General features: G+C 42.1%; 1 protein-coding gene across 3 annotated transcripts; it reads left to right on the top strand.

The window, feature by feature from the left end:
• The first annotated feature begins 56933 nt into the window (after positions 1 to 56933).
• On the top strand, positions 56934 to 123109 carry LOC106608496 (mucin-2). 3 transcript variants are annotated; one of them, XM_045721458.1, is made up of 17 exons: positions 56934 to 61030; positions 61145 to 61206; positions 61291 to 61439; positions 66423 to 66868; positions 67136 to 67200; positions 67281 to 67465; positions 70142 to 70335; positions 70465 to 70526; positions 111247 to 111395; positions 111551 to 113668; positions 115216 to 115661; positions 115929 to 115993; positions 116074 to 116258; positions 121097 to 121302; positions 121432 to 121493; positions 121579 to 121727; positions 121966 to 123109. In XM_045721458.1, the coding sequence occupies exons 1-17, from the start codon at positions 57311 to 57313 to the stop codon at positions 122055 to 122057; spliced, it is 8355 nt and encodes a 2784-aa protein (XP_045577414.1). In that variant the 5' UTR covers positions 56934 to 57310; the 3' UTR covers positions 122058 to 123109. The 3 variants fall into 3 exon arrangements, with proteins under 3 accessions (XP_045577414.1, XP_045577415.1, XP_014061911.2); XM_014206436.2 differs by lacking the exons at positions 56934 to 61030; positions 61145 to 61206; positions 61291 to 61439; ... (3 more) ...; positions 70142 to 70335; positions 70465 to 70526 and adding exons at positions 86455 to 86656; positions 108855 to 108923; positions 109029 to 110974; positions 111104 to 111165 and having other exon boundaries at positions 121966 to 123045; XM_045721459.1 differs by lacking the exons at positions 56934 to 61030; positions 61145 to 61206; positions 61291 to 61439; positions 66423 to 66868; positions 67136 to 67200 and having other exon boundaries at positions 67204 to 67465; positions 121966 to 123045.
• Positions 123110 to 132883: the final 9774 nt, after the last annotated feature.

The raw sequence follows: 132883 nt of genomic DNA, 5'->3' as shown, positions 1-132883 counted from the left end.
TAAAGTCAAGGCAAAAGTGATAATTAAGTGGCTCGGGGAACAAAACATCAATATTTTGGGTCCATGGCCAGGAAACTCCCCAGACCTTAATCCCATTGAGAACTGGTGGTCAGTCCTCAAGAGACGGGTGGACAAAAAAACCCCACAAATTCTGACAAACTCCAAGCATTGATTATGCAAGAATGGGCTGCCACCAGTCAGGATGTGGCCCAGAAGTTAATTGACAGCATGCCAGGGCGGATTGCAGAGGTCTTGAAAAAGAAGGGTCAACACTGCAAATATTGACTCTTTGCAATAACTTCATGTAATTGTCAATAAAAGCCTTTGACACTTATGAAATGCTTGTAATTATACTTCAGTATTCCATAGTAACATCTGACAAAAATATCTAAAGACACTGAACCAGCAAACTTTGTGGAAATTAATATTTGTGTCATTCTCAAAACTTTTGGCCACGACTGTACTTTTGATTACTGGGCATTTCCACGTAAGGAGCCATAAGCGCCAGGTAATTTCCATGTAAAAGGACACATGAGCACCAACATGTGAAGTTCATAGGAGCACATGAAAGCAATTTTTTTATAAATTAAGGCATATACATTTTTTTCTCCACCATTTTTCATCAAAATGTGGAATAAGCAAAGGCTTTGATTATGGTCAAAACAGATAGAAAGTCTTTAAAAAAAGGTTTTAGAAATACATCAAAAGACAAACATGTTGAAGTAAAGGCCAATGCCAACTAATAGCAAAACATATTTAGTTTCTTTCAGATATTTTCTAATTTCTCTCCCTCATGAGGGAGAATAATGAATGTTCACATAAGTACCAAATAGTTATAGTGTTTTTAAAACTCATTATTATGTTACCAAATCGGTAATGGAATTACAGAAAAACTGCTGTACTGTTATGAGCTGAACATACTGTTATATTCAGTTTATAGGGTCTCCTGCTACTGTCCTCTCTTCCACTGTCATTCTGTTATGTTCAGCTCATAGGGTCTCCTGCTACTGTCCTCCCTTCCACTGGCATACTGTTATGTTCAGCTCATAACTGTTTTCTTTCTCTTTCTGTCATCTTGTGGTCAAAGCAAGTGTGTTAAAACAATCTGGACAACCCCTCCCTCACTTTTTCTCTGCCTCTGTCTCTCTTTCTCTCTCTTCTTTCTCTCCAGTTAATGTCACTTCTTACTGACGCCCACCATGACACCTACCACCAATCCTCTTTCTATTTACAGTAACCATCATCCTCACCCACTGAGCACCGACTGACACCAGAAGTCCATTGACGCTGAAAAGTAGTTTACATTTTGGCAGTTGGCCCTGGCCTTGATTTCAACATCCACAGATGTCGTTATTTGGTCCGGCCCGGAACGGCCTTGATTTCAACATCCACAGATGTAGATTTTTGGTCCAGTTTGGACAGTACAGTAGAGAACAGTACAGTAAAGTACAGTAGAGCACACTAGAGTACTGTATATTGTACGCTACTGTACTTCACATATGTACTTTAATCTACTCTGCTCTACAGTACTGTGCTGTACTGAATTATCTACAACAGCTGTCCCAACCTCAGTTGGGGCACCTGCTACTGTCCCCTGTCCTAGATTGATTAGTTAGTTAATTTTTGTGCACAAAGTGTAGAACAAAATGTTTTCTTGTAGTGAAGAAAAATAGGATAATTTTTTTGGTTGAGTTCTCAATTACCCTTTCGAAGTTTATTTCCATACACGTCACTAAAATAAGACATTATAAGCTTGATGAAAACATGAATTACATATTTCTACCTTTGTGTACCTATTCAGGCTATTTCACCATGACGCAAACGGTATTCATATCCATTTCTGTATAGTACAGATCAGGGACCGATGATATAATTCGATTACTGTAATTCTGCATGTAAATCCACTTCACTTCATGTAGTTCAACAACCAAAAATATGTTTTCAAACTCAAGGTGTCATTCCCATTCTTTCTCCAGACATTGTTGAATCTTAATTACAGAGCTATTATGTAACAGGGTTTTAGGAAAACTTGGCCACATAAAAAAACTGTAGGGAGATTTAAACGTAATTCTGCACAGTTCTACCATTAAATATGTTTTTGTAAAATTGTCTGTGGAAATTGTTCAAAGTAGCCTAGTCCTTTTGGGTATAGTTGTATAGTTTGTTAAACCTTAAAATCAATGGTTTTTGTTTCGCACACATTTTTAAGTCTCAACGTAATTCCATTACCGTGGAAACCTGCCCTACTCCAATACACTACACGTAAATTTGTCAAAATAGCAAATACTTATGGTTTCTTCAAATGGGGTACATAAAGTGCTTTAATTTCTAAATGTTAAAACAGATACTGTATGTATGAAAATACCCTCAAATAAAAAGGTCCCATTCTGTACTGTCGCCTCATTTGAAACATTTGATCTCAAATCCAAAATGCTGGAGTGTAGACAACATTTTAGCTTCACTGTCCAAATACATATGGTGTTGAGTGTATGGGTGTCAATTTCCCTTGAAGAATTGAGTTATTCATTCCACCATTCATTAATTTCATGCAACATCTAGCATCCACCGGCAAGAGTTCACAATTACCTTGATTAGATGAAGGTTTGTTATGTTCAGTGCTGAGGGTGAGAAAATATGTAACTTGTAAATACTCTCTATAAATCATATCCTGTTATCTCAAATCAAATAAAAAAAAATGTTTTTGTCACATGCACCGAATACAACAGGTGTAGTAGACCTTACCGTGAAAGGCTTGCTGACAAGCCCTTAACCAAAATATTTACTAAATAAACTAAAGTAAAACATTTAAAGAGTAACAATAAAAGAACAATAATGAGGCTATATGCAGGGGGTACCGGTACCGAGTCAATATGCGGGGGCACACATTAGTCCACGCAATTGAGGTAATATGTACAAGTAGATAGGGATAAAGTGACTATGCATCTATAAAAGTGTATATAGGGCCAGGACTAGTAATTTTGTGCAAAACCCTAATTTTACCTAAAATATCCCTAAGTGACAACCTACTGTTTTTGTCAGGGGCGCACACAATATTGGATAGTGAAATATTTTCCCAGCAAGTTATTGAAATGTTTTTATAAACAAATGTTATCCTTACAGTAGCCTATATGACACTTGTCTTTAGACAATCATTTACAAAACACGTTCTCCATTGACAGATATGTAGCTAAAATGCTCTGGCAATGTCTACTTTAATCAGCACGCACGGATGGATATCAGCGGAAGTAGCCATACGGGCACCACACAGGAACAGTCACTCCAATATATTGGTATCAGTCTGCAGCGGAGGGATACATCCGAGGTGATGATTTACAGATTTACTCCTGTGTACACCTGTGTCACGGCTGGGGTCCACCACTATATCAAATCAAATCAAATTGTATTGGTCATATACACATGCAGATGTTAATGCGAGTGCAGCGAAATGCTTGTGATTGTAGTTCCAACAGTGCAGTAATATCTAACAAGTAATCTAACAATTCCCAACAACTAGCTAATACACACAAATCTAAAGGAGCGATGGCCAAGTGGCATAGGCATGTAGATGGTATAAAATACAGTATATACATGCGATATGAGTAATGTAAGATATGTAAACATTATTAAAGTGGCATTATTTAGAGTGGCATTGTTTAAAGTGACTAGTGATCCATTTATTAAAGTGTCCAGTGATTGGGTCTCAATGTAGGCAGCAGCCTCTCTGAGTTAGTGATTGCTGTGTAGCAATATATAGACCCCATGGCCGCGACACACGTTCTATTTCGTTTTGTCGGCTGACGTCCGTCCGTATTGTGTTTGAGGTACAAACTTTCTGAAGTTAGCTTGGTAAGTCACTGGTAAGTGTAATATCTTGCGTGAAAGTATACTCACTGGCTGTTTGCAGCCTGGAGCAGCTGGCCACAACATGGCCGCCCCTCCTCTTGAGTGCACAACTCGCTGCGCGCGGTTGATCTGTATCTTCCGCCCATGGTTTGTCGTACTTGAGTTCCGTTAGCGTTATGCCACAACTCCGTGTGCATCCGTTAGTATGGTGGCTCTTGCTGCCACAAACTGTAATTTACCTGACACAACTTGCCGACTGGCTTGTTCTATGTGTGTGTTGTGAATTGCTTTAACATGCTGCTCCCCACGCCATAGGCACGGGTTCTCTGCTAATTATCCTGAAGGGTTTTTTCTTGTTCTTTCCCCCTGCAGAGTGTGAGAGTATCGTGGTGGGCTTCCATTACATTGAGACATTAACTTTGGAGTTAGGGACGGCTTACAAATTCATGTTTTTTCCCTTCAGCCTCTCCTTGGCACCCCGCACTTCAACAAAGTGCATGGACGCTGTCCTGGCACCTCTCACGTCACGAGGATTGTTAATCCTCAATTATCTGGACGATTGGCTACATCGATGGACTGGGCATTACTGTAAATGACAAGAAGAGTCATGTGATGCTCACCCAGAGGGTAGCCGAACTAGACTCAGTCCTCATGAGAGCACACCTTCCTGCCCACCAGAAGGGTTCAGGCGATCTTGTCTTGCCTTGACCACTTTCGGCAGGGGCGGGTGGTATCCGCCCCTGACCTGTCAAAGCCTGTTGGGCTTGTTGACTGCGGCCTTGTTGCTGATTCCCCTGGGCCTGCTCCGTCTCCAGACTCTTCAGCGGTAGTTCAACTCCCACCGGCTGCATCCGAAGCGCCATCAACACCACCAGCTGCCGGGTGACCGCACAGTGCCTCAGGGCATTGTTGAGGTGGTGCTGTCGCTCCTTACTCTCAGGTGGGGTTGAGATGCTGAGGACGTGCCGCCGGGAGCTGGCCTCGAAGATTGACTGGGGGGGTGTGACCAAGGGCAGGTCGGCCAGCGGGTGTTGGCTACCCCCTTGGAGCAGCAGGGACATCAATACACTAGTTCTGAGCTGTCCTGCTGGCTCTGCGGTCTTTCCTTCCACATCTGAAGGGAAGACATGTCCTGGTGAGAATGGACAACACCACAGTGGTGGCTTACATCAACCATCAGGGTGGACTGAGGTCTCACCGCCTCCATCTTATGGCAGGGGAGCTCCTTCTCTGGGGTCAGGGACGTCTAGCGTCTCTAAGCGCAGCACACGTACCTGGCATCCTGAATGTGGCAGCGGATATACTCTCGAAGGAAGGCCCACCACCTTGGGATTGGAGCCTTCATCCCCTGGTCGTGCAGCACCTGTGGGACAAGTTCGGGAGGGTGCAGGTGGACCTGTTTGCCTCGCTGGACAATGCACACTGCCCCCTGTGGTACTCCATGTCGGATCCACCAGGGCCTCTGGGCTTGGATGCTCTGGCTCATGATTGGCCAGGGCTGGAGCTTTACGCATTCCCCCCTCTTATTCCCCTGATCCAGCCTGTGCTGGACAGGACCAGGATGGCGGAGCATCATCTGCTGCTGGTGGCCCCATACATTGTCTGCTGCTGGTGGCCCCATACTAGCCCAGACGACCCTTGTTCAGCCTTCTCCTGTCCCTGTTGTCTAGGACACCTTGGCAACTGCCCCTGAGACCCGACCTGCCGTGTGAACTCTGTGGCGTCCGAGACTGCACTGCCTCAGTCTGTTAGGACTACAGGAGAGCGTAACAAACACCATGCAGAGCGCAGGTGTGCTCAGCCCTCCCTTTCCTGTAGTCCATGATCAGCTCCTTTGTCTTGCTGACATTGAGGGAGAGGTTGTTGTCCTGGCACCACACTGCCAGGTCACTGATCTCCTCTCTATAGGAGGTCTTATCTCATTTACATTTACATTTACGTCATTTAGCAGATGCTCTTATCCAGAGCGACTTACAAATTGGTGCATTCAACTTATGATATCCAGTGGAACAACCACTTTACAATAGTACATCTATATCTTTTTTTGGGGGGGGGGTTAGAAGGATTACTATATCCTATCCCAGGTATTCCTTAAAGAGGTGGGGTTTCAGTTGTCTACGGAAGGTGGTGATTGACTCCGCTGTCCTGGCGTCGTGAGGGAGCTTGTTCCACCATTGGGGTGCCAGAGCAGCGAACAGTTTTGACTCGGCTGAGCGGGAACTGTGCTTCCGCAGAGGTAGGTGGGCCAGCAGGCCAGAGGTGGATGAACGCAGTGCCCTTGTTTGGGTGTAGGGCCTGATCAGAGCCTGTTGTCTGCAAACTGAATGATGGTGTTGGAGTTGTGCTTGGCCACGCAGTCCTGGGTGAACAGGGAGTACAGGAGGGGATCCCTGAGGGGCCCCTGTGTTCGAGGGTCAGCATGGCGGATGTGTTGTTGCCTAGACTGAACACCTGGGGCCGCCCAGTCAGGAAGTCCAAGATCCAGTTGCAGAGGGAGGGGTTCAGTTCCAGGGTCCTTAGCTTAGTCATGATCTTAGAGGGCACTATGGTGTTGAACGCTGAGCTGTAGTCAATGAACAGCATTCTCACTTAGGAGCCGTGCTTAATTAGTAAATTGGGAGGTGCCGGAACAAAAAACGAGTGCAAGAGGGTAGTGACCTGGGGAGCTCTGAAGTTCCGCAAAGCATGAGAAAAAAAAATCACCTTTATAATCAAGCATTGCATGCATATCATCACATTTGCATAGTGACATAGAGCAGTAGAGTAGACACATTAACAGAAGTTGCACACATGGGAAAAACATTTTGTGGCCTAGGGTATGGGAAATGTTTGGCCTTTTATAAATGCATTTCATGCAATTCTGTCCTTTTACATGTCTGGAGACTTTGGCATATTCTTTTTTAATGCCGCGAACTAGTAACTCGGAACAGAAGACTGGGAAATCTCTGACTTCAGTGCGTTCAAGACAACTGGGAACTTAAAAAAAATAAAAAGCAGTCATCCAACTCGGAATTCCAAGTTGGGAACTCAGGCATCTTTCTAGAGCTCCGACTTTCCAACCTTCAGATCACTGACCTCATGATTCAACCTACTTTTTTTCTGAGTTTCTTGAAAGTGCCATAATACTGCACAAATGATCAAAATTTGACTTTGACACTGACAACCTGAGAATCTGAGATAAATAAAAATGATCTTGTCTTGAATTCGTCAGTAGCCTAGGCCTAGGTGTGTGGAGACACATATTGTAGACTACAATATGAGGAGGAAGTTATAGTCATAAAAACGCCTTCCAGTTTCACTGACTCACCCAAGGATGTGCAGCTCACTCGCTGGGGATGCCCGATGCACCGCAGGAGTCCACGGAGCCAAGGTCAGCTGAAAATCCAGAACACACTGGAAGGGACTGCATTACCTCACTCATTAATCCCCTTTTATCTGGCACTCCCTTAGGTTCTATCCCTAGGCAGTATTGTTCCTGTTTCAGGTCAAGACGGTACTATGTTGTATCATTCCGTGTTTGTTATATTAAACTTACCACCTGCACCTGCTTCTCGACTCCCACAAATACATTCATAACTGTCACTTTAATGTTAGTTTCCTTCAATTTGTAGACTATGTTTTTGCATCATTTCATTCTGTTTACCTTTCTTTTCTCTGTCACATCTGTGTAGTTGTTCCTGAGGGTTGCTAGTATTAGTGGATCATATCAAATCAAAATCAAATCGTATTTGTCACATGCGCAGAATACAACAGGTGTAGACCTTACAATGAAATTCTTATTTACAAGCCCCTAACCTGCAATGCAGTTTTAAGAAAAAATTTGTTAAGAAAGTATTTACTCAAATAAACTGAAGTAAAATAAATAAAATAACATTATTAAAGAGCAACAATAAAATAATAGTAATGAGGCTATATACAAGGGGTATCGGTACAGAGTCAATGTGCGAGGGCACAGGTTAGTCTAGGTAATTGAGGTAATATGTACATGTAGGTAGAGGTAAAGTGACAATGCATAGATAATAAACAGACAAAGGGAACCTCAGTTTACAAATAATAATACAAAATATATACTTATAGAACACCAAATTCCCCTGTGTGAAAAAGCAATTACCGCATTACACTCAATAACTGGTTGTGCCACCTTTAGCTGCAATTACCGCTACCAAATGCTTCCTGTAGTTGTTTTTCAGTCTCATGTCACTGTGGAGGAATGTTGTCCCACTCTTGCATGCAGAACTACTTTAACTCAGCAACATTTGTGGATTTTCAAACATGAACTTCTCGTTTCAAGTCCTGCCACAACAATTGGGATTATGTTTGAACAACCAGTTCATGCTTGAAAACCCACAACACCCTTTAACCCACAAATGTAACTGAGTTAAAGCAGTTCTGCATCCACGAGTGTGACAAGATTCCTTCTAGTTGCAGTCATTGCAGCTGAAGGTGGAACAACCAGTTACTGAGTGAAAGGGGGAAAATACTTCTTCACGTCACTGTATGTGTGTTCATAAGAGTGTATGTTTGTGTTCTTTTAGATTTGTATGTAATTGAGACATGTTTTTGAAGCATGTTATTTATACTCTCATATTCACTCTCTGAGACTGATGATGTTTGTTAAAATCAAAATAGCACAAGCACAAAAGGCAACAAAGAAATAGACTGAGTTATGTTTACATTAAGCAGTTGATGAAAAGGTTACATTTAATTTTTCTTTAGGTACGCATATTCAAGTGTATAGGATCAAGTTGGACAAAAGAGGAGGATAACATTAACGAAATATAATAGCAATCACTTCAATCCTGACTATACTTGGTGGAATGACACACTGCTTCACAAGATGTGAATGTCATATAATTATCAGGTTTGAAAATGGAATACTGTATATTTATTCAATATTGTAGCACCCTTAGGAGCAGGCAAATCAGACTGTCTATAATACTAAAGCCAATAAAAGAAAAGTTGATCATTTTGTATAGACTTTTTTTTCTTTTGGAATATAATACATTCATTCAAACATGAGGGCATATGAAATGCCAATATAATGATACCACTGACAATGAAGTGATATGATGTTGTCTAGTCTTTGTAAATGTAATTATGGATTATCATAAAAAAGTTATATGCATAGCCATGGGAAATTGTTTGGGGGTGGGGGTGCTAAGAATCCAAATTAGTGGGGGGGGGGGGGGGGGGATTGGTTACTGCGGAAATATATCTATATTTTTTTATTGTGATTTTTCAGGGGGTGATGCAGCACCCTCTGCACCCCTACGTCCCAAAGCTATGGATATATGGTGGATGATAACACAATGACCTTCAGGGGGGGAAACACGTCAGAAAGACCAATAAAATGAGCTAAATTTCAAGTCTCATAGCAAAGGGTCTGAGTACTTATGTAAATAACATATTTCAGTTTCAGATTTTTTTTTTAAACAGTTTTTTCCCCCGATTTGTCATTATGGGGTATTTTGTGTAGATTGATGAGGGGAAAACATTATTGAATCCATTTTATGATAAGTCTGTAACGTAACAAAATGTGGAGAAAGTGAAAGGTTCTGAATACTCTCTGAATGCACTCTAGGTAGTCATACACAATATATATACATAGTCATATGTATACTACAGTAATAATTTTGTATTATATTTTGGGTGTTAACAGCCCTAATCTCACAAATATTTATCCGATGAGCTGCGTTAAGTGTTTATCACACTTGCCTATTTATTTGCGGATCTTGAACACAAATAAAATGAAATGCTGCCATACCTATTTATATTTGTCAGTAGCGCCCTGAGTAGTGAATTACATTTTCCCCTTGTTTGTTAAAGAGATATAAAATGTCTCCACCCCAAAGCCACAGGAAAAGCCACCATGACATATGTAGTTTCCATTTTCATTGTCATGGCTGGTGAGTCACCTTTCACAGAATTTGTAGAATTCACATTAGTGACTGGAGGTAACCTTTCTCAACCTTCATCAGTGATTTGATGTTAGTCATCCATTCTTATTCAATTTATCTAACTAGGCAAGTGTAACGCCCTGGCCATAGAGAGTGGTTTTTAGTTCTCTATTTTGGTTAGGCCAGGGTGTTACATGGGTGGGCGTTCTATGTTTATTTTTCTATGTTGGTTTGTTTCTTTGGTTGGCCGTGTGTGGCTCTCAATCAGGAACATCTGTAGTTTGTTGTTGCTGACTGGGAGTCATACATAGGCAGCCTGTTTTTCCTTTGGGGTTGGTGGGTGATTGTTTTCTGTTAGTGTGTTTTCCTGACAGAACTGTTTCTGGTCGTTTTTGTATTGTGTTCGTTCAGTCTATTAAAATTCTAATGATGAACACATCCTCCGCTGCACCTCGGTCTAATTCTGACGACGGCCGTTACAGCAAGTCAGTCAAGAACAAATTCTTATTTACAATGACAGCCTAGGAACAGTGGGTTAACTGCCTAGTTCATGGGCAGAACAAAAGACGTTTAGCTTGTCAGCTCCGGGATTTGATCTAGCAACCTTTGTGTTACCAGCCCAACACTCTAACCACTAGGCTACCTGCCTCTTCCAATATGTGTAACACTATTGTCATGAAGCTTTAACTGCAACCTACAACAGGTTATTCATAGCATATCTGCATGTAATAAACAACATAGAAGTGATTTAATTAAGACGCAGTAGGTCCAATACACTGTGGCTTTGTCTTTCTTTAGTTTAAAATGGAAGGGTTATTGTAGGTCGTTGTGGTTACTTTGGTGTAGATTCTCCTTTGAATTGATACAATGTTCTACTCCTATATTTAGTAACACGATCCCTTTCACCTTTCCTTTTCTCATAGCTGTCATTCAAACACAATCCTTGACCAACACTATGACAAGGATTCAACCATCAAACATTACAACATATTCTCGTACTCCATTTCATACATCCGGTCCTTCAGAAACAGAGGCCAAAGATGTTACTCATCCTGTATCCTCCACCACCACTACTACTACTACTACTACTACTACTACTACTACTACTAGACCAACGATGTTACTCATCCTGTATCCTCCTCCACCACTACTACTACTACTACTACTACTCTAGACCAACGATGTTACTCATCCTGTATCCTCCACCACTACTACTACTACTACTACTAGACCAAAGATGTTACTCATCCTGTATCCTCCTCCACCACTACTACTACTACTACTATGCCAAAGATGTTACTCATCCTGTATCCTCCTCCACCACTACTACTACTACTACTATGCCAAAGATGTTACTCATCCTGTATCCTCCTCCACCACTACTACTACTACTACTATGCCAAAGATGTTACTCATCCTGTATCCTCCACCACCACTACTACTACTACTACTACTACTACTAGACCAAAGATGTTACTCATCCTGTATCCTCCCACCACTACTACTACTACTACTACTAGACCAAAGATGTTACTCATCCTGTCTCCACACTACTACTACTACTACTATACCAAAGATGTTACTCATCCTGTATCCTCCTCCACCACTACTACTACTACTACTATGCCAAAGATGTTACTCATCCTGTATCCTCCTCCACCACTACTACTACTACTATGCCAACGATGTTACTCATCCTGTATCCTCCTCCACCACTACTACTACTACTATGCCAACGATGTTACTCATCCTGTATCCTCCTCCTCCACCACTACTACTACTACTAGACCAAAGATGTTACTCATCCTGTATCCTCCTCCACCACTACTACTACTACTACTACGACGACTACTACTACTACTACTACTACTACTACTAGACCAAAGATGTTACTCATCCTGTATCCTCCTCCAGCACTACTACTAGGCCTCTTTACCTTGGGAAGTTGTTGTTTCATTTGAGATTTAGGGTCTGAAAATGTTTCAATGTTTGAAGAGATTAAATACATTTTTGATTGAAGGATCCATAGGGCTATACGTTTCTGTGTTCATAAAAACATTTTTGGTTGAAATTTTCATAGATGTGGTTGAGGTAGAGATGTTGGTGAATGAGGGGAAGTGGAGATATTTGACCATAGGATGGTTGAATATATATTTGTTGTTAATGGACCTATAGATATATCAGTTGTCAATGCAACACCATTACAAACTAAACCTTTAATTTCAGAATCCACAACACCATTACAAATAACTCCGGTGACAGCTTCAGTACCCAATACAAGATATAGGGAATTTATAGCAGGGTTTGTATACATGGTAGTGTCTGTTGCCAAATTACCAGTTGTGTAACGAGGGTCATCTAAAGGAGACCAAGGCTCATTCTTTTCTTTAATAAAAAAACACTTCAACAAAACAAAAAACGACCGATAACAGTTCCGTAAGGTACACTTGACTAAACGGAAAACAACTACCCACACCCACACATGAAAAACAGGCTGCCTAAGTATGGCTTCCGATAAGAGACAACGATAGACAGCTGCCTCTGATTGGAAACCATACCTGGCCAAAACATAGAAAACAAAAACATAGAAATAGAAAACTAGAAAACCCCACAAAGAAACAGAAAATCAAAACCTCCCAAAACACCTACCTGTCACGCCCTGACTACTCTATTATGGAAAATGACCTCTTACAAGGGTTAGGACGTGACACGTTGCTGAATTCATTTATGTGTTTTTAGGGACTATCATATTGAACATTTGGGGTGTAAGGAATCCTTTTCTTGTTGTCTGTGTGATAAATGTTGATGACAGTGTATGAGCTTTGTTTGACTAAGAGATATTAACTGTAACTACCAATGTGTTTTTTTGCCAAATTGACTGATGTATTTATAGTCATGTTTGCTCCACTTTCTGCTGTATCAGTCACATTTGTGTGGGCAGCAACAGTGACAGGGGTAGGGTTTGATGTTGTGTAATGTGACCCAGGGATACTAAAGGCCAGGAAAGTTGCACTGCCAGGAGACATTTAATTGACAACAGCAGTGCTCAGTGTTATCATTCTACCACCCACTGTCAACGTGGCTTGTTTGCCTGTGTAGTACCTGAGGCATTTATAAGCATTGGCACCTCTGTTTTTTTATCCACGCTAAAGGATTTAGCATATTTTTGTCAGAACTGGGTGTGGGAACCCTAGTTACTGTGGATTTATGGGCATCTGTTGTTGCCACTGCACAAATCAATCTCTGACTTTGGTGGAGATTGATGCTGCCCATAAGATATTGGAAAAGTGGGGTTATGAGAGCATCTGGTAGTGGTGGTAGAGGAGGAGGATGCAGGATGCAGGATGAGTAACATCTGTAGCCTAAGATCCCCTGTAAACGTTTGCCCTCTCCACTTGTTTTTACCCCCTTTTGAGTTTCCCAGAAGTCAACTATAGATTTGATCAACTCAAAGTCCAAAACTGCAGCCACTGTGAACACATAAAAAAATACAGTCTCCAACATGTTTTGGTATTTTATTAGGATGCCCATTAGCTGTTGCAAAAGTAGCAGCTACACTTCCTGGGGTCTGCACACAAAACATGACATAGTACAGAACATTAACAGACAAGAACAGACCTTCATAATTTATTTTGTTAAAGCACACGAAGCCTACATATTAATACATACACTGTCACGTCGTGACCAGCAAAAGGGGTTATTTGTCATTGTAGTTTGGTCAGGGCGTGGCAGGGGGTGTTTGTTTTGTGTGTTTCGATGTTTTTGGGTTTAGGTTCTATGTTCTCTATTTCTATTTCTATGTATATATCTAGTTTTCTATTTCTATGTTTGGGTTTTTGGCAATGACCTCCAATTAGAGACAGCTGGTTGTCGTTGTCTCTAATTGGAGGCCATATTTAGTTGTGTTTGTTTCACTTGTGTTTTGTGGGTGGTCATTTTCTGTATAGCCTGGGAGCCTTATGGAACTGTTTTCGTCGTGTGTTTATTTTGTTTAAGTGTTTTCTTTAAATAAATTAAGAAGATGAGCACTTTACCCGCTGCGCCTTGGTCCAATCCTTACGACGCCCATGACATACACACAAACTATCTAGGTCAAATAGGGGAGAGGCATTGTGCCGTGAGGTGTTTATTTATCTTTTTATTTAAACCAGGTTTGCTGTTTATTTGAGCAATATGAGATGGAACTGAGTTCCATGCAATAATGGCTCTATATAATATTGTACACTTTATGTACGTTTTTCTTTGTTCTGGATTTGGGGATTGTGAAAAGACCCCTGGTGGCATGTCTAGTGGGGTAAGTGTGTGTGTCAGAGCTGTGTGTAAGTTGGCTATGCAGACAATTTGGGATTTTCAACACATTGTTTCTTTTTTTCTTTCTTTTTTTGTTAACAATAATGTTTCTTATAAAAATAAGAACTGATGCAGTCGGTCTCTCCTCAACTCTTAGCCAAAAGAGACTGGCATGCATAGTATTTTTATCAGCCCTCTGATTACAATGAAGAGAAAGACGTGCCGCTCTGTTCTGGGTCAGCTGCAGCTTAACTAGGTCTTTCCTTGCAGCACTCGACTACGCGACTGGACAATAATCAAACTGGAGTGTGGTGTCAAAAAAGCAGAGTATCTCTTCATGACGGACAGACCTCTCCTCATCTTTACAACCATTGAATCTATATATGTTTTGACCATGACAGTTCACAATCTAAGGTAACGCCAAGGAATTTATTCTCCTCTACTTGTTCACCATCCACACCATTCATTACCAGATTCAGCTGAGTTCTAGAACTTAGGGAATGATTTGTAGCAAATAGAATGCCCTTGGTTTTAGAGATGTTCACAACCAGTTTATTACTGATCATCCATTCCAAAACAGACTGCAACTCTTTGTTAAGGGTTTCAGGGACTTCATTAGCTGTGGTTGTTGATGCGTATATGGTTGAATCATCAGCATACATGTAGACACATGGTTTGTTTAATGCCAGTGGCAGGTCATTGGTAAAAATAGAAAAGAATAGAGGGCCTAGAGAGCTGCCCTGCGGTACACCACACTTTACATGTTTGACATTAGAGAAGCTTCCATTAAAGAAAACCCTTTGAGTTCTATTAGATAGATAGCTCTGAGTCCACGACATGGCAGAGGTTGAAAAGCTATAACACATACGTTTTTTCAACAACAAGTTATGATCAATATTATCAAAGGCTGCAATGAAATCTAACAGTACAGGTCCAGCAAATCTTCTTCTTATCAATTTATTTCAACCAATCATCAGTCATTTGTGTCAGTGCAGTACATGTTGAGTGCCCTTCTCTATAAACATGCTGAAAGTCTGTTGTTCGTTTGTTTACAGAGAAATAGCATTGTATTTACCTAGCTGGCATGTTCACGACAAACCGGTGCCCCCTGTATATAGCTTTGCTATTGCTATTTTACTGCTGCTCTTTAATTATTTGTTACTTTTATTTCTTATTTTTGTCGGTATTTTTCTTAAAACTGCTTGTTGGTTACAGGCTTGTAAGTAAGCATATTCGGCGCATGTGATGAATACAATTTGATTTGATTTGTGTTTGGTTAAATAATGTTTTCCAATAGTTTGCTAAGAGCTGGCAGCAAGCTGATTGGTCTGCTGTTAGAACCAGTAAAGGCTGATTTACCACTCTTGGGTGGCGGAATTACTTTTGCTTCCTTCCAGACCTGATTACAAAAACATTCCTCTAGGCTCAGATTAAAGATATGACAGATAGGAGTGGCTGTAGAGTCAGCTACCATCCTCAGTCGCTTTCCATCTAAGTTGTCAGTGCCAGGAGGTTTGTCATTATTGATCGATAACAATCATTTTACCACCTCTCCCACACTAACTTTACAAAATTCAAACCTGCAACGCTTTTCTTTCATTATTTCTTTTTATGCATGAATACGATGGCTCACTGTTCGTTGTTGGCATTTCCTGCCTAAATTTGCCCACTTTGCCCACCAATTCCTCATCAAGCATTGGCACCTGAACAGTTGTAATAGTCAGTTTCTAACAGGTGAATGTTTATCAATAATAAATTCATAAAGTGCAGCATCTGGATATTCCTTATTAATCACATCAGACAAACAAATATTTTTAAAATCATTCTCAGCTAAATCTTTTGTATGATCTCTTATACACAATTTTTGGCACAGCTGTTGGAACTTTGGCTTTCCTGGATATAGCCACTATATTGTGGTCACTGCATCCAATGGGTACAGATACAGCTTTAGAATGAAGTTCTACAGTATTAGTAAAAATGTGATTGATACATTTGGATGATTTTGTTCCTGCAGTGTTTGTAAACACCCTGGTAGGTTGATTAATAACCTGAACCAGACTACAGGCAGTAGTTACAGTGAGAAGCTTTGTATTGAGCGGACAGCTTGATGAAAACCAGTCAATTTTCAGGTTCCCAAGAAAGTAGACCTCTCTGTTTACATCACATACACTATCAAGCATTTCACACATATGATTTAGATACTGATTGTTCACAGTTGGTGGTCTACAGCAACACCTCAAAAGAAAAGGCTTTAGATGTGCCAAGTTAAACTGCAACCACAACACTTCAATAACACTTGACATAAGATCTTCTCTAAGCATTACAGGGATATGGCTCTGAATATATACAGCAACACCTCCCCTATAAGCATGTATGTCTCTTCTATAGATGTCATATCCTTGTATTGCTACTGCTGTATCATCAAATGAATTATTTAAGTGTGTCTCAGAAAAAGTTAATATATGAATGTTATCTGATGTTAGCAAGTTAGTGATATAATGAACATTCTTTATAAGGCTATATATATTAAGATGGGCTATTTTCAGCCCTTTCCTTATCAGAGATAGACATAATACTGAAAAGAGCAAACAAAAGCAAGAGAAAAAAATATGCATTCCATTCATTAATTGGTGCGTGTCTGTGTGTGTGCTGTGGGGTTGAATCTTAGATATCTATATATCTATATCTATATATCTATCCATAGGCTTGGCTCTCTCATCCCTTTAAGGCTTCCAGGAAGGAGGGTGTACAATGAGCCTGTCATAGCAGATGTAAGCAATGTCCGCATGTGCTCTGGCAGTTTTCGTGGCCGGGATAAGTTCTTTCCTCTTCTGGCACACAGCTTCAGGATAGTCCTCGTTGAGGAAGATATAAGTTCCTCTCAAGTTCTTGGCTCTTTAAAGAACAGCTACCTCACCCTTGAACCTCAGGAACTTGACCACTATCGGTCTGGGCCTGTCACTTGGACCGGTGGTAGTTTTTTCCAGTCCTGTGGGCGCGCTCCATCTCAATCTTCCTATGCTCCATCTTCAATTCCTCAGAGATCATTTCCCTCACTTTTTCCTCAGACTCGGTCCAGGTTAGGGACGGTGGAGATTCTGCAATTCCGTCCACAACCATGTTGTTCCGCCTTGATTATCCCTCGAGATTTATCCGTCATTTTTATCATGGATTCACACACAGAACTAATGTCCTCTCTCAATGACTTACAGATTACAGATCTTGCCGTTCTCCTGTTTCAACTCATTGAGCTGACTCTGGGAGAATTGCAAACCGTTCTTCAGGTTCTCTGGTCAGGTCATCCATTTTTTTTATACGTTCAATCCACCAATATTTGGACAAAACACTTGAGGCTATTTTCTTGTTGTTGGAACAACTGCTTGTAGAACTCTTTCTGTTCATTTAAAAGATCCTTCACGTGTGATAGAGAGACACCACTGTCCTCAACGGTACTCCCACCGGCTTTGGTCTTTGTAATGGTAGCTAGCAACGTAGGTTTCGCTGTTACTCCTTGCAGTTCCAGATAGGGCAGATCACAGGAAAGATTGAAAACAACGAACAGCAGGGATATAGACAGCCACAAACCCGGGACAATCCGCAGTCCCAGCCACAATGGCTAACTGTGTCACGGGCTGCGTTCAAGCCCTCAAGAAAACCTAGCTAGCTTGATAGGCAGCTAGTTAGCAGCTAGGCTAGCTGCTACGCCAAATAGCCCATCCTTGGTCGGCAGGTTCACCGGGCAGAGACTAGCAGTCCCGGCAACTGATGCCGAACTGCGTCGCGGGTTCCAAACAAAAAAGTTAGCTAGCTATAAACAAATTCCAATACACTTTCAAAACAACAAACTTTTCAAAACAACAAAACCGAGCTCTCCCTCATTCCGTTCAACATTTCAGTTGTACCATTGCAATCATCATTAAATATGAGAATGTAAAATTCCTATGTGTCAACATACTGAATTCTAATTGGTTGCATTCTACCGTCATATCATACTGCATTATGAATGGTTAATACCACCCAGGTCATGAGGTCATTTTCAGTTGATCATGGCCGGAGACACATGAACATACCAGTTATAGCTAGCTAATAAAGAGCTACGTTATATAAAGATCCTGTCGTACTGCATTTTATTATTTTGTGCAAAGCGTGTAAAACAAGACATGGTGTCAGAGTAAAAGGACTAAATATGGATTTTGCTGAAGTTCCTTCACCTCGAATGGACTGGGAGTCTACAAACTTACCCGATGCGTAAGTTTAAACAGCATGTGGAGCTAATGTTCACGGGTCCTCTGAAGGAAAGAGGAGAAGAGGAAAAGTGCAGCTACCTGCTCCTCTGGATCGGTGAAAAAGGGAGACAGATAGTAGTATAAATCCCCTCGCACGGTCCCCGCAGCCGGACAACTTTCTCATGGCTTCTGGAGGGAAATGCCGTAGGAATGCTCAACCGGTATCGCTCATTCAGCCGACAGAAACTTTCAACCGATTCTCCCCATTAAGCAGCGAGTCGGAGTCAGAGGCCGAGCCTTCTCTGGTCTCTATTCCTCCCGTTACGGGGTCTGAGACGCCGAAGCCTCCCACCATTAGCTCTGACAAATTGAAAACCCTAGTCATTGGCGACTCCATTACCCGCCGTATTAGACTTAAAACGAATCATCCAGCGATCATACACTGTTTCCCAGGGGGCAGGGCTACCGACGTAAGGGCTTATCTGAAGATGGTGCTGGCTAAAGCTAAAACTGGCGAGTGTAGAGAGTATAGGTATATTGTTATCCACGTTGGCACCAACGCTGTTAGGATGAAACAGTTAGAGGTCACCAAGCGCAACATAGCTTCAGCGTCTAAATCAGCAAGAAAGAGGTGTCAGCATTGAGTAATTGTCTCTGGCCCCCTCCCACTTAGGGGGAGTGATGAGCTCTACAGCAGAGTCTCACAACTCAATCGCTGGTTGAAAACTGTTTTCTGCCCCTCCCAAAAGATAGAATTTGAAGGTAATTGGCCCTCTTTCTGGGACTCACCCATAAACAGGACCAAGCCTGGCCTGTTGAGGAGTGATGGACTCCATCCTAGCTGGAGGGGTGCTCTCATCTTATCTACGAACATAGACAGGGCTCCAGCCTTCCCTGTAGCTCAGTTGGTAGAGCATGGTGTTTGCAACATCAGGGTTGTGGGTTCGATACCCACGGGGGGCCAGCACAGAAAAAAATGTTTATGAAATTGTATGAAATGTATGCATTCACTACTGTAAGTCGCTTTGGATAAGAGCGTCTGCTAAATGACTAAAATGTAAAAAAAAAAATGTAAATCCCCTAGCTCCACAATGAAATAGGGTGCAGGCCAGGCAGCAGGCTGTTAGCCAGCCTGCCAGCTTAGTGGAGTCTGCCACTAGCACAGTCAGTGTAGTCAGCTCAGCTATCCCCATTGAGACCGTGTCTGTGCCTCGACCTAGGTTGGGCAAAACTAAACATGGCGGTGTTCGCCTTAGCAATCTCACTAGAATAAAGACCTTCTCCATTCCTGCCATTATTGAAAGAGATTGTGATACCTCACATCTCAAAATAGGGCTACTTAATGTTCGATCCCTCACTTCCAAGGCAGTTATGGTCAATGAACTAATCACTGATCATAATCTTGATGTGATTGGCCTGACTGAAACCTCCTGGTTACACTAGTGACCATATCCCACCTGTGCATCCCGCAAAAGCAGAGGTGTTGCTAACATTTACGATAGCACATTTCAATTTACAAAAAAACCCCAACGTTTTCATCTTTTGAGCTTCTAGTCATGAAATCTATGCAGCCTACTCAATCACTTTTTATAGCTACTGTTTACAGGCCTCCTGGGCCATATACAGCGTTCCTCACTGAGTTCCCTGAATTCTTATCGGACCTTGTAGTCACAGCAGATAATACTCACATTTTTGGTGACTTTAATATTCACATGGAAAAGTCCACGGACCCACTCCAAAAGGCTTTCGGAGCCATCATCGACTCAGTGGGTTTTGTCCAACATGTCTCCGGACCTACTCACTGCCACAGTCATACTCTGGACCTAGTTTTGTCACATGGAATAAATGTGGTGGATCTTATTGTTTTTCCTCATAATCCTGGACTATCGGACCACCATTTTATTACGTTTGCAATCACAACAAATAATCTGCTCAGACCCCAACCAAGGATCATCAAAAGTCGTGCTATAAATTCTCAGACAACCCAAAGATTCCTTGATGCCCTTCCAGACTCCCTCTGCCTACCCAAGGACGTCCGAGGATAAAAATCAGTTAACCACCTAACTGAGGAACTCAATTTAACCTTGCGCAGTACCCTAGATACAGTCACACCCCTAAAAACTAAAAGCATTTGTCATAAGAAACTAGCTCCCTGGTATACAGAAAATACCCAAGCTCTGAAGCAAACTTCCAGAAAATTGGAACGGAGATGGCACCATACCAAACTGGAAATCTTCCGACTAGCTTGGAAAGACAGTACCGTGCAGTATTGAATAGCCCTCACTGCTGCTCGATCATCCTATTTTTCCAACTTAATTGAGGAAAATAAGAACAATCCCAAATTTATTTTTGATACTGTCGCAAAGCTAACTAAAAAGCAGCATTCCCCAAGAGAGGATGGCTTTCACTTCAGCAGTAATAAATTCACAAACTTCTTTGAGGAAAAGATCATGATCATTAGAAAGCAAATTACGGACTCTTTAAATCTGCGTATTCCTCCAAAGCTCAGTTGTCCTGAGTCTGCACAACTCTGCCAGGACCTAGGATCAAGGGAGACACTCAAGTGTTTTAGTACTATATCTCTTGACACAATGATGAAAATAATCATGGTCTCTAAACCTTGAAGCTGCATACTGCACCCTATTCCAACTAAACTACTGAAAGAGCTGCTTCCTGTGCTTGGCCCTCCTATGTTGAACATAATAAACGTCTCTCTATCCACCGGATGTGTACCAAACTCACTAAAAGTGGCAGTAATAAAGCCTCTCTTGAAAAAAACAAACCTTGACCCAGAAAATATATTCTGGGTCAAACATTTTAGAAAAAGCTGTTGCGTAGCAACTCACTGCATTCCTGAAGACAAACAGTGTATACGAAATGCTTCAGTCTGGTTTTAGACCCCGTCATAGCACCGAGACTGCACTTGTGAAGGTGGTAAATTACCTTTTAATGATGTCAGACCGAGACTCTGCATCTGTCCTCGTGCTCCTAGACCTTAGTGCTGCTTTTGATACCATCGATCACCACATTCTTTTGGAGAGATTGGAAACCCAAATTGGTCTACACAGACAAGTTCTGGCCTGGTTTAGATCTTATCTGTCAGAAAGATATCAGTTTGTCTCTGTGGATGGTTTGTCCTCTGACAAATCAACTGTACATTTCAGTGTTCTTTAAGGTTTTGTTTTAGGACCACTATTGTTTTCACTATATATTTTACCTCTTGGGGATGTCATTCGAAAACATAAAAAACATTTCACTGCTACGCGGATGACACACAGCTGTACATTTCGATGAAACATGGTGAAGCCCCAAAATTTCCCTCGCTAGAAGCCTGTGTTTCAGACATAAGGAAGTGGATGGCTGCAAACTTTCTACTTTTAAACTCGGATAAAACAGAGATGCTTGTTCTAGGTCCCATGAAACAAAGAGATCTTCTGTTGAATCTGACAATTAATCTTGATGGTTGTACAGTCATCTCAAATAAAACTGTGAAGGACCTCGGCATTACTCTGGACCCTGATCTCTCTTTTGATGAACATATCAAGACTGTTTCAAGGACAGCTTTTTTCCAGCTACGTAACATTGCAAAAATCTGACGTTTTCTGTCCAAAAATGATGCAGAAAAATTAATCCATGCTTTTGTCACTTCTAGGTTAGAATACTGCAAATGCTCTACTTTCCGGCTACCCGGATAAAGCACTAAAATAAACTCCAGTTAGTGCTAAATACGGCTGCTAGAATCCTGACTAGAACCCAAAAAATTGATCATATTACTCCAGTGCTAGCCTCTCTAGACTGGCTTCCTGTTAAGGCAAGGGCTGATTTCAAGGTTTTACTGCTAACCTACAAAGCATTACATGGGCTTGCTCCTACCTATCTTTCCGATTTGGTCCTGCCATACATACCTACACGTACGCTACGGTCACAAGACGCAGGCATCCTAATTGTCCCTAGACTTTCTAAGCAAACAGCTGGAGGCAGGGCTTTCTCCTACAGAGCTCAATTTTTATGGAATGGTCTGCCTACCCATGTGAGAGACGCAGACTCGGTCTCAACCTTTAAGTCTTTATTGAAGACTCATCTCTTCAGTAGGTCCTATGATTGAGTGTAGTCTGGCCCATGAGAGTGAAGGTCAACGGAAAGGCACTAGAGCAACGAACCGCCCTTGCTGTCTCTGCCTGGCTGGTTCCCCTCTCTCCACTGGGATTCTCTGCCTCTAACCCTATTACAGGGGCTGAGTCACTGGCTTACTGGTGCTCTTCCATGCCGTCGCTAGGAGGGGTGACTCAGGATGGTAAGTTGGTGGTTCTCCTGTCTTATCCGGTGTGTGAATTTAAGTATGCTCTCTCAAATTCTCTCTTTCTTTCTCTCTCTCGGAGGACCTGAGCCCTAGGACCATGTCTCAGGAATATCTGGCATGATGACTCCTTGCTGTCCCCAGTCCACCTGGCCTGCTGCTGCTCCAGTTTCAACTGTTCTGCCTGTGGCTATGGAACCCTGACCTGTTCACCGGACGTGCTACCTGTCCCAGACCTGCTGTTTTCAACTCTCTAGAGAGCAGGAGCGGTAGAGAAACTCTCAATGATCGGCTATGAAAAGCCAACTGACATTTACTCCTGAGGTGCTGATCATCGACAGGATGATCACATCAGTGACTCAACTCACTCAAGTGACGCACCCCTCCTAGGGACGGCATGGAAGAGGACTAGTAAGCCAGTGACTCAGGTAAGAGGCTGAGAATTCCAGTGGCAGGAGGGGAACTGACCAGGCAGAGAAAGCAAGGGTGATTCGTTGCTCCAGTGCCTTTCGATTCACCTTCGCACCCCTGGGCCATACTACACTCAATCATAGAACCTACTGGAGTGATGAGTCTTTAATAAAGACTTAAAGGTCGAGACAGAGTCTGCGTCTCTCACATGGATAGGCAGACCATTCCATATCAATTGAGCTCTATAGGAGAAAGCCATGCCTCTAGCTGTTTGCTTTGAAATTCTAGGGACAGTAAGGAGGCCTGTGTCTTGTGACCATAGAGTACATGTAGGTATGTATGGCAGGACCAAAATTAAGAGATAGGTAGGAGCAAGGCCATGTATGGCTTTGTAGGTTAGCAGTAAAACCTTGAAATCAGCCCTAGCCTTTACAGGAAGCCAGTGTAGAGAGGCTAGCACTGGAGTAATATGATCAAATATTTGGGTTATTTTCAAGATTCTACCAGCCATGTTTAGCACTAACTGAAGTTAATTAGTGCTTTATCCGGGTAGCCAGAAAGTATAGCATTGCAATCTAGAAGTGACAAAAGCATGGATTAGCTTTTCTGCATCATTTTTGGACAAAAAGTTACAGATTTTTGCAATGTTACAAAGATGGAAAAAAGCTGTCCTTGAAATATTCTTGATATGTTTGTAAAAAGAGAGATCAGGATCCAGAGTAACGCTAAGGTTATTTGTGACGACTGTACAACCATCAAGGTGAATTGTCAGATCCAACAGAAGATCTCTTTATTTCTTGGGACCTAGAACTAGCATCTCTGTTTTTTCCAAGATTAAAAGTAAAACATTTGCCTCCATCCACTTCCTTATGTCTGAAATACAGGCTTCCAGGGAGGGCAATTTTGGTGCTTCACCATGTTTCATTGAAAGGTACAGCTGTGTATCGTCCACACGCTCAAGGTCCTAAACGACATCGTAACCGCCATCGATAAGAAACAATACTGTGCTGCCGTATTCATTGACCTGGCCAAAGCTTTTGACTCTGTTAATCACCACATCCTCATCGGCAGACTCAGTAGCCTTGGTTTCTCAAACGATTGCGTCGCCTGGTTCACCAACTACTTCTCTGATAGAGTTCAGTGTGTCAAATCGGAGGGTCTGCTGTCCGGACCTCTGGCAGTCTCTATGGGGGTACCACAGGGTTCAATTCTTGGGCCAACTCTTTTCTCTGTATACATCAATGATGTCGCTCTTGCTGCTGGTGAATCTCTGATCCACCTCTACACAGACGACACCATTCTGTATACTTCTGGCCCTTCTTTGGACACTGTGTTAACAACCCTCCAGACGAGCTTCAATGCCATACAACTCTCCTTCCGTGGTCTCCAACTGCTCCTAAATACAAGTAAAACTAAATGCATGCTCTTCAACCGATCGCTGCCTGCACCTGCCCGCCTGTCCAGCATCACTTCTCTGGACGGTTCTGACTTAGAATTTGTGGACAACTACAAATACCTAGGTGTCTGGTTAGACTGTAAACTCTCCTTCCAGACTCATATCAATCATCTCCAATCCAAAGTTAAATCTAGAATTGGCTTCCTATTTCGCAACAAAGCATCCTTCACTCATGCTGCCAAACATACCCTCGTAAAACTGACCATCCTACCAATCCTCAACTTCGGCGATGTAATTTACAAAATAGCCTCCAATACCCTACTCAACAAGCTGGATTCAGTCTATCACAGTGCCATCCGTTTTGTCACCAAAGCCCCATATACTACCCACCACTGCGACCTGTACGCTCTCGTTGGCTGGCCTTCGCTTCATAATCGTCGCCAAACACATTGGCTCCAGGTCATCTACAAGACCCTGCTAGGTAAAGTCCCCCCTTATCTCCACTCACTGGTCACCATAGCAGCACCCACCTGTAGCACGCGCTCCAGCAGGTATATCTCTCTGGTCACCCCTAAAGCCAACTCCTCCTTTGGTCGTCTCTCCTTCCAGTTCTCTGCTGCCAATGACTGGAACGAACTACAAAAATCTCTGAAACTGGAAACACTTATCTCCCTCACTAGCTTTAAGCACCAGCTATCAGAGCAGCTCCCAGATCACTGCACCTGTACATAGCCCATCTATAATGTAGCCCAAACTACTACCTCTTCCCCTACTGTATTTATTTATTTTATTTATTATTTTGCTCCTTTGCACCATATTATTTATATTTTAACTTTGAACTTTCTTCAAATTATAAATCTACCATTCCAGTGTTTTACTTGCTATACTTTATTTACTTTGCCACCATGGCCTTTTTTTGCCTTTACCTCCCTTATCTCACCTCATTTGCTCACATTTTATATAGTCTTATTTTTGTCTACTGTATCATTGATTGTATGTTGTTTTACTCCATGTGTAACTCTGTGTTTTTGTATGTTGTCGAACTGCTTTGCTTTATCTTGGCCAGGTCGCAATTGTAAATGAGAACTTGTTCTCAACTTGCCTACCTGGTTAAATAAAGGTGAAATAAAAAATAAATGAATAAAAATAGGTCTGATGCTTTTAAAAGGTAATTTTCCACCTTCATGAGTGCAGTCTCAGTGCTATGATGGGGTCGAAAATCAGACTGAAGCATTTCGTGTACATTGTTTGTCTTCAGGAAGGCTGTGAGTTGCTGCGCAACAGCTTTTTCTAAACTCTTTGAGAGGAATGGGAGATTCGATATCGGCCGCTAGTTTTTAAAAAACTTTTCCGGTGTTAAGGTTTGGCTCTTTCAAGAGAAGCTTTATTACTGCTACTTTTAGTGAGTTTGGTACACATCTGGTAGATAGGGAGCCGTTTATTATGCTCAACATAATAGGGCCAAGCAACAGAGCCCAGCACAGGAAGCAGCTCTTCCAGTAGTTTAGTTGCAGCTTGAAGGGTTAGAGGCCATGTATGTGTCAACCAACAGACTAATTTAACGACAACAACATTCTCAGTAACAGTTACAGAAACGTTTTACTTTTTACTTTTTGCATGTGGTTGTTTATATACCTTCATTGATTGCACTAACTGAAGTCGCTCTGGATATAAGCATCTGTTAAATGACAAATGTAAATTTAACGGTTGCAAAGCATGCTGGGTATTATTCTAACTTTAAAAAAATGATTCAGCGCTGCAGACTTTTACATCCTCAACAACATTAGGACCCATGGCGACCATTTCACCATTCCAACCAATATCAGCTTCCTTCATTTTCAAAACTACACTGCAACCAACAGCATTTTCTCTAAGCCAACAATCTCCTACATATTCCACAACATCATCACAAACTTCAACCATTGTGAAATCAACAAATTCAGCCTCTCAGCCAGAATTAGTAGAAAAACAAACTGTGGCCACACATAATTTCTCAGGCTCCCAAATCCCCCAAATCCTCCCCAGCTGCACCACTTACAACCAACATCAAACCTGGTTCAGAAGACCCAGAAGGCCCATTACCCAGATGAAACACACACCCAAACTGGCTGTTGTTAGGCCCATTTACTTTGCTAATCCAACTGTTGTTTGTAGTAGGTTCAGACCCCAGTTACTCGTGCGTAAATGGAACTTCATATCCTTTTTGTGCACTTTTCTCTGTATGCGTATTCTGAACATGAATTGAAGCATGGGGAAATTGCTCGTGCCAACAAGGAACTTGTTGTGGTGGAGGTGTGTCTATGAATACACTGTATTCTGACCTTGATTTAATTCCCTAATAATTACACCACCTTTATGCATGAGGAAATAATCTCAAGAGAACCTGTCTGTTCCAAATTGAAAAAGCATCTACTATTAAGTAGATTTTCTGATAGAAATAACAGCATACTCTGTGTACTGTAATTTATAGATTGATAATCGCTATTGATAAGAGTTATGTAAATTAGTCATCCGTTTGGAGAAGGGGATTGTAAATATACATAGCAATTGGTTTAGAAGATATCTCCTTATGATGCCAGGAGACGAATGTGAAACCAGTCATATAGAAGCAAACTGAAAATCAAATCAACATGACATGTATTGCGGCCGTTTTCCACAGTGAATTAGGCTATAAATAGTTGTGCTGTTATTCAGAATTTTAATTGTATGCCCTCGTAATTTGCAGGGATGAAATCTGGAGACCCACACTATAAGCTTCTGTGAGACCGAATCTGCCGAGTTTATTTATGTGCTTTAGAATGTTTTAATTATATGCCTGGGCTTTTCTCCGTATTATTTTACAATTTGTATCATATTAAATATCAGCCACTATCGGTAGCCACCATCAGTAATACCTACTTAGATTTATGACTGTCACTTTACTGTTTGTAGCCTACATTTTTCTTCATTCCATTCTGTTTACCTTTCTCTCCTCTGGCACTTCTGTCTAGTTGTTCCTGAGGGTCGCGAGCATTAGTGGATTATATTAGGCTAATGTTGTGCGATAATTTGGGACATGTAGCCTATTTGAATCATTATGGAACACAGACCACACCTAGCAGTTTATCCTGTTATGGATAGGGGGCAGTATTTTCACGGCCAGATAAAAAACGTACCCGATTTAATCTGATTATTACTCCTGCCCAGAAACTAGAATATGCATATAATTATTAGCTTTGGATAGAAAACACTCCAAAGTTTCTAAAACTGTTTGAATGGTGTCTGTGAGTATAACAGTCTGTGAGTATAACAATCTTCTCAGGCCAAAACCTGAGAAGATTCCTTACAGGAAGTGCGCTCTCTGACCATTTCTTGGCCTTCTACACTCTCTTTATTGAAAACTGAGGATCTCTGCTGTAACGTGACACTTCCTACGGCTCCCATAGGCTCTCAGAAGGCGGCAAACCGCTGAATGATGTCTTTGCAGGCCCTGGCTGAAAAACAGTAGCGCATTTAGATAGTGGTCGATCTGAGAACCATGAGGCGCGTGCACGAGGCGACACCATGTTTTTATTCTTTCGTCTTTGACCGAAAACAAAGACTCCCGGTCGGAATATTATCGCTTTTTTATGAGAAAAATGGCATAAAAATAGATTTTAAACAGGAGTTGACATGCTTCGAAGTACGGTAATGGAATATTTAGAATTTTTGTGTCACGAAATGCGTCGGGAGCGTAACCCTTCGTCACCCTTCAGATAGTGTCTTGAACGCACAACAAAACGCCGCTATTTGGATATAACTATGGATTATTTGGAACCAAACCAACATTTGTTATTGAAGTAGAAGTCCCGGGAGTGCATTCTGACAAAGAACAGCAAAGGTAATCGAATTTTTCTTATAGTAAATCTGAGTTTGGTGAGGGTCAAACTTGGTGGGTGTCAAAATAGCTAGCCTGTGATGGCGAGCTATCTACTCAGAATATTGCAAAATGTGCTTTCACCGAAAATCTATTTTAAAATCGGACACCTCGATTGCATAAAGGAGTTCTGTATCTATAATTCATAAAATAATTGTTATGTTTTTTGTGAACGTTTATCTTGAGTAATTTAGTAAATTCACCGGAAGTGTTCGGTGGGAATGCTAGTTCTGAACGTCACATGCTAATGTAAAAAGCTGGTTTTTGATATAAATATGAACTTGATTGAACAAAACATGCATGTATTGTATAACATAATGTCCTAGGTGTGTCATCTGATGAAGATTATCAAAGGTTAGTGCTGCATTTAGCTGTGGTTTTGTTTTTTGTGACATTATATGCTAGGTTGAAAAATGGGTGTCTGATTATTTCTGGCTGGGTACTCTGCTGACACAATCTAATGTTTTGCTTTCGCTGTAAAGCCTTTTTGAAATCGGACAGTGTGGTTAGATAAAGGAGAGTCTTGTCTTTAAATAGCTGTAAAATAGTCATATGTTTGAAAAATTGAAGTTTTGGGATTTTTGAGGAATTTGTAATTCGCGCCACGCCTATCATTGGATATTGGAGCAGGTGTTCCGCTAGCGGAACGTCTAGATGTAAGAGGTTAAACATGGAACCTGGCGCTTCAGTTCAGGATGAGTGGACCATTGTCATAGAGTTCCATGATTAGTGAGGATTAGGGTAGATTTATAGGATTATTGTTCAACCTCTAGTGTGTGTGTGTGTGTGTGTGTGTGTGTGTGTGTGTGTGTGTGTGTGTGTGTGTGTGTGTGTGTGTGTGTGCAGGCTACGTTATACAGTATGTGTTATTTGTGTGTGTTTTGCACTCATGTTCACAGGTTAGCCATGCTTTCAGGATAAGGTATCCAACAACATTCCTCAATTGCACAGTTAATACATTCAGGTGAGACCTCGAAGTTAATTGCCTAACACTTTCTGATAATCTCTACAATTTCACTTGCTGTATTTCTCTGTGGAGGAATGGCTCTGTGGTTGTGGATGAATCCCTTACTTACAGTACATTCAGGAACCAGACAGTGGGTCTAAGCAGCACCACAGACTTGACAGATACATTGAAAACAGGGAAGACCTCTGAACATTATTCCAACCAGCATAATTGCATGCAAGTGCAGGCTGAATCATTAAAACAATAGAGCCAAGACTTGTTCTGTGTGGCTGAGTTGCTAGAGCGTGGTGCTTGCAACGCCATGGATCATGGGTTCCATCCATCCATTTTTTTAATGGATTTATGCATGACTAGTGATGTTGCTGTGACCATATTACCGCCACACCCGGTCACAAGTCATGAAGGCAGTCAAATTCCATGTGATTATTTAGTCACGGTAATTAGGCTTCTCCATGCTCTGATGCTGCTGATGGTTATTAGTAGCCTACCAAAATTGCTAAGTGCCTCGTACCCCGCACTCTATTGTCCCTCTAATCACTCTGACATCAATGTGAATATAATTGAAAATTGAATCAAACACTTCATGAGAGTCCATGAGCTCATGTTGCGCAAAATTTCTATTGGCTATGCAATTGGATCCCATCAGGTGGATCCCATCAGCTTTCCATAGGCTAGGCCTACTATATTCATTTCTCAACTTTCCTAATAACAAACACATTGTTTATCTTTACAACAGAAGTATAGCCTACCTGGCTGGCATGAAAATGAACGACAAAAAAGCATCCTCCATTGGCTATTGATGTGCATATTATCAATATATATTTTTTACCTTAAATTAACTAGGCAAGAACAAATTCTTATTTACAATGACTGCCTACCCCAGCCAACGCTGGGCCAATTGTGCGCCACCCTATGAGACTCCCATTCACGGTCAGATGTAATACAGTCTGGAATCAAACCAGGGACTGTAGTGATGTCTCTTGCACTGAGATGCTGCGCCACTCGGGCTAATTTATCCCCTGCCCATGTTTCGAGACAGGTGCATGATAATGGTCCATTCTAAATCAAAACAAATTTCACACATATAGTTGAAGTCGGAAGTTTACATAGACTTAGGTGGGAGTCATTAAAACTCGTTTTTCACCCACTCCACAAATTTCTTGTTAACAAACTATAGTTTTGGCAAGTCGGTTAGGACATTTACTTTGTGCATGACACGAGTAATTTTTCCAACAATTGTTTACAGACAGATTATTTCACTTACAATTCCCTGTATCACAATTCCAGTGGGTCAGAAGTTTACATACACTAAGTTGACTGTGCCTTTAAACAGCGTTTGAAAATTCCAGAAAATTATGTCATGGCTTTAGAAGCTTCTGATAGGCTAATTAAACTCATTTGAGTCAATTGGAGGTGTACCTGTGGATGTTTTTCAAGGCCTACCATCAAACTCAGTGCCTCTTTGCTTGACATCATGGGAAAATCAAAAGAAATCAGCCAAGACCTCAGAAAAGAAATTGTAGACCTTCAGTCTGGTTCATCCTTGGGAGCAATTTCCAAATGCCTGAAGGTATCACGTTCATCTGTACAAACAATAGTACGCAAGTTTAAACACCATGGGACCACGCAGCCGTTATACCACTCTGGAAGGAGATGCGTTCTGTCTCCTAGAGACGAACGTACTTTGGTGTGAAAAGTGCAAATCAATCCCAGAACAACAGCAAAGGACCTTGTGAAGATGCTGGAGGAAACAGGTACAAAAGTATCTATATCCACAGTAAAACGAGTTCTATATCGACATAACCTGAAAGGCCGCTCAGCAAGGAAGAAGCCACTGCTCCAAAACCGCCATAAAAAAGCCATAAAAAAGCCAGACTAAGGTTTGTAACTGCACATGGGGACAAAGATAGTACTTTTTGGAGAAATGTCCTCTGGTCTGATGAAACAAAAATATAACTTTTTGGCCATAATGACCATCATTATGTTTGGAGGAGGGGGAGGCTTGCAAGCCGAAGAACACCATCCCCACCGCGAAGCACGGGGGTGGCAGCATGATGTTGTGCGGGTGCTTTGCTGCAGAAGGGACTGGTGCACTTCACAAAATAGATGGCATCATGAGGATGGAAAATTACGTGGATAAATTGAAGCAACATCTCAAGACATCAGTCAGGAAGTTAAAGCTTGGTTGCAAATAGGTCTTCCAAATGGACAATGACCCCAAGCATACTTCCAAAGTTGTGGCAAAATGGCTTAAGGACAACAAAGTCAAGGTATTGGAGTGGCCATCACAGAGCCCTGACCTCAATCCTATAGAACATTTTTGGGCAGAACTGAAAAAGTGTGTGTGAGCAAGGAGGCCTACAAACCTGACTCCGTTACACCAGCTCTGTCAGGAGGAACGGGCCAAAATTCCCCCAACTTATTGTGGGAAGCTTGTGGAAGGCTCCCCGAAACGTTTGATCCAAGGTAAACAATTTAAAGGCAATGCTACCAGATACTAATTAAGTGTATGAAAACTTCTGACCCACTGGGAATGTGATGAAAGAAGTACAAGCTGAAATAAATCATTCTCTCTACTATTTTTCTGACATTTCACATTCTTAAAATAAAGTGGTGATCCTAACTGACCTAAGACATGGATTTTTTACTTGGATTAATGGTCAGGAATTGTGAAACTAAGTTTAAATGTATTTGGCTAAGGTGTATGTAAACTTCCGACTTCAACTGTATATAATTTACTACATGTAAAGACAAGATTAACTAAAGAATAGTCTGATGGGTGACAATATTAGCCTATCACATGTGAATGATATATTATCACTTGTGAATGATGTCCAGCATAAGGCAAGAAACAAAGGCTTTTTTTTCCCGAATCATAGTCACAAACCTCATGTAGCCTACCTAGCCCATTGGCCTATATGTTTTGATAAGGTTTGTATCACAACTAAAGTCTCAAAATAAATTCTTAAAATTAAGCACATTAATCCGCTTTACAAGAGGTGTAGAGTCTAACTGGCATACATAAGCAGCGAGAGAGTTTCATGTTGGGGGAAAATAATTTTCACCATAAAAATGCACCTTTATAATAAAAGCATTACATGCATAATCGCATTTGGGGTCACTTTTGATAATGGTGTTTTCCCGCTAATGGCTCATTAGCGCTTATAGCCTATTGCCCGTTTGCGCATAGCTGTGCTTATAACGTAAAGAAATAGCCTAATATTTTATCACGTTTTAAGCTAAACGTTCTGATCTGTTGCGTCAGCCTCATTGTGTAAATACATATTTTTATGCTAGTGGTTGTATTAATTTGGGATCTACCGCATCCCACACCTGTCCTAGACTATGTTTGGAATATTTATTTATTTAGGTCAACTATTGTACTATGGGGGATAATAGATTGACATAGGCTAGTGCTTTTGCTGTTCGTTAGGCCTACTCATCTTGTTGGCTGACGAAAAGTAAATGTGGACAGTTCTTCCAATATCTTCAATATGCACCTCGGAATTGGATAAGGAAGCGTGCAGATGCGTCCCCGAAGTATCTGTCTTCACCTGTAGCCTGTGAAAAAGACCCTATGACGTGATGGAGAGACATGTCAGTGAGAGGTGCTATGGAGCATGCAGCACTCAGGGAGAAGAGAACAACTGCCACTGGCCGCAAAAGGCATATGGCAGATGATCAGCCTTATAATAACATCAGCATTACTTCCTCCTGCATTTTTGTATGAGTGACAACAAGGTGGCATTGTACATAGAGTGCCTTGAAAAATAATTTTCCCCCTTTCTGAATTTAAAAATGTTAGCATATTATTGATTCTGATTGTTATCAGATCTTCAACCTAAACCTAATATTAGATAATGGGAACCTTAGTTTAAAAATAACAAAACAAATCTATAGTTATTTTATTTATTTAACTAACACATTTAGGCAACACCCAATTCCCCTGTGTGAAAAAGTAATTGTCAACTTAAGCTCAATAACTGGTTGTGCCACCTTTTGCTACAATTACCGTAACCAAATGCTTCCTGTAGTTGTTTTTCAGTCTGACGTCACTGTGGAGAAATTTTGGACCACTCTTGCATGCAGAACTACTTTAACTCAGCAACATTTGTAGGTTTTGTCAAGCAAGAAGTTTTCGTTTTAAGTCCTGTCACAACATTCTCAGTTGGGATTAGGTCTGGACTTTGTCTAGACTTTTTATTTTATTTTAGAATATAATACATTCATTCTAACATAATTATTGCGACAAACAGGCATATGAAATGCCAATATCGTTATATCACTGACAATGTGGTGATGAAATTGTAAAAACTGAACACACTACGCAGTTTTTATTTTATTTATATATTATTTTTTAATATTTATTTAACTAGGCAAGTCAGTTAAGAACCAATTCTTATTTTCAATGACAGCCTTGGAACAGTGCGTTAACTGCCTTGTTCAGGGGTAGAACAACAGATTTTTACCTTGTCAGCTCAGGGATTCAGTCTTACAGTTACTAGTCCAACGCTCTAACCACTAAGCTACCTGCCGCCAGTATAGAGTGATGAGCAATTTATTGTTACAATCTATCGAAAATTATCAGATTTTTCAGATCTATATGTCTGTGTCCGATAATGGGTTTGGTCATTGTTAAATTCAAGGAATACCGTAGCGTTATCAAAGGAAGGAATGTTGCCAACTAATCAACTACGTTTGTAATGTTTAGTGGATGAATTTGTATTGTAATGTAATATTCATGCCTGGATTCTAGGACATCTGATTTTATACTCACATTACACAATAAGTGCAAACTAACTGTGGCAAAAGTAGTACTTTTGATGTGTTACATTTCTATTGTATATTATGATTGGCATCCCTAATGTAATAATTTGCTTTCTGTTTTGCTCTAACCTAATTCCCCTTTGCACAGAAGTAGAGAACAGGTTAAGGCAGTTAAAAGGAATGCATCAACACAACACCTTAGAAATTAGACACATCACCTTTTAAAAATGCACACAGTCAAGATTAAGTCCTCTATGGGTGCACCACGGATTCTAAGACAAACTACTCCTGATCGTCTGAATATTGCACTATACATACTGGATACATATAACTTGGTATAGCTATAGTCATATATTTATTGCGAAATTATGATATCAACCAATAAGACATTTTAAAATCAACAGAATTTCAATTTCACAATAATGGGTAAGTATTTTAATATGCATTATAATAAGCCACATTTTTACAATTTTCAACAAAAGAAAAATCTGTAAACTCACTTATAAATACATGTTCGGTCAATGATATAGAAAAGGGTCATTAGGCTATGCATTGTTTCAGTACAATGCCGTTGAAATGATTCATGACGTCATTTCATAGAATATCTCAGATACCTTATTTTTTTTATTTTTATGGCCAACCACCACAGGCTGAATTTTTTCTTCTTCATCTACTTATCAGGGATCTACAATGTGCTACCGTTTTGGGGACGTATGCTCCTACATATGTTGCTGTGCTACCTGACATTTTTATTTGGGAGCACCAGTGCCCCTAGAAGAAAAAAAATCACTCAGATAACAAATGTTGTAATGATTTCTTTGCTGCCTCCAGCCTCAGTAGTATGCAAACATGTTGTGGCACAGAAAGAAAGGACAATTGAGATGAGCTTCAAAAGTAATTAGGATTCATATAGATCCAATGTAGGATATATCTCAATCTTAAAAAAAAGTATTCTTGTTCTTCTAAACCTGCAATCTGCAGATGCTACACAAAATATAAGGTTGTTTTCCCAATATTTGTAAAGTAAATGTAAACAAACACTGTATGGCAAGCGGTACCGGAGCGCCAAGTCTAGGTCCAAAAGTCTCCTTTTACCCCCAAGCCATAAGACTGCTGAACAATTAATCAAATGGCCACCCTACTCTCTGTTTAATATCTATGCATAGTCACTTTACCCCTATCTACATGTACAAATTACCTCGACTAGCCTGTACCCCGCATATTGACTTGGTACCGAAACCCTCTGTATCTATCCTCATTATTGTTATTTTATTGTTACTTCTTCATTACTTTTTTTAACTTTAGTTTATTTAGTAAATATTTTCTTAAACCCATTTTCTTAAAACTGCATTGTTATTTAAGGGCTTGTAAGTAAGCGTTTCACGGTAAGGTCTACACCTGTTGTATTCGGTGCATGTGACAAATAACATTTGATTTGATTTACAGCCTCAACATGGTTCAAACTATAATGTTGATATCATGGATGGTCGGACTTTGCATCCATAGCTCTGTCTATGAATTGGAGTGTGGTTATATTTCTCCAGCCCCATCCTTCAACCTTTTACCAGATTGTCGCTTTAATACATCACATATTTTTCACTGTGCTCCTAAATGTATTTATGTGTTCCTACATTTTTCAACTTAGGAACACATGTGCTCATAGAGCCCTGCTTATACATTTTGAGATTTTGGGGTATTTTGGTACTTTAATAATATGAGTGCTTTCACAAGGAAACATAAAAATGTCAAAAACTAGATATAAATGTATGTTGTCTTTAATTTATCATACCATCGTCAACAAAATGTAACGTCCAGTGGCGGTTCTAGCTTGTATGGCTCCCTGATGTACAAATGAGCGACAGAAAACCGATCTCGCAAATGTCACTCTTCTGAAATGTTTTGGTGCAGCTGCTCCGTGCCACTCCCGGCAAGATGCTGCCACAGGCGGCTGCCCATGTTGCCTGTACCTAAATACGCCACTGCTACCATCACCAAAATGTCATACATTTTACCCCCTTTAAAATTGACATGCATACATACTTTCAAAGGTCACTATATTGAATCCCACATCATGTAAAACCCAATTTCATAGAGAATGTTACAAACAGAATATATGTAGTAACTTAGTTTGAAAAGATGGTGATTGGATCTAAATAAGCATTTGGCAATTGGTAGGCTAAATTCTGTTAAATTTTCTTTAACTGACATTTCCCGAAAGTCAGACTCTTCCCACAGGCCAAGTTATTTTTTCTCAGCTACATTCACCAAAGTTTGTGTGATTATATTTAGATAACGTCAGACTTTTACTAAGGGATTGTTTTTATGTTGTCAAATTTGTATCAATATAAAATTTCTTTGAAAAAATGCAAAAAAAAGAATATATGTTTTTGCATTTTAGAGTTCGAAAGATGAATAAAGTATTCATCCATAATCTGCTGGTTAAATGTCCAATCCTGGAATGTCTTAACAAAATTAAACCAAAATATTTAGGCTGACTTCTTTCAGTGTCCAGAAAAATGGATTTGCGGTATATGCAAATATGTTCATATTTAATTAGATATTGTCAAATGTTTCCTTTTAAATACAGTATTTCAGAAAATGTGTAATAAAAAATATATAATATTTGTATCTACATTCAATTGTTAAAAATTGATTGTGATATGATTAAAGGGGAAAATGTACCTATTAGGATAGGATAACTGCAGAACTCATTTAGCTGAAAGCTGTCTCAATTCATTATTGTGGAATTGTTCTATATCTTAAGCTATAGCTACTGTGATTGAAACATGAGATGTAGTAAGAGAACTGTCAATTGATTTATGATCTTAATGCTAATTTGTATGTGGTTTAACTTAAGAATCGTTCCCTTTTTAATTTTGTTTTTGACTAAAATGACATTCCCAAATCTAACTGCCTGTAACTCAGGACCTGAAGCAAGGAAATGCATATTCTTGATACCATTTGAAAATTAATGTAGGAGAATTGGATCTGGTAAAAGATAATACAATGACAAAACTTTGTTTTCTACATATTTTTTGTTCCATCATATTTGAAATGCAAGAGAAAGGCCATTATATCACTTAGGAGCCTATGCAGAATATAGGTTTTGGCCACTAGATGGTAGTAGTGTACGTGCAAAGTTTTAGACAGGTCGAATTAACCATTGCATTACTGTTCAAAGTGTTGTATCAAGTCTGCCTAAATGTGCCGAATTGGTCAATTGATACATTTTCAAGTACATAACTTTAGAGAACACACAAACTTTAAAATGTTTATTTTCACCTTTATTTAACCAGGTAGGCCAGTGAGAACAAGTTCTCATTTACAACTGCGACCTGGCCAAGATAAAGCAAAGCAATATGACAACAACAACATCACAGAGATACACATAAACAAACGTACAGTCAATAACACAATAGAAAATCTATGTACAGTGTGTGCAAATGTAGAAGAGTAGGGAGGTAAACAATAAATAGGCCATAGAGGTGAAATATTTACAATTTATCATTAACACTGGAGTGATAAATGTGCTGATGATGCTGTGCAAGTAGAGATACTGGGGTGCAAAAGAGCAAGAGGGTAAGTAATAATATGGGTATGAGGAAGTTGGGTGTGCTATTTACAAATTGGCTGTGTACAGGTACAGTGATCAGTAAGCTGCTCTGACAGCTGATGCTTAAAGTTAGAGAGGGAGATAAAAGACTCCAGCTTCAGTGATTTTTGCAATTCGTTCCAGTCATTGGCAGCAGAGAACTGGAAGGAAAGGCGGCCAAAGGAAGTCCTGGCTTTGGGGATGACCAGTGAAATATAACGGGTGGGTGTTGCTATGGTGACCAGTGAGCTGAGATAAGGCAAGGCTTTACCTAGCAAAGACTTATAGATGACCTGGAGTCAGTGGGTTTGGCGACGAATATGTAGTGAGGGCCAGCCAACGAGAGCATACAGGTCGCAGTGGTGGATAGTATATGGGGCTTTGGTGACAAAACAGATGGCACTGTGATAGACTACATCCAGTTTGTTGAGTAGAGTGTTGGGGGCTATTTTGTAAATGACATAGCCGAAGTCAAGGATCGGTAGGATAGTCAGTTTTACGAGGATTTGTTTGGCAGCATGAGTGAAGTATGCTTTGTTGCAAAATAGGAAGCTGATTCTAGATTTAATTTTGGATTGGAAATGCTTAATGTGAGTCTGGAAGTAGAGTTTACAGTCTAACCAGACACCTAGGTATTTGTAGTTGTCCACATATTCTAGGTCAGAACCGTCCAGAGTAGTGATGCTAGTCGAGTGGGAGGGTGCAGGTAGCAATCAGTTGAAGAGCATACACTTAGTTTTACTAGTATTTGAAAGCAGTTGGAGGCCCCTGAAGTAGTGTTGTATGGCATTGAAGCTATTTTGGAGGTTTGTTAGCACAGTGTCCAAAGAAGGGCCAGATGTATACAGAATGGTGTCATCTGCATAGAGGTGGATCAGAGAATCACCAGCAGCAAGAGCGACATCATTGATATATACAGAGAAAAGAGTCGGCCCGAGAATTGAACCCTGTGGCACACCAATAGAGACTGCCAGAGGGTTCAACAGGCCCTCCGATTTGACACACAGAACTCTATCTGAGAAGTAGTTGGTGCCTCGCCTAGGCAGTCATTTGAGGCGCCAAGGCTATTGAGTCTGCCGATAAGAATGCAATGATTGACAGAGTCGAAAGCCTTGGCCAGGTCGATAAAGACGGCTGCAGAATACTGTCTTTTATCGATGGAGGTTATGATATCGTTTAGGACCTTGAGCGTGGCTGAAGTGCACCCATGACCAGCTCGGAAACCAGATTGCATAGTGGAGAAGGTACGGTGGGATTCGAAATGGTCAGTGATCTGTTTGTTAACTTGACTTTCGAAGATTTTAGAAAGGCAGGGCAGGATGGATATAGGTCTATAACAGTTTGAGTCTAGTGTCTCCCCCTTTGAAGAGAGGGATGACAGCTTTCAAATCTTTGGGGATCTCAGACGATACGAAAGAGGTTGAATAGAACAGTAACAGGGGCTGCAACAATTTCGGCTGATAATTTTAGAAAGAGAAGGTCCAGATTGTCTAGCCCAGCTGATTTGTAGGGATCCAGATTTTTTGCAGCTCTATTAGAACATCAGCTGTCTGGATTTGGGTGAAAGAGAAGCGGGGAGGGGGCTTGGGAAAGTTGCTGCAGGGGTTGCTGAGATGTTGGCCAGGGTAAGGGTAGCCAGGTGACCACCATTTTAAAGACAAGACTCTCCTTTATCTAACCACATTGTCCGATTTCAAAAAGGCTTTACAACGAAAGCAAAACATTAGATTATGTCAGGAGAGTACCCAGCCAGAAATAATCAGACACCCATTTTTCAAGCTAGCATATAATGTCACAAAAATCAAAACCACAGCTAAATGCAGCACTAACCTTTGATGATCTTCATCAGATGACACTCCTAGGACATTATGTTATACAATACATGCATGTTTTGTTCAATCAAGTTCATATTTATATAAAAAAACAGCTTTTTACATTAGCATGTGACGTTCAGAACTAGCATACCCACCGAAAACTTCCAGTGAATTTACTAAATTACTCACGATAAACGTTCACAAAAAACATAACAATTATTTTAAGAATTATAGATACAGAACTCCTTTATGCAATCGTGGTGTCCGATTTTAAAATAGCTTTTCGGTGAAAGCACATTTTGCAATATTCTGAGTCGATAGCCCGGCCATCATGGCTAGCTATTTTGACACCCACCAAGTTTGGCACTCACCAAACTCAGATTTACTATAAGAAAAATTGGATTACCTTTGCTGTTCTTCGTCAGAATGCACTCCCAGGACTTCTACTTCAACACCCAATGTTGTTTTGGTTCCAAATAATCCATAGTTATATCCAAATAGCGGCGTTTTGTTCTTGCGTTCAAGACACTATCCGAAGGGTGACGCGCCGGCGTGTACCGTGACAAAAAATTTCTAAATATTCCATTACCGTACTTCGAAGCATGTCAAACGCTTTTTAAAATCAATTTTTATGCGATTTTTCTCGTAAAATAGCGATAATATTCCGACCGGGAGACGTCGTTTTCGTTCAAAGACTGAAAATGTAAAATGGACTCTTCACGTGCATGCGTGCGCCCGTTTCATTGTTCTCAGATCGACCACTATCCAAATGCGCTACTGTTTTTCAGCCAGGGACTGCAGAGTCATCATTCAATGTTCTGGCGCCTTCTGAGAGCCTATGGGAGCCTTAGAAAATGTCTCGTTACAGCAGAGATCCTCTGTTTTCAATAAAGAGGGTATAGAAGGCCAAGAAATGGTCAGAGAGGGCACTTCCTGTTTAGAATATTCTCAGGTTTTGGCCTGCCATATGAGTTCTGTTATACTCACAGACACCATTCAAACAGTTTTAGAAACTTTAGAGTGTTTTCTATCCAAATCTACTAATTATATGCATATTCTCGTTTCTGGGCAAGAGTAGTAACCAGTTTAAATCGGGTACGTTTTTTATCCGGCCGTGAAAATACTGCCCCCTAGCCCCAACAGGTTAATGTTCTCCACGACATGTTGAACCGTTTGGTCTTCGTCTTTCTCGATGACATCCTCGTCTTCTCCCTCTCCACCCAAGAACACGTGCTCCACGTCTGACAGGTTCTCGCCTTCTGGAGAACCAGATTTTTGTAAAAGCAGAGAAGTGTGAATTCCATTGCTCCAGCATCTCCTTTTTGGGTTATATCATTGCCGCAGGGAGTGTACAGATTGAGTGGAAGTGGATTGGACCCAGCCTACGAATAGGGTGCAGCTGCAACATTTCCTGGAATTCTCCAACTTTTATTGCTGCTTTACACGTGTTTACCACACCCTGGCTTCCCCATGTCAGCACTCACTTCTTCCAAGGTTCTGTTCACGTGGTCCCCAGCTGCTGACCGGGCGTTCCGGGATCTCAAACACCGCTTCACCACAGCTCCCATCTTGGTTATCCTGACCCGCCAGTTCGTGCTTCAGATGTCGGAGTGGGGGCTGTCCTGTCCAAGCGTTCTGCCCTGGTCCTCAAGTTAAATCCCTGCGCCTTCTTCCCTCACCGCCTCAATGCCATGGAGAGGAACTATGATGTGGGGAATCGTGAGCATCTCGCTGTGAAGACGGCGTTGGAGGAGTGGAGGCACTGGCTGGCGGGGGCGGAACATCCGTTCATTGTGTGGACCGACCACAAGAACCTGGAAAATCTCTGCACCGCCAAGTGCCTCAATTCCCTTGCAAGCTATGTGGGCCCTGCTGTTCACCCGGTTTAACTTCTCCCTCTCATACTGGCCGGGATCCAAGAATGTCAAGCCGGTGTCACGCCACAATAACCCCACGGCATCAACCCCGGAATCCAAGACCAACCTCCCTCCTCGCGCCTGGTGACGGCAATCAGCTGGGGAATAGGGAAGCAGGTTCGTGAGGCACAGCCTTCCCAGCCGAACCCCAGGGGGCCTAGATAACCGGATGTTTGTTCCTGGCACAGTCCTCAGTCCTTGAGTGGGCCCACTCCTCCAGGCTTGCCTGCCACCTTGGCTCCCGTAGAACCCTGGACTTTGTGCGACAACTCTTCCGCTCCGCAAGCTCTGGCTGGACTCCAACATCTGCCTGTCCCTCACCGTCCCTGGTCTCACATATCTCTGGACTTTGTCACGGGTTTCCCCCCATCTCATGGCAACACCACCAGCCTGACCGTAGTGTATCGGTTTTCCAAAGCCGCCCACTTCATTCCTCTCCCCAAGCTACCCTCTGCCAAAGAGAAGGCCCGGCTCATGGTGCAGCACGTCTTCCGGATCCATGGACTGCCAGTGGACATCCCAGATCTGGAAGGCATTCTGCACTCTCACGGGTTCCACCCTCAGTCCAACGGCCAGTCAGAGCGAGCCAACCAAGACCTGGAGACGACTCTGCATTGCCTGTTCTCCGCCAACCCCACCACCTGGAGCCAGCAACTTGTGTGGGTCGAATACGCCCACAACACCCTTACTTGCTCTGCCACAGTTCTATAGCCCTTCGAGTTCCCTGGGGTATCAGCACCCGCTCTTCCCTGAGCAGGAGGAAGAGGTCGGCATACCTTCGGCCCAGATATTTGTCTGCTGCTGTCATCGTACCTGGAAGAGAGCCCGGTCGGCCCTTCTCAGGACCACCTCCTGGTATCAACGACAAGCAGATCGCCGCTGGTATCGTCTCGGGCAGAAGGTATGGCTGCCCGCCCGAGATCTGCCCCTCTGTGTGGAATCCCGCAAACTCTCCCCTCTCCAAATTAGTAACCATGTCTCACCCCACATCCACTTTGTGCATGACACAAGCAATTTTTCCAACTATTGTTTACAGACAGATTATTTCACTTCTAACTCACTGTATCACAATTCCATTAGGTCAGAAGTTTACATACGCTAAGTTGACTGTGCTTTTAAACAGCTTGGAAAATTCCAGAAAATTATGTCATGACTTTAGAAGCTTCTGATAGGCTAATTGACATCACGTGACTCAATTGGAGGTGTACCTGTGGATGTATTTCATGGCCTACCTTCAAACTCAGTTCCTCATTGCTTGACATCAAGGGAAAATCAAAAGAAATCAGCCAAGACCTCAGAAAAAAAATTGTAGACCTCCACAAGTCTGGTTCATCCTTGGGAGCTATTTCCAAATGCCCGAAGGTTCCACGTTCATCTGTACAAACAATAGTACGTAAGTATAAACACCATGGGACCACACAACCGTCATACCACTCAGGAAGGAGGCGCTTTCTGTCTCCTAGAGATGAATGTACTTTGGTGCGGAAAGTGCAAATCATTCCCAAAAAAGACCTTGTGAAGATGCTGGAGGAAACAGGTACAAAAAAAAACTTTTTGGAGAAATGTCCTCTGTCTGATGAAACAGAAATAGAACTGTTTGGCCATAATGACCAGCGTTATGTTTGGAGGAAAAAGGGGAGGCTTCCGAGCCGAAGAACAACATCCTAACCATGAAGCACGGGGGTGGCAGCATCATGTTGTGGGGGTGCTTTGCTGCAGGAGGGGCTGGTGCACTTCACAAAATAGATGGCATCATGAGGCTGGAAAATTATGTGGATATATTGACGCAACATCTCAAGACGTCAGTCAGGATGTTAAAGCTTGGTCGCAAATGTGTCTTCCAAATGAACAATTACCCCAAGCATACTTCCAAAGTTGTGGCAAAATGGCTTAAGGACAACGAAGTCAAGGTATTGGAGTGGCCATCACAAAGCCCTGACCTCCATCCTACAGAAACTTTGTGGGCAGAACTGAAAAAGTGTGTGCGAGCAAGGAGGCATACAAACCGGACTCCGTTACACCAGCTCTGTCAGGAGGAATGGGACAAAATTCCCCCAACTTATTGTGGGAAGGTTGTGGAAGGCTACCCGAAACATTTGACTCAAGTTAAACAATTTAAAGGAAATGCTACCAAATACTAATTCAGTGTATGAAAACTTCTGACCGACTGGGAATGTGATGAAAGAAGTACAAGCTGAAATAAATAATTCTCTCTACTATTATTCTGACATTTCACATTCTTAAAATAAAGTGGTGATCCTAACTGACCTAAGACAGAGCATTTTTACTGGGATTCAATGTCAGGAATTGTGAAAAGCTGAATTTAAATGTATTTGGCTAAGGTGTATGTAAACTTTCGACTTCAACTCTTTTGATATACAGTGCATTTGGAAAGTATTCAGATCCCTTGACTTTTTCCACATTTTGTTACGTTACAGCCTTATTCTAAAATGGATTAAATACATGTTTTTTCTCATCAATCTACAAACAATATCCCATAATGACATCACATAATTACAATGTGAAAACAGGTTTGTAGAAATTTTAACAAATGTATTAACATAAAAACAGAAATACCTTATTTACATAAGTATTCAGACCCTTTGCTATGAAACTCGAAATTGAGCTCGGGTGCATCTTGTTTCCATTGATATTCCTTGAGATGTTTCTACAACTTAATTGGAGTCCACCTGTGGTAAATTGAATTGATTGGACATGATTTGGAAAGGCACACCCCTGTCTAAATAAGGTCCCACAGTTGACAGTGCATGTAAGAGCAAAAACTAAGCCAATAGGTCGAAGGCATTGTCCCCAGAGCTCCGAGACAGGATTGTGTTGATGCACAGATCTGGGGAAGGGTACCAAAACATTTCTGTAGCATTAAAGGTCCCCAGGAACACATTGGCCTCCATCATTCTTAAATGGAAGAAGTTTGGTCACCACTCTGAGCAATTGGGGTAGAAGGGCCTTCGTCAGGGAGGTGACCAAGAACCTGATGGCCACTCTTACAGAGCTCCAGAGTTCCTCTGTGGAGATGGGAGAACCTTCCAGAAGGACAACCATCTCTGCAGCACTCCGCCAATCAGGCCTTTATAGTAGAGTGTCCAGACGGAAGCCTCTCCTCAGGAAAAGGCACATGACAGCCCGCTTGGAGTTTGCCAAAAGGCACTTAAAGTTCTCTCAGACCATGAGAAAGAAGATTATCTGGTCTGATGAAACCAGGATCTGCAGGGAAGATTTGGAGAAATTCCCCAAATACAGGTGTGCCAAGTTTGTAGCGTCATACCCAAGAAGACTTGAGGCTGTAATCGCTGCCAAAGGTGCTTCAACAAAGCACTGAGTAAAGGGTCTGACTACTTACATAAATGTGATATTTCAGTTTTTTTATTTTGAATACATTAGCCAACATTTCTAACATGTTTTTGCTTTGTGTGGGATATTGTCAAACTCTGAAACTCTCAACATGATTGAAGAAGGTAAAGACTAGACCAGAACATTCACAGTCTGCAGCTGCATTTCTCATCAGAATGAGCGTGTTTAGGGTGCTAAGTATTCATATTTCCGTGAGGGTAACTTCCAAATGTATGTACGATAATTTGACTCTCTTTGTCCCTCCCTCTCTTCAACTTTCCCCACCCCCTTTCGATTGTGTAACAAGCCATCATATCGTGTCAGTCCACTAGGGACTTTTATCTCATGTAAGTGTGTATGTGTATTCTGCTATTATTTAGTTAGTTAATAAATACATTATTAAAGTAATTCGTGTAGTTCTGAATATTCAAAAGGACTAGGGTTCTTGCAAATATCAAGAGGTCTACGATGTTCAGAATAAGACTGATGAGGTAATAATTAATAATTGACTGTTATTGATGTAAGAGATATCCGTATACCTTTAGAGTTTAATTCGGGAGATAGTAAGTCGTTAAACAACTATTCTCCTGGTGCCCTAAATTCCTAATGAGTTAATTGTTACACGATTAATTTAATCGAGTAACAATTAAACATAATTAGCTTGATTATATAAATAACAGTCATCAGATTAATAATAGTCAACTCACGACACAGCTCATGAGTTACATGCGGCGCTCAGGAACTTAATTGGCGGCTCACAAAAAATATATATGTCAATAAAGTTTGAAAAACCCAGATTTAGCAGATGCTATTACGTAGTGCGACTTAGTACATTCAACTAGGTTTAGTAGGGGAAAACAACTACGTAACACAGGCAAGTACACTCCACACTTATTTGAGCCTCGAATAACCTTTTGGGGTTCAAAATGATTGCCACTGTGGAGGAATCAAATGAATTGTTTTTGTCACATGCTTTTTTAAACAACAGGTGTAGACTAACAGTGAAATGCTTACTTACGGGCCCTTCCCAACAATGCAGAGATACTTTTTTTGGAGCTATAATAGAAAAATGTAATAATGAAAGTCATAATAGATACACAATGATTAACGATAACTTGGCTATATACAGTACATGGGGAGCCAGTAGCGAGTTGATGTGTCGGGGTACGAGGTAGTTGAGGTAGATAATTAATAAACAGTAGCAGCAGTGTTTGTTATGAGTCAAAAAAGTTAGCGCAAAAATTATCTGCAGATAGTCCGAGTAGCTATTTGGTTAACTATTTAACTAAATATTTGGCAGTTTTATGGCTTGGGGCTAGAAGCTGTTCAGGGTCCTGTTGGTTCCAGACTTGGTGCATCAATACCAATTGATGTGCTGTAGAAGAGAGAACATTCTATGAATTCGGTAGCTGGAGTTATTAGACAATTTTTGACACCGTCTGGTATAGTGGTCCTGGATGGCGGAGAGCTCCCCCAGTGATGAACTGGGCTGTGCGCACTACCCTTTATAGTGCCTTGCAGTTGGATGCCAAGCAGTGATGCAACCAGTCAAGACGCTCTCAATGGTGCAGCTGTAGAATTTTGAGGATCTGAGGGCCCATGTCAAATCTTTTCAGCCTCCTAAGGGAAGAGGCATTGTCGTGCCCTATTCACAGCTGTGTTGGTGTGTTTTGGACCATGATCCTTAGTGATGTGGACACAGAGGAACTTGACGCTCTTGACCCACTCCACTACAGATTGCTGTTGCCTGCTACTATGATAAATCACATGGCGAGGACATTTGATATCAAGCTATCAATGTGCATAATATCTAACATGTGGGGCAAGGGTAGGAAAACCAGATGAAATGCTAATGCATCCAGACAAACTTGGCTGCCCACTGCAAGTTGAGGACACATCATTGGGACACACTGACACACCAACACATACACCCACCCCTCCTCCACACGGTGCTCCTAATCTGCATCTTTTTTGGAGTGATAACGTGCAGGGAGGTGCACTACGTGACCAAAGGTATGTGGACAACTGGTCGTCGAATGTCTAATTCCAAAATCATAGTCATTAATACGGGGTTGGTCCCCCGTTTGCTGCCATAACAGCCTCCACTCTTCTGGGTAAGCTTTCCACTTGATGTTGGAATATTGCTACGGGGAGTTTCTTCCATTTAGCCACAACAGCTTTAGTGAGGTTGGGCACTGATGTTTGGAGATTAGGCCTGGCTCTCAGTTGGCGTTCCAATTCATCCCAAAGGTGTTCGATGTGGTTGAAGTCAGGGCTCTGTGCAGGCCGTCAAGTTCTTCCACATCGATCTCAACAAACCATTTCTTTATGGACCTCGCTTTGTGCACAGGGGCATTGTCATGCTGAAACAGGAAAGGGCCTTCCCCAAACTGTTGCCACAAAGTTGGAAGCACAAAACCGAACCATGAAAAACAGCCCCAGACTATTATTCCTCCTCCACCAAACTTTACAGTTGGCACTATGCATTGGGGCAAACCCAGATTCGTCCGTCAGACTGCCAGATGGTGAATCGTGATTCATCACGTTTCCACTGCTCCAGAGTACAATGGCAGCGAGCTTTATGCCGACACTTGACATTGCTCATGGTAACCGTAGGCATGTGTGCACCTGCTCGGCCATGGAAACCCATTTCATGAAGCTCCCGACATACAGTGCTGACGTTGCTTCCAGAGTGTTGCAACCAAGGACAGACGATGTCTACGCGCCATGCGCTTCAGCACTCTGCGGTCCAGTTCTGTGAGATTGTGTGGCCTACCACTTTGCGGCTGAGTCAATGTAGATCCTGGAAGTTTCCACTTCACAATAGCAGCACCTACAGCTGACTGGGGAAGCAATAGCAGGGCAGAAATGTGAAACATTGACTTGTTGAAAAGGTGGCATCCTATGACGGTGCCACGTTGAAAGTCAATGAGCTCTTCAGTAAGGCCACTCTACTGCCAATGTTTGTCTATGGAGATTGCATGGCTGTGTGCTCAATTGTATACACCTGTCAGCAACGGGTGTGGCTGAAAGAGCCAAATCCACTAATTTGAAGGGGTGTCCACATACTTTTGTATATATAGTGTATTAACGCCAACATTATTTAGGCATATTAAAACACTACATTTCTTTCCTGATCATCATCCGATTCGACCATTAACTTTCAATTTACGGATACGATTACGAGTATGGCCATGTCAGCACACCCAATCCCTATAGGTTGTCTCATTGTCGTCGGGGATCAGGCCTACCACCGTTGCGGCGTTGGAGTCGTGCACGGCCAAGCAGTCGTTGGTGAACAGGGAGTACAGGTGGGGACTAAGCACACACCCTTAAGGGGTCAGTGTGGCAGATGTGTTGTTGCATACCCTAACCACCAGGGGGTGGCCTTCAGGATGCCAGGATCCAGTTACAGAGGAAGGTGTTCAGTCCCAGGGTCCTTAGCTTAGTGATGAGCTTGGAGGGTACTATGGTGTTGAATGTTGAGTAGTAGTCCAATGAACAGCATTGACACATATGTCCAGATGGGAAAGTGCAACAGAGATTGCGTCATCTGTGGATCTGTTGGGGCAGTATGTGACCTGGAGTGGGTCCAGGGCACCTAGGATGATGGTGTTGATGTGAGCAATGACCAGCCTTTCAAGCAGTGGAGGACGGCTCATAATAATGTCTGGAACAGAGCGAATTGAATGGCATCAAACAAATGGAAACCATGTGTTTAATGTATTTGATACCATTTCACCAATTCTGCTCCAGACATTACCAAGAGCCCATCCTCCACAATTAAGGTGCCACCAACCTCCTGTGCTTTCAAAGTATTTCATGGCTACAGATGTAAGTTTTACGGGGCGATAGTAATTTAGACAGGTTACCTTGGTGTTGTTGTGTTCAAAGTAAAAAAAAAAACATTATTCGAGAAAGCCCTTTGTAAAGGTTCAAACAGAACCATTTTGGGTTAAATGTTTAACCTTTTTAATAATATATTTTTACTATTATTGACATGATTATTATTATTATAGGAAATGTATTGCATATTAGTATTTTAATATCAATAATTATTATCCATATTATTACATTGTAACAAAATGGTGAATATTGCAACAATGCAATGCTATTTAGCTGTTTAGGATACTTAACAAGGCTACATAACTGGTATACAAGCTCTAATGACAATACAACACAACAGATGAACAGGAATGACAATTACTCTCACGGGTGGCTAAAAATAACTTTCTGAATGTCACGCCTCCAAATTTCTGATTGGCTGTGGCCGCTACAATATATACAATAAGCTTGTCTTTGCCCACTTTGAGGAAAACACAAGGCCACCGCCGCTCAAGAGGACTGTGGGCTCTCGTTCTCTGTGAGTTAGACATTTAAGCGTGTTAACCCTTGCAAGGTTGCCAGTCAAGGTGACATCCCAAGCCGCATCCTCAGAGCATGTGAGAGTCTCACCTTTCCATGATAGTTTTTAGGCCAAACCGTTCAGACGCTAAAGACGATTTTGTGAGAAGATTGATTTTCGGGATGTCTCGTAGTCTGACAAACAGCGCTCTAGTTCTGTCACCTTTCACAGCAGATGTGGAAGTGTGATATCAGTGTATGTGGTGGATTGAGACACATCCAATGCAAAAAACCCCGAATATAACTAGCTTAAACTGCTAGATTTTTATGGGGAGTTTTTAATATGCTAATTAGATTTAATTAATTAAACACAAGGCCAAATATACAGTATACTAGAGTTGCTTACCAAGACGATATTGAATGTTCATAAGTGGCCTGGTTACAATTTTGACTTAAATCGGCTCGAAAATCTATAGCTGTCTAGCAATGATATATATTTCTACCCCACATGCCACCAGGGGTCTTTTCACAATCCCCAAATTCAGAACAAATTCAAGAAAGCGTACAGTATTATATAGAGCCATTATTGCATGGAACTTCCGTCCATCTCATATTTCTCAAATGAACAGCAAACCTGGTTTAAAAAACAGATAAAGAAATGCATCACGGCACTACGCCTCTCCCCTATTTGTCCTAGATAGTTTGTGTGTATGTATTGATATGTAGTCTATGTGTGCCATTTTTAAATTGATATACTTTTGTCCTTGAGCTGTTCTTGTCTATTAATGTTCTGTATTATGTTATGTTTTGTGTGCGGACCCCAGGAAGAGTTGCTGCTGCTTTCGCAGCAGCTAACGGGGATCCTAATAAAATACCAAGATATCAATAACCAACTTGACAGAGCTTGAAGAATTTAAAAAAGAATAATGTGAAAATATTGTAAAAATCCAGGTGTGCAAAGCTCTTAGAGACTTACCCAGAAAGATTCACACCTGTAATCATTGTCAAAGGTGATTCTGTATCGCTGTGAAATGTGAATCTAAAACGTATTACGCAGGGGTGTGAATACTTATGTAAATTAGATATTTCTGTACTTCATTTTCAATAAATTAGCAAACATTTTGAGAAACATGTTTGAAAAACAGTCGTTATGGGGTAATGTGTGTAGATGGGTGAGAAAAAACATATATTTAAACCATAAGTCATTCAGGCGGGTTTGAACTGTACTGTATTTTAGTCAAGGCTCATCCTACTGCTGTACACACCTTTCTATGGGGTGGCAGGTAGCCTAGTGGTTAGAGTGTTGGGCGAGTAACCGAAAACCTGATGGATCGAATCCCCGAGCTGATAAATTAAAAATCTGTTGTTCTGCCTCTGACCAAGGGGCAATGACGCCGTCATTGAAAATAAAAACTTGTTCTTAACTGATTTGCCTAGTAAAATAAAAAATCATATTATGTAAATATTATGTATTCCGGATATGGCTCGTTCTGATATTTCTTAATTTCTTTATTTTTATTTAGGAAAATTATGTGTATTGTTTTGTATTGTCAGGTATTAATGCACTGTTGGAGCTAAAAACATAAGCATGTTGTTGCCCCTGCTTTAACATATGCAAAATATGTATTCGCAACCAATACCCTTTTATTTGATTTGGGTATTGACTGAAGTGATTAGGGAATCTGATTTGATTAGTGAAAACATGTACTATTTGGATATATTTGTGTTGAGCTAGTGAAGGAGCAGGTTATATGTGGAGGTAGCTAATAGGTAACAAGCACTGTAGGTCATATTTTCATAGTATTAGTTTACCTCTCCCATTTTGAACAGTTGTTGTGCTTTAACCAAATCCATTGTATTGTGTATTTATGTCTTTAGATCATAATTTTCAAATAATACATAAGATGAGTGTATACCAAGTTACATCAACAGTGCTCCTTCTAATGGGTAAGGGACGTGTATTCAACAGAATTAGACATTTTTCATTATATACCTATGATGTCAGTGTTATAATTTTAATCAAATACATTTGACTCTGTTTATGTTGAACAATAGTGGTCATTACTATGAATCCTACAAGCGCAACCACTACAACTGTCAATGATGCATCAACAAAAACTGGTGAACCCACTACAACCATAACTGATGCATCGACAAAAACTGGTGAACAACTACAAATGCCACTGATTCACCAAGAACAACTGGTGAACCCACTACAACCATCAATGAGTTATCAAAAACAACTGGTGAACCCATTACAATCGTTTCTGGGTCATCAACAAAAACTGGTGAACCCACTACAACCGTCACAGGTTCAACCAGAGAAACTGGTGAAGCCACTACAACCGATATCGACACATCGACAACAACTGGTGAACCCATTCCAATCGTTTCTTGGTCATCGACAACAACTGGGGAACCCACCACAAACATCACTGGTTCAACCAAAGAAACTGGTGAAGCCACTACAACCGACAACGATACATCAACAACAACTGGTGAAGCCACTACAACCGACAACGATACATCAACAACAACTGGTGAAGCCACTACAACCGACAACGATACATCAACAACAACTGGTGAAGCCACTACAACCGACAACGATACATCAACAACAACTGGTGAACACAATGCAACATTCATTGATGCATCGACAAAAACCGGTGACCCCACTACAACCGTCACTGATTTACCACCAACAACCGGTGACCCCACTACAACTGTCACTAATGCATCAACAACAATTAGTGAAATCACTTCAAAAGTCACTGGTGCATCAAAAACAACTTATGCACCCACTACAACCAACACAGGTGTTGTTATCAAAAACAACTGGTGAACCCACTACAACCATTACTGGTGCATCGACCACAACGGTTACAGCTGTACCCATTACAACCGTAACTGGTGCATTGACAACAAGGATTATAGCTCCACCCACTACAACAGTAAGTGGTGCATTGACAACAACTGCAGAACTCACTTCAACCGTCACTGGTGTGTCAAGAACAACTGATGAACCCACTACATCCGTGACTGTTTCATCAACAAAATCTGGTTTTTCCACTACAACCATCACTGATTCAACAAAAACAACTGGTGAACCCACTACAACCCTCAGTGGTGTGTCGACAATAACTGGTGAACCCACTACAACCCTCACTGGGGTGTCGACAATAATTGGTGTGTCTACAAGTTATGCATCAACAGCTACTGTTACTGCAGCACCAACTACAACTGTCACGGGTGTGTCGACAACAACTGGTGAACCCACTACGACCGTCAATGGTGTGTTGACAATAACTGATGAACCCACTACAACCATGGCTGGTGAGTCAACAACAACTGGTGAACCCACTACAACCAACATTGATGCACCGACAACAACTGGTGAACCCACACCAACATTCAGTGAGTCAACAAAATCAACTGGTGAACCCACTAGACAAGTCACAGGTTCATTAACACAAACTGGTGAACCCACACCAACTAGTGAACCAACAACAATTGTCACAGAAACAACATATACAACAGGTGAACCCAGTACATCCGTGACTGGTGCATCAACAACAGCTGGTGAAGCAACTACGACCGTCACTGGTGTGTCGACAACAACTAGTGAATCTTCTACAACCATCATTGATTCATCGACAACAACTGGTGAACCCACAACAATTGTCACTGAGTCAACAAAAACAACTGTTGAACCCACTACAACCGTGACTGGTGTATCGACAACAACTGATGAACCCACTACATCCGTCACTGTTTCATCAACAAAATCTGTTTTCTCCACTACAACCATCACTGATTCAACAAAAACAACTGGTGAACCCACTACAACCCTCAGTGGTGTGTCGACAATAACTGGTGAACCCACTACAACCCTCACTGTTGTGTCTACAACAGCTGGTGAATCCACCACAACCCTCACTGGGGTGTTGACAATAACTGATGAAACCACTACATCCATGGCTGGTGCATCAACAACAGCTGGTGAAGCCACTACGACCGTCACTGGTGTGTCGACAACAACTATTGATTCCACTACAACCCTCACTGTTGTGTCTACAACACCTGGTGAATCCACCACAACCCTCACTGGGGTGTCGACAATAACTGATGAAACCACTACATCCATGGCTGGTGAGTCAACAACAACTGGTGAACCCACTACAACCATTATTGATGCATCGACAACAGCTGGTGAACCCACTACAACCATCAGTGAGTCAACAAAAACAATTGGTGAACCCAATAGAGCAGTCACTGGTTCATCAACCACAACTGGTGAACCCACTACGACTGTCACTGGTGTGTCGACAACAACTAATGAATCTTCTACAACCATCATTGATGCATCGACAACAACTGGTGAACCCACAACAATTGTCACTGAGTCAACAAAAACAACTGGTGAACCCACTACAACCCTCACTGGGGTGTCGACAATAATTGGTGTGTCTACAAGTTATGCATCAACAGCTAATGTTACTGCAGCACCAACTACAACTGTCACGGGTGTGTCGACAACAACTGGTGAACCCACTACGACCGTCAATGGTGTGTTGACAACAACTGATGAACCCACTACAACCATGGCTGGTGAGTCAACAACAACTGGTGAACCCACTACAACCAACATTGATGCACAGACAACAACTGGTGAACCCACACCAACATTCAGTGAGTCAACAAAATCAACTGGTGAACCCACTAGACAAGTCACAGGTTCATTAACACCAACTGGTGAACCCAGAACAACTGGTGAACCAACAACAATTGTCACAGAAACAACATATACAACAGGTGAACCCAGTACATCCGTGACTGGTGCATCAACAACAGCTGGTGAAGCCACTACGACCGTCACTGGTGTGTCGACAACAACTAATGAATCTTCTACAACCATCATTGATGCATCGACAACAACTGGTGAACCCACAACAATTGTCACTGAGTCAACAAAAACAACTGATGAACCCACTACAACCGTGACTGGTGCATCGACAACAACTGATGAACCCACTACATCCGTCACTGTTTCATCAACAAAATCTGTTTTCTCCACTACAACCATCACTGATTCAACAAAAACAACTGGTGAACCCACTACAACCCTCAGTGGTGTGTCGACAATAACTGGTGAACCCACTACAACCCTCACTGTTGTGTCTACAACAGCTGGTGAATCCACCACAACCCTCACTGGGGTGTCGACAATAACTGATGAAACCACTACATCCATGGCTGGTGAGTCAACAACAACTGGTGAACCCTCTACAACCATCATTGATGCATCGACAACAGCTGGTGAACCCACTACAACCATCAGTGAGTCAACAAAAACAATTGGTGAACCCAATAGAGCAGTCACTGGTTCATCAACCACAACTGGTGAACCCACTACGACTGTCACTGGTGTGTCGACAACAACTAATGAATCTTCTACAACCATCATTGATGCATCGACAACAACTGGTGAACCCACAACAATTGTCACTGAGTCAACAAAAACAACTGATGAACCCACTACGACCCTCAGTGGTGTGTCAACTACAACTAATGAATCTTCTACAACCCTCACTGTTGTGTCTACAACAGCTGGTGAACCCACCACAACCCTCACTGGGGTGTCGACAATAACTGATGAAACCACTACAATCATGGCTGGTGAGTCGACAACAACCGGTGAACCCACAACAATTGTCACTGAGTCAACAAAAACAACTGTTGAACCCACTACAACCGTGACTGGTGCATCGACAACAACTGATGAACCCACTACATCCGTGACTGTTTCATCAACAAAATCTGTTTTCTCCACTACAACCATCACTGATTCAACAAAAACAACTGGTGAACCCACTACAACCCTCAGTGGTGTGTCGACAATAACTGGTGAACCCACTACAACCCTCACTGGGGTGTCTACAACAGCTGGTGAATCCACCACAACCCTCACTGGGGTGTCGACAATAACTGATGAAACCACTACAACCATGGCTGGTGAGTCGACAACAACCGGTGAATCCACAACAATTGTCACTGAGTCAACAAAAACAACTGTTGAACCCACTACGACCGTCACTGGTGTGTCGACAACAACTAATGAATCTTCTACAACCATCATTGATGCATCGACAACAACTGGTGAACCCACAACAATTGTCACTGATTCAACAAAAACAACTGGTGAACCCACTACAACCCTCAGTGGTGTATCGACAATAACTGGTGAACCCACTACAACCCTCACTGGGGTGTCGACAATAATTGGTGTGTCTACAAGTTATGCATCAACAGCTACTGTTACTGCAGCACCAACTACAACTGTCACGGGTGTGTCGACAACAACTGGTGAACCCACTACAACCAACATTGATGCACCGACAACAACTGGTGAACCCACTACAACATTCAGTGAGTCAACAAAATCAACTGGTGAACCCATTAGACAAGTCACAGGTTCATTAACACCAACTGGTGAACCCAGAACAACTGGTGAACCAACAACAATTGTCACAGAAACAACATATACAACAGTTGAACCCAGTACATCCGTGACTGGTGCATCAACAACAGCTGGTGAAGCCACTACGACCGTCACTGGTGTGTCGACAACAACTAGTGATTCCACTACAACCATCACTGAGTCAACAAAAACAACTGATGAACCCACTACGACCCTCAGTGGGGTGTCGACAATAACTGATGAAACCACTACATCCATGGCTGGTGAGTCAACAACAACTGGTGAACCCACTACAACCATCATTGATGCATCGACAACAGCTGGTGAACCCACTACAACCATCAGTGAGTCAACAAAAACAATTGGTGAACCCAATAGAGCAGTCACTGGTTCATCAACCACAACTGGTGAACCCACTACGACTGTCACTGGTGTGTCGACAACAACTAATGAATCTTCTACAACCATCATTGATGCATCGACAACAACTGGTGAACCCACAACAATTGTCACTGAGTCAACAAAAACAACTGATGAACCCACTACAACCGTCACTGGTGTGTCAACTACAACTAATGAATCTTCTACAACCCTCACTGTTGTGTCTACAACAGCTGGTGAACCCACCACAACCCTCACTGGTGTGTCGACAACAACTAATGAATCTTCTACAACCATCATTGATGCATCGACAACAACTGGTGAACCCACTACGACCCTCAGTGGGGTGTCGACAACAACTGGTGAACCCACTACAACTGATACTGGTGCATCGACAACAACTGGTGAACCCACAACAAATGTCACTGAGTCAACAAAAACAACTGATGAACCCACTACAACCGTGACTGGTGCATCGACAACAACTGATGAACCCACTACATCCGTGACTGTTTCATCAACAAAATCTGGTTTCTCCACTACAACCATCACTGATTCAACAAAAACAACTGGTGAACCCACTACAACCCTCAGTGGTGTGTCGACAATAACTGGTGAACCCACTACAACCCTCACTGGGTTGTCGACAATAATTGGTGTGTCTACAAGTTATGCATCAACAGCTAATGTTACTGCAGCACCAACTACAACTGTCACGGGTGTGTCGACAACAACTGGTGAACCCACTACGACCGTCAATAGTGTGTTGACAATAACTGATGAACCCACTACAACCATGGCTGGTGAGTCAACAACAACTGGTGAACCCACTACAACCAACATTGATGCACCGACAACAACTGGTGAACCCACTACAACATTCAGTGAGTCAACAAAATCAACTGGTGAACCCACTAGACAAGTCACAGGTTCATTAACACCAACTGGTGAACCCAGAACAACTGGTGAACCAACAACAATTGTCACAGAAACAACATATACAACAGGTGAACCCAGTACATCCGTGACTGGTGCATCAACAACAGCTGGTGAAGCCACTCACGACCGTCACTGGTGTGTCGACAACAACTAATGAATCTTCTACAACCATCATTGATTCATCGACAACAACTGGCGAACCCACAACAATTGTCACTGAGTCAACAAAAACAACTGTTGAACCCACTACAACCGTGACTGGTGCATCGACAACAACTGATGAACCCACTACATCCGTCACTGTTTCATCAACAAAATCTGTTTTCTCCACTACAACCATCACTGATTCAACAAAAACAACTGGTGAACCCACTACAACCCTCAGTGGTGTGTCGACAATAACTGGTGAACCCACTACAACCCTCACTGTTGTGTCTACAACAGCTGGTGAATCCACCACAACCCTCACTGGGGTGTCGACAATAACTGATGAAACCACTACATCCATGGCTGGTGAGTCAACAACAACTGGTGAACCCACTACAACCATCATTGATGCATCGACAACAGCTGGTGAACCCACTACAACCATCAGTGAGTCAACAAAAACAATTGGTGAACCCAATAGAGCAGTCACTGGTTCATCAACCACAACTGGTGAACCCACTACGACTGTCACTGGTGTGTCGACAACAACTAATGAATCTTCTACAACCATCATTGATGCATCGACAACAACTGGTGAACCCACAACAATTGTCACTGAGTCAACAAAAACAACTGATGAACCCACTACGACCCTCAGTGGTGTGTCAACTACAACTAATGAATCTTCTACAACCCTCACTGTTGTGTCTACAACAGCTGGTGAACCCACCACAACCCTCACTGGGGTGTCGACAATAACTGATGAAACCACTACAACCCTCAGTGGTGAGTCAACAATAACTGGTGAACCCACTACAACCCTCACTGGGGTGTCGACAATAATTGGTGTGTCTACAAGTTATGCATCAACAGCTACTGTTACTGCAGCACCAACTACAACTGTCACGGGTGTGTCGACAACAACTGGTGAACCCACTACAACCAACATTGATGCACCGACAACAACTGGTGAACCCACTACAACATTCAGTGAGTCAACAAAATCAACTGGTGAACCCATTAGACAAGTCACAGGTTCATTAACACCAACTGGTGAACCCAGAACAACTGGTGAACCAACAACAATTGTCACAGAAACAACATATACAACAGTTGAACCCAGTACATCCGTGACTGGTGCATCAACAACAGCTGGTGAAGCCACTACGACCGTCACTGGTGTGTCGACAACAACTAGTGATTCCACTACAACCATCACTGAGTCAACAAAAACAACTGATGAACCCACTACGACCCTCAGTGGGGTGTCGACAATAACTGATGAAACCACTACATCCATGGCTGGTGAGTCAACAACAACTGGTGAACCCACTACAACCATCATTGATGCATCGACAACAGCTGGTGAACCCACTACAACCATCAGTGAGTCAACAAAAACAATTGGTGAACCCAATAGAGCAGTCACTGGTTCATCAACCACAACTGGTGAACCCACTACGACTGTCACTGGTGTGTCGACAACAACTAATGAATCTTCTACAACCATCATTGATGCATCGACAACAACTGGTGAACCCACAACAATTGTCACTGAGTCAACAAAAACAACTGATGAACCCACTACAACCGTCACTGGTGTGTCAACTACAACTAATGAATCTTCTACAACCCTCACTGTTGTGTCTACAACAGCTGGTGAACCCACCACAACCCTCACTGGTGTGTCGACAACAACTAATGAATCTTCTACAACCATCATTGATGCATCGACAACAACTGGTGAACCCACTACGACCCTCAGTGGGGTGTCGACAACAACTGGTGAACCCACTACAACTGATACTGGTGCATCGACAACAACTGGTGAACCCACAACAAATGTCACTGAGTCAACAAAAACAACTGATGAACCCACTACAACCGTGACTGGTGCATCGACAACAACTGATGAACCCACTACATCCGTGACTGTTTCATCAACAAAATCTGGTTTCTCCACTACAACCATCACTGATTCAACAAAAACAACTGGTGAACCCACTACAACCCTCAGTGGTGTGTCGACAATAACTGGTGAACCCACTACAACCCTCACTGGGTTGTCGACAATAATTGGTGTGTCTACAAGTTATGCATCAACAGCTAATGTTACTGCAGCACCAACTACAACTGTCACGGGTGTGTCGACAACAACTGGTGAACCCACTACGACCGTCAATAGTGTGTTGACAATAACTGATGAACCCACTACAACCATGGCTGGTGAGTCAACAACAACTGGTGAACCCACTACAACCAACATTGATGCACCGACAACAACTGGTGAACCCACTACAACATTCAGTGAGTCAACAAAATCAACTGGTGAACCCACTAGACAAGTCACAGGTTCATTAACACCAACTGGTGAACCCAGAACAACTGGTGAACCAACAACAATTGTCACAGAAACAACATATACAACAGGTGAACCCAGTACATCCGTGACTGGTGCATCAACAACAGCTGGTGAAGCCACTACGACCGTCACTGGTGTGTCGACAACAACTAATGAATCTTCTACAACCATCATTGATTCATCGACAACAACTGGCGAACCCACAACAATTGTCACTGAGTCAACAAAAACAACTGTTGAACCCACTACAACCGTGACTGGTGCATCGACAACAACTGATGAACCCACTACATCCGTCACTGTTTCATCAACAAAATCTGTTTTCTCCACTACAACCATCACTGATTCAACAAAAACAACTGGTGAACCCACTACAACCCTCAGTGGTGTGTCGACAATAACTGGTGAACCCACTACAACCCTCACTGTTGTGTCTACAACAGCTGGTGAATCCACCACAACCCTCACTGGGGTGTCGACAATAACTGATGAAACCACTACATCCATGGCTGGTGAGTCAACAACAACTGGTGAACCCACTACAACCATCATTGATGCATCGACAACAGCTGGTGAACCCACTACAACCATCAGTGAGTCAACAAAAACAATTGGTGAACCCAATAGAGCAGTCACTGGTTCATCAACCACAACTGGTGAACCCACTACGACTGTCACTGGTGTGTCGACAACAACTAATGAATCTTCTACAACCATCATTGATGCATCGACAACAACTGGTGAACCCACAACAATTGTCACTGAGTCAACAAAAACAACTGATGAACCCACTACGACCCTCAGTGGTGTGTCAACTACAACTAATGAATCTTCTACAACCCTCACTGTTGTGTCTACAACAGCTGGTGAACCCACCACAACCCTCACTGGGGTGTCGACAATAACTGATGAAACCACTACAACCCTCAGTGGTGAGTCAACAACAACCGGTGAACCCACAACAATTGTCACTGAGTCAACAAAAACAACTGTTGAACCCACTACAACCGTGACTGGTGCATCAACAACAGCTGGTGAACCCACTACATCCGTCACTGGTGTGTCGACAACAACTAATGAATCTTCTACAACCATCATTGATGCATCGACAACAACTGGTGAACCCACAACAACTGATACTGGTGCATCGACAACAACTGGTGAACCCACAACAATTGTCACTGAGTCAACAAAAACAACTGATGAACCCACTACAACCGTCACTGGTGCATCGACAACAACTGATGAACCCACTACAACCCTGACTGGTGTGTCGACAATAACTGGTGAAACCACTACAACCATCACTGGTGAATCGATAACAATGGTTACAGCTGTACCCATTACAACCGTAACTGGTGTATTGACGACAACGATTACATCTGCACCCACTGCAACTGTAAGCGTTGCATTGAATAAAACTGGAGAACTCACTTCAACCGTCACTGGTATGTCGACAACAAGTGGTGCATCAACAACTACTGTTACAGCTGCACCCGCTACAACCGTCACTAGTGCATCAAATGCCACCACAACTACAATAGCTACTCCTGTCATCACTACTGCCATCATCACAGCCACGACAACTGCAACTACCGCTGTTGCAATCACTAAGGTGACTGTGGTGTTCCGGTCCAGAGGAGAGACATTTACCTCTGATCTATCAAACCCATCTTCTCAGGCCTTTCAAACCCGAGCCTTACTCATTAAAACTCAGGTGAGCCTCCCAAAACAATGAAGATGTGAATGTCCTAACGAGATGGGTAGAATGCTTTTAATCAACAGGAAGTTGTTTGTTTAAACTTCATCTGTGTCTTGTTTTGCCTTCCAGGTTGAACCTTTCTATCAATCAGCTTTCACCTCTTTCAACAGTTTGACTGTGACAGAATTCAGGTGATTTCCTTGCGTTACATGTTGTGTGTTGATTTAAATTCATCTCACTTTCTATCTAACATGTTATCTCTCATTTCTTCTCAGCTCTGGATCCATCATCAATACTGTAAATGTAGCATTCAGCTCCCCCTCTGTCCCTAATATCACGGAGATTGGCACTGTTTTGATAAATGCTGCGCAAAACATCACAGCTTTCAACATTGACCCCTCCTCAGTGACAGTCAACAGCGCAGGTAAACACATTTATTTATTCAATTCCATTTGATTATCTTTTATCTACATTTTTTTTTTTATTGGAGTTTCAGAAGTCAATTTGGAACAGTAATTGGTGACATGATTTATTTCAAACGTTGACTTTAAAATATCTTATCAATTAGTCCCCATTAATTGACTGACCTTTTTCTTAAAATAGCTTGTGTAAAAAAATACAAATAAAATTACGTACATTTCAGCTGTGCTTTGTCTGCTCTTGCTCTGTAATACACATTGTTAATAATGTGAGTGTTCTATATCAGAATGCCACAGTTTTTCTCGTTCTAATGCTACTAACCGTGTGTTTGTAGCATCTACAGTGCATTCGGAAAGTATTCAGACCCCTTGAATTTTTACACATTTTGTTACGTTACAGCCTCATTCTAAATGTTTTTTTCTTCGTCATCAATCTACACACAATACCCAATAATGACAATGCAAAAACAGTTTTTTAGACGTTTGCTAATTTATAAAAAATAAAAAACTGAAATAATACATTTACATAATACATTTACATGTACGTTTTCAGACCCTTTACTCTGTACTTTGTTGAAGCACCTTTGGCATTGATTACAGCCTTCGAGTCTTCTTGGGTATGATGATACAAGCTTTGCACATGTGTTTTTGGGGAGTTTTTCCCATTCTTCTGTGCAGATCCTCTCAAGCTCTGTCAGGTTGAATGGGGAGCGGTCCCTGCACAGCTATTTTCATGTCTCTCCAGAGATGTTCAAAAGGTTCAAGTCAGGGCTCTGGCTTGGCCACTCAAGAGACTTTCCCGATGCCACTCCTGCGTTGTCTTGACTGTGTGCTCAGGGTCATTGTCCTGTTGAAAGGTGAACATTCACCCCAGTCTGAGGTCCTGAGCGCTCTGGAGCAGGTTTTCATCAAGGATCTCTCTGTACTTTGCTCCTTTCATCTTTCCCTCGATCCTGACTAGTCTCCCAGTCCATGTCGCTGAACAAAATTCCCACAGAATGATGCTGCCACCACCATGCTTCACTGTAGGGATGATACCGGGTTTCCTCCAGATGTGACGCTTGGCATTCAATCCAAAGAGTAAAATCTTGGTTTCATCAGACCAGAGAACCTTTGTTTCTCATGGTCTGAGATTTCTTTAAGTGCCTTTTGGCAAACTCCAAGCGGGCTGTCATGTGCCTTTTACTGAGGAGTGGCTTCTGTCTGGCCACTCTACCATAAAAGCCTGATTGGTGGAGTGCTGCAGAGATGGATGTCCTTCTGTTCCGAACTTGTTCCATTTAAAGATGATGGAGGCCATTGTGTTCCTGGGGACCTTAAATGCTGCAGACATTATTGGTACCCTAGCCCAGATCTGTGCCTCGACACAATTCTGTCTCGCAGCTCTACGGACAATTCCTTCCACCTCATGGCTTGATTTTTCCTCTGATGTGCACTGTCAACTGTGGGACCTTATATAGACAGGTGTGTGACCTTCCAAATCATTGAATTTACCACAGATGGATTTCAATCAGGTTGTAGAAATATAGGTAGGTAGGGCAAAAGTACAGGATGGCAGGCAGGATCAGGTCAGGCAGAGGTTAGTAATCCAGATAGGTGGGGCAAAGGTACAGGACGGCAGGCAGGCTCAGGGTCAGGGCAGGCAGGAATGATCAAAACCGGGAAACTAGAAAACAGCAAAGACAGGAGCAAGTGAAAACGATGTTAGGTTTGAACAAATGAAACGAACTGTCAACAGACGAACAGAGAACACAGGTATAAATACACAGGGTATAATGGGGATGATGGGCGACACCTGGAGGGGGGTGGAGACAATCACACCTGGAGACAATCACCTGAGCGCATTCCTGGCTGACCGTTGTGCCGGCATAGGAACTCAGAGATGAGGTCTGAGTCCAGGATGTCCCTCGCAGGGACCCAGCACCTCTCCTCTGTACCTTAACCCTCTCAGTCAACCAGGTACTGGAATCCCGTGCCCTGAGGTCAAACCTCACCGTGTAAACTGGTTGGCCGTTGATGAGCCCAGGGAAGAGGGGAAGGCCTGGAAACAAGAGACAAAGGGCTGTGAGACATGTTTGATCTTAGACACATGAAAGGTGGGATGAATACAAAGGGTATGGGGCAACAGAAGGTGGACAGCAGAAGGGCTAATGATCTTGGAGATGGGGAAAGGGCCAATAAACCGGAGGGACAGTTTGCGAAACAACACCCAAAGGGGCAGATGCCAAGTGGACAACCATAGGGTCATCTCCACATCTTGGTTGGCTCGCTCCGACTGGCCATTGGACTGGGGGTGGAACCAGGAGGACAGACAGGTCGATGACCCAATGAGCATGCAGAACGCCTTCCAGAACTGGGATGAGAACTGAGGATCCTGGTCGGAGACCATGTCCACCGGGAGTCAATGGATCCAGAAGATGTGCTGCACCATAAGCTGGGCCGTCTCCTTGGCTGAGGGTAGTTTAGGGAGAGGAATGTATTGGAAAACCGGTTGAAAACAGTCAGGATGGCAGTGTTGCCCTCAGACGGTGGGAGACCCGAGACGAAATCCAGGGATATATATGGGACCAGGGACGGTGAGGGACAAGCAGTGGTTGAAAAAGACCAGCCGGAGGTTGCCGGGGAGTCTTGTTCTGTGCACAGACCGTGCAGGCGGCGACAAACGCGGTGATATCAGGAACCATTTTAGGTCACCAAAAGCATTGTCACATGAAGGCCAGGGTCTGATGGGAGCCCGAAGGACAGGCAAACCTGAAGGAATGGGCCCACTCCAGGACCGTGGAGCGGACAGCATCAGGCACAAACATCCGGTTATCTGGGCCCCCTCCAGGGTTCGGCTGGGACCGCTGCGCCTCCGGGAACCTGTTTCCCTATACCCCAGCTTAGTGCCGTCTCCAGGCACAAGGTGGGAAGGATGGTCTCGGGCTCTGGGGTGGTAACAGTGGGACTATAACAGTGATTGAGGTGGATTGAGATGGTGAGGAGATACTCCAGGTTTTTGTAGTAGGTCTACACAATGAACGGATGTTCTGCCCATTCCAGCCAGTGCCTCCATTCCTCCAATGCCATCTTCACGCTCCTGATTCTCCACATCATAGTTCCTCTCCGTGGAGTTGAGACGGTGGGAGAAAAAGGCACAAGGATGCAGCTTAAGGTCCAGGGCAGAATGTTGGGACAGGACAGCCCCCACTCTGACATTCGAAGCATCGACCTCCACCACGAACTGATGGGAAGGGTCAGGATGAACCAAGATAGGAGCAGTGGTGAAGCGGTGTTTGAGGTCCCGAAACAGCCGGTCAGCGGCAGAGGACCACGTGAACGCAACCTCGGTGGAGGTGAGTGCAGACAGGGGGAACCCAGGATGCTGTAACCCCAGATAAAGCTGCAATAAAAGTTAGCAAACCCCAGGAAACGTTGCAGCTGCACCCTGGACGTAGGCTGGAGCCAATCCACCACTACTGAAGAGATGAAGAAACCCAGAAAGTGGATGGTGGAGAGATGGAACTCACACTTCTCCGCCTTCACAAACAGCTGATTCTCCAGACGGCGTTGAAGAACCTGTCATACATGGAGCATGTGGTCTTGGGGGGAGCAGGAAAAGAAGAGGATGTCATCAATGTGGATGAAGATGAACTGGTTCAACATGACACAGAGAACATCATTTACCAGAGCCTGGAACACAGCAGGGGCGTTGGTGAGGCCAAAATGGATGAAAAGATACTTGTAGTGGCTGCTGGCCGTGTTGAAGGCGGTCTTCCAATTGTCCCCCTCTCGTATCAGCACCATGTGGTAGGTGTTTCCGTAGATCCAGCTTGGAAAAAACAGTGGCTCCCTGGAGCGGCACAAAGGCAGAGGAAATGAGTGGAAGCAGGTAACGGTTCTTCGCAGTAACGTCTTTGAGTCCCCGGAAGTCAATGCACGGGCGCAGGGTCTTGTCCTTTTTCTCCACAAAGAAGAACCCGGTGCCGGCAGGAGAGGAAGAGGGATGGATAAATCCTGCAGCTAGGGAGTCTCCAATGTAGGAGAGCCAAGGCCCGGGCCTTGCTGAACACCTGGAGGTCCTGGTACTCCACAGGAATGACGAAAGGTGTGAGGCAACTTCCCAGCCTCCAGGAAGGCTTCCCGGGGCAGGTTGCGCTGACTTCAGACAATGGGCATGGCAGAACGGACTCCAGCCCATGATGGCACCAGTAGACCAGTTGAACGCCTGTCCTCAACAGGTTTAAAGGGCAAGAGGATACAAAATGACCAAGAGTCCTGCAATACAGGCAACTCTTCGTGTTGATTCAGTATTGACATTCCGCTGGCGACATTGCTCCAGCAAAATGTCCAATGCCCGGTCATGGCGTTCAGCCAACATTTGGACGCCCTCCATAAGGCCATGAAGCAATTCCTCGTTCCTACCTATGGTGGCTCCTTGGGAGAAGATGGCGTTGAGAAGCTGGCCCGGATCTGCTGGGTCAGTCGTGGCCAGTTCGTACTAACACGTTTCAGGTAAGGCCCAGATGCAGACAACATTGAAGTAACAACAGTGTATTAATCCAACAGGGGCAGGCAAGAGACAGGTCAAGGGCAGGCAGGGGTCAATATCCAGATAGGTAGAGCAAATGTACAGGATGGCAGGCAGGCTCAGGGCAGGCAGGAATTCAAAGGGTCTGAATTTCCAAATGTACTTTATACAATAGAAAGGGTTTTCAGTTGAAGTAGTTCATGTGAAATGTTGCAGGAAGCCTGTTTACAGGCTGCAGGATGTACATTAAATAACAGCCCAACATATGATGATTTAGATGTCAATATAAGAGCATCATATTATACTCCCATCTACGTGAAATGAATTGAATAAAGTGTTGAACTTCTTCTGTCCCATTTCTTGGTCTTAAACTAGCCACTGACAAAACTTTAGCTAGCTACTGTATTACGATGACTGTGTTATACTGCCACACAGCCTTAAAGAGATGTGTAAATGTCAATTTTCTTTTTGAACTTAGCTGCTCCTGCAACAAGTACTGTTCCTCCTACAACTTCTGTTACAACCACTGTGGCTGGTATGACCACCACAACAACTGGAGAACCTGTCACTGTACCGGCTACCGTTCCTACAACTAGGCCCACAACTACAACCACTACATACGTGGCCCCCACAACTACAGTGTCAAGGACAACATCACCACTGTCAACAACTACCAGCACAGCTCCAACTACCACAACAACCAACGCACCAACCACTACTACGACACCTGCTACTACTACTAGTACAACCACTACTACAACACCTACTACTACTAGTACAACAACAACTACAACTAAAACAACAACTGCACATCTCCAACCTGCTCCACTGGTGTCTTTCGTCATACAACAAGTGTTTGTAGATGCTTTAAATGACCCTCAAAGTACAGAATTCCAAGAACTTGCAGTGACTATTGCTGCAGTGGTAAGTCCTAGAAATTCAGAGTTTGTTTTTATTGGGTGTATGACCATCAATAATGTATGGCGATTGTTGTAAAATCTATATTTTAAAGTACATATTTTATTTGTTCTAATCAGGTGACAATTATTCTCCATCACTACAGATCTATTTATATTCCCCAATGTCTATCTTATATAACTTGGGCTTAGCTATGTGGATTGGAACATATAGAAATGCTTTTGTTTGTGTTAAATCATTAAAATGTTCTCCTGTTTGTACCATTGCTTACAGTTTGATGTGATCTACAAAACAAAATATGGGATCCTTTTCATCCGGACAATTGTTATTGGATTCACGTAATATTCCATTATATTCTATTCTATTCTTTTAACCTTTGGCATGCCACTGTTCATGACCTTTTATGACCTTTTTGCAGACCTATTTTCCATTCTCGTATGGATGCAGAAACACAGGCGGAGGTCCAGCTAGTGTTCAATGAGACCTCCACTCAATCTGTCCCTGAGGTTACTGACATTAGCAATACACTGAAAGAGGCTGTGACCAATCCAAACATTACCTTTGGCAACCTCTCTGTGGATGTTACCACCATCATTGTTAAAGGTGAGTAAACCCAGATGGGTGAACGAAAACGATCTATACACAGCAATTTCTCCAGTGTTGAATAAAATCTGAGTGTTACATTTAATGCTTACATATGTACATGTAGTTCAACTAATAATGTAACTACATTTTGCAGTAGCTTGGTGGTAGTTGCACTGAATTCATATCTAACTAGTGTTTTCAGTAGTTAATTACATTTCTTACCATTTAGTGTTGTAGTTAACTACTGGAACTACACTACTTTCTTTTGACAAATGTGTGTGTGTGTGTGTGGGGGGGGGGGTCCAAACGTCCAAAAAAACTATGTGTAAAAAGAAAAGTAACCCTCAGTCAATCGAAGTGTAGCCAGAACCCTACTCCAGGTTAGGGTTAGGGCCCAGGTACCTGAGAGGATGGAACTGCTGCAGCAAGTTAACAATTCTTTGATTTATTTTCTATACAAGACAACAAATAAGCAGTACAAGCAGTACCTAGGGGGAGGAACCACACCAAAAAAGTATAAATATTTTAAAGAATAAATGAAGAGAAGAATCAAGAAAGCAAACACAGAACAGACAGTGTGCATATGTACACATACATACGGATGAAGGAACTTAATTTGAGCCACTTTGCTACAGCAGGAAAATAATCCTGCAGCAACAAGAGATGTGAAATATTACGTGGCGTATAATTAGTCAACATTGTTTGTAGGGGTTAATACATCTTTCATTGAGGCAAATCAAGTTTGACATTTTAAAGTGGAAATTAAAAACTGTAGAAGCCTTTTTGAAACTTAAATACACTACATGTTTGCATTTCCTGCAGTCTCTGAAAATTCTTAGCAACAAAAGAGTGATTGAATATTCTACTTCTATATACACATACACATAATGAACAAACATAGAAACCATAGCCTATAATAGCAGCCAAACATTCGAAAGAAAATGATCCTAGATCAGATTTTGGGAGTACGTTATAGCCTTGGACCAGCATCTCAATGCTAGCTCCAATAATTTTGGTGGTTGATCTCTCTAATTTATATATAGTGCCTTCGGAAAGTATTCAGACCCCTTGACTTTATCCACATTTTGTTAAGTTACAGCCTAATTCTAAAATGGATTGAAAAAATAAAATCCTCAGCAACCTACACACAATACCGCGTAATGACAAAGTGAAAACAGTTTGACATTTTTGCAAATGTATTAAAATTAAAAAACAGAAATACCTTGTTTACATAAGTATTCAGCCCTTTGTTATGAGACTCGAAATTGTGCTCATGTGTATCCTGTTTCCATTGACAGCCTTGATATATTTGTACAACTTTATTGGTGTCCACCTGTTTTAAATTCAATTGATTGGACATGATTTGGAAAGGCACACATCTGTCTATATCAGGTTCCACAGTTGACAGTGCTTGTCAGAGCAAAAATCAAGCCATGAGGTCAAAAGAATTGTCCGTAGAGCTCCGAGATAGGATTGTGTCGAGGCACAAATCACAGACCATTTCTGCAGCATTGAAGTTCCAGAATAACACAGTAGCCTCCATCATTCTTAAAGTTTGGAACCACCAAGACTCTTCCTAGAGCTAGCTCCCCTGCCAAACTGAGCAGTCAGGGGGGAGAAAGGCCTTGGTCAGGGACCAAGAACCCGATGGTTACTCTGGCAGAGCTCCAGAGTTCCTCTGTGGAGATGGGAGAACCTTCCAGAAGGACAACCATCTCTGCAGCACTCCACCAATCAGGCCTTTGTGGTAGAGTGGCCAGACGGAAGCCACTCCTCAGTAAAAGGCACATGACAGCCCACTTGGAGTTTGCCAAAAGGCACCTGAAGACTCTCAGACCATGTGAAACAAGATTCTCTGGTCTGATGAAACCAAGATTGAACTCTTTTGCCTGAATGCGAAGCGTCACGTCTGGAGAAAACCTCGCACCATCCCTACGGTGAAACACGGTGGTGGCAGCATCATGTTGTGCGTGTGTTTTTCAGAGGCAGGGACTGGGAGACTAGTCAGGATCAAGACAAAGATGAACAGAGCAAAGTACAGAGAGATCCTTGATGAAAACTTGCTCCAGAGCGCTCAGGATCTCAGACTGGGCCGAAGGTTCACCTTCCAACAGGACAACGACCATAAGCACACAGACAAGATACCGCAGGACTGGGTTCGCAACAAATCTATGAAAGTCCTTGAGTGCCCCAGCCAGAGCCCGGACTTGAACCCGATCGAACATCTCTGAAAAGACCTGAACATAGCTGTGCACTAACTCTCCCCATTGAACCTGACAGAGCTTGAGAGGTTCTGCAGAGAAGAATAGGAGAAACTCCCCAAATATAGGTGTGCCAAGGTTGTAGCGTCATACCTAAGAAGACTCAAGGCTGTAATCGCAGTAAAAGGTGCTTGAACAAAGTACTGAGTACAGGGCCTAAAAACGTAGGTAAATGTGATATTTCATTTTTAAATGTTATTATAAATTAGCAAAAAATTCAAAATATTTTTTTTTTGCTTTGTCATTATGGGGTATTGTGTGTAGATTGATGATGGAAATAAATAATTTAATCAGTTTTAGAATAATGTAACAACATTTGTAAAAAGTCAAGGGGTCTGAATTCTTTCCAAAGGTACTGTACGTATATAGACTTGTAGAGCATAGACAAACCATTAGCTTGTACAGTAACTTTTCTGCTCTTTTGTCTTCAAAGCACCCACCACAAATGCAACGGTTACTCCTGTCATCACTACTTCCATCATCACAACTACAACAACTGCAACTACCGCTGTGGCACTCACTAAGGTGCCTGTGGTGTTCCGGTCCAGAGGAGAGACATTTACCTCTGATCTATCAAACCCATCTTCTCAGGCCTTTCAAAGCCGAGCATTACTGATTAAAACTCAGGTGAGCCTCCCAAAACAATGAAGATGTGAATGTACTAACGAGAGGGGTAGAATACAGTCACATAGTCAGCTTTTAATCAACAGGAAGTTGTTTGTTTTAACTTCATCTGTTTCTTGTTTTGCCTTCCAGCTTGAACCTTTCTATCGATCAGCTTTCACCTCTTTCAACAGTTTGACTGTGACAGAATTCAGGTGATTTCTTTTGCATTACATGTTGTATGTTCATTTAAATTGATCTCACTTTCTATCTAACATGTTATCTCTCATTTGTTCCCAGCTCTGGATCCATCATTGATACTATGAATTTAGCATTCAGCTCCTCCTCCGTCCCAAATTCCAAGGAGATTGGCACTGTTTTGATAAATGCTGCCCAAAACATCACAGCTTTCAACATTGACCCCTCCTCAGTGACAGTCAACGGCACAGGTAAACACATTTATTTATTTCATTGTATTCTATTATCAGTTAAATAAATATTTTGTCTGACATATGTTTTGTTCACCATTGTATCATATGCCATTATCTCTACATTAATCAATAATTTATCAGTTGCGTTCCAGTTGTATTTAGCAAATCAGCTGTCTAACTAATCACATTACAGGGCAAAAAACACTCATCCTATTTTCATTTTGATCATGTTTCCTTTTTCTCTTTCCATCCCAGCTGTGACCTCAAGTGGAGTAAGCAGCAAGACCAGTCTCTTCACAGCATTCTTTCTGGTGGTTCTGTCTCTGCTACTGTCAAGCCAGCATTAGTCTCAGTGGTAACGCCCACTTGGTAGTCATATTTTCACTTTGAGAACTTCCCACACATTCCAACCCCTACATAAATTCCACCCATGATTGGAATAGTCTCCAAAAATGAAAGTAAGTCTTGTAAGCTGACATAAGATACAGTCTATGTGGCAGTTGAACACAACAATGTGATATAATTACTGCCTATTCAATCAAAATGTGTAAGTGCATGGGTTTCCATCATAAGTCAATGTTATTTCTATGCAATGACAAAGCATGTTTGATTTAATATGCACTTAAGGTTATTTTTGATTCACTCTGTTGCTGATATTAACTAAAACGTTGATTCACTCTGTTGCTGATATGAACAAAAACATTTAATCACTCTGTCGCTGATATGAACAAAACATTTATTCACTCTGTTACTGATATGAACTAATGAGAGAAATATTTTATTTTATATTTTGACTTAACCTGTGAAACCTGGATAACTGATTTAAATAAGGCCCTTTGGAGCAAAATGTTCAACAATTTAATCGATTATCAATGTAGTCTTCATCATGTATTGTCATCATCTGTTATTCCATAAAAATGTAATTCTGTTTTCAATGGTCCTGATCAGAGGTGTGGACTCTAGTCACTTGACTTGGACTCGAGTCAGACTCGAGTCACAAATATGATGACTTGCAACTCGACTTTGACTTTAACACCAATGACTCGTGACTTGACTTGGACTTGAGCCTTATGACTCGACCTGACTTGATACCCTCCCCGAGCCAAAATATTAAAAATTATGCTATTAAAAAAAAGTGTGCAGTGCATCAACTCTTCATTTAACGGATTACAGTTTGAAATCGGACAGCAGCCCATAAAATTGCGCGTGGCAGTGCAGAGGAACGTCTGCGGGTGAATTCAGATGGAGCACTTGGAACGATGATACCCCAAATTATTATTTTCGTATATAAAGACGACGCTGTATCAACAAAAAACGGATTGCAACATGCGGGAAGAAAATTACAGACGGAGGCGCAACAATTTCCAACTTTGTTTGACATTTGAAGCTGCACAAAGAATGGTAAGTCGTGGCTAACATAGCCGACAGCTATGGTAACCATAGCTGGTAATGGTAACCAGTTTATAATAGCAATAAGGCCCCTTAGGGTTTGTGGTATATGGCCAATATAGCACGGCTAAGGGCTGTATTCAGGCACTCCACGTTGCGTTGTGCATAGAAACAGCCCTTAGCCGTGGTATATTGGCCTAATGTTTACATATTTTGCATTACACATCACATATGTATAAACTGTATTCTATCCTACTCTATCTTAGTTTATGTCGCTCTGACACTGCTCGTGCAAACACTTATATATTCTTAATTCCATTCCTTTAGATTATGTGTATTGTTAGATATTACTTGTTAGATATTACTGCACTGTTGGATCTAGAAACACAAGCATTTTGCTACAAAACCACAATAACATCTGCTAAACACATGTATGCGACAAATAACATTTGATTTGAAATACCACACCCCATCATGCCTTATTGCTTAACCGTGCATCAGCATATATTTTCAAAACAAAAACAAATATTGTATCCTGTGAGCTCAATTGTAAAATTCTTAAATTATAGAATGAAAGAGGGGTATAAATAAATCAATTATGATCAGAATAAAAAAAGTATTTAATAAAGTTGTGTCATTGAGCAGGAGTTTTACTGTGTATTATCTTACCCACATACTGTCAAATCAATCAAAGAAAGATTTCAAGGACAGAGAACCTGTTTTGATGGATCAGCTTATGCTGTCCCATAGGTCCGAACCCCCCACCCCCCAGTTATAATCCAGGGTGATTATAGGATACCATAACATCATACCACAGGGTCAAACTCCAGTTCTCACGTGCTGCCATATCTGCAGGTTTGCATTCCTCCCTTACACAAATGTCATTGACTGAGGAGTATACAGACCTGAGGAGTATACTAGTACTGGGATAAAGGAGTTAATGAGCTAACTTTGGTCAATTCCGAACTCAACTCAGGATAACCGTTGACACGAAGGTGGCTCACCTTTCAGGTAAACCAAAGACTGCTCTATTGACAAGCTAATTGTCACGGTTGTGTGGAGAGACGGACCAAGGCGCAGCGTGCTCTGAGTTCCACATATTTTATTTAGTAAAACTACAAAAAAACAACTAACGGTAACATTAAAGGTGCTACATGCACTAACTCAAAACAAGATCCCCTCAAAAACCAGTGGGGAAATGGCTGCCTAAATATGATCCCCAATCAGAGACAACGATAAACAGCTGCCTCTGATTGGGAACCATACCAGGCCAACATAGACATAAAACAACCTAGATAACCCACACTAGTCACAACCTGACCTAACCAACATAGAGAATAAAAGGCTCTCTATGGTCAGGGCGTGACACTAATAAAAGAAAGGCTGCACTTCTAATAGCCTATTTGCAGCAATAGCCTGAATTTGCGGGATAACTTGTTTTTTTCTTTTGATTTAGGCCCCCAAAAAATCTAAAGGTGGCACTGAGTCGTCCATGGATTGCAGTTTTTAGCATTGTCTCAATGCAGATATTGGCATTCGACTCACTGGGCTGTCCAAGCAAGGTAAGAACACAACAGTACAAGCCTGGCTTGAGTTAGTTACAGGTGTTGGATCAATATCCTCCTTTGTAGCATGGTTGGAGCCTGAGTTGGTATGTGAAGCTTAACTTAAGCTAGCTATAGAAAAGTTTGCTTAAAAAAATTCAGAATAGATCTAGCTAGCATCACACTATAGGCCTACTGCTCTGGTTTCCCCGTTCTAAATCAGAGACTCATTAAGCTAAATGATAAGAACGAAACCAGCAGATGCTGCAGCCATGCAGAAATTTTGTTTGATAACCTAAATTACACAGTCCTCCTCAGCCCTCCACGGTTAATAATAACCCAAACTCCACAGCCCTCCACAGTTTATACTGAAATGTCATTGTAACCAATGTTCCCTCAAATAAAGAATAGGCACTGAACAAATTTCAAGTCTGCTGAGCGCAAACTTGAATGATGTGTAAATTCTGTGCAACTTCCAGCGTGCATTTACTGTGAACACTAAAGCTGTACCCACTATAAGTTACAGTTTTAACAGTAGCCAAGTAGGCTATTGTGGCTATTGATTATAATGTTATCAGAACTCAGGATAAGACCCAGATGCAGACAGCTAGAGTCACAGATGTTTATTGACCCAAACAGAGGGCATGCAAAAAAACAGGTCAAAGGCAGACAGAGGTTCGTAAACGGGTCAGAGTCAGGCAGGTACAGAACGGCAGGCAGGCTCGGGGTCAGGGAAGCGGAACGGTAAGATCTATAAATAAGATGGGCGACACCTGGAGGGGGGTGGAGACAAGCACAAAGACAAGTGAAACAGATCAGGGTGTGAGAAATGTGGGCCTATCAGAGTGTCCAACCATAAAGACATATGGAGAAAATGCATCCGATAATATTTGAACATGTAAATAGCTGTTATTTCATTCAGCCTACAGTAGCATCCAATGTGTGGTGGTGGATGAAGACTTTTGAAAAAAACATTAGGCTTGACATTAACCTGCTTAGCCACTTGTCCTCCAGACAAAGAGGTGACTGAAAATGTTGTTGTGCTGTTTGATGCAAGAAACCACTTTACAAAATAAAATGCATTATTATTCCCATACCATTATTACGGAGAATCAGACACATTATGCTACCCTCTGCCTATTGGCTACTTAGCTTATTTAAGCCAGTCTCAATATACAACATTGCCCCTTCAAGACAAAAATAATATCTTTAACTGACTCACTTTTCAAAGATGTCCAGAAATGTACACGGTTTGTGCTTTTGTAGGAAGCAATCACTCCCCTACTGCTGACTACAAATTATCTAAAACTGGGCTAATAACTCACTAACTAGCAAAGGATATGCACAAAATGTGCACATGGCTACATGGAGCTCTCGCTTTGATCTAAAAACAAGCGCATCTACTCACGACCGCTCATGCTGTAAACACAGTCCAGTTCAAAGTAAATGACACAGAACCATATAGGTTAATAGTCTATTTACATATAGGCCTACTGCAGTTCTGATTGGTTATGCCGCACCGGTCTGTGTAGAGTATGGGCTGAGTCCTGAGTGTCAATGCAATCTCTTGCATAGTTTGTTTTGGTATGTTGCTTTGAAAGTGACTAAAATTGCATTGATTTGTGCAGTAAGCTATAGGCCCAATACATTATCACCGCATAATTGCTTTGCTTGAATTGCCAATGCTGAGCAAATTTTGAATAAAGCTATATGATCCCAATGGTAATAGATCCATTGTTGTATTACTTGTGAGGCACAGCTGTGTGAGCATACATTTAAAAACGTAAACATGAACTCACTCATAAAAACAGCATCTCTTTGCTGTCTTCGTTGACAGTCTCTCTTGTCATGGTTTTAAACGTTTTGAATTCTCACATTATCAACTTTTCTGTAGCTTTCTATAATGCCTGCTACATTACTGCAGACAAGGTAATCTGAGCCATCTTATTGGCCAATGGTAGACAGAGTTTATATCTGCACACACATGAAATTGTTCAAAATGGCAACAGTTTGCCTACCGGATGCGTGTGGCTCAGTTGGTAGAGCATGGTGTTTGCAACGCCAGGGTTGTGGGTTCGATTCCCACGGGGGACCTATATGGAGAAAAAAAAATTATGAAATGTATGCATTCACTACTGTAAGTATCTCTGGATAAGAGCATCTGCTAAATGACTAATTTGTAAACAGCTGAATCGGGTGCACCTACCGCCGAGACCAAATAACAAAAATAGGGACACATGGCTTTATCGTTGTTTTTTTACAGAAGTGTTTTGTGATCGATTAGAAATGCCTTGGAGATCGACGAGTCGATCGCGATCAACCGTTTGGTGACCATTGCTCTGGAAATTTGAGTGAATTTCAATCTCGTGCTTCTCTTCATGGGCTGATGTTTCTTCTGCGCTGCAGTCCCAGGGAAGCAATTTGCACCGGGGTCTCACTGCGGTGCGAACACCGGGGCCTCACTGCGGTGGTGGTCGGCGCTCGCCTTCTGCCGCCTTATGGCCCGTTGCAGGTGCACATCGGCGGCATCCCAGGTCTCCTCCGAGCACCTAAACCATTCATCCACCGCAGGTGCATCGATCTGGCTCTGATGCCACGGTGCCAGAACCGGCTGATAACCTAGTACGCACTGGAAGGGAGATAGGTTAGTGGCGGAGTGAGTTTTGGGCCATCTCTGCCCAGGGGATGAAAGCCGCCCACTCCCCCGGCCGGTCCTGGCAAAAGGACCGCAGAAACCTACCCACATCCTGGTTAACTCTCTCCACCTGCCCGTTACTCTCGGGGTGAAAACCTGAGGTGAGGCTGACCGAGACCCCCAGACGTTCCATGAATGCCCTCCAGACTCTGGACTTGAACTGGGGACCCCGATCAGAAACTATGTCCTCAGGCACCGCGTAGTGCTGGAAAACGTGGGTGAACAGGGCCGCCGCAGTCTGTAGGGCCGTAGAGAGACCGGGCAAAGGAAGGAGACGGCAGGACTTAGAAAACCGATCCACAACGACCAGGATCGTGGTGTTTCCCTGTGACGGAGGAAGATCCGTCAAGAAATCCACCGACAGGTGTGACCACGGCCGTTGTGGAACGGGTAGGGGTTGTAATTTCCCTCTGGGCAGGTGTCTAGGTGCCTTGCACTGGGTGCACACCGAGCAAGAGGAAACATAAACCCTCACGTCCTTAGCCAAGGTGGACCACCAGTACTTCCCACTAAGACAGCGCACTGTCCGACCGATGCCAGGATGACCAGAGGAGGGTGACATGTGGGCCCAATAGATCAAACGGTCGCGGACAGCAGACGGAACGTACAGACGCCCAGCTGGACACTGGGGGGGGAGTGGGCTCTGTACGTAACGCCCGCTCGATATCCGCGTCCAGCTCCCACACCACCGGTGCCACCAGGCAAGAAGCCGGAAGTATGGGAGTGGGATCCATGGACCGATCCTTTGTGTCATACATCCATGATAGTGCGTCTGCCTTAGTGTTTTGGGAACCTGGTCTGTAGGATAGGGTGAAAACAAAACGGGTGAAAAACATGGCCCACCTTGCCTGGCGAGGGTTCAGTCTTCTCGCCGCCCGGATGTACTCCAGATTGCGGTGGTCAGTCCAGATGAGAAAAGGGTGTTTAGTCCCCTCAAACCAATGTCTCCACTTTCAGAGCCTTTACGACAGCCAATAGCTCCCGATCCCCCACATCATAGTTTTGCTCTGCCGAGCTGAGCTTCTTCGAAAAGAAGGCACAGGGGCTGAGCTTTGGTGGCGTACACGAGCGCTGAGACAGCACAGCTCCCATCCCAGCCTCGGACACGTCCACGTCAACTATGAATGCCAAGGAGGGATCCGGATGAGCCAGCACGGGAGCCGAGGTAAACAGAGCCCTCAGGTGACCAAAAGTCCTGTCCGCCTCAGCTGACCACTGCAGTCGCACCGGTCCCCCCTTCAGTAGTGAGGTAATGGGAGCCGCTACCTGACCAAAGCCCTGGATAAACCTCTGGTAGTAGTTGGCAAACCCTAAGAGCCGCTGCACCTCCTTTATCGTGGTTGCAGTCGGCCAATTACGCACGGCTGAAATGCGGTCACTTTTCATCTCCACCCCTGACGTGGAAATGCGGTACCCTAGGAAGGAGATAGACTGTTGGAAGAACAGATATTTCTCAGCCTTGACGTACAGGTCATGCTCCAACAGTCGACCAAGCACCTTGTGCACCAGGGACACATGCTCGGCACGTGTAGCAGAGTATATCAGAATGTCGTCGATATACACCACTACACCCTGCCTGTTCAGGTCCCGGAAAATCTCGTCTACAAATGCCTGGAAGACTGATGAAGCATTCATCAACCCGTACGGCATGACGAGGTACTCATAGTGCCCAGAGGAGGTACTAAATGTCGTCTTCCACTTGTCCACCTCCCGGATACGCACCAGATTGTAAGCGCTCCTGAGATCCAATTTTGTGAAGAAGCGCGCCCCTGGCATTGACTCGATCGCACTGGCTATGAGAGGCAGCGGGTAGCTGTACCTCACAGTGATGTGATTGATATCTCGATAGCCAATACACAGGTGCAGACCTCCATCCTTCTTCTTCACAAAAATAAACTTGAGGCGGCAGGTGAAGTGAAGGACGAATGTATCCCTGTCCCAGAGATTCGGCGACATATGTTTCCATAGCCGCCGTCTCCTCCTGTGACATAGGATACACGTGACTCCTGGGAAGTGCTGCGTCTACCAGGAGATTTATCGCACAATCCCCCCGTCGATGGGGTGGTAATTGAGTTGCCGTCTTCTTACAGGAGGCGAGAGCCAAATCGGCATAATCTGAGGGGATGTGCACGGTGGAGACTTGGTCTGGACTCTCCACCGTAGTCACACCAATGGAAACACATACACACCTCCCCGAGCACTTTCGTGACCATCCCTTGAGAGCCCTCTGTTGCCACGAAATAGTGGGGTCATGATAGGCCAAACAGGGTAGGCCCAGCACCACAGGAAACGCAGGAGAATCAATAAGGAAGAGACTGATTCTCTCCTCATGACCCTCCTGCGTAACCATGCATAGTGGAGTGGTGGCCTCCCTAATCAGCCCTGACCCTAATGGTCGACTATCTAAGGCGTGCACAGGGAAGGGCATATCAACAGGAACAATGGGGATCCCTAAACTATGGGCAAATGAACGGTCAATAAAGTTCCCAGCTGCACTTGAATCTACTAGCGTCTTATGCTGGGAATGCGGGGAAAACTCAGGAAATTCTATAAACACAAACATGTGAGCAACAGGGGGCTCTGGGTGAGTCTGGTGCCTACTCACCTGGGGTGACACGACAGTGCCCTGCCTGCTGCCTCGACTCCCTGAGGAACCCCGCCAGCACCGACCAGCAGTGTGCCCTCTGCGGCCACAGATGGTGCAGGGAATGGCCACCCCTCCGGTCACTCTAACAGCAGCACCTCCTAGCTCCATGGGTGTCAGAACGGAGGTCCTGGGGGATGGAACTGACGGACCCCGATCTGGACGTCCGCGGGTGGCCAGGAGGTTATCCAGCCAAATGGACAGGTCCACCAGCTGGTCAAATGTAAGGGTGGTGTCCCTGCAGGCCAGCTCCCGACGGACCATCCTCGCGCAGACTGTAGCGGTAATTGTCGATCAGGGCCCTGTCATTCCATCCTGCGCCGGCGGCCAGGGTTCGGAAGTACCAAAGCAAAGTCCTGTGCGCTCCTCGTCCCCTGCCTTAGGTGAAACAAGCGTTCCCCCGCCGCTCTACACTCAGACGGATGTCCCTTGTGGCTCAGTTGGTAGAGCATGGTGTTTGCAATGCCAGCGTTGTGGGTTTGATTCCCACTGGGGACCAGTATGGGAAAAAAATGTATGAAATGTATGCATTCACTACTGTCTGTTGCTCTGGATAAGAGCATCTGCTAAATGACTAAAATGTAATGGTTGAAAACCACCCGGAAGGGGCAGGTAAAATCCTAATAGTGGTCCAACGCTGCGTCGCCCTCTCCCCATACGGCGTTGGACCACTCCAGAGCCTTCCCAGATAGACAGGAGATGAGTGCGGACACTCTCTTGCATCCCGAAGGAGCCGGGTGGACGGTTGCCAGGGCAGAGCTCCAGCTGGAGTAGGAACTCCTGGCACCCGGCAGTGGTCCCATCATATTCCCTCGGGAGTGCGAGCTGAATCCCACTGGGGCCAGGTGAAGGAGGGGTGGACAGCGGTGTGGGTTGTTGTGATGATGATGGGGCGCTGGACAACCTCCTTTCTCCCATCGCTCCATTGTTTGCAGCATGCGATCCATGGCTGTGCTGAGACTATGCAACATGGTCGTGTGCTGCTGGACGTGCTCCTCTACTAACAAAGGAGGGCTTTATGCACCTCCTGACTCCATTTTCTGGTGCGTTTTTTGTGTAAAGGGGTAGCAGGGGTAGCAGGTAAGGGGTAGCAGGTAAGGCGGAGTCAGGCGCAGGACACAGAGATGATTAATTCACGTAACTTTACACAAAACAACAAATATTCCAAGAAGGAAAATAATCAAGCTCACAAATACAGACCAATTTACAACGAACAAACACGCACAAAACCATGGGGTAAACAGAGGGTTAAATAAGGAACATATAATTATGGGAATAGAAACCAGATGTGTACAATAAAGACAAAACAAATGGAAAATGAAAAGTGGATCGGTGGCGGCTAGAAAACCGGTGACTTCGATCGCCGAACGCCGCCCGATCAAGGAGAGGGACCAACTTCGGCGGAAGTCGTGACACCAGGTCTCTCCACATCTCGCAACAATCCTAGGGTCAATTATAGATTAATATTATGCTTTTTCAGCCATTCCTGAACCTGAGACCAGAAACAGACTACCAGAACAAATGGTATGTTGATTCTGTATCCTCACAACAAAATCTGCAGAGCGGTGGTGATTGTATGTCAAAATATTCTACGTTTTGTTGGTGGCAAGAATTCTGTACAATCATTTTTCCTGGAAAGCATGAAGTCTTGAATCGTGCTTCGTTTTATATATCAACTCATACACCCTGAACCATGGAATCGGTACCCCAACTATTTTGCAATCTGTATGTCACAGCTGTCAACATCCGGGTTCTCATGTGAAACTGGATACTATCTTTATTCCTCCGCCAGTTTTGATCCTTTAAATTATGCAGACAGACCAGTTTCCTACCTCCTCCCACTACCACCTGCCTCCATCATTAAGTATTGCTATAATCAATTGGTTGCAATCTTAGATTGATCAGACCTTCACATACATGAAAGACATAACTTTACCATTCCAATTTACAATATAATAAAAAAACGAAATACCCTTTCATCAACATTTAGCACACAGACAACAAGAGAGTGATTCCCCAATTGCTGGATTTGACAGTCCCTAAAAACACATAAATTCAGCCCATGGGAAGTTGGCAACAGACACTGCCATATCTACAACCTCTGATTTAAATTCCAGATATCTTGTATTGGTAAGTGAAGCTGTCACCGGAGTAATGTGTAATGGTGATGTGGGTTTTTAATACGTTTTTCAGAAGTCAACTATAGATTTGATCAACTCAAAGTCCAAAACTGCAGCCTCTGTGAACACATAAAAAAATACAGTCTCCAACATTTTTTGGTATTTTATTAGGATCCCCATTAGCTGTTGCAAAAGTAGCAGCTACACTTCCTGGGTTCTGCACAGAAAACATGAAACATGACTTAATACAAAACATTGATAGAAAAGAACAGCTCAAGGACAGAACTACATCATTTTTTTTACAAGGCACACATAGCCTACATATCAATGCATACACACAAACTATCTAGGTCAAATAGGGGAGAGGCGTTGTGCCGTGAGGAGTTGCTTTATCTGTTTTTTGAAACCAGGTTTGCTGTTTACTTGAGAAATATGAGATGGAATTGAGTTCCATGCAATAATGGCTCTATATAATACTGTACTCTTTCTTGAATTTAATCTGGATTTGGGGACTTTGAAAAGGCCCCCGGTGACATGTCTGGTGGGGTAAGTGTGTGTGTCAGAGCTGTGTGTAAGTTGACTATGCAGACAGTTTGGGATTGTCAACACATTCATGTTTCTTTTTTCTTTCTTTTTTTATTAACATTAATGTTACAAAAAGAAGAAGTGATGCAGTCAGTCTCTCCTCAACTCTCAGCCAAGAGAGACTGGCATGCATAGTATTTATATCAGCCCTCTGATTACATTGGGCCAGCTGCAGTTAAACTAGGTCTTTCCTTGCAGCACTCGACTACCCGACTGGACAATAATCAAGATAAGACAAAACTAGAGCTCCCAGAACTTGCGTTTTGGAGTGTGGTGTCAAAAATGCAGAGTATCTCTTTATTACGGACAGACCTCTTCCCATCTTACAACCATTGGATCTATATGCTTTGACCATGACAGTTTACAATCTAAGGTCATGCCAAGTAATTTTTCACATTTTACATGTTTGACATTAGAGAAGCTTACATTAATGAAAACCCTTTGAGTTCTATTAGATAGAAAGCTCTGAATCCACGATATGGCAGTGGATGAAAAGCCATAACACATATGTTTTTCAACAACAAGTTATGGTCAATAACATCAAAGGCTACACTGAAATCTAACAGTACAGCTCCCACAATTGTCTTCTTATTAATTTCTTTCAACCAATCATCAGTCATTTGTGTCAGTGCAGTACATGTTGAGTGCCCTTCTCTTTAAACATGCTGAAAGTCTGTTGTTCATTTGTTTACAGAGAAATGGCATTGTATTTGGCCAAACTGGCAGCAAGCTTAAAGGTCTGCTGTTAGAACCATTAAAGGCTGATTTACCACTCTTGGGTAGCGGAATTACATTTGTTTCCTTCCAGGACTCAGGACAAAGACATTCCTCTAGGCTCAGATTAAAGATATGACAGATAGGAGGGGCTGTAGTCAGCTACCATCCTCACTATCTTTCCATCTAAGTCGTCAATGCCAGGAGGTTTGTCATTATTAATCGATAACAATAATTTGTCTACCTCTCCCACAATAACATTACAAAATTCAAACCTGCGATGCTTTTCAGTCATTATTTGTTTTTTTATGCATGAATATGATGGCTCTCTGCTCGCTGTTTGCATTTCCTGCCTAAGTTTTCACACTTTGTCAATAAAGTAGTCATTAAAACAATTGCCAACATCAAATGGTTTTGGGATGAATAAGCCATCTGATTTGATGAAAGATGGAGTTGAATTTGTCTTTCTACCCATAATTTCATTTAAAGTACTCAAGTTTTTTTTTTCCATCATTCTTTATATCATTGATCCTTGCTTCATAATACAGTTTCTTCTTCTTTTTGTTGAGTTAAGTCACATAATTTCTCAATATGCAGTAAGTCAGCCAGTCAGATGTGCAGCCAGACATATTAGCCACTCCTTTTGCCCCATCTCTTTCAACCATACAGTTTTTCAATTCCTCATCAATCCATGGAGCCTTGTTTTTCAATAATTGGAAGAAGCAATTTCATAAATTCATCAAGTGCAGCGTCTGGATGCTCAGACCAACAAATATTTTTGACATCATCCACATAAGTCACAGCTAAATATTTTGTATGTTCTCTTATACACTATTTTTGGCCCAGCTGTTGGAACTTTGGCTTTCCTGTATATAGCCACCATATTGTGGTCACTGTATCCAATGGGTACAGATACAGCTTCAGAACAAACTTCTACAGTTTTATAAAAAATGTGATTGATACATATGGATGATCTTCTGCCTGGAGTGTTTGAAAACACCCTGGTAGGTTGATTAATAACCTGAACCAGATTAGAGACACTGGTTACAGTGAGAAGCTTTGTCTAAGCTTGATGAAAACCAGTCAATATGCAGGTCCCCAAGAAAGTTGACCTCTCGGTTTACATCACATACACTATCAAGCATTTCACACATATTATTTAGATACTGACAGTTCACACTTGGTGGCCTATAGCAACACCCCAAAAGAAAAGGCTTTAGATGTGCCAAGTGAACCTGCAACCACAACACTACAATAACACTTAAATAAGATCTTCTCCAAGCATTACAGGGATATGGCTCTGAATATATACAGCAACACCTCCCCCATAAGCATTTCTGTCTCTTCTGTAGATGTTATATCCTTGTATTGCTACTGCTGTATTACCAAATTAATTATCTAAGTGAGTCTCAGAAATGGCTATGAATGTTATCGGATGTTAGCAAGTTATTGATTTCATGAACCTTATATATTAATATGAGCTATTTTTAGTCCTTTCCTGGGTACCCAATCAGAGATAGACATAATACTGAAGAGAGCAAACAAAACAAGAGAAGAAAATATACATTCAGCAGTCCATTCATCAATTGGTGTGTGTGTGTGCTGTGGGGTTGAACCTACGAACCTATAGGCTTGGCTCTCTCATCCCATCCAGGCTTCTGGGAGGGAGGTTGGACAATGAGCCTGTCCTAGCAGATGTAAGCAATGTCAGCAGATTTCATGGCTGGGATAAGTTCTTTCCTCTTCTGGCGCACAGCTTCAGGATATTCCTCGTTGAGGAAGATATATGTTCCTCTCAAGTTCTTTGCTCTTTCCAGAATAGCTACCTTGTCCATGAACCTCAGGAACTTGACCACTATCGACCTGGGCCGGTCACCTGGGCCAGTGGTCGGTTTTCTAGTCTTGTGGGCACTCAATTTCTCAGAGATTATTTACCTCACTTTGTCCACATACAAAGGAAACCTGCCACCACAACCACTTCTCATGTGCAGATTCTGCAACTACGTCCACAAACATATTGTTCTGCCTTGGATGTCCTCTCTCAATGACTTACAGATTGCTGTCATCTTGCCGTTCTCCTGTTTCAACTATTTGAGCTGACCTTGGGAGAACTGCAAACTGTTCTTCAGGTCCTGGACCTCTCTGGTCAGGTCGTCCATTCTTTTATTAGTTGAATCCACCAATATTTGGGCAAAACACTTGAAGCTATTTTCTTGTTGTTGTAACAACTGCTTTTAGAACTCTTTTTGTTAATTTTAAATATCCTTAATGTGTGATAGAGAGACACCACTGTCCTCAACGGTATTCCCACCGGCTTTGGTCTTTGTCCTGGTAGCTAGCAATGTAGATTACTTTGTTACTCCTCAGAGTTCAAGATCGGACAGGTCACAGGGAAGATTTAAAAAAAAAAAAAACAGCAGGGATCTAGACAGCGACAAACCCGGGACAATCCACCATCCCAGCCACATTTGGCTAACCGTGTTGCGGGCTGTGTTCAAGCCCTCAAGAAAACCCAGCTAGCTTGATAGGCAGCTAGTTAGCAGCTAGGCGAGCTGCTACGCCAAATAGCTCATCAGACCCATCCTTGGTCTGCAGGATCATTGGGCAGAGACTAGCAGTTCCAGCAACTGATGACAACTGCATCGCGGGATCCAAACAAAGAAGTTAGCTAGCTACTAAGAACTTTCCAATACACTTTCAAAACAACAACCTTTTCAAAACATCAAAACCGACCTGTCCCTCATTCGGTGTTCAACAGGAAGTGATGTGCAGTTTCAAGTTCCTTGGTGTGCACATCCCCAACAAACTAACATGGTCCAAACACACCAAGACATTCGTGAATAGGGCACAACAAAACCTATTCCCCATCAGGAGACTGAAAAGATTTGGCATGTGTCCTCAGATCCTCAAAAGGTTCTACAGCTGCACCATCGAGAGCATCCTGATGGGTTGCATCACTGCCTGGTATGGCAACTGCTCGGCCTCTGACCGCAATGCCCTACAAAGGGCAGTGCGTACGGCCCAATACATCACTGGGCCATCCAGGACCTCTATACCAGGCGATGTCAGAGGAAGACATAGCCACCCTAGTCATAGACCGTTCTCTCTGTTACCTCACGGCAAGTGGTACCCGAGCGCCAAGTCTAGGTCCAAGAGGCTTCTAAACAACTTCTACCCCCAAGCCATAAGACTCTTGAACCTCTAATCAAATGGCTACCCAGACTATATGCATTGACACGCCCCCTCTTTCACTCTCTTGCTACTCTCTGTTTATTATCTATGAATAGTCACTTTAATAACTCTACCTACATGTACATATTACCTCAATTACCTCGACTAACCTTTGGCCCCGCACATTGACTCTGTACTGGTACCCCCTGTATATAGCCTCGCTATTGCTATTTTACTGCTGCTCTTTACTTATTTGTAACTTTTTTTTATTTTTATATATATATATATTTTTAAACTACATTGTTGGTTAAGGGATTGTAAGTAAGCATTTCACTGTAAGGTCTACACCTGTTGTATTCGGCGGATATGACAAATACAATTTGATTTGATTTGTATGTGACCAATAAAGTTTGGTTTGATTTGACTGGTTTGATTTGGTCCTTCAGAGATTGTTGAGTTTTTACATCAGGTGATGAAGGAACTGAACAGAAGACTGGAGAGACACTTTAATTTAGATGCTGCCAACATTACGTTTGTAATGTTTAGTGGATGAATTTGTATTGTAATATAATATTCATGCCTGGATTCTAGGACATCTGATTTTATACAATAAGTGCAAACTAACTGTGTCAAAAGTAGTGTTTTTCATGTGTTACTTTTATATTGTATTTATTGATTGGCATCCCTAATGTCACAATATGCTGCCTGTTTTGCTCTAGCCTAATGACCTTTACACGGAAGTAGAGAACAGGTCTTGGCAGTTAAAAGGAATGCATTATAGACATGAGACAAGGAACAGATTGGTCACCACTACAGTACCTCATATCACGTCATACCACATTACCTTTTAAAAGTGCCCACAGTCAAGATTAAGTCCTCTATGGGTGCACCACGGATTCTAAGACAAACTACTCCTGAACTTCTGAATATTGCACTATATATACTGGATACATATAACTTGGTGTAGCTCTAGTCATATATGTATTAAGAAATTATAAAATCAACCAATAAGACATTTTAGAATCAACCGAATTTCTATTTCACAATAATGGGTAAGTATTTGAATATTTATTATAATAAGCCACATTTGTACTATTTTCAACAACAACAAAAAATCTGTAAACTCACTTTGAAATACATTATCTGTCAATCATATAGAAAAGGGTCCTTATGCATTTTATCAGTACAATACCTTTGAAATGATTCATGACGTTATTTCATAGAATATCTCAGAAACCTTATTTATTTTATGTTAAGGCCAACCACCACAGACTGAATTTTTTTTCTTCATCTACTTATCAGGGATCTACAGTGTGCTACCGTTTTGGGGACATATGCTCCTACATACGTTGCTGTGCTACCTGACATTTTTATTTGGGAGCACCAGTGCACCTAGAAGAAGAAAAAAAATCACCCAGATAATAGCAGTATTATGCAAAACTGAGGTGTCACATAAAGTTTTTTAAAATGGAGATGAGCTTCAAAAGTAACTAGGATTCGTATAGATCCAATGTAGGCTATATCTCAATCTTAATTTGTTTTATGCTGATGCTCCTAAACCTTGTATTTTGGGTTTAGGTTCAAACTGCAGTTGCTACATCAATTTTTTGACCTATAAATGAATGATATAAACCTGTTGATTTTTTAAAGAATATAACTAATAAATGCCCCATGAGCTTAGGTCAACTATCGTAGACCATGAGATGCAAAATATATGCTTATTTTTCCAATTTTGTAAAGTAAATTTAAACAAACACTGTACGGCAAGCGGTACCAGAGCGCCAAGTCTAGGTGCAAAATGTTCCTTAATTAACAGCTTTTACCCCCAAGCCATAAGACTGCTGGACAATTAATCAAATGGCCACCCTGACTATTTGCATTGACACCCCCACCCTTCGTTTTTACACTGCTGCTACTCGCTGTTTATTATCACTTTACACCTTCCTATATGTACAAATTACCTCGACTAACCTGTACCCCCACACATTAAAAACCTCTACAGGATCGGTGGGTCCCCCGCGGGATGGTTGAGCTAATGTAGGCTAATGCGATTAGCATGAGGTTGTAAGTAACAAGAAAATTGAACAGGACATAGACAAATCTGATATTGGCAGAAAACTTTAATTCTTGTTAATCTAACTGCACTCTCCAATTCACAGTAGATATTACAGTGAAAGAATACCATGCTATTGTTTGAGGAGAGTGCACAGTTATGAACTGGAAAAGTTATTAATAAACCAATTAGGTGCATTTGGGCAGTCTTGAAACAACATTTTCAACAGAAATGCAATGGTTCATTGGATCAGCCTAAAACTTTGCACATACACTGATAGTGGCCAAAGTTTAAATTGCACCTGAAGTCTAATAATAATAATAGTAATAATAATTATAATAATCCAGTGTCGTGTGGCAAGGTACAGAACGGCAGGCAGGCTCAGGGTCAGGGCAGGCAGGAAGGACAAACTGGGAAAAACTAGAAATCAGGAACTAGACCAGACAGGGGTATGGGGAAAACCGCTGGTAGGTTTCGTGAAACAAAACTAACTGGCAACAGACAAACAGAGAACACAGGTGACCTTCCCTGTGGCTCAGTTGGTAGAGCATGGTGTTTGCAATGCCAGGGTTGTGGGTTCAATTCCCATGGGGGGTCAGTACAAAAAAAAATGAAAGTATCTATTCTAACGAACACTCCAAGACCAGAAAAAGCTTTACTAGAAAGGACATTGTGACCTCTGGTGGACAAACCAGAAACTTACATCCCTCGATAACTTCACCAAAGGACCGATCGAGTTCGACAGAGAAAGACATCTACAGGTAAATATATATTGCATTTGTAATCCGAATGAACGTGTTTAGGGTGCTAAGTATTCGTATTTCTGTGAGCGTAGCTTCCAAATGGATGTACGATAAGTTGACTCTCTTTGTTTCTCCCTCTCTTCATCTTTCCCCACCCTCCTTTCCATTGTGTATCAAGCCGTCAAATCGTGTCAGTCCACTAGCCACTTTTATCTCATGTAAGTGTGTATGTGTATTCTGTTATTATTAGTTAGATAATAAATGAGTAAATCAATTTGTGTAGTACTGAATATTCAAAAGTACTAGGGTTCTTGCAAATATCAAGAGGTCTATGACGTTCAGAATGAGACTGGTGAGGAAATAAACAATAAATGACTGTTACTGATGTAACAGATATCCGTATATCTTTAGAGTCAGGAGATAGTAACTCCTTAAACAACTATTCCCATGGTGTCCCAAATTCCTAATGAGTTAATTGTTACATGATTAATTTATTTGAGTAACAACTAAACATAATTAATTGATTAAATAAATAACAGTTATCAGATTAATGATAGTCACGTCATGACACGGTTCATAAATTACATGCGGTGCTCAGGAACTTAATTGGCAGCTCACAAAAATATGTATGTCAAGGGGGTCCTTGACATGAAAAAGTTTGAAAACCCCAGATTTAGCAGACGCTATTATGCAGTGCGACTTAGTTAGTACATTCAACAAGCCGTCATATCGTGACAGTCCACTAGGGATCAGGAGTTGCAATCTACTGCAGAGATAGCCTGCAGAGTTCTGTCATACTATCCAGGTATTTGCCCAAACAATTCGAGCTTGTACTTTTAAAAATCCACCTTTCCAGAAACAAGTCTCTCACAGTTGCCACCTGTTTTAGACCCCCTTCAGCCCCCAGCTGTGCCCTGGACACCATATGTGAATTGATTGCCACTGTCGTGTCTTTGGCATCATTAAACTGAAGATTAATCTTAATAAAAAATTCTCTGTAATTATTATTACGTAATTAAACTACTTAATCATGTAACTGTAATTAACTAGGAAGTCGGGGCACCAAGAAAAATATTCAGATTACAAAGTTATAATTTTCCTAATATAACTTTCAGATATTTTAATATCTGATCACTTAGTCTTCTGATTAATGAATTATTCTTTACCTCACGTTAGTCTCATTCCAAACATCGTAAATTGTTGGTTATCTGGACAAACCCAGTCTTCACTATGAGTCATCCATACATCAATAGTCTTAAAATCATTTATTTACTAACTAAGTACTCACAGAAATGCATCACACAAACAAACAAAGTAGATATGGTTACAAAAAAATGATAGGGGAATGTGCCCTAGTGGGCTAAACCAGCATAGCGGCTTGTTAGACAGAAGGGGAGTGGGGGTCAGCTGAGAAGACACTACAGAGTTGATAATTACAACAATGGAAATGCTAATCCTTTGCACATGAACGCTCACGCATTCGGGAACAATTGCAATCAATATATATATTTACGCTCAGTGTCATCGGGATCTCTGTTGAACAGTTCGTTTCTGTTGGAGAGTTTTTGTCCGCCCTCTCGCTCTCTCTCTCTGTCGTGGTTAGAATGAAAAGTTCAGAGTGACATTCATTCATGTTATTATAGAATAGATGTTTCGGCGGTTGTCGGTCTTCGCGTTCAATGATACCGAATTCCTAGCTGCAGACTAGTAATTAATATCAAAGACTTGTTCTTATTCTGTCGGTATCGATAGTCTAAGAGTTTAACCTCTATGGGCTAGGCGGGACGAATTCGTCCCACCTACGTAACAGCCACTTGAAGCCTGTGGCGCGATTTTCAAAACCTTAAAAATCCTATTACTTCAATTTCTCAAACATATGACTATTTTACAGCTATTTAAAGACAAGACTCTCGTTAATCTAACCACACTGTCCGATTTCAAAAAGGCTTTACAACGAAAGCAAAACATTAGATTATGTCAGCAGAGTACCAAGCCAGAAATAATCAGACACCCATTTTTCAAGCTAGCATATAATGTCACCAAAACCCAGAAGACAGCTAAATGCAGCACTCACCTTTGATGATCTTCTCAGATGACAACCCTAGGACATTATGTTATACAATACATGCATGTTTTGTTCAATCAAGTTCATATTTATATCAAAAAACAGCTTTTTACATTAGCATGTGACGTTCAGAACTAGCATACCCCCCGCAAACTTCCGGGGAATTCGCTAACATTTTACTAAATTACTCACGATAAACGTTCACAAAAAGCATAACAATTATTTTAAGAATTATAGATACAGACCTCCTCTATGCACTCGATATGTCCGATTTTAAAATAGCTTTTTGGTGAAAGCACATTTTGCAATATTCTAAGTACATAGCCCAGGCATCACGGGCTAGCTATTTAGACACCCGGCAAGTTTAGCACTCACCATAATCATATTTACTATTATAAAAGTTTGATTACCTTTTGTTGTCTTCGTCAGAATGCACTCCCAGGACTGCTACTTCAATAACAAATGTTGGTTTGGTCCAAAATAATCCATCGTTATATCCGAATAGCGGCGTTTTGTTCGATGCGTTCCAGACACTATCCGAAATGGTAAAGAAGGGTCGTGCGCATGGCGCAATTCGTGACAAAAAAAATCTAAATATTCCATTACCGTACTTCGAAGCATGTCAACCGCTGTTTAAAATCAATTTTTACGCCATTTTTCTCGTAGAAAAGCGATAATATTCCGACAGGGAATCTCCTTTTCGGCAAACAGAGGAAAAAATCACAAAGGCGGGGGCGGTCGGGTCACGCGCCTAAGCCCAGAGTCCCTTGATCGGCCACTTGAGAAAGGCGATAATGTGTTTCAGCCTGGGGCTGGGATGACGACATTCTGTTTTTTCCCGGGCTCTGAGCGCCTATGGACGACATAGGAAGTGTCACGTTAGAGCAGAGATCCTTAGTAAAAGATAGAGATGGAAAAGAAGTTCAAGAAATGGTCAGACAGGCCACTTCCTGTAAAGGAATCTCTCAGGTTTTGACCTGCCATTTGAGTTCTGTTATACTCACAGACACCATTCAAACAGTTTTAGAAAATTTACGGCGTTTTCTATCCATATGTAATAAGTATATGCATATTCTAGTTACTGGGTAGGAGTGGTAACCAGATTAAATCGGCTATGTTTTTTATCCAGCCGTGTCAATACTGCCCCCTAGCCCTAACAGGTTAACCACGTGGGATGGTTAAAAAGATTCAGCAATCTACTTAAACCTTATTTCCCTCTATGATAGAGGTACTGGTCTTGTCTCAACCCTTAGCCCTCTCATAATTGAGGTAAGCTCGGTCTGGTCTCAAACCTTGTCCCTCTCGTTATCGAGGTAAGCTGGTCTGGTGATAGAAAACTCAGGTGGGGGTTTCATTCGGAACATCAAAAAGGGCTGTCTCATGACGCCAGGTCCTGTCTGTGCCCCTGGGGGTGTGCCAATGACTTAGTGAAACTTTAAACATAAATACAATTCTCTCACATTAACATCATTACATAGCATCCGTCATTTCACAAATAGTATCATCTTTACTCATTCATTTTGTACAACAATTAGATGTAAGCCTCATAACTGAGGCTATTGTATAAACAGCGTTATGGTAATGTGGCCGTATTGTCTCTCATGAGTTTCACAAAACTGTACCAAACGGACCAGTTCGTAGCTGGATTCTTCACCGATCTTTTATACATTCTCCAGAACATAAATACTGTTCGGACCTCCAGTGTTGTGAGGTGGAAGAAATTCCTTTGTTCTCTCTATGAGAACTCACTCTCTCTATACTGTCTGGCAATGAGGCAGGATCTCCTCTAGTAATTTACGACCTCTCTGACCACAGCAGCCTGAGTGTAACAGAGAGGGAGGTAGGGGGATGGTGCAGAGGTAGAGGGATGGTGCAGAGGGAGGGGGGAATAGTGCTCGCTGTACCCAAAGAGGGCAACATCATGACACCACCCATCTACAGTATCTTCAGAGTTCGTACTGTTAGGTGACCTAAACTGGCACATGCTTAACCTGTTAGGGCTAGGGGGCAGTATTGACACGGCTGGATAAAAAAACATACCCGATTTAATCTGGTTACCACTCCTACCCAGTAACTAGAATATGCATATACTTATTACATATGGATAGAAAACACCCTAAATTTTCTAAAACTGTTTGAATGGTGTCTGTGAGTATAACAGAACTCATTTGGCAGGCAAAACCCTGAGACATTTTCTGACAGGAAGTGGATACCTGATGTGTTGTATTACCTTTAAACCTATCCCATTGAAAAACACAGGGGCTGAGGAATATTTTGGCACTTCCTATTGCTTCCACTAGATGTCACCAGCCTTTACAAAGTGTTTTGAGTCTTCTGGAGGGAGATCTGACCGAACAAGAGCCATGGAACGATGATGGCCCATTAGACACCTGGCGCGCGAGTTCATGTTGGGTACCCTCGTTCCAATACGTTATAAAAGAGTATGCATTCGTCCACCTTGAATATTATTCATGTTCTGGTTAAAAAAGGCCCTAATGATTTATGCTATACAACGTTTGACATGTTTGAACGAACGTAAATATATTTTTTTCCCCTCGTTCATGACGAAAATCCGGCTGGCTTAGATCATGTGCTAACAAGACGGAGATTTTTGGACATAAATGATGAGCTTTTTTGAACAAAACTACATTCGTTATTGACCTGTGATACCTGGAAGTGACATCTGATGAAGAGAATCAAAGGTAATGGATTATTTACATAGTATTTTCGATTTTAGATCTCCCCAACATGACGTCTAGTCTGTATCGCAACGCGTATTTTTCTGGGCGCAGTGCTCAGATTATTGCAAAGTGTGATTTCCCAGTAAGGTTATTTTTAAATCTGGCAAGTTGATTGCGTTCAAGAGATGTAAATCTATAATTCTTTAAATGACAATATAATATTTTACCAATGTTTTCTAATTTTAATTATTTAATTTGTGACGCTGACTTGACTGCCGGTTATTGGAGGGAAACGATTTCCTCAACATCAATGCCATAGTAAAACGCTGTTTTTGGATATAAATATGAACTTGATAGAACTAAAAATGCATGCATTGTCTAACATAATGTCCTAGGAGTGTCATCTGATGGAGATTGTAAAAGTGCATCATTTTAGCTGGTTTTATGGTTTAGGTGACCCTGTCTTTGAATTGACAAAACATTACACACAACTCTTGTAAATGTACTGTCCTAACATACTCTAAATTTATGCTTTCGCCGTAAAACCTTTTTGAAATCGTAAAACGTGGTTAGATTAAGGAGATGTTTATCTTTCAAAGGGTGTAAAATAGTTGTATGTTTGAAAAATTTGAATTTTGACATTTATTTGGATTCAAATTTGCCGCTCTTGAAATGCACCTGCTGTTGATGGAGTGCACCACGGGTGGCACGCTAGCGTCCCACCTAGCCCATAGAGGTTAACACCCCGCCCATCCTACAATCTAAGTTAGATGCCCTCAATCTCACACAAATTATCAAGGAACCTACCAGGTACAACCCTAAATCCATAACCATGGGCACACTCTTAGATATCATTCTGACAACCCTGCCCTCTAAATACACCTCTGCAGTCTTCAACCAGGATCTCAGCGCTCACTGCCTCATTGCCTGCATGTGTAAAGGGTCCACCCCTCATCACTGTAAAACGCTCACTTAAACACTTCAGCGAGCAGGCCTTTCTAATCAACTTTGCCCGGTTATCCTGGAAGGATATTGAGCTCATCCCGTCAGTAGAGGATGCCTGGTTGCTCTTTAAAAGTGCTTTTCTCACCATCTTAAATACGCATGCACCATTAAACATTTTTAGAACTAAGAACAGATATAGCCCTTGGTTCACCCCAGACTTGACTGCCCTTGACCAGCACAAAAACATCTTGTGGCGTTCTGCATTAGCATCGAATACAAGTCAGGAACCAAGGGAAGTCAGGAACCAATATACTCAGTCAGTTAGTTAAGCTAAGGCTAGCTTTTTCAAACAGAAATTTGCATCCTGTAGCGCTAATACAAAAAGGTTTTGATACACTGTAAAGTCCATGGAGAATTAGAGCACCTAAGTCAAGCTGCCCCAAGCTGTCAAGCTCACACTGATAAATCTACGATAATCGATAATTTCAACAAGCATTTTTCTACGGTTCGCCATGCTTTCCACCCGGCCAACATCTCAGCATCCCCCACAGCAACTTGCCCAAGCCCCCCCCCCCCACTTCTCCTTCAACCAAATCCAGACAGCTGATGTTCTGAAAGAGCTGCAAAATCTGGATCCCTAAAAATCAGCTGGGCTAGACAATCTGGATCCTCTCTTTCTAAAATTATCCACCAAAATTGTTGCAACCCCATTTAATAGCCTATTCAACCTCTCTTTCGTGTCGTCTGAGATCCCCAAAGATTGGAAAGGGGAGACACTCTAGACCCAAACTGCTACAGACCTATATCTATCCTACCCTGCCTTTCTAAGGTCTTCGAAAGCCAACTTAACAAACAGATCACCGACCATTTCGAATCCTACCGTAACTTCTCCGCTATGCAATCTGGTTTCCGAGCTGGTCATGGGTGCACCTCAGCCACACTCAAGGTCCTAAACAATATCATAACCGCCATCGATAAAAGACAGTACTGTGCAGCCGTCTTCATCAACATGGCCAAGGCTTTAGACTCTGTCAATCACTGCATTCTTATCGGCAGACTCTATAGCCTTGGCTTCTCAAATGACTGCCTCGCCTGGTTCACCAACTACTTCTCAGATAGAGTTCAGTGTGTCAAATCGGAGGGCCTGTTTTCCGGACCTCTGGCAGTCTCTATGGGGGTGCCACAGGGTTCAATTCTCAGGCCGACTCTTTTCTCTGTATATATCAATGATGTCGCTCTTGCTGCTGGTGATTCTCTGATCCACCTCTATGCAGACGACACCATTCTGTTTACATCTGGCCCTTCTTTTGACACAGTGCTAACAAACCTCCAAATGAGCTTTGATGCCATACAACAGTCTTTCCATGGCCTCCAACTGCTTTTAAATGCTTGTAAAACTAAGTGCATGCTCTTCAACCGATTGCTGCCCGCACCTTCCCGCCCGACTAGCATCACTACTCTGGACGGTTCTGACTTAGAATATGTGGACAACTACAAATACCTAGGTGTCTGGTTAGACTGTAAACTCTCCTTCCAGACTCACATTATACATATCCAATACAAAATGAAATCTAGAATCGGCTTCCTATTTCACAACAAAGCTTCCTTCACTCATGCTGCCAAACATACCCTCGTAAAACTGACTGTCCTACCAATCCTTGACTTCGGCAATGTCATTTACAAAATAGCTTCCAACACTCTACTCAGCAAACTGGATGTAGTCTATTACAGTGCCATCCGTTTTGTCACCAAAGCCCCATATACTACCCACCACTGCGACTGCCAGACTACCAGCTTTTCCACTGGTCCAGAATACAATTGCGGCGATCTTTACGCCGAGGCTTGGCATTGCACATGGTGATCTTAGGCTGCTCTACCATGGAAACCCATTTCATGAAGCTCCCGACAAACAGTGCAGACGTTGCATCCAAAGGACAGATGATTTTTACGTGCTACGCGTTTCAGCACTCGACGGTCCCATTCTGTGAGATTGTGTGGCCTACCACTTCGTGGCTGAGCCAATTTAGCTCCTGGAAGTTTCCACTTTAATAGCAGCTACAGTTGACTGAGGAACCTCTAGCAGGGCAGACATTTTTTAAACTGACTTGTTGTAAGGGTGGCATCCTATGACGGTGCCACATTGAAAGTCAATGAGCTCTTCAGTAAGGCCACTGCCAATTTTTGTCTATGGAGATTGCATGGTTGTGTGCTCAATTTTATAAACCTGTCAGCAACAAGTGTGGCTGAAATAGCCAAATCCACTAATTTGATGGGGTGTCCACATACTTTTGTATATATAGTGTATTAACGCCAACATCTACTGAGGCATATTAAAACACTTACGTTTTTTCAGACCACGAGTATCATCCAATCCGACCATTAACTGTCAATTTATGGATACGATTACGATTATGGCCATGTCAGCACACCCTTACCCTATAGGCTGTCTCATCGTCATCGGTGATCAGGCCTACCACCGTTGTGTCATCAGGAAAACGTAATCATGGTGTTGGAGTCGTGCACAGCCAAGCAGTCGTTGGTGAACAGGGAGTACAGGAGGGTACTAAGCATGCACCCTTAAGGGGCCCCCGTGTAAAGGGTCAGTGTGGCAGATGTGTTGTTGCATACCCTAACCACCAGGGAGCAGCCTTCAGGAAAGTGAGGATGCAGTTGCAGAGGGAGGTGTTCAGTCTCAGTGTCCTTAGCTTAGTGATGAGCTTGGAGGGCACTATGGTGTTGAACGTTGAGTTGTAGTCAATGAACAGCATTGTCACATATGTATCCCTCTTGTCCAGATGGGAAAGGGCAGTGTGGAGTGCAATAGAGATAGCGTCATCTGTGGATCTGTTGGGGCAGTATGCGACCTGGAGTGGGCCCAGGGTGCCTAGGATGATGGTGTTGATGTGAGCAATGACCAGCCTTTCAAGCAGTGGAGGACGGCTCATAATAATGTCTGGAACAGAGCGAATTGAATGGCATCAAACAAATGGAAACCATGTTGGAAACCATGGAAAAGTCATTTCACTGCTTATTTTTGTTAGAATGTTTATTTTTCTTTGGACAGTGAAATGACGTGGCATTACCTTTTTCTTAGTATACACACATTTACTATTATACGTTTATTTAGTTTCTAGTGTAATTGTTTTTGATCATAAATATTTGTGTTGATAAACACAAGCATGAAAACACTGATATGTATTTAAGATACTCGAGGATACTGGGGGATACTGGGGGATACTCGATTATTGGTTTAGGAAATGTAGGTAAGAGACTGTCCAAATATTTTATTTATTTTATTTCACCTTTATTTAACCAGGTAGGCAAGTTGAGAACAAGTTCTCATTTACAATTGTGACCTGGCCAAGATAAAGCAAAGCAATTCGACACATACAACAACACAGAGTTACGCATGGAGTAAAACAAACATACAGTCAATAATACAGTAGAAAAATAAGTCTATATACAATGTGAGCAAATGAGGTGAGATAAGGGAGGTGAAGGCAAAAAAGGCCATGGTGGCAAAGTAAATTAAATATAGAAAGTAAAACACTGGAATGGTAGATTTGCAGTGGAAGAAAGTGCAAAGTAGAAATAGAAATAATGGGGTGCAAAGGAGCAAAATAAATAAATAAATACAGCAGGGGAAGAGGTAGTTGTATGGGCTAAATTATAGATGGGCTATGTACAGGTGCAGTGATATGTGAGCTGCTCTGACAGCTGGTGCTTAAAGCAAGTGAGGGAGATAAGTGTTTCCAGTTTCAGAGATTTTTGTAGTTCATTCCAGTCATTGGCAGCAGAGAACTGTAAGGAGAGATAGAAGGAGAATATCAATAAATGTAATTCCAAAATCAGAGGGTTGTTCTAGAATATTATCTTTGAACAAATTAACATTTTCTAATCCAATTCCAATGGATTCTATACCAAAAAATGTCCTTGTATCTGTGAGCCACAGCAGGCATTTTTAGGGAAATGTGATGTGTGTAGTGTTATTTCTTACATTATTTGTTCAGAAGTTTTCTTGCATTACTACCTACAGATGAAAATAACGTATGGATATTAGATCGCTGGTCACTCACAAGCATTTCGACCAGCAATTCAACTTCCTTAAATTGGATGCTTTGTTTGAACTCCCCGAGGCAGTTCGATTCATCCCTGGGGCTGCTCCAAGATGCCAAAGCCAGAGAAGAGGTAGAATGAGTGGGCTCCTAGTCAGAGTCAGGAGGCGTGCATACCATCCACCACTTCCGAGTATATTACTCGCTAACGTTCAGTCTCTGGACAATAAAGTAGACGTGTTCAGTGCGAGGATCTCCATCCAGAGAGACATCAGAGACTGTAACATACTCTGTTTTACAGAATCATGGCTCACTCCAGATATTCTGTTCCCGTTCATTCAGCCAGCAGGTTTCTCCATCCATCACGTGGAGAGGAAGAAAGAACTCCCAAGGAAAAATAAAGGTGGAGGGGTATGTTTCATGATTAACTTCTCACGGTTTGATTGTGGTAACGTACAGGAACTCAAGTCCTTTGGTTCTCCCGATCTGGAATACCTCACCATCAAATGCCCACCATGACTAGAGAGAGACGCAATGAATACAGAAAAGAGCTGCTGTTTTTATAAGTAAGTTCATTTTTAGTGACCGAATGGTTGCAAGATCGAATCACCGAGCTGACAAGGTAAAAATCTGTCGTTCTGCCCCTGAACAAGGCACTGTTCCTAGGCCGTCATTGAAAATAAGAATTTGTTATTAACTGACTTGCTTAGTTAAACAAAGTTAAATAAATAATAATAATAATAAGTGATTGTTCAGCATTGTTCACACTTTGTTCAGCCCTTTTATAAGCCATAAAATGCACGTTCTACCGACTTCTACTGATGTTACAACCAGCACTGCAGCAGCAATGTTGCAGGGACTGTGAAGAGACACACACAGGCACAGACGCACATACTCCTTATAAGACACACACTCTACACACACGTAGACATGGATGTTGTATTGTAAATATGTGATAGTGGATTAGTGTCCTAAAGGAACACACTAAATGTGTTGGGTAACGTGTTATGAAATATAATGTCATGTAATATTTTACACTGTATATAACTGTCTTAATGTTGATGGAAGAGTAGCTGCTGCCTTGACAGGAACTAATGGGGATCCATAATAAACCCCAGGAAGAGTCACTGCTGCCTTGGCAGGAACTAATGGGGATAAATAATTAATACAAATACAAATGAATGACTATAGCAAAGGGTTCCGCTAAGCTTGTGTTGTTATTATTAGAGGCTTGTGTCTTTTTTAATATCTAGGACTATTTCACTTTCTCTCGTCATAGGAATAACACCATGAATTGGTGCATGAGGCAGAAATAATGCAGTGAGACTTGAGTTGCGCCATCATCTGCAAGACTGTGTCCCCTTTTCTCAGCGCAGGGTTTGAGAGCGGAGGGTCGTGAGTCAGGTGAGAGGCAGCCTCACCGTTACTCCCTGCAGGCCATCAATTTAGTAAAAAAAATAAATTATTATGCTCACTCAGCTGTGCCTCAAAAGTAATACAACAATCTATTACCAGTGTGCTTACATACCATTTCTTTTTAAATATAATTTCAAAATGGTCTAAGAAGAACAACATTGGCAGTGCAATTCAAGCATAGCCAATATGCAGTGATAATGTATTGGGCCAATAGCCTACTGCACAAACCTCATTCCTACAGAACTGTTTTTAATTGCTTAATTTTGCTTAGGGTTTTGCTTTTGAAGTCATGTTTAAAAAAATTCTGAGCGGTAGATCTCAGCTTGCATTTTTACCACAAAAAGGTTGGTGACGACTGAGCTATATCCTCCGTAAGGCAATCGACAGTGGTGGAAAAAGTACTCAATTGTCATACTTGAGTAAAAGTAAAGATACCTTAATAGAAAATGACTCAAGTAAAAGTGAAAGTCACCCAGTAAAATACTACTTGAGTAGAAGTCTAAAAGTATTTGGTTTGAAATAGTCTTAAGTATCAAAAGGAAATGGAATTGCTAAAATGTACTTAAGTGTCAAAAGTAAAAGTATAAATCATTTCAACTGCCTTATATTAAGGAATCCAGATGGCAAAATTTGTATTTATTTTTTATTGATGGATAGCCAGGGGTACACTCCAACACTCAGACATAATTTACAAACGAAGCATTTGTGTTTAGCGAGTCCTCCAGATCAGAGACAGTAGGGATGACCAAGGATGTTCTCTTGACAAGTGAATGCTTGGATTATTTTCCTGTCAAAATGTAACGAGTATTTTGGGGTTTCAGGGAAAATGTATGGAGTTAAAAGTACATCATTTTCTTTCGAAATGTAGTGAAGTAAAAGTTGCCAAAAATATAAAAAGTAAAGTACAGATAGCCAAAAAAACGACTTAAGTAGTACTTTAAAGTATTTTTCCTTAAGTACTTTACACCACTGGCAATCAAAGAGGCTAAACAACAGTACAGGGACAAAGTGGAGTCGCAATTCAATGGCTTAGATACGAGACGTGTGTGTCAGAGACCCCAGACAATCACCGATTATAAAGGGCAAGCCAGCCACATCGCAGACACCAACGCCTCGCTCCCAGACAAGCTAAACACAGTCTTTGCCCGCTTCGCGGGAAAACACAGGGCCCCCGCCCTGAACTGAATGACTATGGCACCGTAGCACTCACTTCTGTCATCATGAATCGCTTCAAGGTCCAGATCTAATCCCAATTGAGATGTTGTGGCAGGACTTGAAACTAGCAGTTCATGCTTGAAAACCCACCATGTCACAGTTAAAGCAATTCTGCGTGCAAGAATGGTCCAAAATTCCTCCACGCGATGTGAGAGACTGATAAAACTACAGAAAGCATTTGGTTGCAGTCATTGTTGCAAAAGGTGGCACAACCAGTTATTGAGTGTAAGGGGGCAATTACTTTTTCACACGGGAATTGGGTGTTGCATAACTTTTTTACGTCAATAAATAAAATTAGTATACATTTTTAGTCTTATTTGTAAACGCAGGTTCTATTTATCTAATATTAGGTTTTGGTCGAAGATCAGATAAGAGTCAATATTAAAAATATGAAAAAAAAATAAGTCAGAAAGAGGGCAAATAATTGTTCTGAGCCTTCATGTCTCAGAATAAGAATAGACTTTCAGAAGAAAGTTCTTTGTTTCTGGCTATTTTGAGGCTGTAATCGAACCCACAAATTCTGATGCTCCAGATACTCAACTAGTCTAAAAATGGCCAGTTTTATTGATTCTTTAATCAGGACACCAGTTTTCAGCTGTACTAACATAATTGCAAAAGGGTTTTGTAATGATCAATTAGCTTTTAAAATTATAAACTTGGATTAGCTAACACAACATACCATTGGAACACAGGAAGTGATGGTTGCTGATAATGGGCCTCTGTAGATATTCCAGTAAAAATCAACCGTTTCCAGCTACAATAGTCATTTACGACATTAACAATGTCTACATTGTATTTCTGATCAATTTGATGTTATTTTAATGGACAAAAAACAAGGACATTTCTAAGTGACCCCAAACTTTTGAACGGTAGTGTACTTCCATTTGTTTTTTCAACTGGTACTGGGGTACCTTCAGAGGTGTCTTGTGAGACCTACAGCAAAACAACCGACACGTACAGTACGTGTTCGTGAGAGTCTCAACTTTCCACAGAGAGGTCGCTACAGACAGAAGTTGGCAGATCGACTGTACCGACTTCAGGCGAGTTCAAAGACACGAGCAGGAGAACAACATTGGGTTCGTGAGAGTCATCTTTCCATAATAGTTTTAGGCCAAACCGTTAAGACGCTTAAGTCGATTTTGTGAGAAGATCGATTTTTGGGATGTCTCATGGTCTGACAAACACCTCTCTAGCTCTGTCACCTTTCACTGCAGATGCATAAGTGCGATATTGGTGCATGTGGTGGATTGAGACATGCATTGCAAAAAAATTAAAATATCGCTAGCTTAAACTGCTAGATTTGTATGGAGAGTTATTTATATGCTAATTAGATTTTCGCAGGGGCATGGACATTGACTCTAGGGGGTTTAATAGCTGTGATAGGAGAAAACAGAGGATGGATCAACAACACTGTAATTAGTCCACAATACTAACCTAATTAATAGACTGAAAAGGAAGCCTGTACAGAATAGAAATATTCCAAAACATGCATCCTGTTTCCAATAGGGCACAAAAGTAAAACTGTGCATTTACATAGAAATGTACTTTATGTCCTGAACACAAAGCTTTAGGTTTGGAGCAAATCTAGCACAACACTTCACTGAGTACTACTCTTCATATTTCCAAGCATGATGGTGGGTGTATCATGTTATGGGTATACTTGTCATCGGCAAGGACTAGGGAGTTTTTTAGGATAAAAATACATGGAATAGAGCTATGCACAGGCAAAATCCTAAAGAAAAACCTGGTTCAGCCTGCTTTCCAGGAGACAAATTCACGTTTCAGCAGGACAATATATATCTATACAGGGCGAGACCCAGATGCAGACATCGGAGGCAGATGGTTCGAGTCTCTGATATTTACTGTAATCCAAAGGGCAGGCAAGAGACAGGTTGTGGACAGGCAAAAGATCATAAACCAGGTCAGAGTCGAGGAGGTACAGAGTGGCAGGCAGGCTCGAGGTCAGAGCAGGCAGTATGGTCAGGCAGGCGGGTTCAGAGTGCGGAAAAACACGCTGGTTGACTTGACAAGACAAGACGAACAGGTGACACCTGGAGATGGATGGAGACAATCACAAAGACAGGTGAAGCAGATCAGGGCATGACACAATAACCTAAACACAAGGCCAGATACACAGTACACTAAAGTTGCTTACCAAGACGACATTGAATGTTCCTGAGTGGCCTAGTTACTGTTTTGACTTAAATTGGCTTGAACATCTATGGCTGTCTAGCAATGATCTAGCAGTATTACATGGAACACATACTTACCCCACTAGACATACCACTAGGGGTCTTTTCACAGTCCTCAAATTCAGAACAAATTCAAGAAAGAGTACAGTATTATATAGAGCCACAACATGGAACATGCTATCTCATATGCTAAAACGAACAGCAAACCTGGTTTAAAAAACAGAAAAAGCAACACCTTGCGGCACAACACCTCTCCACTATTTGACCTAGATAGTTTGTGTGTATGTAGGGACAGACCAGGTGGTTTGGTCAAGACGTTTACACAGATCAGACACAGACAGAGTATGATTAGCTCGGTTTCAAGGATGTTTATTAAATAATAAATCCAAAAGAAAAGGTCTCCCCCCCTGAGACCCTCCCCGGTATACCATCTTCTGGGCTCCAGGTCTTGCTGTATCCTGTCGGGCACACAAACTCAACTCCCTCATGTAACCGTCTCCAACTACATGGAAGTCACCTCACTTCCCCTAGTCCTCTACTGTGTAATGCCCTTCTGGCAGCTTTATGGGGTTTGTACAGCTGGTGAGCAATCAGCCCTTGATTACTCACCAACTCCCAATCAGCCCCAATTAGTCCTGGGCGGAGAGCCCGTCGAGACCTGGCACTTCCAGCAGATGGAGCTATCGCCTCGTGATGTACACTCCGTCTGTCACCAGGCCTCGACGAGTCTCCCACTGGTGGTTGACCTGCTGTACGCCACAATGTATTGATACAGTTGAAATCAGAAATGTACATACACTTAGGTTGGAGTCATTAAAACTCATTTTACAACAATTCCACAAATTTCTTGTTAACACACTATAGTTTTGGCAAGTCGGTTAGGACATCTACTTTGTGCATGACACAATTATTTTTCCAACCATTGTTTACAGACAGATTATTTCACTTATAACTCACAATTCCAGTAGGTCAGAAGTTTACATACACTAAGTTGACTGTGCCTTTAAACAGCTTGGAAAATTCCAGAAAACGATGTAATGGCTTTAGAAGCTTCTGATAGGCTAATAGACATAATGTGAAGTGTACCTGTGGATGTACTTCAAGGCTTACCTTCAAACTCAGTGCCCATTCACTTGACATCATGGGAAAATCAAAAGAAATCAGCCAAGACCTAAAAAGAAAATTGTAGACCTCCACAAGTCTGGTTCATCCTCAGGAGCAATTTATAAATGCCTGAAGGTACCACTTTCATCTGTCAAACAATAGTACGCAAGTAAAAACATCATGGGACCACGCAGCCGTCATACCTCTCAGAAAGGAGATGCGTTCTGTCTCCTAGAGATGAATGTACTTTGGTGCGAAAAGTGCAAATCAATCCCAGAACAACAGCAAAGGACCTTGTGAAGATGCTGGAGGAAACAGGTACAAAAGTATCTATATCCACAGTAAAACGAGTCCTATATCGACATAACCTGAAAGGCTGCTCAGCAAGGAAGAAGCCACTGCTCCAAAACCGCCATAAAAAATCCAGACTACGGTTTGCAACTGTAGATGGGGACAAAGTTTGTGCTTTTTGGAGAAATGTCCTCTGGTCTGATTAAAAAAAATAGAACTGATTGGCCATAATGACCATCGTTATGTTTGGAGGAAAAAGGGGGAGGCTTGCAATGCCGAAGAACACCATCCCAACGTGAAGCACATCATGTTGTGGGGGTGCTTTGCTGCAGGAGGGACTGGTGCACTTCACAAAATAGATGGTATCGTGAGGCGGGAAAATTACGTGGAAATATTGAAGCAAAATCTCAAGACATCAGTCAGGAAGTTAAAGCTTGGTCGAAAATGTGACTCCAAATGGACAATGAGCCGAAGCATACTTTCAAAGTTGTGGAAAAATGACTTAAGGACAACAAAGTCAAGGTATTGGAGTGACCATCAAAAAGCCCTGACCTCAATCCTATAGAACATTTCTGGGCAGAACTGAGAAAGCGTGTGCAAGCAAGGAGGCCTACAAACCTGACTAAGTTACACCATCTCTGTCAGGAGGAATTGGCCAAAATTCACCCAACTCATTGTGGGAAGCTTGTGGAAGGCTACCCGAAACGTTTGACCCAAGTTAAACAATTTGAAGGCAATGCTACCAAATACCACTTGAGTGTATGTAAACTTCTGACCCACTGGGAAGGTGATGAAAGAAATAATTCTCTCAGGCTATTATTCTGACATTTCACATTCTTAAAATAAAGTGGTGATCCTAACTGACCTAAGACAGGGAATTTTTACTAGGATTAAATGTCATGAATTGTGAAAAACTGAGTTTCAATGTATTTGGCTAAGGTGTATGTAAACTTCCGACTTCAACTGTATGTAGGCTACAAGTGCCATTTTTAAGTGGATGTAGTTTTGTCCTTGAACTGTTCTTGTCTATTAATGTTCTGCATTATGTCATGTTTTATTTATTGTGTCACCCCAGTGTCGTGTCTTTGGCATCATTAAAACTGAATACTTATTTTCATCAAATAACTCTGTAATTATTATTACGCGATTAAACTAATTAATCATATAACTGTAATTAACTAGGAAGTCGGGGCACCAAGGAAAATATTCAGATTAAAGTTATAATTTTCCTAATATAACTTTGAGATATTTTAATATCTGATCAATTAGCCTTCGAATGAATGAATTATTCTTTACCTCACATTAGTGTCATTCCAAACATCGTAAATTGTTGGTTATCTGCACGAACCCAGACTTCACTATGAGTCATCAATACATCAATTGTCTTAACCTCTCTGGGCTAGGCGGGACGAATTCGTCCCACCTACGCAACAGCCAGTCTAATCCAGTGGCGCGATTTTCAAATACCTTAAAAATCCTATTACTTCAATTTCTCAAACATATGACTATTTTACAGCTATTTAAAGACAAGACTCTCGTTAATCTAACCACACTGTCCGATTTCAAAAAGGCTTTACAACGAAAGCAAAACATTAGATTATGTCAGCAGAGTACCAAGCCAGAAATAATCAGACACCCATTTTTCAAGCTAGCATATAATGTCACAAAAACCCAGAAGACAGCTAAATGCAGCACTAACCTTTGATGATCTTCATCAGATGACAACCCTAGGACATTATGTTATACAATACATGCATGTTTTGTTCAATCAAGTTCATATTTATATCAAAAAACAGCTTTTTACATTAGCATGTGACGTTCAGAACTAGCATAACCCCCGCAAACTTCCGGCGAATTCACTAACAATTTACTAAATTACTCATGATAAACGTTCACAAAAAGCATAACAATTATTTTAAGAATTATAGATACAGAACTCCTCTATGCACTTGATATGTCCGATTTTAAAATAGCTTTTTGGTGAAAGCACATTTTGCAATATTCTAAGTACATAGCCCAGCCATCACGGGCTAGCTATTTAGACACCCGGCAAGTTTAGCACTCACCAATATCAGATTTACTATTACAAAAGTTTGATTACCTTTTGTTGTCTTCGTCAGAATGCACTCCCAGGACTGCTACTTCAATAACAAATGTTGGTTTGGTCCAAAATAATCCATCGTTATATCCGAATAGCGGCGTTTTGTTCGTGCGTCCCAGACACTATCCGAAATGGTAAATCAGGGTCGTGCGCATGGTGCAATTCGTGACAAAAAAAATCAAAATATTCCATTACCGTACTTCGAAGCATGTCAACCGCTGTTTAAAATCCATTTTTATGCAATTTTTCTCGTAAAAAAGCGATAATATTCCGACCGGGAATGTCCATTTAGCTAAACAGAGGAAAGAAAACAAAGCTTTCGGTCGACGTGGGCACGAGCCTGAGTCTCACAGTACTGTAACCAGCCACTACCCAAACGCGCTACTTTGTTTCAGCCAGAGCCTGCAAAGCCACGATTCAGCATTTTGCCGCCTTCTGAGAGCCTATGGCAGCCGTAGGAAGTGTCACGGGACAGCTAAGATCCTCACTCTTCAATAAACAGAGACAAGAAGAACGACACCTTGTCAGACAGGCCACTTCCTGCATGAAATCTTCTCAGGTTTTTGCCTGAAAATCATCATATGTTTGAGAAATTGAAGTAATAGCATTTCTAAGGTATTTGAAAATCGCGCCACGGGATTCAACTGGCTGTTGCGTAGGTGGGACGAATTCGTCCCGCCTAGCCCAGAGCATGTCACTGCCCCTGCTATAACATCTGCAAAATATGTATTTTATTTGATTTGGGTATTGACTGAGGTGGGAATCTGATTTGTTTAGTGAAAACACATACATATTGGATATATTTCTGTTGAGCTAGTGAAGGAGCAGGTTATCCTGTTTAGGATAGGGGGCAGTATTTTCACGGCCGGATAAAAAACGTACCCGATTTAATCTGGTTATTACTCCTGCCCAGAAACTAGAGTATGCATATAATTGTTTGATTTGGATAGAAAACACCCTAAAGTTTCTAAAACTGTTTGAATGGTGTCTGTGAGTATAACAGAACTCATATGGCAGGCCAAAACCTGAGAAGATTGCATACAGGAAGTGCCCTCTCTGACCATTTCTTGGCTTTCTATAGCCTCTTTATCGAAAACAGAGGATCTCTGCTGTAACGTGACATTTTCTAAGGCTCCCATAGGCTCTCAGAAGGCGCCAGAATGGGGAATGATGACTCTGCAGTCCCTGGCTGAAAAACAGTAGCGCATTTGGATAGTGGTCGATCTGAAAACAATGAAACGGGCGTGCGCATGCACGTGAAGAGTCCATTTTACATTTTCAGTCTTTGAACGAAAACAACATCTCCTGGTCGGAATATTATCGCTATTTTACGAGAGAAATCGCATAAAAATTGGTTTTAAAAAGCGTTTGACATACTTCGAAGTACGGTAATGGAATATTTTGAATTTTTTGTCACGATACGCGCCGGCGCGTCACCCTTCGGATAGTGTCTTGAACGCAAGAACAAAACGCCGCTATTTGGATATAACTATGGATCATTTGGAACCAAAACGACATTGGGTGTAAAGTACAAGTCCTGGGAGTGCATTCTGACGAAGAACAGCAAAGGTAATTTTTCTTATAGTAAATCTGAGTTTGGTGAGTGCCAAACTTGGTTGGTGTCAAAATAGCTAGCCATGATGGCCGGGCTATATACTCAGAATATTGCAAAATGTGCTTTCACCGAAAAGCTATTTTAAAATCTGACATAGCGATTGCATAAAGGAGTTCTGTATCTATAATTCTTAAAATAATTGTTATGTTTTTTGTGAACATTTATCGTGAGTCATTTAGTAAATTCACCGGAAGTTTCGGTGGGTATGCTAGTTCTGAACATCACATGCTAATGTAAAAGCTGTTTTTTTATATAAATATGAACTTGATTGAACAAAACATGCATGTATTGTATAACATAATGTCCTAGGAGTGTCATCTGATGAAGATCAAAGGTTAGTGCTGCATTTAGCTGTGGTTTTGGTTTTTGTGACATATATGCTAGCTTGAAAAATGGGTGTGTGGTTATCTCTGGCTGGGTACTCTCCTGACATAATCTACTGTTTTGCTTTCGTTGTAAAGCCTTTTTGAAATCGGACAATGTCGTTAGATAAAGGAGAGTCTTGTCTTTAAAATGGTGTAAAATAGTCATATGTTTGAAAAATGGAAGTTTGGGGATTTTTGAGGAGTTTGTAATTCGCGCCACGCCCTATCATTGGATATTGGAGCGGTGTTCCGCTAGCGGAACATCTAGATGTAAGAGGTTATATGTGGAGGTAGCTAATACGTAACAGGCACTGTAGGTCATATTTTCATGGTATTAGTTTACCTCTGCCATTTTTAACAGTTGTTGTGCTTTAACCAAATCCTTTGTATTGTGTATTTATGTCTTTAGAACATAATTTTCAAAGAATACATAAGATGAGTGTATACCAAGTTACATCAACAGCGCTCTTTCTAATGGGTAAGGGACGTGTACTCAACAGAATTAGACATCTTGGATTATATATCTATAATGTCATTGTTATTATTTTTATGAAATTACTGTTCCTCTGTTTTTGCTGAACAGTAGTGGTCATTACTATGAATCCTACATCCGCAACCAGTACAACAATCACTGATGCATCGACAAAAACTGATGAACCCACTACAACCGTAACTGATGCATCGACTACAACTGGTGAACCCACTACAACCGTAACTGATGCATCGACTACAACTGGTGAACCCACTACAACCGTAACTGATGCATCGACTACAACTGGTGAACCTACTACAACCATCACTGAGTCATCAACAACAACTGGTGAACCCACTACAACCATCACTGAGTCATCAAAAACAACTGGTGAACCAAATACAACATTCATTGACGCATCGACAACAACTGGTGAACCGCTACAACCGTCACTAATTCACCACCAACAACTGGTGAACCAACTAAAACCACCACTAAATCAACAAAATCAACTGGTGAACCAACTAAAACCACCACTAAATCAACAAAAACAACTGGTGAACCAACTAAAACCACCACTAAATCAACAAAAACAACTGCTGAACCAACTAAAACCACCACTAAATCAACAAAAACAACTGCTGAACCAACTAAAACCACCACTACATCAACAAAAACAACTGGTGAACCAACTAAAACCACCACTAAATCAACAAAAACAACTGCTGAACCAACTAAAACCACCACTACATCAACAAAAACAACTGGAGAACCATCTAAAACCTCCACTGAGTCAACGACAACAATTGGTGAACCCATTAAAATCGTTTTTGGGTCATCAACAACAACTGATGAACCCACTACCACCATCACTGGTTCATCCAGAACAACTGATGAAAACACTGCAACCGACAATGATGCATCGACAGAAACTGGTGAACCCAATACAACCATCAATGATTCAACAAAAACAACTAGTGAACCCACTACAACCATTACTGATTCATCAACAACTGGTGAACCCAATACAACAACTACCAGTGAAACTGCTACAACCATCACTGGTGTTGTCGATAACAACGGATGCAGCTGCAACAGTCATTGATTCATCAACAATAACAGGTGAACTCACTCCAACCATCGTTGATGCATCGATAGTAACTAGTGAACCCACTGCAACCATCACTGATTCATCAACAACAACTGGGGAACCAAATACATCCATCACTGAGTCATCAAAAGAAACTAGGCAACGCACTATAACATTAAGTGGATCATCGACAACAACTGGTGAACACACTACAAGAGTCCCTGCTGCGTCGACCACAACTGGGGAACCCACTACAATCGACATTGATGCATCAACAACTACTAGTGAAAACACAACAATGGTCAGTGCTGAATCGAAAACAACTGGTGAACCCACTACAACCATGACTGGTGTGTCAACAATAACGGTTACAGTTTCACCCACTACAAACATCACTGGTAGATTGACATCAACAGTTACAGCTGCACCCACTACAACTGTCATTGGAGCATCAATAACAACTGGTGAACTTACTTCAACTGTTATTGGTGTGTTGACAACAACTGGTGAACCCACTACAACAGTCACTCGTGGGTCGACAACAACTAGTGGACCCACTACAACCATAACTGATTCATCAACTACAGCTGGTGAACTCACTACATCCATCACTGAGTCAACAAAAACAACTGGTGAACCCACTATGACCGTCACTGGTGTGTTGACAACAACTGGTGAACGCACTACAATATTCACTGGTGTGTCGTCAACGAGTGGTGCATCAACAACTACTGGTACAGCTGCACCCACTACAACCGTCACTAGTGCATCAAATGCCACCACAACTACAATAGCTACTCCTGTCATCACTACTGCCATCATCACAGCCACAACAACTGCAACTACCGCTGTTGCAATCATTAGGTTGCCTGTGGTGTTCCGGTCCAGAGGAGAGACATTTACCTCTGATCTATCAAACCCATCATCTCAGGCCTTTCAAACCCGAGCATTACTGATTAAAACTCAGGTGAGCCTCCTAAAAGAATGAAGATGTGAATGTCCAAACGAAAGGGGTAGAAAACAGTAACACACTCAGCTTTTAATCAACAGTAAGTTGTTTGTTTAAAAATCATCTGTTTCTTGTTTTGCCTTCCAGGTTGAACCTTTCTATCAATCAGCTTTCACGTCTTTCAACAGTTTGACTGTGACAGAATTCAGGTGATTTTTTTGCATTACATGTATGTTTACTTAAATTGATCTCACTTTCTATCTAACATGTTATCTCTCATTTGTTCCCAGCTCTGGATCCATCATCAATACTGTAAATGTAGCATTCAGCTCCCCCTCTGTCCCTAATATCACGGAGATTGGCACTGTTTTGATAAATGCTGCCCAAAACATCACAGCTTTCAACATTGACCCCTCCTCAGTGACAGTCAACAGCACAGGTAAACACATTTATTTATTATATCCTATTATCTGGTAAATGAACAGCTTGCACGCCGTGTATTTTGTACACCATTGTATCAAGTGTCGTTACATTACAGAGCAACAAACACACGTCATATTTTCATTTTATCATTTTTTCCTTTTTCTGTTACAGCTGCAGCCACAAAAATACTTACCAGTGCAATAACAACGAGTGGCTTATCGACAAGAACTGGTGAACCCACTACAACCGTCACCAGTGTGTCGACAATGAGTGGTGCATCAACAACTGCTGTTACAGCTGAACCCACTACAACTGTCAATGATGCACCGACAACAACTGGTGAACCCAATACAACCATAACTGATACATCAACAACAACAACTGGTGAACCCACTGAAACCGTCACTGGTTCATTGAAACTAACTGGTGAATTCACTACAACCGTCACTGGTGTGTCGACAACAACTGACAAACCAACTACAACCATCACTGGTGTGTCGATAAAGTTTACAGCTGCACCCACTACAAACGTCACTGGAGCATCAACAACAACTGGTGAACTTACTTCAGCCGTTGTTGGTGTGTCGACAACAAGTTACGAATCAACAACTACTGTTACTGCAGCACCCACTATAACCGTCACGGGTGTGTTGACAACAACAGGTGAACCCAATATAAACGCTACTGGTGCACCAAAAACTACTGATGAACCCACTACGACCATCACTCGTGTGTCGACAACAAGTGGTGAACCCCCTACATCCATCACTGGTGTGTCGACAACAACGTTTACAACTGTACCCATTACAAACGTAACTGGTGCATTGACAACAACTGGTGAACTTACTTCAACTGTCATTGGTGTGTCGTCAACAAGTTATGCATCAACAATTACTGTTACTGCAGCACCCACAACAACCGTGTCGACAACAACTGGTGAACCCACTACAACCGTGTCGACAACAACTGTTGAACCCACTGCAACCGTTACTGGTGCATTGACAACAACTGGTGAACCCAGAACAACCATTACTGGTGTGTCGGCAACAACTGGTGAACCCACTGCAACCATCACCGGTGTGTTGACAACAACGGTTACAGCTGTACCCATTACAAACATAACAGGTGCATTGACAACAACTGGAGAACTCACTTCAACCGTCACTGGGGTATTGACAAGAACTGGTGAACCCAGAACAACCGTCACTGTGGTGTCGACAACAAGTGATGCATCAACAACTACATTTACTGCAGCACCCACTACAACCGTCATGGGTGTGTTGACGACAACTGGTGAACCCACTACAACCGTCGATGGTGTGTCGACAACAACTGATGAACCAATTACAACTATCAGTGGTGTGTTGATAACAAAGTTTACAGCTGCACCCATTACAAACGTCACTGGAGCATCAACAACTGGTGAACTTACTTCAACTGTCATTGGTGTGTCAACAACAAGTGAAGCATCAACAACCACTGTTACTGCAGCACTAACTACAACTGTCACTGGTGTGTCAACAACAACTGGTGAACCCACTGCAAACATCACCGGTGTGTTGACAACAACGGTTACAGCAGTACCCATTACAACTGTCACGGGTTTGTCGACAACAACTGGTGAACCCACTACAACCATCACTGGTGTGTCGACAACAACTGGTGAACCCACTGCAACCCTCACCGGTGCATCAACAACTAATACTACAGCTGCACCCATTACAACTCTCACTGATGCATCAACAACAATGGTTACAGCTGTATCCATTTTAACCGTAACTGGTGCTTTGACAACAACGGTTAGAGCCGCAGCCACTACAGCCGTCACTGGTGTGTCGACACCAAGTGATGCACCAACAGCTACTGTTACTGCAGCACCCACTACAACCGTCATGGGTGTGTTGACGACAACTGGTGAACCCACTACAACATTAACTGGTTCATCGACAACTACTAGTGAACCCACGACAGCCGTTACTGGTCCATTGACAACATCTGGTGAACCCACTACCACAATCACTGGTGTGTCGACAACAATGGTTACAGCTGTACCCATTACAACCGTAACTGGTGCATTGACAAGAGCGATTACAGTGGCTCCAAATACAACCATCACTGTTGTGCCGTCAACTACTGATGAACCCAATTCAACTGTCACTGGTGGGTTGACAACAACTGGTGAACCCACTACAACCGTCACTGGTGCATCGACAACAACGGTTACAGCTGTACCCATCACATCAATAGGTGGTGCATTGACAACTGGAGAACTCCCTTCAACCGTCACTGGTGGGTCGACAACAACAACAAATTACGTACATTTCAGCTGTTTTGCCTGCTCGTGCTCTGTAATACACATGTTGTTAATGTGAGTGTTCTATATCAGAATGACACAGTTCTTCGCGTTCTAATGCTGCTAACCCTGTGTTTGTAGCATCTACAGTGCATTCAGAAAGTATTAAGACCTCTTGAATTTTTCCACATTTTGTTACATTACAGCCTCATTCTAAAACTGATTCAATTGTTTTTTGTTCCGTCATCAATCTACACACAATACCCAATAATGACAAAGCAAAAACTGTTTTTTAGCAAATTTATAGAAAAATTATAAACTGAAATATTACATTTACATACCGTAAGTATTCAGACCTTTTTCTCAGTACTTTGTTGAAGCACCTTTGGCAGTGATTACAGCCTTGAGTCTTCTTGGGTATGATGCTACAAGCTTTGCACACCTGTTTTTGGCGAGTTGTTCCCATTCTTCTCTGCAGATCCTCTCAAGCTCTGTCAGGTTGAATGGGGAGTGTCCTTGCACAGCTATTTTAAGGTCTCTCCAAAGATGTTCAAAAGGTTCAAGTCAGGGCTTTGGCTGGGCCACTTTATGAGACTTGTCCCGAAGCCACTCCTGCGTTGTCTTGACTGTGTGCTCAGGGTAATTGTCCTGTTGAAAAGTGAGCATTCTCCCCAGTCTGAGGTCCTGAGCGCTCTGGAGCAGGTTTTCATCAAGGATTTCTCTGTGCTTAAGTCCTTTCATCTTTCCCTCAAACCTGACTAGTCTCCCAGTCCATGTCGCTGAACAACCCACGCAGAATGATGCTGCCACCACCATGCTTCACCGTAGGGATGGTACCAGGTTTCCTACAGATGTGACGTTTGGCCTTCAATCCAAAGAGTTCATTCCTGGTTTCATCAGACCAGAGAATCTTGTTTCTCATGATCTGAGAGTCTTTAGGAGTCCAAGTGAGCTGTCATGTGCCTTTTACTGAGGAGTGGCATCCGTCTGGTCACTCTACCGATACGGTTGTCCTTCTGTTCCACACTTCTTCATTGTAAGAGGCCACTGTGTTCTTGGGGATCTTAAATGCTGTCGACACAATTATGTAAGATGGACTCCAATCAAGTTGTAGAAATATCTCAAAGATGGTCAATTGAAAAATTATACACCTGAGCTCAATTTCGAGTCTCATAGCAAGGTTCCGAATACTTATATAAATAAGGTAATTCCTTTTTTTTTGTAATACAATTTTTAAACATTTCATAAAACATGCTTTCGCTTTGTCATTATGGGGTATTTTGTGAAGATTAATGAGGGGAAAAAAGTATTTAATCCATTTCAGAATAAGGCTGTAATTTACAAAATGTGGGGAAAGGTTATGGGGTCTGAATTTCCAAATGTACTGTATACTTTAGAAATGGTTTTCAGTTGAAGTGGTTCATGTGAAAGGATCAGGAAGCCTGTTTACAGGTTGTAGGAAGTGAATTACATTACGATGACTGTGTTACTGCCACACATCCTTAAAGAGCTGTGTAAATGTCAATTTTCTTTTTGAACTTAGCTGCTCTTGCAACAAGTACTGTTCCTCCTACAACTTCTGTTACAACCCCTGTGGCTGGTACTACCACCACAACAACTGGAGAACCTGTTACTGTTCCGGCTACCGTTCCTACAACTAGGCCCACAACTACAACCACTACATACGTGGCCCCCACAACTACAGTGTCAAGGACAACATCACCACTGTCAACAACTACCAGCACAGCTCCAACTACCACAACAACCAACGCACCAACCACTACTACAACACCTACTACTACTACTAGTACAACCACTACTACAACACCTACTACTACTAGTACAACAACAACTACAACTAAAACAACAACTGCACATCTCCAACCTGCTCCACTGGTGGTTTTCGTCATACAACAAGTGTTTGTAGAAGCTTTAAATGACCCTCAAAGTCCACAATTCCAAGAACTTGCAGTAACTATTACTGCAGTGGTAAGTCCTAGAAACTCAGATTTTGTTTATATTGGGTGTATGACCATCAATAATGTATGGCGATTGTTGTAAAATCTATATTTTAAAGTACATATTTTATTTGTTCTAATCAGGTAACAATTAGTCTCCATCACTACAGATCTATTTATATTCCCCAATGTCTATCTTAAATAACTTGGGCTTAGCTATGTGGATTGGAATATATAGAAATGTTTTTGTTTGTGTTAAATCATTAAAATGTTCTCCTGTTTGTACCATTGCTTACAGTTTGATGTGATCTACAAAGCAAAATATGGGATCCTTTTCATCCGGACAATTGTTATTGGATTCACGTAATATTCCATTATATTCTATTCTATTCTTTTAACCTTTGGCATGCCACTGTTCATGACCTTTTATGACCTTTTTGCAGACCTATTTTCCGTTCTCGTATGGATGCAGAAACACAGGCGGAGGTCCAGCTAGTGTTCAGTGAGACCTCCACTCAATCTGTCCCTGAGGTTACTGACATTAGCAATACACTGAAAGAGGCTGTGACCAATCCAAACATTACCTTTGGCAACCTCTCTGTGGATGTTACCACCATCATTGTTAAAGGTGAGTAAACCCAGATGGGTGAACGAAAACGATCTATACACAGCAATTTCTCCAGTGTTGAATAAAATCTGAGTGTTACATTTAATGCTTACATATGTACATGTAGTTCAACTAATAATGTAACTACATTTTGCAGTAGCTTGGTGGTAGTTGCACTGAATTCATATCTAACTTGTCACAAATTTCGTCGTCTGACGATAAGGAGAAATCACTCTCTGATCAATACGCAGCGGGTTGTGTGTTCTACATCATTTTATTACGTTTGATGCACACGGAAAAACAATAAACTAGAACGACAGGAGACAGTTTCACAGGCTATAACTATACGTAGCAGTGCGAAATAAAACAACCCACAAAAACCAGGTGACAAACACACTCCTAATATATGACTCTCAATCAGGAACAATGATAACCAGCTGTCCCTGATCGGGAGCCACACAGACCAACATAGAAACAGAAATACCAGAAAAACACATACACAGTACTTCTGCCACGTCCTGACCAAAAATACTAAACAACTACTCCCTCTGCTGGTCAGGATGTGACAGTACCCCCCCCCTAAAGGTGCATACCCCGAATGCACCTAAAAAAGAAACAACAAAAATCCCCAATACCACAACAAAACCCAAAACCAAATACCCCCTAAACAAAAAAAAGGGAGGGAAGGGAGGGTGGCAGCCGTCAACGACGGCACTTGTGCTACACCCCCCCTCCCCAACCCACCTATCCTGGAGGTGGCTCTGGTTCGGGCCTACTGCCCTCCAGACTGTAGACAGACTTGCTTGGCTCCGGACCGTAGTCAGACTCACTCATTTCCAGGTCGTAGGCAGACTCATTCCGTTCCGGATCGTAGGCAGACTCATTCCGTTTAATGCTGTAGGCAGACTTATTTAGTTCACAGTTAATCAAACACTTATTCAGTTCCGGATCCCATACAGACTCACTTGGTTCCGGATCGCTGACAGACTCCCCCGGTTCCGGATCGCTGACAGACTCCTTCGGTTCCGGGTCGCAGGCAGACTCCCCCGGCTCCGGGTCGCAGGCAGACTCCCCCGGCTCCGGGTCGCAGGCAGACTCCCCCGGCTCCGGGTCGCAGGCAGACTCCCCCGGCTCCGGGTCGCAGGCAGACTCCCCCGGCTCCGGGTCGCAGGCAGACTCCCCGGCTCCGGGTCGCAGGCAGACTCCCCCGGCTCCGGGTCGCAGGCAGACTCCCCCGGCTCCGGGTCGCAGGCAGACTCCCCCGGCTCCGGGTCGCAGGCAGACTCCCTCGGCTCCGGGTCGCAGGCAGACTCCCTCGGCTCCGGGTCGCAGGCAGACTCCCTCGGTTCCGGACTGGACACTGTTGCCGGATACTCTGGACTGCACACTGTTGCCAGATACTCTGGACTGCACACTGTTGCCGGATACTCTGGACTGCACACTGTTGCCGAACTCTCGAGGCTGGGCTGACGCACTGGAAGCCTGATGCGTGGGGCTGGTAGAGGAGGTACCAGGCTGAAGACACGCACCCTAGGGCTAGTGCGGGAAGCAGGAACCGGCCGAGAGAAACTACTATTATGCACTATAAGCCTAATGCGTGGTGCTGGTACTGGAACTGCCAGTTTTAAACCACGCACCCCATGGCTAGTGCGAGGAGCGGGAACAGGCTGACTAGGACTAGGCTGACCCATGGGAAGCTTGATCCGTGGTGCTGGTACTGGTCGTGCCAGACTGGAGGTACTCACTTCCGGGTCAGCACGAGAGGCGGGAACCGGAAAGACTGGGCCATGGAGGCGCACAGGTGGCCTTGACCGCACCTCCTGCACAACCCGTCCTGGCTGGATGGAACTAGCAGGCCTGCACAAGCGGGGTGCTGGTACAGGGCGAACTGGGCTGTGCAGGGGCTTGATGGTTACCGTGCGTAGAGCGGGCGTAGGGTAGCCTGGTCCGAGGAGGCGTACCGGCGACCAGAGGCGCTGCGCAGGAATCCTCCTACCAGGCTGGATGCCCACTCTAGCACGGCATCTGCGAGGGGCTGGAATAGCGCGCACCGGCCTGTGCGTGCGTATGGGCGAGATTGTGTGCACCTCAGCAAAACACGGCGCCCTCCACTCCATACGCTCCGCCACATACTCACGGGTAGCTGGCTTATGGCTCTTCCTTGGCCTAGCCAAACTACCCGTGTGCCCCCCCCAAAAATGTCTTGGGGTTGCCTCTCCGGCTTCCTCGCCAGTCGTGTACCCCGGTAGCGTTCCCGGTCCTCACAAGCCTTCCTCCACGGGCCCTCTCCGGCCAGAATCTGTTCCCAACTCCATCTCTCACGATAGTCCATATCCTCAACCTCCATATCCATATCCTTTCTCCGCTGCTTGGTCTTGGTTTGGTGGGTTGTTCTGTCACAAACTTCGTCGTCTGACGATAAGGAGAAATCACTGTCAGACCAATACGCAGCGGGTTGCGTGTTCCACATAATTTTATTAAGTTTGATGCACACGGAAAAATAATAAACTAGAACAACAGGAGACAGTTTCACAGGCTATAACTATACGTAGCAGTGTGAAATAAAACAACCCACAAAAACCAGGTGACAAACACACTCCTAATATATGACTCCCAATCAGGAACAACGATAACCAGCTGTCCCTGATCTGGAGCCACACAGACCAACATAGAAACAGAAATACCAGAAAAACACATACACGTACTTCTGCCACGTCCTGACCAAAAATACTAAACAACTACTCCCTCTGCTGGTCAGGACGTGACATAACTAATGTTTTCAGTAGTTAATTACATTTCTTACCATTAAGTGGTGTGGTTAACTACTGGAACTACACTACTTTCTTTTGACAAATTGGGGGGAGGGGGAGGGAGGTGTCCAAACGTCTGAAAAAGCAAGGTTCAAAAAGAAAAAGTAACCCTCAGTCAATCAAAGTGTAGCCAGAACCCTACTCCAGGTAAGGGTTAGGGCCCAGGTACCTGAGAGGATGGAACTGCTGCAGTTAGCTATTTTTGTGAAGAATTATTACAAGACAACAAATAAGCAATACAAGCAGTACCTAGGGGGAGGAACCACACCAAAAAAGTATAAATATTTTAAAGAATAAATTAAGTGAAGAATCAAGAAAGAAAACACAGAACAGACAGTGTGCATATGTACACATACATACTGATGTAGGATCTTAATTTGAGCCAGTTTGCTCCAGCAGGAAAATAATCCTCCAGCATCAAGAGATGTGCATTATTATGTGGCTTATAATTAGTCAACATTGTTTGTAGGGGTTGATGCATCATTCGTAAAGTCAAATCCAGTCTGACATTTTACAGTTGCTAGCTCGAATAATTTTGGTTGTTGATCTTTGTAATTTACATAGAGTGCCTTCGGAAAGTATTCAGACCCCTTGACTTTATCCACATTTTGTTAAGTCACAGCCTTATTCTAAGTGGATTAAATCAAATAAATCCTCAGCAATCTACACACAATACCACATAATGACAATGTGAAAACAGTTTTTTCGACATTTTTGCAAATGTATTCAAATTAAAAACAGAATTAACTTGTTTACATAAGTATTCAGCCTTTGTTATGAGAATCAAATTGTGCTCATGTGCATCCTGTTTCCATTGATCAGCCTTGATATGTTTCTACAACTTTATAGGAGTCAACCTGTGGTAAATTCAATTGATTGGACATGACTTGGAAAGGCACACATTTGTCTATATCAGGTTCCACAGTTGACAGTGCAGGTCAGAGCAAAAACCAAGCCATGAGGTCAAAGGAATTGTCCGTATAGCTCCAAGATAGGATTGTGACAAGGCACAGATCTGGGGAAGGGTACCAAAACATTTCTGCAGCATTGAAGGTCCAGAATAACACAGTAGCCTCACCATTCTTAAAGTTCGGAACCACCAAGACTCTTCCTAGAGCTATCCCCCTGCCAAACTGAGCAGTCAGGGGAGAAAGGCCTTGGTAAGGGACCAAGAACCTGATGGTTACTCCGGCAGAGCTCCAGAGTTACTCTGTGGAGATGGGAGAACTTTCTAGAAGGACAACCATCTCTGCAGCACTCCACCAATCAGGCCTTTGTGGTAGAGTGGCCAGACGGAAGCCACTCCTCAGTAAAAGGCACATGACAGCCCACTTGGAGTTTGCCAAAAGGCACCTGAAGACTCTCAGACCATGTGAAACAAGATTCTCTGGTCTGATGAAACCAAGATTGAACTCTTTTGCCTGAATGCCAAGCGTCACGTCTGGAGAAAACCTCACACCATCCCTACGGTGAAACACGGTGGTGGCAGCATCATGCTGTGCGTGTGTTTTTCAGAGGCAGGGACTGGGAGACTAGTCAGGATCAAGACAAAGACGAACGGAGCAAAGTACAGAGATATCCTTGATGAACACTTGCTCCAGAGCGCTCAGGATCTCAGACAGAGCTTGAGAGGTTCTGCAGAGAAGAATGGGAGAAACTCCCCAAATAGAGGTGTGCCAAGCTTGTAGCGTCATACCCAAGAAGAATCAAGGCTGTAATCGCTGTAAAAGGTGTTTCAACAAAGAACTGAGTAAAGGACCTAAATACTTATGTAAATGTGATATTTCATTTTGTAACGTTATTATAAATTAGCAAAAAATTCAAAATACCATTTTTTTGCTTTGTCATTATGGGGTATTGTGTGTAGATTGATGATGGAAATAAATAATCAGTTTTAGAATAATGCTGTAACGTAACAAAATTTGTAAAAAGTCAAGGAGTCTGAATACTTTCCTATGGTACTGTACGTATATAGACTTGTACAGCATAGACATGCATAGACAAACCATTAGCTTGTACAGTAACTTTTCTGCTCTTTTGTCTTCAAAGTGCCCACCACAAATGCCAACTCAACTGCAACGGTAACTCCTGTCATCACTACTTCCATCATCACAACTACAACCACTGAAACTACCGCTGTGGCACTCACTAAGGTGACTGTGGTGTTCAGGTCCAGAGGAGAGACATTTACCTCTGATCTATCAAACCCATCATCTCAGGCCTTTCAAAGCCGAGCATTACTGATTAAAACTCAGGTGAGCCTCCCAAAACAATGAAGATGTGAATGTCCTAACGAGAGGGGTAGAATACAGTAATACAGTCAGCTTTTAATTGACAGTAAGTTGTTTATTTAAAATTCTTCTGTTTCTTGTTTTGCCTTCTAGGTTGAACCTTTCTATCGATCGGCTTTCACCTCTTTCAACAGTTTGACTGTGACAGAATTCAGGTGATTTCTTTTGCATTACATGTTATATGTTGATTTAAATTGATCTCACTTTCTATCTAACATGTTATCTCTCATTTGTTCCCAGCTCTGGATCCATCATTGATACTATGAATTTAGCATTCAGCTCCTCCTCCGTCCCAAATTCCAAGGAGATTGGCACTGTTTTGATAAATGCTGCGCAAAACATCACAGCTTTCAACATTGACCCCTCCTCAGTGACAGTCAACGGCACAGGTTAACATGTTTATTTATTTCATTGTATTCTATTATCAGTTCAATAAATATTTTGTCTGACATATATTTTGTTCACCATTGTATCATATGCCATTATCTCTACATTAATCAATAATTTATCAGTTGCGTTCCAGTTGTATTTAGCAAATCAGCTGTCTAACTAATCACATTACAGGGCAAAAAAACACTCATCCTATTTTCATTTTGATCATGTTTCCTTTTTCTCTTTCCATCCCAGCTGTGACCTCAAGTGGAGTAAGCAGCAAGACCAGTCTCTTCACAGCATTCTTTCTGGTGGTTCTGTCTCTGCTACTGTCAAGCCAGCATTAGTCTCAGTGGTAACGCCCACTTGGTAGTCATATTTTCACTTTGAGAACTTCCCACACATTCCAACCCCTACATAAATTCCACCCATGATTTGACTAGTCTCCAAAATGAAATGAAGTCTTGTAAGCTGACATAAGATACAGTCTATGTGGCAGTTGAACACAATGATGTGATATAATTACTGCCTATTCAATCAAAATGTGTAAGTGCATGGGTTTCCATCATAAGTCAATGTTATTTCCATGCAATGACAAAGCATGTTTGATTTAATATGCACTTATTTTTGATTCACTCTGTTGCTGATATGAACTAAAACATTGATTCACTCTTGCTGATATGAACTAAAACGTTGATTTACTCTCTTGCTGATATGAACTAAAACGTTGATTCACTCTTTTGCTGATATGAACTAAAACATTTAATCACTCTGTTGCTGATATGAACTAAAACATTTAATCACTCTGTTGCTGATATGAACTAAAACATTGATTTACTCTCTTGCTGATATGAACTAAAACATTGATTCACTCTTGCTGATATGAACTAAAACGTTGATTTACTCTCTTGCTGATATGAACTAAAACGTTGATTCACTCTTTTGCTGATATGAACTAAAACATTTAATCACTCTTTTGCTGATATGAACTAAAACATTGATTCACTCTTGCTGATATGAACTAAAACGTTGATTTACTCTCTTGCTGATATGAACAAAAACATTTAGTCACTCTGTTGCTGATATAAACTAATGAGAGCAATATTATATTTCATATTTTGACTTAACCAGTGAAACCTGGATAACTGATTTAAATAAGGCCCTTTGGAGCAAAATGTTCAAAGATTTAAACAATTATGAATGTAGTCTTCATCATGTATCTGTTATACCATATAATGCAATTCTGTTATCAATTGTCCTGATATTGTGCCAGTGTAAGGTTGTCTGCTTTTTCTGGAGGTACACAATCTTTAATACATGTCTTTCTCTCGTGAAGATTCAGGCCATTGTATTGTTTACTATTTGTTGACTAAATGAGTGGATTGGATGACAAGGTAAAGTATGGCTCCAATTGTGATGTTTATCTGACTATCTGGCTATACAATACTGGAACAACAAGACTACACTAGATCAGTCCAACACATCCACGTGTTACACAGTGAGGGAGTGTTGTGCCCCACTGGTGTAGACAGCAGTTAGTTTGTTGGTACAATATTTGCTCTCCCAGAGATCGAGCTTTGATTGGATCTCACATGCGAGATATTTGCATGCAAAATGCTCCTCACTTCCTAATCAGTTCGCCTCGCCCCAACTAGATATAGACAAACAGGTAGCTAGTTCATGATTCATTCAATTTGAAAAGTGGATACCAGCGTAGCATGCCACTTTGAAGTCGCAGCCCCTTCATTATCCGCTACAAGACCATGGTGCTTGCCTACGGAGCTGTGAAGGGAACGGCACCTCCATACCTTCAGGCTCTGATCAGGCCCTACACCCAAACAAGGGCACTGCGTTCATCCACCTCTGGCCTGCTGGCCCCCCTACCTCTGAGGAAGCACAGTTCCCGCTCAGCCCAGTCAAAACTGTTCGCTGCTCTGGCACCCCAATGGTGGAACAAGCTCCCTCACGACGCCAGGACAGCGGAGTCAATCACCACCTTCCGGAGACACCTGAAACCCCACCTCTTTAAGGAATACCTAGGATAGGATAAAGTAATCCTTCTAAACCCCCCCCCTTAAAAGATTTAGATGCACTATTGTAAAGTGGTTGTTCCACTGGATATCATAAGGTGAATGCACCAATTTGTAAGTCGCTCTGGATAAGAGCGTCTGCTAAATGACATAAATGTAAATGTGATTATCAATGCAACGTGCCGAAAACATCAAAGAGCCTTCCCAGACTCTGGAGTAAAACAGATGTGTATCTTTCGCCAGACAAACACTAGATGCCATTCCACAATAATGGCTCAGATTAACCGATGACTGTAGATGTAAAGAGTATGATATCTCTGAAAAACTAAACTCGTCAAGAGTGTTATGACAGGAAACATCTTGTCTGTCATTTCCTTGTATTTAATAGGATTCTACTGTGTGTGTGTGTGTGTGTGTGTGTGTGTGTGTGTGTGTGTGTTATTAGGTACTGAACCTGTTATCATATAATGTGTCCATAGTATTTAAACTACTGTTCAAAAGAGGTCACTTAGAAATGTAATGGTTTTTCAAAGAAAAGCAATTTTTTCGTCCATTAAAATAACATCAAATTGATCAGAAATACAGTGTAGACATTGTTATTGTTGTAAATAACTATTGTAGCTGGAAACGGCAGATTTTTTATGGAATATCTACATAGGCGTACAGAGGCCCAATATCAGCAACCATCACTCCTGTGTTCCAATGGCACGTTGTGTTAGCTAATCCAAGTTTATCACTTTAAAAGGCTAATTGATCATTAGAAAATCCTTTTGCAATTATGTTAGCACAGCTGAAAACTGGTGTTCCTGATTAAAGAAGCAATACAACTGGCTTTCTTTAGACTAGTTGTGTATCTCGAGCATTAACATTTGTGGGTTCGATTACAGGCTCAAAATGGCCAGAAACAAAGAACTTTCTTCTGAAACTTGTCAGTATATTGTTGTTCTGAGAAATTAAGGCTATTCCATGCGAGAAATTGCCAAGAAACTGAAATATGGTACAACGCTGTGTACCACTCCCTTCACAGAACAGTGCAAAATGGCTCTAACCAGAATAGAAAGAGGAGTGGGAGGCTCCGTTGCACAACTGAGCAAGAGGACAAGTATATTAGGGTGCCTAGTTTGAGAAACAGATGCCTCACGAGTCCTCAACTGGCAGCTTCATGAAATAGTACCCGCAAAACCCCAGACTCAACGTCAACATTGAAGAGGCGACTCCAGGATGCTGACCTTCTAGGCAGAGTTGCAAAGAAAAATCCATATCTCAGACTGGCCAATAAAAATAAAAGATTAAGATGGGCAAAAAAACACAGACACTGGACAGAGGAATTCAACAGATGTCATTGACTGGGAGTCTACAAACCAGGGGCCTCATTTATGTTCTTAGATTGATACTTGAACTTAGTCGTAAGATCATTTCCGACGGTGTGCTTAAGTTCGATTCATAAGAGATACTGAGCATAAAAACCTTGTTTATGCAGGTTCTAATAAGCCCGTTTGTAATTTACGCACCTGTGATCTATAAATCTCAAAATAACCTTCATTGACAGCACCTGAACATGCCTTACAGTCAGAGATTTCCCCTTACAGAATGCTAGCAGAAATGAGGGTTTAGTCAGGAATAGCCATGGACCAAAAGAGAAAAGCAAACTTTTTGGAAGACGAGATCACGGCGATGGTAGAGGAGATTGAAGACAGGCAACATGTATTATTCGGTGAACTAAGTAGTGGGTTGACAAACAAAGCCAAACGGGTAGCTTGGGAGTGTGTCGCTGCTGCAGTGAATGAGGTGGGGCAGCAAGACCGAACTGTGGCTGACGTGAAAAAGAAATGGTCTGTCCTGCAAGGGAAAACAATAGCCCTACATAACCAGCAGGAAAATCACTTACGTCAAGTCTAGACTTTGCATAGAGATAAGATCATTTCCACGTCAAAGAAAGGTTTTATAAATACCTACTTATACACGGTTTTCTGCGTGTCATACTTAAGATCAAAATTGATCGTAAGGCCGTTTTATAAATGAGGCCCTGAGGAGTATACAAACCCGAGGAGTATACTAGTAATGAGATAAAGATGTTAATGAACTAACTTTGGTCAATTCTGAACTCAACCGTTGACACGAAGGTGGCTCACCTTTCAGGTAAACCAAAGACGGCTATATTGACAAGCTAATAAAAGAAAGGCTGCACTTCTAATAGCCTATTTGCACCAATAGCCTGAATTTGCAGGATAACTTGTTTTTTCCTTTTGATTTAGGCCAAAAAAACCTAAAGATGACACTGAGTCATCCATGGATTGCGGTTTTTAGCATTGTCTCAATGAATTCGACTCACTGGGCTGTCCACGCAAAGTATGCACACAACAATACAAGCCTGGCTTGAGTTAGTGACATGTGTTGGATCAATATTCTCCTTTGTAGCATGGTTGGAGCCTGAGTTGGAAAGTGAAGCTAACTAGCTAGCGTCATAGTATAGGTCTACTGCTCTGGTTTCCCTGGTCAAAATCAGACACAGCCATGCAGGAATTTAGTTTGATAACCTGAAATCCACTGTCCATCACAGCCATCCACGGTTTATACATAACCCAAACTCCATAGCCCTCCTCGGATTATACTGAAATTTCATTGTAACCAATGTTCCCTCAAAAAAAAAAATCTGGTCTGTTGAGCGCAAACTTGGATGTTGTGAAAATTCTGTGCAACTTCCAGAGTGCGTTTATTGTGAACACTGAGGCTGTACCCACTTTAAGTTTTAACAGTGGCCAATGTGGAGAAAATGCATCCCATAATATTTTAACATGGAAATAGTTGTTCTATCATTCAGCATCCAGTACAGTAGCAGCCAATGTGTTGTGTTCAATGTAGGCCTACATTCTATTAGATTTTAAAAAAAAACATGTACTGTAGGCTTGACATTAACCTGTTTATCCACTTGTCCTTCAGACATGGAGGCGACTGAAAATGTTGTTGTCATGTTTGATGCAAGAGATCACTTTACAAAATAAAATGCATTATTATTCCCATACCATTATTACAGAGAATCAGACAAATTATTTTACCCTCTGCCTATTGGCTACTTAGCTTATTCAAGCCTGTCTCAATATATACCACTGCCCTTTCAAGACAAAAGTAAAAATATCTTTAACTTACTCTCTTTTCAAAGATGTCCAGAAAAGTACACGTTTTGTGCTCTTATAGGAAGCAATCACTCCCCTATTGCTAACTACAAATTATCTAAAACTGGGCTAATAACTCACTAACTAGCAAAGGATATGAACAAAATGTGCACACGTGGCTACATGCAGCTCTCACTTTGATCTCAAAACAAGCGCACCTACTCATGACCGCTCATGCTGCAAACATAGTCCAGTTCAAAGTAAATGACACAGATTCATATATGGCAATGGTCTATTTACATATAGGCCTATTGCAGCTCTGATTGGTTATGCCACACCAGTCTGTGTAGAGCAGGCCTGGGGAACTCCAGTCCTCGGGGGGCTGATTGGTGTCACACTTTTGCCCCAACCCCAGCTAACACACCAGACTCCAGTAATCAACGAATCATGATCTTCAGTAAAACATGCAATTAGTTTAAATCAAGTGTGTTTGCTAGGGATGGGGGGAAAGTGTGACACCAATCAGGTCCCCGAGGACTGGAATTGCCCAGGCCTGGTGTAGAGTACGGGTTGAGTCTTGAGTGTCAATGCAATATAATTCTACTCCAATGTTTTCTGCCAACAACAAAATCTCTTGCATAGTTTGTTTTGTTTTGGTATGTTGCATTGAAAGTGGCTAATATTGAGTTGATTCCTTACAATTGCCACAGTAAAGGGAAACGTTGCTAGTGTTAATAACAGGGAAAACTCTAGAACAGTGGTCACCAACCTTTTCTGAGTCAAGATCACTTTCTGAGTCAAAATGCAAGCGGAGATGTACCGCTCAGATTTTTTTGACATGACTTAAAAAAACGTAATCCTATGCAATATTAACCAATTAAAAACAGTACTGTAGCAATGAGGTTTGTGTAGTAAGCTATATGCCCAATACATTGTCACTGCATAATGGCTTTGCTTGAATTACCCTGCCAATGCATTGTTGTTTGGGCTATTTGATATATATTTTGTATATTTCAAAATTTGAAGTAAGCTATATGATCACACTGGTAATAGATCCGTTGTTGTATTACTTGTGAGGCACAGCTGTGTGAGCATATATTTAAGAACTTAAACATGAACTCACTCATAAAAACAGCATCTCTTTGCTGTCTTCATTGACTGTATCTCTCTAGTCATGGTTTTAAAAGTTTTGAATTCTCAAGGTTTCAACTTTGCTGTACCTTTCTTTTATGCCTGCTACATTACTAGGTAATCTATTGGCCAACGGTAGGCGTATAGTGCACTTGATTTCCTCTCCGGGCCCGCCGGGAAGGCAGAGTTTGTACATTCAGATACATGAAATGGTTCAAAATGGCAACAGTTCGCTTACCCGGCGCGCATGGCAGCTGAATCGGGTGCATCTACCACCAACAGCGTGAGACAAATAAAAAAAAAGGAACACAAGGCCCTATCATTGGGTTTTTACAGAAAAGTTTGGCGATCGATTAGAAATGCCTTGGAGATCGTCGAGTCGGTTGGTGACCACTGCTCTAGAAATTTGAGTCAAGTTCAATCTCGTGATTCTCTCCATGGGCTGATGTTTCATGGACTGCCAAGCACTCCCAGGGAAGCTGCTTGGCAGTCTCTGGGCCACTGCGTGCTCACACACTTACACAGCTTAGAGGGAACATTGATTGCAACCCAAGTCTAAACTCCACAGCCCTCCACGGGATTATGCTGAAATGCCATTGTAACCAAAGCCTAAAGGACAGAACTTTAGAAACGTAATTGTAAACCAAACTTAAATATTCTATTCAAGTGAGAGAGACTGTCATTTCTTCAAACAATCATCTTTATTCAATCTCTATTAATTATTGCAATAATGAAACCATCGAACCCACACTCTAAAGTGTGGTAACTGATAATGACAAATCTGATGTTATATACGTAGGACCTAAAAATGCCTAGTCAGCGCTGGTTCCAGTACTCCCATAAGCCACCTTGGTTATCTACACAGGATGTTGTTTTACCCTCTTAGTTTCCCAGATGCCAGGAAGATGAGACAATGAGAGATTGTTCTAAACTCCTCCAGGCTCTCTCTATCTCAGGTCACACACCACATCTTGTCTATGGAATGTCAGCAAACCCATTTCCTTGACCATACGCCCAGACTAAATGCAGGAAGCTAGATTGGAAACCATTTCTTTACAGAAACACAGAATTAAAAATAATAGAAATGTCTTCCTAATTGTTAAGTATTAATTGCTAACTATTAAAATCATACAAATCAGGTAAATTCGCAATTGTTCTACCACATTGTGCATACTGTTAAGCTTGTATGAGCTATGTTAAAGAAAAAGGGGATACCAAGTCAGTTGCACAACTAAATGCCTTCAACTGAAATGTGTCTCCCGCATTTAACCCAACCACTCTCAATCAGAGATACATTATCAGCTATGTTAAGGTATGTTATCAGCTATGTTCTTTTTATTTAACCTTCATTTAACTTGGCAAGTCAGTTAAGAACAAATTCTTATTTACAATGATGGCCTAGGTTAACTGCCTTGTTCAGGACGACAGATTTTTACCTTGTCAGGTCAGGGATTCAATCTAACAACCGTTCGGTTACAGGCCCAACACTCTAACCACTAGCCTACCTGCCACCCCAGGATATGTTATGAGCTATGTTAAGATATGTTATCAGCTATGTTATCAGCTATGTTACTATATTTTATGGGCTATGTTAAGTTATCAGCTATGTTATGATATGTTATCAGCTATGTTAAGATATGTTATCAGCTATGTTAAGATATGTTATCAGCTATGTTAAGATATATTATGAGCGCTCTGCAGCAGGTTTTCATCAATGATCTCTCTGTACTTTTCTCCATTCATCTTTCCCTTGATCCTGACTAGTCTCCCAGTCCCTAACGCTGAAATACATCCAAACAGCATGATGCTGCCACCACCATGCCTCAGCGTAGGATTGGTATTCGCCAGGAGATGAGCAGTGCCTGGTTTCCTCCAGATGTAACGCTTGACATTCAAGCCAAATAGTTAAATCTTGGTTTCAGCACACCAGAGAATCTTGTTTCTCATGGTCTAAGAGTCCTTTAGCCTGTTATGGCTAGGGGGCAGTATTTTCACGGCGGCAAAAAGCTGAATCGTGGCTTTGCAGGCCCTGGTTGAAAAACATTAGCGCGTTTGGATTGTGGCCGGTCACAGTACTATGAGACTCAGGCTCGTGCACGAGGGGATCCCATGCTTTTATTTTCTCTCTCTTTGTACGTAAACACGCTTTCCCGGTCGGAATATTATCGCTTTTTTACGAGAAAAATGGCATAAAAATTGATTTTAAACAGCGGTTGACGGTTGATGGAATATTTAGAATTTTTTTGTCACGAAATGCGTCGTGCGCGTGACCCTTATTTACACTTCGGATAGTGTCTTGAACGCACGAACAAAACGCCGCTATTTGGATATAACTATGGATTATTTTGAACCAAACCAACATTTGTTATTGAAGTAGCAGTCCTGGGAGTGCATTCTGACGAAGAACACCAAAGGTAATCAAACTTTTCTAATAGTAAATCGGAGTTTGGTCAGGGCTAAACTTGGTGGGTGTCAAAATAGCTAGCCGTGATGGCTGGGCTATCTACTCAGAATATTGCAAAATGTGCTTTCACCGAAAAGCTATTTTAAAATTGGACACCTCGATTGCACAAAGGAGTTCTGTATCTATAAATCTTAAAATAATTGTTATGTTTTTTGTGAACGTTTATCGTGAGTAATTTAGTAAATTCACCGGAAGTGTTCGGTGGGAATGCTAGTTCTGAACGTCACATGCTAATGTAAAAAGCTGGTTTTTGATATAAATATGAACTTGATTGAACAAAACATGCATGTATTGTATAACATAATGTCCTAGGGTTGTCATCTGATGAAGATCATCAAAGGTTAGTGCTGCATTTAGCTGTCTTCTGGGTTTTTGTGACATTATATGCTAGCTTGAAAAATGGGTGTCTGATTATTTCTGGCTTGGTACTCTGCTGACATAATCTAATGTTTTGCTTTCGTTGTAAAGCCTTTTTGAAATCGGACAGTGTGGTTAGATTAACGAGAGTCTTGTCTTTAAAAAGCTGTAAAATAGTCATATGTTTGAGAAATTGAAGTAATAGCATTTCAAACGTTTTGAAAATCGCGCCACAGGATTCAACTGGCTGTTACGTAGGTGGGACGAAATTGAAGTTATAGCATTTTTGAGGTATTTGTTTTTCACGCCACGCGATTCCACTGGCTGTTGACTAGCCCAGGGAAGTTAAAATAAATACGGTCAAGAGAACCTATCTGGTCCAAGTGGAAAAAACATCTCATTTTTTTCTGATAGAAATAACAACATTCACCATGCACTGTAATTTATTAATTCATAAGCGCTATTGAGTTAAGTAAATTAGTAATCTGTTTGCAGAAGGAGATTGTAAATACACATAGCAGTTGCTTTCAGAAGAAATCTTCTTATGTTAACAGACGAATGTGTCACAGTTGTCGTAGGGTAAAGTGGACCAAGACGCAGCGGGGAAATGTGCACTCATCTTCTTTTTATTTAAACGGACAAAGAAGGTAAACCAAAATAAACACGTACACAACAAAAACACAACGACTAATAACAGGCCGGTAAGGCACAGAGCTATACACAGCACAATTTCCCACAAATTCTAAAACAAACACATACCTATTTATAGAACCCTCAATCAGAGGCAATGAGAAAACACCTGCCTCCAATTGAGGGTTCAACCCCCAATTAACTAAACATAGAAATACAAATAACTAGACTGAACATAGAAATATATAAACATAGAACAGTGCCCAAAACTCGGAATACTAAATCAAACACCCTACAACTAACACAACCAGCCCGAACCACATAAAACAAATACCCCCTGCCACGTCCTGACCAAACTACAATAACAAATAACCCCTATTACTGGTCAGGACGTGACAGAATGTGAAACCAGTCACATGGAAGCAAACTGAAAATCAAATCAACATGACGGCACCTTTTCCACAAGTAGACTACAGTAAAAATTGCTGTGCCATAAGACTCAAGATATAGGCTTCTGTAAGACCGAACCTGCCCGAGTTAATTTATGGCTTTAGAATATTTTAATTATATGCCCAGGATATTCTACATTTTATTTTACAATTTGTATCATGTTAAATATCAGCCACTATCGCGAGGACGATCAGCTGTCCGTCCTGTCTCCCTGTAGCACTGTCTTAGGCGTCTCACATTGCAACTTATTGCCCTGACCACATTTGCAGTACTCATACCTCCTTGCAGCATGCCTAAGGCATGTTCACGCAGATGAGCAGGGATCCTGTGCATCTTTCTTTTGGTGTTTTTCAGAGTCAGTAGAAAGGCCTTTTTAGTGTCCTAAGTTTTTATAACTGTGACCTTAATTGCCTACCGTCTGTAAACTGTTAGTGTCTTAATGACTGTTCCACAGGTACATGTTCATTAACTGGTTACGGTTCATTGAACAAGCATGGGAAGCAGTGTTTAAACCCTTTAGAATGAAGATCTGTGAAGTTATTTTGATTTTTACGAATTATCTTTGAAATACAGGGTCCTGAAAAAGGGCCGTTACTTTTTTGCTGAGTTTACATTTATAACTGTCACTTTAATGTTAGTTTCCTTCAATTTGTAGCCTACATTTGGTATCATTCCATTGGGTTTAACTTTCTTCCCTCTGCCACGTCTGTGTAGTTGTTCCTGAGGGTCACTAGCATTAGTGGATAATATCAAGTCAAAATCGAATTTTATTTGTCACATGTGTCGAATACAACAGGTATTTCACCTTACAATGAAGTTCTTACTTACAAGCCCTTAACGAACAATGCAGTTTTAAGAAAAATAAGTATTAAGAAGGTGTTTACTAAAATAAACTGAAGTAAAAATGAAAATAGAAAAATAACATTATTAAAGAGCAACAATAAAATAACAGTAATGAGGCTATATAGAGGGGTACAGAGTCAATGTGTGAGGGCACA

This window comes from Salmo salar, chromosome ssa07, assembly GCF_905237065.1.
Source record: "Salmo salar chromosome ssa07, Ssal_v3.1, whole genome shotgun sequence".
Classification (NCBI taxonomy): Eukaryota; Metazoa; Chordata; class Actinopteri; order Salmoniformes; family Salmonidae; genus Salmo; species Salmo salar.
The sequence above is the reverse complement of the archived record's forward strand: the minus strand, read 5'-3'. Positions and strand labels throughout refer to the sequence as shown.

Bases quoted from the DNA above. Each gene is read 5' to 3' on its own strand.
- LOC106608496 (XM_045721458.1), top strand. From the start codon at position 57,311: ATGGCTGGTGAGTCAACAACAACTGGTGAACCCACTACAACCATCATT. The intron at 113,669-115,215 runs GTGGGTCGACAA...TTTTGAACTTAG, and splicing joins ACTCCCTTCAACCGTCACTG to CTGCTCTTGCAACAAGTACT. The intron at 121,494-121,578 runs GTGATTTCTTTT...ATTTGTTCCCAG, and splicing joins TTGACTGTGACAGAATTCAG to CTCTGGATCCATCATTGATA.